This window comes from Heterocephalus glaber, unplaced genomic scaffold (assembly GCF_053883595.1).
Source record: "Heterocephalus glaber isolate CG9 unplaced genomic scaffold, H.glaber_assembly_v1.0 deba00000281, whole genome shotgun sequence".
Lineage (NCBI taxonomy): Eukaryota > Metazoa > Chordata > Mammalia > Rodentia > Bathyergidae > Heterocephalus > Heterocephalus glaber.
In genome coordinates, this window is record NW_028258139.1 from 19105034 (window position 1) to 19249212 (window position 144179).

Genomic DNA, 144179 nt, shown 5'->3' on the forward strand with positions numbered 1-144179 from the left:
TTTCAGTGTACCCTGAGCATTGGGCACAGGGTCTTGTCAATGAAAGTAATCAAAATAGCCCTTGAATAGGAAGAGTTATGCAAATCTGAACACTGATATTTTAAATTTTTTAATGTTTTCCAGTTTTCATTTTTTATTAGTACGTGTTTGCAGTACGTAATGATTACATTGCTCTCGGAGAATTGCTATATGCATATAACACATTTTAATTATGTTTTTCATCCCCTTCTCGACCCCTCCCTTCCTTCTCCCTGAAGGAAGGACAGTGGACATTTTACCTTTAGTTTTGATCCTTACCTGCATTCTTCTGTACCCCATAATTATGAAGCCCATTAAATCTATTTGATGTACAAAACATTCTAGATCAAGAGGAATTCAACGTCTTGAATTCGAAACCTTCTACAAACACAAAATAGATCTGTGACCACAGACTCAAAGACCGGATCCTGAGAATAACAGGCCCTTACCTTCCACATTCCCTTTAACACCTCATAGACTCTTACTCCCCGTAAGAAAGAACTGCTTTTGGCACTATGGAGCCTATATCTCCTCTCAGGTCTTTATCTTAAATAAAGCTTGTCCTTACCGCAATTTTTTCTTTCTCCTTTTACTTTTTACACTCCCTCCACCTCTTGGTTTATCAGATACTGTATGTTGGATCTGTCTAAAGACTTTCTTTAGTCTGCAGGGTTTTCCTTTTTCTCAAATAATCACGTGTCTAAAATGCACTTTATAATTGTAGAGTGACAATTCTAAGTCGTTTTACCAGCTAGTGAAGCCAGTCAAACCATGGATTATCCTGGGCCACTACTCTAATCTGGGGGCAAATCAGAAAGCAAAAAATCTAGGACATAAACTCTCAGGTTCAGGGAGTAGTAAGGTCAGCACATGTAAATATGTCATTGTGTTTTCTTCAACTAGACTCTGTACAAATCATTGAAACTGGTTTTCCAATAATACTCCAAACATTAATATTTTCTCTAAACTTCAGTCACTTGAGTCCAATGTGACAAACTGAAAATATACCAAAAGAAGAAGGTGTTTAAGAAAATGCAAAAAATGTCATGTTTATGTTTGAATCATTAAATACAAATCCTCTGCTAATCTCTGTATATGTTGCTCACTTTATACTGCCAACAAGGCCTGATATCATGCCCGTCTGCATTTCAGATGGGACCCTGAGCTCCTGATGGCTCAAGTAAGTTGCTCAGTAAGAGGGAAAAAAATGAAGATCCCAAACCAAGTGTGTTAAACTACATTTTTTTGTGTTTTTCTCTCTACCAGGAAATGCCTCAAATCATCCAGGGGTTTAGTCACTACTTGTAAGGCCCTGATTCTTCACTGAGATACAATCCTAGCTATGAAAAGTACCTGCATTTTGACCTAGGCCATGCAATTCAATTCCCTAAGGCCTTAGCTTTCACATCTACAAAATGATAGATAACTAACCCTTTCTTCAAGTATCAATGGGAAGATAAATGAAATAATACAGAGAAAATAATTTGATTTGCATATTGTCTAATATTTAGCACAAGATCAACAAATATTATCTTTTTAAAAAAATGAACAAAATCTAAACCTAGAAATAATAGGACACAGAATATCTACAGTATATGATCACCTTGTTAAGACATGGCCATGCATTTTTCAAGGGACTTGTACACATTCACATTAGTTCTACATCCTTGCCAACATTTTTTTCTAATTTTAGCATCTCTAGTGGCAGTGGAAAAGCATCTCCTGATCTTATCAACTGGCATTTCCCTGATGACTAATGCTATTCAGTCTGTTTTCATATACTTACTTGTGCATTTTGATTCTTTGAATTGTGTCTGCTCAAATTTCTATTCAATCTTTATCAGTTCAGTTATGCTAAATTGTGCTTCATATATTCAAAATATACATTTCTTTATGTTTTACTTTCCTATTTATTTTCATAATGCTGATTTTTGATGAACAGAAGTTTTATATTGAATGGTCAATTTATATATTTTTGTAGCTACAGTTTTCTTTTTGTTTTTAATATCCAAAAAGTACATTCTCTACTCAATGATTAAAAAAATACTCTTCAGTCTTTTCATCTAGAAATTATTTTAACTTCTAGCTTTGAGGTTTAAGTTGTAATCCATTTTGAATTGATTTTGTGTATGGACTGAGATGGAGTTTAAAATATTTACTCTGGAAAATTGAAAACCTGTGTCCACAAAAAGTTATGTGCAGAGGCAGGATGTAGCTTAGTGGCAGTGGGCCTGCCTGGCAAGCTCAAGGTCCTGAATTTGATACCTTGTATGGAGGAGGAGTGGGTATGTACAGGAAAACTCATGAAAGCATGATTTAAAATGACACATGTTAAACTAAAGAAGTCTAGCAACACAGAAATGAATGGAGTTCTAGCCACAAATAAAAAGGAAGGAGCCTTTAAAATATATTGTGACAAGCACGAATCTCAGAAACAGTATATTGGATAAAAGAAGCCAGACACAAAAAAGGAATTTTAAAAATATTTCACTCATATGAAGTTTAAGTGCATGCAGAACCAAGCTGGACTACCACAAATAAGAAAATATTTTACTGGGGAATTAAGGTTTATTGATTTTAAAAAATCATGAAAAACATTTTTTCTCATCATGGGTAATGGTTATGTGAGTGTTTACAACTGTTGATAGGAAAAAACAACCCACAATCTATACATAATGCCTCAAAATAAAGTAAAAGTGAAATAAAAATAAAGAGGGGAGTGATGACTTACCATGGCTTTGGGCATCAACCACTTCCTCTCCTCTGTTACTGAATGAGGTCACTCTTCACTTTGGCCGTCTCCAAGGTGACAATCCAGGCATCTGGGTTTGGAGCCTCAGCACTGAGGCCCAGGGCATTTCACTAACCCTGGAAAGGGATACACTGACAAAAGTCAAGTTCCTGGGAAGCAACAGCGATGTGACCCTTCCCCATATACTCACATACTCCACTGATCCACTCACCTCCTAAAATGTACAATATGGGCTGTTTGTTCATGAATCTATCACTCAGGGCCCCAAAGTTCAGCGAAGTCAAATAACCTTATGATGTCAGAGAAATAATGTGTTTTAAGCACTGAAACTCAGCTCAGCCTGAGGACAATGGTAGTTGAACTCTTACACCCTGCCCAAAAGGAAGGTTGAATTTGAGAGCTACCAGGCACAGATGTAGCTTCCAGGATGGACTCGAATATGACCTGCCTGTTTCAGAACACAGCCCTTCTGGAAAGTGAATAAATTTCTACTCATGAGGGGAAAACTATGTATATTAATTTACTGTGTTGTTAAATACTATTTTGTCTTCATCCCTAAACAGTTCTGCAAGCAATGTGTTTACCTTAAGTGTGAACTTACTTAATTTATGCCTTGTTAATCAATAATAGTGATTAATTAATTTAACATGCATCAAACACCTAGTATATGAACATCCCAGAATTAACTATTAATAGAAACAATTATATGGGATAATTTAATTATTACCAGTAATTCTTCTGCACTAATTATGTTAAAAAATAAAGGACTATCTTATTCTTTGAACATTTATAACTAAATTTTGAGAGTTAAATATTTTTTCTATTTTATTTAATTCATATACAGCTTTTATCTGGGCTTACTCCCAAAGAATAATCAATCAAAATAAAACTGAACAATTCCTGTATTACTGAACAGAAATTTTAAACACAACAGAAAAAATAGAACAAAATTAATAATAGAAAAATGAAACTGGAGGTAGTCTAGTACACAAGTACATCACAATTTTCTTATAAACTTGCTGTTTGGAAACAAATTAAATTTTCCTCTTATTACTAGTATCCTCAAAGTTAGAAATGCTGTGTGCTGCAATTTCACAGTTATCATTTCATTAAGAAAAGCAGGTGCACAGTGGAAAACACATATTATTAAGATACCACCTTCTAATAAATAGAATATTGCAATGTAACAGAAATAAATTGTCAATTTTATATAACGTGGAATTTTTTCACTAAATTGTGTTTATTTTAGGGTCCTAAAATTATGAAGTTGTTATTTCTTTATTTAGTTTATTTCATCATGTATTTTGTAACAAATCAGGAAAGCTATTTTAAAAGCAATGACTAGATGTTTTGTGTTTGTTTGCTTTTTGTAGTGCTGCGGAGTAACTTAAGGCCAGGGTAGGTAAGCATTCTAGTACTCAGGTACATCTCCAGCCCAGGAAATAATGACCATTTTACATCAACAATTTGGAGTATATATGACTTATTAGTCTTTTTTGTTTGGTACTGGGGATTGAACTCAGGACCTTGAGCTTGCAAGGCAAGCACATTGCCATTGAGCTAAATCCCTGGCACATTAGTTCTTTTTTTATTAGTACATGTTTGTAGCACAGAACGTTCACATTCATTAGTACATCTTAATTCCTCTTGTAATCCACTTTCCTTCCCTCCCTCCCACCTTCATTTATCTTGTGATCTCTTTCCTTCTTTTTGTATATTTTTTCAGTACATTTTAAATTAAATTCTTCAATAAGGTAAGAAAATAATACAGAAGATCAAAACATTATTATTGATTCCAAAACATTTCAGCTATGACTCAAATAAATTTCAAATGTGGATAAAAGAATACTTCCTTTTTCTATTTCTTTTATCATCTGAAAAATATTGTTATTTATGATCACCGAGCATCTAAATGGTACATTTAGTAACAGATACACAAAGATTTTCTCTTTAATCACTAGGCTTTAAAATTCTACCACAATAGAGAGTAGCTGTGGATAGTCATAATAATGAGAATTAAAATAAAAAAGAAGTGAAGACTTCTACTTCCAGTTCGAGAAAGTAGATTTTATGGGGTTAATATTTACAAAGAGAACAACTTGATGAATGGGGTGAACTTTTAAAGAAATACTTGTTGGAAGCCAACTGAGAGTAACTGAGGCTGTGATACTTGAGTAAAAAAGGTGCCAGAAAGAAGAAAAATAATGAAAGATAATCCAATGTAGTTACTAATTTTCACACAGCAGATTTTACTAATCCACTAACCATAGCTGAGAAACTAGAGAGTAGAGCAGAATTAGGTAAATAGCTGAAAGTCTAAGATTATTCAGTAATCTTTCAGGTCTGAAAAGACACATGTTGGAGAACAGTATACTCTAGGAAACCTCCCAAAAGCTACAAAGGGAAGAAAAGACCAAAATGGAAATGAATGAGCATTAAAGCCCTAATAAAGACTAGATCTGGGCTTTAAATAAGATTAGTGTCAGACTGAGTTGAGGTGATATGATCCGATATTAATTATTTTAATGAAAGAAAAACAAATTCTTAGTGGAGGGATATAACACCATTCAAAACTTCAAAGAATTTTTTAAAAATATTTAATGAAGTTCTATTAAATAGTAGCAGGCATATTAGAGACAAAAAAATCTGAAACTAAGAGGAAAAGTAACAAGGTAAATATCTCAGAAGGAACAAATATTGAAGTTACAGGAAAAAGGAGTAAAATAAAAGTGATATTATGTTCAAGAGAAATGCTGATCTGGACAACAATAATTTAAAAAATCAATAAAAGCAAAATTAAATGTTTTTACTTTTATTTGCACTTCTTTTCAATACATAAGAATTACAATCACTGTAGGAAATTGGTATATGTACATATACATTTCAATTATTTTCACCCTTCTTTACACCCCCCTTCCTAGTTAAAACGCCAAATAATCACCATCAATAATCAATACCAGGGCCGGGGATTTAGCTCAGTGGTTCCTGCGCCTGCCTCACAAGTGCAAGGTCCCGAGTTCGATCCCCAGTACCAAAAATAATAATAATAATAATAATAATAATCAATACCAATCATCAATATTAATATATGCTATTAAAAGAGATTATCAGGGCAGTGGAGAGAATTCAGATACAAAACTATAGATCAATAGGTCAGTGTATCAAGACTCAGATATGAAGAGATAAAAGGATGAAAATTCAGAGGAAGAAAAAGATATAGAAGTCACAGCAGGTTATCTACAGATTTAGAATTGATGTTCCTAAATAAAGAGATGTAAGACAGGAAAAGAAACACTACAAGATATGTTGGAAGCTGTTTAAAATCTGATGAAAGGTAAATGAAAAGAAATTGCAACAAAAATATTGTAAGAAAATTCACAACAATGTGAATGTTTTCAAAGGAGTTAAAGATTTTTGTTTTTGTCCTATGTACCTACCATTTTCAAGGAGCAAATATAAAAATTTTGTACCGAAAATCATTATGTTTAAACAAATTAATAAAGTTAATGATAATGCAGAGTTTTTTGAATTCATGAACTATAGGGCTCCATCCTTAATGACAGCATTCTCTAATTTGACCTATGGAGTTCATAAAGCTCTATTCAAACACTAAGCTAGGACATTAAAGCAAATGAAGACAATTTTGAAGAATAATAAAGCCATGGGGCATACACTACCATATAATAACTACAATGCTTAAGAAAACTAGGAATTGGCATTAGGGTAGAGATACATTTCTGGAAAAACTGCAAATTTGGAAGTAAAGATGTTTATGTGACATTTGAAATTTACACAGTAAATATGTTCACAAAAACTAAAGATAAAATGAAGGGTACTATGTTATATTTATTATGGATCAACTGTAGCTCCTACTTCATGCTTCAGACAAAAGCCATTTAAAATGCATTTTAGATGTAAAATGAATGGAAAAGAAGAAATGGACACAAGAACATTTTGTGAATAGTGGGATGCATGAATAAATTTCGATGCAATGGAATATTATACAGTAATATAAATAAATTACTGGTATAGTCAACATTATCAGAGAATATAACTAAAAATACATTGGAAAATCTGCAAGGTGATTACAGTGGTGTGCTTGCTTTGGAAAATGCATTTTTATTATTACAATTTGCATATCTCTTTCTAGATATAGATATATAGATATAAATGTAAAGTAGATATACAGAGAATATATACCTAAATATAAACATAAATTGATTTACATGTATATAAATATGTTTCAGCAAACTACTTAAAATTATAAAATAAAAATAAATATATATATTTATATAAAAATAAATACAAATAAATTTATATTTATATATATATATATTTACCCGCCTGCTCCTATGCAGTGTGCTCTGACCTTCCAATATTCATCATGAGCACCTCTTCCTGGTCACAAGGTAGCATAAGATGGGACTATTTCTCTCTAAAATTAAGTAATATTAAAAATCAGTTTTTACTCCAGTTTTACACAAAAATAATACATTTTGCATGTCCTTGGTGAAAAAGTTGTTAGTAAGCACTTCACTATTAAATTGTGAGTTTACTGAAGCCGAGCAGTCCTTATTCTATTTTTTTTACTAAAATATTATCTCTTCCACAGTGTTCACAAAAGTATTTTAAAGAATATCCACACTGATTTCCACAGTGTTGCACCACTCTACACTCACACCAACAGTGGAGAAGCTTTCTTTTTCCCCCACAACCAGGACAGCATTTGTTATTGGTTGATTTCATGATAGCAGCCATTTTTTGGGGAGTGAAGGTGAAATCTCAATGCTGTTTTCATTTGCATCTATCGAATGACCAATGATTTTGAACATTTTTTATGTTTATTTGCTGATTCTACTTCTTTGTCTGAGAAACGTCTGTTCATTTCAGATGCCTATTTTTGAACTGGGTCTTTAAATTTGGGAGGGCTGATTTTCTTTTTAGTTCTTTACATATTCTAGATAGTAGACGTTTGTCTGAGGAACAGCTGGTAGAATTTTTTTTCCATATTATGGGTTGTCTCTTCACTCTGTTGGTGATTTATCTTGATGTGCAGAAGCTTTTTAATAAGATGAGATTCCCAGTTGTTGATTCTTGTGGCAGTTCCCATGTGACTGAGGTTTTGTTAATAAAGTCTTTTCCTAAACTAATATCTTCAAGAGTTCTATCTAATCTATCTTCTAGCAGGTTTAGTCTTTCTGTTTTAATATTTAGACATTTGATCTATTTCAATGTTACTTTAATGCATGGTGAGAAATATGGGTCTACTTTTAATTTTTGGCAAATGAAACCCAGTTCTTCCACCACCATTTATTAAAAAGTCTATCTTTCTCCCATGAGTGTGTTTGGCTCCTTTGTCAAAAATGAGGTTGCTTAGTATGTCTAGAGTTGTTTCTACATCTTCTAGTCTGTTTATTTGCCAGTACCATACTGTTTTTATCACAGTAGCTTTGTAGTATAGTTTCAAGTTAGGGATTGGGATCCCCTCTGCCTTGTCTTTGTTGCGTAAAATTGCTTTTGCAATTCTCTTCTGGTTCCAAATTTAACCTAGCTATTCCCCTGCTGGGTGTCTTTCCTAAAGAATTAAAAGCAGAATACCACAGTGATATATGCACACCCATGTTTATAGCAGTACAGTTTGTAATAGCTAAATCTTGGAAACAACCCAAATGTGCATTAACTGGTGACTAGATAAAGAAGATGTGGGTTTGTTTGGTTTTTTTAAATAAAACAGAGTACTACTCAGCCATAAAGAATGACAAACTAGAGACATTTATGGCTAAATGGATGCATATTGAGGCCATACTCTTAAGTGAGATAAATAGGACACATGTGTATAAATACTGAATTATCTTTCTCCTGTCAGACACTGAAAGTGTAAATGAGGACCAAAATTTATAATAGATAATGTGAAATAGGAAGCAAAGGTTCAAAGGGGAAGGGGAAGTAGGGGGTGTGGGGAAAGGAAAGAAGTAAAAGAAAAAAACATAAGCATGGAAGGAAAAAAATGGAAACAAAGCTTTTTTAAATAGGGAGGGGTCGTGGGAGGGAAGGGAAATGAGAAAAAGCAAGAACTAAGATATATCATGTACAAGTACAAATTCCCAATGATGAATGTGATCATAATGTATACTTAAAATGTACTAATAAAGTTAATTTTAAAAAGAAGAAAAAGTAATTCATTACATCAGAAACTTATCAAATCCAAATTGACTATTGGCTCCCAGAAAAACAAAATTCAGTCACTAAAATAGAATCCAGGAAATCTGTTCCTATTTTCTACTTTGGACTCTATTTGGCTCAGATTATTTTTGCTTTGGGGAAAGATTACGTGTGTATGTCAATGAAGATAAGTCCCTTTCCCCTAACAGATCAAGCACAAAAGCCCTGGCAAAGGATTTGATTGGACAAAGGGACTGTTTTGGAATCAATTACTGTTAGGAGACAGCTTGTAAATATTGGCTGAGCCAGCTTAGGAACAGTCTTGTATTGGGATATAATAAGCACCATAATTTTGTCTTTTGGAAACAAAAAGGACAGGATTACATACAAATGAGCAGATTACATGTACTACTTTGACTAAATGTGAAAAAATGTTACATTCTTGTTATGGTTTTGATCAAGAAGTTTGTCCTAGAGTTTCATGTGCTCAAAGGCAGCCCTTTTGGAAGATGATTAAATTCTCGTGACACTACAGCTGACTTGCTGTTAGGTGGTGAGGCCTAGTTGGAGGTCGAACACTGGGGGGATTACCTGGAAGGGCACATCTCCCTCTCCTATTTCTCCCTTCTCTCTGTCTCCAGGCCACCATACCCTTCCTGCCTTGGAAACAGCTGACTATGAATCAAATCATCTAAAAATGGTAAACAAATTAAATCTCTACTCCTTTAACTTGTAAGTATTAAGCATTTTATTCCTGCAATAAGAAAGTAAGACAGACTTTTGTACCAGGAATGGGGTTGTATCTGTGAATATACAAGACTATATTTTGCATAAACATTTGGCATTAGTTCAGAGAAGTTTAGAACGGTTTGGAGATGTCAGATAGAAGATCCCTAGAATTCTGTAAATTCCATGTGATCAAAGAGCTGAAGACCAAAATACTGATGGAAATACTGATGTAAAGACAAGGGTTGGGAGTTTTCAACTGGGAAGAAGGACTTCATTGGCCATTGAGCTCGACATTTTGTTATGGTATGCCAGAAAATGTGTCTACATTTTGCTCATGTCCCAAGACTTCACAGAAAACTGAGATTTAAAAATTTAGCAAAAGAAATATCAAGGCAGTCCAATGTTCAGGCAGTGCTTTTAGTAAGGTCTACTGTGAGAAGCATAAGCAAAAAGCCAAGTTGAAAAATTTGAAAAATATTCCTGGTGAGCAGAAAGGAAGTTCCTGTAAAATTAGAACCTAGAAAATTTAGGATCAGGACATGGTCACTGGCTAGCAGTCAAAAGAATCCAAGTACTTTCCATAAGGACAATAGTAAGGATGCCTTCAAGGTATCCTAGGAAACAGCAAGGCCTCACCCGTTTCCCTGAAAAACCAAAGACTTTGCTCTGAGAAGAGAGCCCCAGAGCATTTTGTATTTTCTGTAGCAAATGAGGAAATTCTCAGATTTCAACTATATGGGTACTTAAAAGGAATCTGCAACCATGACTCAGGAGGGATCAACTACTGCTCAAGCTGATGGCAGACCTTAGTATCATCCACATAGAGGTGGTTTTATAAGTACACAGAATGCAAGAGTTGTACCATCAAGGAGGCTTCTACTGATTTCAGAAGGCCAGGGAAACTTGGCATTGTGCTCTGAGAAAACAGTGCATTCTGAAAAGGCAATGCATGAAGCTTTGCAAATGATGACTAAAGGTCAAAAGAGACTGTGTATCTTAGTTACTTTCTCATTCCTGGGACAAAATACCCAACATGCACAAGTTACAGAAGTTATTTTAGGTCACTGTTTATAGAGATTTCAGTCCATAGTTTGGTGGCTCCATGGTAGGGCAGTGTGGCAAAGGGACAAGAGGAGAAATGGTCCATGGCAAGGTAGGAAGAAAACACCAAGCATTGAGGCCCCATTTCCACCTTTTATTCTACTCAAGCTATAAGTCTATTGGGTAGTGCCAACAGCACACCTACAGTGGAGTTTTCCATTATCCACACCTGGAACTATGCTAAACTAATCAGTGGATTAATCCAGTTACAACACCTATAATCAGGTATCACACACCCATGTTACAGCCACCTCCCAAAAGCCTTACCGAAGAGCACATACATCTTTGGGGGGACATCTAGATAAAACCAAAACATTTTGACCCTGCCCCTCAAAGACTCATGTACATCCCTTCCTGGAAATATATTTAGTCTGTCACTGAGTTGCCATATTACTAACACTTTAAGCCTTGCTGAAAAGTTCTAGTCCAAAATATCCTTTGAGATACAAGGTAAACTCTTAGCTATAAGCTATAAAGAAAGTTCCAACAGGTACTGGTACAGGATAAATAATTCCATTCCCAAAGGTAGAAATAGTAGGATATAAAGGAATGGGTCCAAGGCAAGAACATAACCCAATAGGGCCAATATTTAGTCCTATAGCTCCATATTCAGCACCCCCAACAATCTGTGGCAAGTTGTGAACTCCAAGGGGATTGGGTGGCTCTACCCCTAAAGCACTGCCTGTGGTTGCAACCCTCATTGCTTCTTTCTTGGGCTGGCTTTCTTCACTCCTAGCAGCTTTCCTCAGACAATGCATGGTCCTTCTTCAACCTTCTGCGGTCTCCACTGTATCTTTGCCTTTGCAATCACAGCATCATACACTTCCCTGTTGGGGAAAAATGCCTGGCCTGGACCTTCTTCTGAAGTCTGAATGGAAGCCTTCCGGACCCCACAAATCTTGCATTCTGCATGAGTCTAAAACCAGCACCACATAGATAGTGCCAAGTTGTGCTGCTAGTTGGAGCAGTAGCCAGGCTTCCTTCTCTCTTGGCTGTAGGTTTTAAAGGCATAGTTTGTTGAGTACCACAAACTCAATCTGGTGGAACAAATTCTCTAGGCCTCCACCATTCTGCAACATGGTGCCCTTAGGCTGCCTTCTCCATCCAAAGTCTTTTACCTTTGCAATTTTGAGGCTGCAAAGGGTGGAGTCCTACTGGTTCTTGTGTTGCTGTCAGGCCATCTTTTCAACTGTCATGTTTCTTTTCAGAAACTCAGTTCTCTTCTGCCCCTTTTTTGCAGATCATAACTTCACCAGTGCTTCCTTTCAGACCAAACTAAAAACTTTTAAAATCATTCTTCTGTTCTATTTGCTCTTGATTCTCAAGGTATAGCTGGTTAAAAAACCCCAACCATTGCCATGCCATGGTCTTAATATTACAATGCCTTGAAATTTCTTCCACCAGATTAATTAGTCTGCTACGCTTAATCTCAGTTTCATGCAAAGTCTCTGGACATGAGCAAAATGCTGGAAAGTCTTTTGCCAAAGTATAGCAGTCTGGTTCTGAGTTCCAGCTGTCAATATAATCCTTGTTCTGAACTGGAAACTCCTGAGCCTGGTCTTTACTGGTTGCATTTCCGACAGCATTTTGATCTTCTGAATTCTGACCAGAGTTATCCAACAAGTTGACTTACTTCATTCTAGAGCTGCTTCTCTAGCTAGCATCTCTAAAACTTTCCACACACTTCCCACAAGTCTATTCCAAATGCTTCTCAACCACATAGCCAGGTAGTACCAGAGCCATGACCCCCCTCCGCGCACACACACACACACACACACACACACACACACACACACACACACAGGGTACCAAAATCTCTCTTAGTTACTTTCTTGTTGTTGAGACAAAATACCCAACATTCACAAGTTGAAGGAGGAAAAGTTTAATTTAACTTATAGTTTATAGAGGTTTCATTCTGTAATCAGTATGGCATAAGGACATGGCAGAGAAGAAATAATCCACAGCAAGGCAGGCAGAAAACACCAAGCAGTGAGCCTCCTTTTTTCCTTTTCGTTCCATTCAGGTGTCAAATTTATTGGTTGGTGTCACTCACAACCACGGTTGGTCTTCCCATTACCCACACTCACACCATGCTAAATCTATCAGTGATCTAATCCAGTTACCACACATCCATGATCCAGCCACCTCCCCAAATCCCCACCTATGAGCACATGAGGCTTTCAGGAGACATGTAGATACTAGTCCTAACATTGTAGGAAGTTCTGGAGATCACATTCACATCTTTGCCTTTGTAGCTTTTTGAAAATATAAAGTTTAAGCTTTCCTCTATTGGCTTTCAGTCTTGCTTTGGTACCGTTCCTTTCTATCTCCCTTCTTCCCCCCTGTTGGAATGGGAATGCGCACCCTGTGTCATTGTATGTTAGTGGTATTTAACTTTCTTTTCCATTTTCACAGGGATTCAAATCTAAGAGATTTCCTTCATTCTCATGGAAGACCTTGGATCTGGTCTTTTCTCCATTGGTGAAACTTACGATTTTGAGGACTCATAGATGTGAACTAGATGCATTTTACATAGAGAGATGCATGATCCTTTTTTGTGGTTGGAATGTTATAGTTTTCATCAAGAATATTTACCAAGGCCCTCATCCACTGACAGGCAGGGCTTTTGAGAGGTGATTAGATTATGGGTCAAATCACATTTGCTCTTAGTAGGTAGAACCTGGTTGAAGGAGGCAGATCACTGGGGTGTGACCTGGAAAGCATACCTCTTGACCAAGCTCCTCCTTTCTCTCGCTGCATTCTGGCTGCATGATATGAGCAGGCTTCTTCCTCCATCTCCTCTTCCATGTCTTTTCCTGGATTGGAGGCAGGTTCCTATTGTGAGCAGGCAATGATTACTATTGTGAGCCAAAATAAACCTCTCTTCCTTTAAGTTTCAGGTGCCAGGTATTTTGTTCCAGTGATAACAAATTACCTCAGCCATCAAGAGGAAATATCCAGAGGTTCCAGAAAATCAAAATGGAATATAGTGGCATTAAATACCTAGAAATTAACTTTAAAAAGGAAGGGAAAAACCTCTACAAATCAGACTGAAGCGAACATCAGAAAATTAGAAGATATTCCCTGCTCTGAGATACTTACAACCAGTATTGTCCAATACTGATCTTAGAAAAAAGGACCAAATCTTGAAAGATACCCTATCCAACAAACAGTGCTAGGAACATTAAGTATCTGTGTAGAAAAGATTAAAGCTGGATTTATAATTCTTACCATATGTGAATTTAAAATAAAATTGAATCAAATATCTGAACATTAAAACATACACTGAACATACTTGAAGACGAAATAGCTAATAGCTAAAATACACTTGAAATGATAGATTTGGGTCTAGATGTCCCCCAAAACCTCATGCAGTCATAGGTGGCTTTTTCAGAGGTGCCTGACTCTAATGTGTGATTCTAGAATTAAGGATGTGTGATTCCTAAATCAGTACACTGATTGGTTTGGCACTGACCTAATCTAGGTAGTCTGGATTAGATAAAAGGGGCCAGAATGATACTGCTAAATTTCCCTTGTGTTTGCTGCCACTGTTTCTCCTCTCCAATGCCCCTCTGCCATGTGCCACTCTCCCTTGGACCCAGCTAATTATGGACTGAAACCTGTGAACTAAGTAAGTCCTATCCCTTTTAACTTTGAGTATCAGGCACTTTTCTCAGAAATGAGGAAAAAAAGTAACTAACACAGAATTTAGTACTGGCAGTGGGGCCATTGCTGTGACATTACCTGCTCCTGTGAGTCAAAAGCCTTTGCAACAGGCTTGTGGGAAGGGGAAAAGCTAGGAAATATTTGGAGAAGCCAGCAGGAAAAGTAGAGCTGGAATATCTTAGGTTGTACTGTATGGGAGATTCTGGTCAGAGCTCAAAAGACCAGAAAGCTGGTAAAGACCAGGATCAGGAGGTTTCTTCTGGGAATAAGGACTGCACTGGCTGCTGGACTCCAGAGGTTGTGTGTTATGCCAGGTAGAAAGTTTGTCTGCATTTTTCTCATGTCCAGAGACTTTGCCTGAGACTGAGATTAAGGGTGGAAGACTAATTAATCTTGTGGAAGAACTTTCAAAATAGTCTAATATTGGGGCAGTGGCATGGCTGCTGTTGGGAGTTTTATCCAGATCTATGTTGAGAATCAAGAGCAAGAAGCCCATTAGAGTGATTGAAAGCACTGTGAGTTAGGCCAGAAGGGAAGCTCCAGTAAAGCTGTGGACTGCAGAGATAGAGCAGAGATGTTGATTGCTGAAGAATAGGAGATTAGAAAAGATGGTCTGAGGACATCACAAGAAGCAGCAGGACTCCACCATTTGCAACCTCAAAGTTGAAAAAGTGAAAGACTTTCCTTTGAGAAGAGAGGCCCGGAGCATCATGTTCCAGAATGGTGGTGGCCTAGGGAAGTTTTTCTTTAGGATGGGGTTCATAGGCACTGGACCCCAAAGGCCAAGATAGAAGGAAGCCTGCCTATTACTCCAGCTGGCAGCAAACCTTGGCATCATCCACATGGTGCTGGTTTTAGGAATATGTAGAATGCAAGACTTGGGGGGTCAAGAAGACTTACCCCCAAATTTCAGAAGACAACCTGTCCTTGTATATGAACCTGTGAGTGTGAAGTCATAGGTGCAGTGGAGACCCCAGAAGTTCAGGGAATCCAGGAACATGGATTGTCTGAGGAAAACTACAAGGAGCAAGCAGAGCTGGCCCAAGAGAGATGCCATGGAGCTACAACCACCAGAAGTGCCATAGAAGTGGAGCCACTCGAGCCCTTTGGAGTTCACAACTTGCCACAGATTGATGGGGATGCTGGAAGTGGAACTGTGGGATTTAATGTTTGCCCTGGTGGGGTTTGGTCTTGCTTTGTTTGTATTCCTTGCTATGCCCCTGTTTGTAACATTTGGAATGGAAATGTCTATTTTGTACCACTGAATGTTGGAAGTGTTTAATTTTCATTTATAAAGGAGCTTGCAGCTAAGAATTTGCTTAAATCTCAGAAGAGATGTTGGACTTGGACTTTTCGACAATGCTGAAACTCTTAGGGCTTTGGCAACACTTAGAATAAATACCTTTTGTGTAAAGGAACGTACATGAGTTTTGGGGGGCGGCTAGGGTTAGAATGTTATGGTAGGGTGTAGATGTCTCCCAATGCCTCATGCGCTCAGATGTGGCTGAATCTAGAGTGTGTGATGCTAGGATTAAAAGTCTGTAATTACTTAATCAATATACTGATAGATTTGGCACTGCCCCGATACTGTTAATGGGGATAAGATGAAAGGGAAAGAAAGACACTGTTAAGGTTCTTTTGTTCGTTTTGCTACCATGTAGGCACCAATAACTGTTTCTCTTCTGGGACATTGCTCTGCCATGTGTCACTCTGTCTTGGAGCCAGTAAATTACGGACTGAAAGTTCTACAAATTGTGAGCTAGATGAACTCTATCCTTTTAAGTTTGGGTGTCATTATATTGTTTCAGGAATGACAGAATGGTAACTAGCACACAGGAGTAGACAAGGTATCTCAGACAGAAATCAAATTGCACAAGAAATAAAAGCAAAAATAAAAAAATGGTTTACATCAAATTAAAAAGATTCTGTACAACAAAAGAATCAATTAGTACAGTGAAGAGATAATGCACAAAAAGAAAATTTAACATTATTATATAAATATAAAATATATAAATTAACTATATAAATTTATATAAAATATAAATTATATTTAAGTATAAATATATAAAGAATTTAAAAATATTAGATCACTTAAAATAAAAGACTCAAGGAATGGGCAAGTGAAATGAACAGACACCTCTCAGAGAAACTACAAATGAACAATAAATACATGAAAAAATGTTCAACATCTCTGGCCATTAGAGAAATACAAATTAAACCAATGCTAAGATTTCATTTTATACCTAAAAGGGTAACAATCTTCAAGAAACTAAAGAATTAAAAATACTGGCATTGTTGCAGTAAAAACGAAACCCTCCTACCTTGTTGGTGGGAATATAAACTAGTACAACCATTATGGAAATCATATGTGGATTTTCAAAGAACTAAAATTAAGAATTCAGTCTTACCCATCTATTCCCCTTTAGCTGTTTTCCCTCAAAGAGCTAAAGACATAATATTTCAGGGATATTTGTGTACTAATTTTGTAGCTTCACAATTAATAATAACTAAATCCTGGAAACAGCCTGCAGGACCAGCAAGAGATAAATTGATAAAGAAAATGTGGTATCTATACATAATGAAATACTACTTGGCTATAAAGAAGGATAAAAATCAAGGCCTATGTTGGAAAATGGATGAGCCTGGAAAATATGTTGATTAAATACTATATGATATCTCTCACCTGAGTAAGGAGAAGTACAAACAAAGAGCAAATAAAGGATGGATTGTATGAAACATGGAGATAGATCTCTTGCAAATGTGAAGGCATCCAGCAGACTGAGAATGGGAGGAAAGTCAGAAAAGAAAGTAAGAAGAATTAAATCATCCCATGTACAGCTACCAAATACCCACAATAAATGTAAATATTACATGTCATGAACATGAGCAAAAATAGTAATAACGACAAGAATGAAAATGGAGAAAGGAGACTTAGAGGTGGATGGAACAAGGTTAGTGGAAGGAGGCAGGAAATTGTAAAATATAAACAAGCTGTGTTATGTGCCCTCTCCTCGAGATGAAGGTAAACTTCATGTACTGCAAACACGTACTAATAAAAAATGTTAAAATAACTACAGAGCTAGCTTTTTCTCAATATATTGGAAAACTGGATCATTCTTGTATCACTAGTGTGAATATTAAATGGCACAGCCGCTCTGGAAACAGTTTGACAGTTTCTTCAGGAACTAGATAGGCAATTACCATACAAACCAGGAATCTCGTTTTCAGGTCCGCATCCCAGATAAATGAAAACTTATGTACAGGCAAAATGTTTGAATGTAAATTTGCATAGTAACATTAACAATTGCCCTAAACAAGACACAACCCAAATGTCTTTCAATAAGCAAATGATTAAACACACAAAGGTACATCAATATCATTTGCTCTTAATCAGCAATAAAAAGAACAAGTTACAATACATACTTCTATTGGTCTCCAGAGAATTATGTTGAAAACTATCATAATCTCAAATGTTAACTATTTCTCAGTTTCATTCATATAAAATTCTTGAAATGAGCAAATTATAAAAATTAAAAGCATGGTAATGCTTTCCAGAAGTTAAGGAGATGTGATCTTTTGGTTTCTATGAAAAAGGATAAAACTTTTTTTCTCAAAAAAAGAAAAAACACAAATAAAATATATCTTGGATATACAAATACCAACATCTAGTTGTTATATTGTATAATAGTTTTAACAATAGCTTTGGTGGAAATGCAAAAAGAAATCCACAAGATCTTGTATATAATTTCTTGAAGCTCCAACAATTATTTCTAAAAAATGATTAATTTAAAAATTTTTGAATGAATTTTTAATCTTTCTCCAAAAACAATGCACCTTTCTGAACCAGAATTGATGGAAACAAAGAAGATATGCCCCTACTTGTGTTTTAAATTGTTTTAGTGTGATAAATTATGAGTCTGCTTATTATATTACAAAAATGAACTTATCTCAGGAAGTTGTAATGAAATAAAAGTCAATGAACAGAATTTATGACAAATCTTTCCATTTAGCTTTTAGTTTTAAACATCTATTCTGTATACCTGACTTTAAGAATGCTGTCTCATGAATCATAATTAGATACACTCTTATGCATGTAAATTATTTCAATTAATATAAAAGATCAATTCATTAAGAGGCATATTAATGTCACAATTAATTTTATTAATCAAAAACACATTTCCTTTTTGTTTATATTTTTTCCAGTGAAGTAGAATTTTTGTTCAGTATTCCACAAAGTCACTACTTTGGAGAATGGAATACAGTCTAAGGCATTTAAAAAATCAAGAGTGTATCAGTCTGAAGATTCCTCAAAAAAGCTAAAAATGGTAATTCCAGCTAGTCTCCTTCTAGGTATCTTTCTAAAAGAGAGTTAAAGGCATCATATTCCAGTGATCCATGCATAACATAATTATAGCAGCACAATTTATAAGAGCTAAATCCTAAAAGTAGCTGATATGTCTATCAACAGATAAATGGATAATGTGGCATTTGCAAACAATGGAGTACTACTCTGTCATAAAGAAAGATAAACTGAAGTCATTTGTAGAAAAAATGAATGCACCTTGAGACCACAATGTAAAGTAAGACAAATCAGACACACAGCTTAACTATCACACGCTATTTCTTGTGCAAGAAACCCATAATGTGAATAAAGAGCAAAATAAAATTCAAAAAATAGAAAATAGGGAGATAGATCAATTTCAAAAGGAGAAGGGACTGAATGATGGAGGAAAGGGAAAGGGAGAAGTGAATGAAAAATATAATTAAAGTGTGTAATGTATGTCTACTAACTCTCCAAGAGGAACATAATTATTATGTACTGCAAATAATATATTAATGAAAAATAAAAATTGTAAAAACTCCAACTAAGCTGACTTTAGCTAGTTGTTATTATTCAAAACATACACATATTCATATTGCAATGTAATTATTTTTGTGTAAGCAATGTATTCCCATTGTTTCAATTCCAAATAGAAGAATTTATAATGCAGTGACTCTGTACTCCAATGTCCTCTCACTTCCTAGGTAACTTCCTAAATTATCGATTTGTTATGTTTTTCTTTTAGTCATGAAATCGTGTAATTTTCCCCAGTTTCTTGTATTATACAGGATTGTGGTTCCCTAAAGGTCCTGTAAATGTCTAAACTTTGTGTATTTCTCTCACTAGGAGCAGTTCAATGGCCTTTAAAAAAAAAATCTTTTCTGCTAATGCTCTTCTCCTTACAATATCCTTCACATTTTGAAAGGGATGATTTTTAAAATATCATCCACATCATACCACACCTCTTATTTTTTAAAAATCTTCATTTCCTTTTACAGAGAACACAAAATCTAAATCCAAACAATGGTGTTCCACTCCATGCCACTAGCTCTCTGTTTATCCTTCTGCCATCAATGCCAATAACTCCTTTCTACACAGGGCCATTAGACACAGGGACTTTGTTTTTGCCACTCTTTCTTTCTTGAATGATCTTTTCCAAAATCTTCTGATAGACATTTTATTCTGATTTTAAGTGGGCAACTAAAACAACTCTTTTTCCGATACTGTATGTACATTCCACCTGAAACCCTATCTGTCATATTCCATCAACGTACTCTACTTTGTGTTACACTGTAGCAGGCACCTATGCCCAGTATTAGCAGGCTATAGTGGCACAAGATTCTTGCTCCTCCCTCATTCAGCTGTGTTACATTGGAAGTAGCAGAGCTTTTCTGAGTTGACTCCCAGTCAAGGTCAACTGACTCCAGTTAAATTCTTCCCTTGTGAATCAACTGTTTGTTATCTTCAGCAAAGATATGCTTGTCCCATCCCAAAATATGAAATGTCTAGGAATCAATCTAATAAAGGAAGCAAAAGACCTCTACAATGAGAACTACAACACTCTGAAAGAAGAGATCAAAGAGGATATAAGAAAATGGAAAGACATCCCTTCTTCCTGGGTAGGAAGAACCAATACAGTGAAAATGACCATACTTCCAAAGCTACTATTCAGATTCAATGTAATCCGATGGAAATCTCAACAGTATATCTCACAGGTGTAGAGAAAACAATCCAAAAATTTATTTGGAACAAGAAGAGACCTAGAATACCAAAAGCAATTCTAGGCAACAGAGACATGCCAGGGGGTATCACAATCCCCAACTTGAAACTATACTACAAAGCTACTGTGATTAAAAACAGCATGGTACTGGCAAAGAAACAGACCAAAGATCAGTGGAATAGACTAGAAGATACAGAAACAACTCCAGACACACTCAGCTACCTCATCTTTGAGAAAGGAGCCAACCATCCTCAATGGAGGAAAGATAGTCTCTTTAGTAAATGGTGTTGGAAATACTGCATTTCAACTTGCAAAAGATTAAAACTAGACCTATCTTTCACCACATACTAAACTAAGATCCAAGTGGATTAAGGATCTAAATATAAAAACACAAACACTAAACTTGCTGGAATATAAGTTAGGTAGAACTCTTGGAGACATTGGCATAGGAAAAACCTTTATGAAATCCTCAGTAGCATGGGAACTAGCACAAAGAATCACCAGTTGGGATCTCATCTTATCAAAAAGCTTCTGCACTGCAAGAGAAACCATCAACAGAGCTAGGAGACAACCTACAATGTGGAAAAAATTTTTGCCAGCTGTTCCTCAGACAAAAGTCTATTATCTAGAATATATAAAGAACTCAAAAAAATCAAACCCCTCAAATATAAAGACCCAATTCAAAAATGGACATCTGAAATGAACAGATATTTCTCAGACAAAGAAGTAAAAGCAGCAAATAAACATATGAAAAAATGTTCAACATCATTGGTTGTTCCAGAGATGCAGATGAAAACAACGCTGAGATTCCACCTCACCCAAGTAAGAATGGCTGCCATCAAGAAATCAACCAAAAACAAATGCTGGCAGGATTCTGAGGAGAAAGAAATACTTCTTCATTGTTGACAGTGCAAATTGGTGCAACCACTGTGGAAATCAATATGGAGATACTAGGGTTAGAAGGATTAGAACTAGGATTAGAACTCCCAATTGAACCAGCTATTCTTCTGCTGGATATCTTCCCCAAAGAATTAAAAGAATCATACCACAGTGATATATGCACACCCATGTTTATAGCAACACAGTTCATAATAGCTAAAACTTAGAAACAGCCCAAATGCCCATCAACTGGAGACTGGATAAAGAAGATGTGGTTTTTCTATAAAATGAAGTACTACTCAGCCATAAAGAATGAGAAACTAGAGACATTTATAGCTAAGTGGATATACATTGAGGCCATACTCTTAAGTGAAATAAATAGGACACACACATGTAAATACCAAATAGTTTCTCTGGTGTGAAAAACGAAAAGTGTAAATAAGGATTAAAATGTGTAATTGATATTGTGAAATAGGAAGAAAATGTCTAAAGGAGTAGGGGATTTGGGAGGAGTAGGGGGAAGAAAAGAAGGGAAAAGAAAAAAAATATAAGAAAAGGGAAAAAAAAAGGAAACAAAGTCTTTGTAAATAGCGAAGAGTGGAGGGGTGGTAGGGAGGGCAGGGGAATGGGGAAAAAATAAGAACCAAGGTACATCATGTAAATGTACAAGGTCCCAATGATGAATGTAACTGTATTGTATACCCACAATATACCAATAAACAATAGAAAAAGAACGAGAAATGCTTGTGTCCTCATTCTACAGTCCTGGCTGCTTGCTACTTGTTACCAGCAGGTGTCCCATGGCCTGCTCAGCCTCCCCACTTCCCATACTTGTAATGAATAAACCCTGGATGTCCAGGGAGCCCTTTGTCTTTGCTGCCCAGAGCAGCTTAGATCAGCCTAAGACTCATTTTCTCTGTAGTCTCTGTGTGTTTCTTACAATTCTCACGTTCCTATCTCGGGGATATTGTATGGCTTGCAGGAGACTAGGACCATTGCTGGTGTCTCTGGTAATGTCCCCTTACCCTTTCCCTGTATTACACAATATTCTGCTTAGTTTTCTTTAAAGCATTGACACATTCTGAATAATTTCATTTATGCACTAGTCTGTGTTTTGTTTTCCTTTTCAATCTGAATACTCTCCCAATAATGCAAGTCCAATCATGAGTGGGAAAAGGATTTCTTTTATCTTAGTGATCACTGCATTTGTAATACCTAAAGCAACTCAAGGATACAATATATATATATATATATATATATATATATATATATATATATATATATAATGTTTTCTTGCATGAATGAATACATGCATCCATGGATAATTACACTATAACTGAGAAATTGTCCACTTACATAAGTAAGTTAAGTAACCTCTGTGAGACATTTTTTCATGTGAAAATTGGGGAGAATTTAACATTTTTCTGAAATTCATATTAATTTCCTGACATATTTTAAACTACAAGTAAGATACTAATGAGAGAATTTTTTCTGCTTCTTAGATGGTTTTCAGGAAACTGAGAAGAAGAAGGAGGAAGAAAAGAAAAACAGAAGAAAGAACAGATAATCAGGAGCAGAGAAAAAGGAGAATCAATTTTTCAAGAGACGAATGCCTGAAGATATAAACTAAATATAGTGATTTCATTGAGCATGTAAACATCCATACATTTATTCAATCATGTAGTGTTAAATTAAAAGTCCTGCCAAGGTAATGTCAGAGTTTTCACAAAATTTGACATATGAACACTGCAGAATTTTTTAGGTGAAAAAGACAATTATTTGAGTGGCAGTTTAGATAAATTAAAAAAAATAGTGAGTCATTTATTTGAGGAACTGTGGTGTCGTGGTTGGATATTTGAGCACACAACTCAGCTTAAATCAGGACACAGCAGATAGTGCATTAAGGGATACAGGTGGGTAAAGGATATTTGTCACATTTCACAGTCAACTCAGCTAGGTGTCCATGTAAATTAGAAATTGATTTTGGTTGTGTGTGACAGAAAAATAAAATAACCATAATAATGAAAAGGATAGCAGCTTCTCAGCCCAATATACAGAGTCACATTAAATGAACTAGATCAAACACAAGCCACAGAGTCACTGGATGTCTTGAGGACTCCTCTAACAAATCAGTATACAATACGACTCCTTGACAAATAATTACATTGTGGAAAAGAATCACTTAATCACAGGCAGCTGGTAGACAGGGCTGAGTTTAACATTTATTTGGAAACATCAGTGCCTCGAAAACTGCCCTTGTGAATGCCCTTGTGTTTGCCTGTGTTCAATCTTTTCTGATATAAATCATGGTCAAATATGTCACAACATTCATTTTAAACATACCAACTTTTGCCTCTTACCCATGAGCTTCTCTACTTGATGCCATCTTCCTTTTCTTATTTTCATGATTTAAAACCATTTTTAAAAATAGGCTCAGGTGGAATACAATTCCTAAAGGCAGATACACCCAAAGTCTTGCAGGAAATACATGAAGAATTTTAGATTCTTTAGAAATTGGGGCATGGGAGACCTTGTTAATTTTGATGATAGTTGCTATTTTGCCATGGTCTTTATGACTGGTGCAAGTTTCTTAACAAAAACAATTTTATAGCTTTTACTCTGCAATGCTCCAAATAACAAGAGTCTGTGAATTTAGAATACAAGGAGTAAGCACATAGCTATCCCTCAGCATTTTGATATGGCTTCCCACAAGAGTTTATGAGTGTAAAGCAAGTTTACCCTTATCTTGTATAAGGTGATTGTCTTTCACTTTTCTTTTGTAACCTGACTTACATCCTTCTTGGTCATATTTATCAATTGGTCTTATTTTTACTACAAAGGATCTGAACTTTTAAGATCAGAATTTTTAAGATAAATTATAGTTACACTTCTATTATTTGGAATGATGTTGAATTTACTAAGAAAAAGTATCACAAAGCACCACTGTGAATTTTTTCTCTAATTTTACTTACAATTCTAGCCTTGGTCATTGCATGGTCTGAGTCTACAGCTAAAGGAAACAAAAGCCAATGTCATTTTTCCCTCCATAAAACAGTCACAAATTGCTTCCTCTAAGTTAAATCCATGCTGCATATTTTCATAAAAAGGAACATTTCTTTGAGACAGGGTTGAGCCATGTAATTCAGGCTGGCCTTGAACTCACTATGTAGCCCAAGCTGGCCTCAAACTCAGGGCAAGCCTCCTGTCTCTGCCTCTGAAGTGCTGGGATTACAGGCATGCACCACCATGCCCCGCTTAGAAGGAACATTTTATTGCTTATACTAAATTCTATATAAGTTTGCAATTGAGTTTGGCTTTGTTTAATAGAATATCCAAAAGTGGCAGAAATGAAAAGGTGAGGGAGTTTACATATTTCAAAACAGAGAAAATAAATATTATTCCTATCCCATTCCAGGAGAGTAATTTCCTAAAGTGTCCATGGTGGACACGAGGTTCACAAAGACCCTTCAGAAAATGTATGAACAATACATTATTTTCATAATAGTACCATATGGTGTACTTATCTTTTCCAATGGGTGGACATAGGCATTAATGATACCAAAAGGTAGGCCAAACAATTGGTGTCTTACTACAAATTAGGGCAGAGGAACCATGCATCCTGGTAGATATTTGTCTTTTCATTGTCACACACTTAAAGAAAAAAGAAAAAAATCCTGCTTGACCTTTAGTACTATCAATGAAGTAATAAAAATGTACTGTTAGCAAATGGTGAGAATTGAGTACATTATTTTCTTACTATCCTCAGGAATAAAGTGAGAAGTACATATGAATGTTGAAGTCGCAGAACTACACCCTGTGCAATAGTAGCCACAAAACAAAAGTATTTGTGCCTATTTAATTTGCAATGCAAATCCCCTGCTTTTTTCTTTGAATGGCATTCTCACTCCAAAAATGATGAAGCAAATCTGTGTTCAGACAAGAATGAGGCAGATATTTTCTCAATAATAGACTGAACATGTTTCTTCAAATAAAGCAATTGACATCATATTGGCTTAATGATAAAATATGAACTCATAAATAAAAATAAGAATTTTGGAAAAATTATACCTCCCATCTTTAAAGTTGCCTACATATCAAAATTTAAATTTTGTGAAATTATTGGCAACATTAGCAAACAAATTTTTCATGTTCTAAAGTTAAATATGCTAGGAACTGAAATATATGAGACTCACTGAACTATTATTATAAAATTATTATTGCACAAATATGATAAAATAATTCATGCATAACAGATACACTGAAAGTGTAAGATAGATCAATAAATGTTTATTTCACTAAGTAAAACATATGTGCTGTGGAGTTCAGTATATACATTGCCATTCAACTTTAAGAAACTTAACACTAATCCAGTTTTATTTCTTATCAAAAGATATATTTATGATTATCAAAAATGTTATTGAGGTATGCTTTTAATTGTCAACTATTTATCTGTGTTATCTATGTGAGACTAAATTATCTTAAGATACTTACATTTTTAGAAAGCTAATAACAGTTTTGCACAGTGGCAATATTGTGGCCAACCAGGTTTATACGAGGCATAATTTTTGCTAATTAAAACAGCTCATAACAGATTGAGTACAGAAGTTCATGCGAAAATCACTCTATTATCCAGGAATCACAATTAAAAGAATTCTTAAAGAAATACCACTCTTGTCTCTAAATATTTTAGAAACATATAAACAGGAAAATTCATTTTAACAAATAAAAGCACATAAGAATATGCTGTTCATGTTAACTATAATGTGATTAAGGCAATTATTTAAAATATCATCATAAATGTTTAATTCCTTAATGTTATTTTTCTAATGTGTTAGTTGTCAATAAACAAAACAAATTTAGGCATAAATTGTTTTGGTTATTCAATAAAAGATTTGTAAGGTGAAAATTTTTGAGTAACACCATTCCACAACTGAAAGGCAATTATTTCTACTTGAAAAGTGCTAATTTTCATTTTTTTCTTGGGTATATAAAATTAACAATGCCTCACTGAACCAAAGGAGATTAAAGTAGAAAGGCATATTTATTACTACTTTCTTATCAAATATATATATATATACTAGGTATGATAATAACACAAAGTTGCTTACTTTTTCATTATATAGTTATTATATTAGATATAGATATATATGATAACGTATGATCACAATGTTTTAGAAATTTGTCACATTGTTAAGAAGTGTAAGCTGCAATTTAATTGGTTCGTTTTCCAAGTAATGTATTCCTCAAAATTAAAGAAAGTAATAACTATGGTGAAATATTATAGCTTATATTGGTCATGGAAATATAATATGATTAATAGATTTACAAAAATTAATTCAGGTATTAATAGTTATAAAACATATTTTAGAGTAAATAATATTAATTGTAAGATTCCATCGTGATTCAAATATGGTTTTCAAGTAATCAAAATTGAAGCAAACCTTAAAAAAACAATCTAAAGGGGCCGGGGATTTAGCTCAGTGGTTTCGCTGCCTGCTGTGCAAGCGCAAGGACCCAAGTTTGTTCCCTGGTACCAAAAAAAAACACAAACAAAAAAAACACAATCTAAATACAAAGATATTTGTCATAACATAGTTTTTAATAGTAAGGCACTGGAAATTATACATATATATGTGAAACATAGACCAGTGACTCACCTACAATCTCAGGTCTTCAGACTTCGACTGGAACCCAGAGATAAAATGAGACGTCCATATGAAATACTTAAAACCCAAACCTACTGTGCCCTTGTATCCCCTATATATTCAGATTTCTGAGGGCAGGTTTTAAAACTTTCAGCCTCCATACCATATAAGCCAGTTCTTCACGATATCTCACTCAGTAGCCTCAAGTGTCTATACTTACTTCACTGTCAACTCTAAATTCAATGGTAATTTTTTATTCAAAGTACTTTGTATGGTTTGGATGTGAGAAGCACATGAATTTTAGGGAATGGAAGTGGTGTGTGATAGTTTGAGTGCTTATGTCCTCTAAAACTATATGTTGAAGCCCTCAAGACTTATGTGATGTTATTTATGTAGAAATTTGAGAGAAATTAAGAATAGATGAAATTATTAGCAGGGCTCATATACTGGGATTATTTCCCTTATAAGAGACATCAGAGATCTTACTGTCTCGTGTCTCACATGTATACCAAAAGGAGGTAATATGAGTACCTAGCAAGATCACAGACACCTATCATCACCTTAGAATAAACTGTCGAGCTTCCAGCAACTATGAAAAATAAATTCCACTTACTTTTAAGCCACATAGTCTATACATTTTTCTATACAACCTGAATAAACCAATTTATGGAATGACCATGAGACACATATGTGACTTTGAAATTTGTTTTGTCTTCTACAATAGTACTACCAAGCAAACATGGCTAACTGTTGGGTGATGCAGGTAAGTAATTAAAAGGTGTGAGTTATGAAGCTAGATTCTCAAGAAGTGACTCTTCATTTAATCATTTTTATCTATAAATTTTAGGCAAGTGGGATAAATTATTTTACACATAAATTTCTTCATCAGAAAACAAGGGATTTTAATAAAATCTATTTCAAATGGATACACTAAGAATTAAATGATGTACTAGAAATTATTATAGTGTAGTGTTACGTAGTAAATATTCAGTAAATATTAACTAGGAAGGAGACATGTTTATTCCAATAATATTAAGTTTTTTACTTCCTTGTACCTTTATATGTTTGCCTTTCTTGATTTGTCCCCCTCACTCACCCCATTTCTGATTACTTTCTCCTGCCTCCACCAGGAAGACTGTAACCACTGAGCTGGTACTGAAGGAGAAGGAATCTCTTCCATTTCAACATAGGGCATGTCTGGAAGTAAGAGGGTACCATTATATTGTACAAAGAAAATGTGAAACGTGTAAAAAGAGGGAAAATAGAATCGTTTCTAATTTTGGTTTGCCTACAATTAGCAAAACAATTTTTAAAACATACAGGAAGATCAATGAAATATTATAGAAAATGCAGCACCAACTCCAAGAACATTTAGCTACTTTATCTTTGACAAAGGGGTCAAACACTTTTGCAGGAAAAAAGATAGCCTCTTTAACAAATGCTGCTGGGAAAACTGGCTTTCCTAATGCTGAAGATTGAACTTAGACTCATAGCTCTCACCATGCACTAAACTAAAATCGAAGTGGATCAAAGATCTAGATATTAAAATAGAAACAATCTGTTGGAAGATAGAATAGGTAAAACTCTTGAAGGCAAAGGTGTAGGCAAAGATTGTATGACTAAAATCCTGACTGCAGGGAAATATGGCAAAGAATCAACAAATGGGTCACATCAAGTTACAAAGCTGCACAGTAAAAGAAATGATCAAGAGTGAAGAGATGTCCTTCGGAGTGGAAAAAAACTTGGGACAGAAGACTAATATCTAGAAAATTTGAAGAAATAAAATATTTAGAGCCCCCAATTTAAACACTCATCCAAAATGGGCATCTCAAGTCAATAGACTCTACTCAGATGAAGAAGTTCAAATAACCAATAAATTAATGAAAAAATTCTCAATATTGCTGGCCATTCAATAAATGAGAATTAAAACAACACTGAGATTCCATCTCACTCCAGAAAAATGACTATCATCAAGAAATGAACCAAAGGCCTGGAATTTAGCTCAGTGGTTCTGCTGCCTGCCACACAAGTGCAAGGTCCTGAGTTCAATCCCCAGTACCAAAAAAAAAAAAAAAAAGAGAGAGAGAAGTGAACCAATAACAAATGCTGATGTGGCAGCAGGGAAAAAGAAATGCTTTTCCATTATCAATAGGAGTGTCAATTTGTACAACCACTATTGAAATGAGCATGGAGATTCTTCAAAAAACTAAAGCTAGAGTTTCCATTTGACCCCTTCTAGATATCTTCCCAAAAGAATGAAAGTCATCATATCATAGTGATACATTCATACCCATGTTTATATCAAAGCAATTTCAAAACTGTCCATATGCCCATCAACAGATGAATGGATAAAAAAATGTTGTATTGTATACCTAAAACGTACCAATAAAAGAACTTAAAAAAAGAAAATGTTGTATTTATATACAATATAGTACTATTCTGTCATGAAGAAGGATAAATTTGAAACATTTTTAGGTAAATGTTTGCACCTCAAGACCATAATACTAAGTGAAATAAATCAAATTTATAAGTTTAAATATCACATTCTTTCTCTTGTGTGAAAAACCCAAAATATAATTATTGAGCAAAATAGAGGTTAGATATTAGGAATTAGGAAGAAATTTAGTGAATGGGGAGGGAAACAAAAGATAGTGGAGGGTAGAAAGGGAAATGGGATCCAAAGGAAAAATAATTGAGGGAAAAAAAAAATGGAACTAGAGCTATTGTAAATGGGGAGGGTGAGAAGGATTGGAGGAAGGGCAAGTGAAAGAAGTTTTTAAAAGAATTGAAGTGTGTTTTGTCCATGTATAAATCCCCCATGGTGAGTATGTTCATTAGGTACTGCAAATATGTAATGATAAAACAATTTTAAAACATACAGATAAACATGGCAGATTTATGTGATACTACTATTCTATGTGTCATTTTACTGTGTGAGAAGTCCTGACTGGCAGACTCTTTCTCTTCTTTTGTTTTGAAACTTCTGAACTTCTTTGGGCTTTGGCAGAGATTTTTCCCATCATGGCAAATATAGAGAACTGAATGTCTAGAATTTCAGCTACAGCAGTAGTGCTTCTTGCTATCTGAGTAATTTGCAACCCACAAAGGCATTTAGAGTCTCACTTGAATCTTTCTCCACCCAGATTCTACTTAACTTTCCTCTAACTCTCACTATGTTCTCTGTCACAGTGTGGAACCATGGTGGCACAGAGGATGAAAAGATTACTTGGAGATGATATTTAGTCTGAACACCAACAGTCTCAGGACTGTCTGGAAGAGACACTGAGAGAGTCTCTCCAGAGCAGCCCTGAATCTAAGAACTCTCTGTTTTTTATTTAGAATATCAATGTAAGAGGGGAAAAACAGGCAGAAGAAAAACAGTTTGGGTGAGAAACTGTATACTGGGGAAAAGAAGGAGAATGGAAGAATTTACTGGAGAAAGAAGGAGAATGGCCAGATACAACATGCCTCACTAGTCTAAACTTAGTTTATCTATTCTCTCCTCAGATAATCCATGTGTTTTTATTCCTCAGGTTCCTTCATGACTTTAGTCATTCATTCCTCCAGCCAGGTCCTCCACTGCTCTCATCTATATAACCTGTTGGGTGTAACATAGGACAATACTTGGATGAAGGCCCTGCATTTCACCAGATTATGCATCTAGAAGGCAAGGAATTCACCCAGAGAAGTTGCTCAGAAGAAGGGATAGATAATTCAGGTAAGAAAGTGAGATGAATCCATCTCAAACATAAATACTATAGAGTATATTAATGTTATATGATGCTAAGGCTGTAGAACATGGGCAAGATTTCAGCTCTGTTACTTGCCAGCTACATATGCCCAGGCAAGGCCCTTAATTTTTTCTAACTATGATATTCTGATCCAACCAATAGGTGACAAAAAGAATATTCATATGATGGCACTGTGGTGAAGATTCTATGTACATTATCAGGGCACATTAAGTGTCATCTAATTCCATTATTTTCATTATCAACATATTTTAAATATCTACATGTTATTGCTGAGAAAAATTAGTAAATGAGAAGGGAGATGACTTACTTCAATTTAAAAATGTAGAAAATAGAAAGGCTTCCATGATAGGTGAGTCTAATATTTGTCTTCAATAATACTATGTTCTATTGTAGCCATTTCCAGCTGTGTAATTTTGACTTTTAAAAAATATTTTAGCCTTGATATTCTTGTTCCTTAAAATGGATTTCATCTCTCTCTTTCCATTCTTTCTCTTTCCATATCCAACTATATGAGAAATCCTATAGGGTTTCATTTCAAAATCTATCTGGAGAACTAGGAGTTATTGCTACCCACATTGACAGCACCTTTGTCTGAGCCATCCTGTGAGCTCACCTGTATCATCACACCAGCCTCCTACCTGGCCCTCTTGCTTCTAAACCTGCTCCTCAGCAGCAGCCAGGTAGACTCTGCTCTGAGCCAGGTGAGGGTGTAACTTTGTCAAGACTCTTCAAATCTTCTTCACTTCACTTGAATTAAAAGCCAAGCTATCTATATAAACCTCAGATATCTAATATGCCTCCTTTCATTTCCTGATTTTATCTCATACTATTCCTTTCTTTGCTAATATGGTTTAATATATCTGGCCAAATCCATGCACTAGTACATACATTTGTACTTCCTATGTCTTTGCCAAAAATCCCTTCTTATTCTTTCACCTGCGCTTCTTCTGTAAACTCTCTACATGATAAATTGAAACAATAAGAGGAATTCCTCTTTGTTTTCTGTCATTACTACATTGCCATGCTCTGTATTACTAATTTAACCAGATTTTCTGAGCAACTACTATATGACATGATAATAAAGATTATGAAAATCTTATGAAATATCTAATGTTTTGAAACAACATTTATGTTTTGAAAACAACAAGAAGTAGTGAGTGTAACTCCTATTTAATGATGAGCGCAGGCACACAAAAACAGAACACAGGAAATGGAATTCTGAGGAAGTTTGCAGTTTTAAACAAAGTAATGAGCAAAAACATCAATGATTAACTTAGGCATAAACCTAGAGTGGACTTGGTCATGCAGACATATGAAGTAAGAAGAATCCAGGAATTCAGAAGCACCGTAGCAAAATCCCAGTTGTGGAGTCAAAATGAAGGTGTTTGTGGACCAGCAGGTATGTTGATTTACTGGAAGAGTGTAATAAAGAATGATGGGCAGTGAGAGAGTGAGAGGACTTTGTAAGGAGTTTTCTGGACTTTGTAAGGATTTTTTAATAAGCTTTTTTAAGTTTTATTTTCAGACCAAACAGAGAAGGAGATCTAAAGATTTCTGGTATACCGTGTTCCCGGAAATACAGTTTCCTCCATTATCAAAAGGTATTTTTTTAAGAAGTGAAACGGGAATTAAATACTTATTTACTTTATTTATTTATTTAATAGGGAGACATTACAGGGTGAGGATTAAATTATATAAATTCTATGGAAAGTTTAGCATCAGGGTGGGTGTATCTTAAACATGTAGTTACACAAGTTGTTTTTATTCATCGAGATTATGATGTTCACATTATATTGCAGATTTTGTCATTCCCAGAACTGCGCGGTGTGCCTGACATATAATCATTACTCAAGAAATAAAAATCTGAAGTCCACTAATGCCTTACTACATCTACTGTCCCACTAGTTAGCTCCTTTTCTTTAATTGAAAAATAGAGCTAAAATATCATATGACTTAAACAATTAAGTGAATATGTGTCTGTATTACTTTCATTGGAAGTGACAAGATCAGAAGTAATCCAAAAGTAAGTTATCTTGTGAAATAATCGATAAAAAGCCCAATAACCTTGTTACTTGGTAATATAAAATATTTTATACTTATTACTAATTAAATTGTCATAGCCAATCATAAAATTGTTTGTTACATTATCCTTTAGAAATAATAAGTTACAAGTCATGTTACCTAAAAGTGAACTAATTTTTACTTGAAAATTACTCAAATATATATTGTTACTATATTCTGAGAATTAAGTTCGACAGTTTTTACTTATATCTACTCAATATTCATGGAGAACTAATAAAGCCATATTAGGTCTTTTTCTTTGACAAATAATGAAGATAAGTTTCTCCCATTTTACAGAAATCATACAGCTTATGGCATAGTCAAGGTTTTCAAAGTCAGAGTATTTACCCTGAGGTTGTATAGTGTTAACATTTCTCATCTGTGATTTCTGAACTCTGTTACTGTGTTTTTCTTTTCAGACAAAAGATGTTAATGTAAGTGTTATTTTCTCTAAACTAAAACCTCAGTATTCAGGTTTAATTGTATTTGGCACTTTGTGATAAATAAGTGGGTTTGGGGTTGCAGTTTGGACATTGGTCTCTAAAATGTATCCCACCAGTTCCCTAGAGTTTGTGAGGACTAGGGAGAATAGTGATTCACATTCACATTTTTCCTACAGCTCTCTATTGTTCTTTTTTCTCCCTCTGTCCCCCTGTCTCTCTTTCTGTCTCTCTCCCTTACTTCCATGAGATTTTCTTTCAGAGATGATAACCTTGTTGACCGATATTTATCAAATATCTACATGTGGTACACACTCCTAGAAATACTGAAGATTATACTGGTGCTTGTAGTTGATACTGCAACACTCTATCATTTAATTCAAAATGGAAACATTTATTCCACCACCTCCTCAGAGCGTTACAATACACTGGATCTCAGGTAAAATTATTAAAAATTATACTAAGCCAAGCAGCCTTACCCAGCCCATATCCCTGTGAGAAGCCATAGGGCCACCTGCTTCCATGACTAAGTGAAGTAGGACAATTCTGTGTCTCAGCACCAAAGGTCCCTGGGGAACCAGGTAGGACAGTATTAGGACGTTTTCAAGGTCACCCTCTCTGTCTGCTAAGCTATGGTTCTCCAGAACCTTTCATTTCACACTTTATTTTTGATTTCAGTGTTTCTTGAGGGATTAGGATAGTTACTATTATTCTTTTTTGTCTATTTTTAGATTATCTTTTTATCATATTTTTAATTTAAGAAAAGTATAGCAAAACATTTATTGGTACATTTAGGCATGCACAATGGTAACACTCATCATAGGGAATCTGCACCTGTGCATGGTACATCCCGCCCCTTTTTTCCTATCTCCCCTCCTTTCGAGCCCTCTCCCCTCCCTATGTACAAAAGCTTTGTTTCCATTTTTTCCTACTATTATCACTTTTTATCTTGTCCTTTCCTTCCTCCCCCCCCCTTTGTTCCTCTTCACATTTGAAGATTTTCTTTCCTTATCTGAAAGTTTCTATTATGCTTAAGGGTAAAATACATTCATTTTGGGCTCAAAACTAAAGGAAATACCTTCTATTTAGAATGTGTTCAAATTCTTCATCATTTTTCTTGACTCCTTGTAGGAGTTCAGTGCAGACGATTGCAAGACTAATGAGAAAATGATTGAATGGTCAAATGAATACTGTCTCTAAATAGGAGATGCGTATGGTAAAATCTCAACAAATATTAACTGTATCTTGCTAGAAGAACATTTTGTAAATTCAGGAATTTTCACCAGTCTATAAATCACTTATCAGTTCATAAAATTTCTCCACCTTGAAAAAAAAAAAACTCCTTTGGGAAGCTAACTGAAATCCATTTCTATAGACCTATACTCTATAAATTTATTGGCTGAACAGTAAGGTAAAAATAAAATAATGTGAGAGTAAAAAAAATTGTTACATGTTTTGAATTCTTCCATTAACCCTAATATTTCATTATGCTGCTTATGCACATCTGGTTAGACTTGAGACACCCAGAGACATTATACAGAATGATCAATCCATCATTCTGCCTTTTGATTAAAATTCTCCTGGGTTGTCACGATATTAGAATTTGAGGGTCAACTACAAATATCAGTGGCCAGATCATTTTTCATCTTGTGGCCTTTGATGAACTTCATCAGATTTATCATCTTGGAACACAGCACTGGCTTCCATGCAGTATTCTGCCTTCATTATGTTGCTATGCATCTGATATACAAAACTTCTGCACAATTTTTGACCATTAGCATTCCTCTCTGACATCTTCTTAATCACTCTTTATATTGTCCCAGGGGAACTCCATTGACACTCATGATTTTCCTGATCATTTGCATTCCATAACATAAGTCATCACCAAATGCCACATTTATGTATGTAAAATTTAAAAAATAAAATATCTATGGCTATTGCTTACAAATGTAACATTTAAGTACCTCTGTGAAAATCTAATCTCTTCCTTCCACATATTAAAATTCAATCCCCAAACCTTCATGCTTTGTTTTACTTTCTTTATAATTAAATTTATTATAACTTCAAATTCACATACATTAAAATGATCAGTTTTGATACTAATTTGCATGAATTTAAAAAATATTTATAGGTTGTGTAACCCCAACCATCGTGAGAATATAGAACAGCATAGTCACCCCCATTAAATTTCCTTATGTTTTGTCACTTCCTGCAGATCCTCCTACATTCTGGCTGTTCCTAATCCCTGGGAAACACTAATATCATTCCTTTTTCAATCAACCTGTTTAAATCTAATCATAGAATATGTATTGGGGTTGGATTTCCTTTGTTCCACCAATACATCTCTCAGATTCCTTGATGTATCAATTCGTTGTATCTTTAAATTGTTGTTTAGAATTGAATAGTATAGATATACCAAAATTAATTTACTCATTCATTTATTAGAAGGCATTTAGGATATTTGCAGCTTTGGTAGTAATATGAGCTACTGTAATATTATGTAGAAGATTCTGTGTAAACATAAATTATTTAGTAATCTTGGGTAAATAGCTAAAAGTAAAATTGCCAGTCATATGAAAAGTGTACACAGACAACTGTAAGAAACTATCAGTTTTCCAAAGTGACCTGTCATCCTGCATGCCCACTATTGATTCATGAGAGTTCCAGTTGCTTTGTTCCCTCATCAGCTATTGATGATGACGTTAAATTTTTAATTTTATTTGCTATTCTCATAGTCAAGTAGAAATACCTTTCTTGGTTTTAAATTGTATTTGCCTAATGGATAATAAGATCAACATATTTTCTTTTACTTATTGGTCTTATCTCTATCTTCTTGGTGATATATTTGTTCAAATATTTTGTTGATTTTTATTTGAATAAGTACTTTGACTATATTGTTCAGTTTTTAAGGTGCTCTTTTATTATTAATGGAATGTTTAAATATTTTATCTTATGAGCTTATGCTTTTATTTTCTAAGCAGTATCAATCACAAAAACAAAAAGTTAATTGCGATAGTCCAATTTATCAATGCTGTCCTTCATGAATTCTGAATTTTTAAAGGTGCAACATTTTCCAAATTTTTAGAGACTTTTATAATTACTCTCCATTATTGATTTTTTTCTTTAAATACACTGTGGTGAAAAACACACCTGTGATCACAGTTATTCTAATTTTGTTTAGATTTTGTTTTGTGACTTGGGGTGTGATTTACTTTGGTAAATGTTCCATGCACTTTAACAGATTATGTGTTTTGCTGCTCTGTAGTGGAGTGATGCAAATGTTCATGAGACCCAGTTAGTTGATGGTTTTGCTCAGTTTTCTGTTTTTCACAATAAGACTCGCATATTATATCTGTGTATTTTAATAGTTATTAATATAGATGTGCTGAAGCCTCCAACAATAACTGTAGAATCCAAGTTTTTCTTTTCAATAGTATGAATTGTTCCTTCAAATATTTTGATATTCTACTGTTAACATTGTTACAGTATTGTGAGGCTCAACTTTTAGCATTATTGTATGTTCTCAATGAATTGTCTTCTGTACCACTGTCACATTGATCTTTATGACAAATTATTTTCTTTGAAGTCTTCATTGCCTGACTTTAATATTATAAACATTTTGTATTTCCTTGATCACTGCTTGAATCTTTTTAGATCTTTTAATTTATTTAACTTGTATACACAAATATGACAAAGAGGCTTTGTTATGTACAGCATGTACTCATTTTGTTTGTTTGGTGGCTTTTGTTTTAAGTCTGCTTTTATATTGTCTCAGTTTTAATTGGAGTATTTATATCTATATCATCTATATGTCTATATATAGATATATGTTCATATTAATGCTTACAATTTTACTATTCACTTTTGGTTTATTCTCTCTGAGGTTAGTTCCAGAGTGCCTCTTCCCCTACCTGTATTTTAAGTATTTCAATAACATTAGTTTTCTATTTAAATATCTTACTGAGTTTTTTACTATATATTTGACTAAAATTTTTATTGTGAGTTCTGGGATTTATATTATCTATTTAATTATTCATAGTCTATTCAAAATCAATACTTTACTATTTCAAATAGAAAATTTACCACCCCACAAAATATAAATAAATAGTGTGAAACTGTGTTGTTCTACAGGGAAAATATGAGTGTGCATACTAAACCCTAAAGAACATGCATAAAAAGCTATGAGAATCATGGTAACAACACAATTTAGCAATATTGCAGAAGACAAAGTGAACATTAAAATGTTGCATTCCTATACATGGACCTCCAAAATGCAAAACTCAAATTAAATGGAAAACAAAATCCTGTGCAGTACACTATTTTTGAAGACTTGGGGTATATTTAACCAAAAAATACAAAAGATAATAAACTCCAATCTATAAAACATTGCTGAAGGTAAGGCCCAGGCACTTGGCAAATATGTCATACTTAGAGATAAAGGTCTCAGTGTTGTTAGTCGGTTCTCCTTACCTTCATGTGCAGGTTCAACATAATGTCAATGAAGTTTATCATGTTGTTTTGTAAAATCTGACATCCAAATTGTGAATTTTTTGTAGAGATACAAACAATATAGAATAATAAAAATAATTTTGAAAAAGTAGTACAAAAAGAATTTCATTAGGTTTCAAGACTTACTACTAAATAATAGAGATAAACATATAGGTCAAGGAAACAGAATGGAAATTCCAAAAATACAATAATAGTTCAATTGATTTTTGAAAAAACAGTTATGTTAATTCAATAAGAAAAATAAACTCTTCAATGGTTATTTCTGCCATAAGTGAACATCCTCATGGAGGAAGAAATTTTTCAAGTCTCTCCTCAAAAAAATCTTGAAATAGATCATAGATTTAAAAGATGTAATTATAAAACTTCCAAAAAATCTTCACAATCTTTTGATGAACAAGATTTCTGAGATTAAATTGTAAAATATACAAAGTATAAAAATCAAGGAGGATACTCTAGTTTCTCTTCAGATCGCATAAATCTTTCACCTTTTACTAGAAATCAAGGGATTATTTAATATATTTTATATTTATTAAAATTTCATTTATCTAGTTCGTTAGTTATTTTAATTTTTTGAGACAGGGTCTTCCTATATACTTCAGGATGGCCTTAAGTTCACTCCATAGCCCAGGCTGGCCTTAAATTCATAGCGATCCTTCTGACTCTGCCTCTCAAGAATTGAGATTACATATGTGCACCGCCACATTTGGCTTTAAAATCTAAAATTTTAGTTTTCTCAATTTCATTAGTAGAGAATGAAAGGCAAATGCGGTATGGAAGAAATAATATTCAATACATACTGAACAAACAATGTATATCCAGATATAAGAACTCTTGCAACTAAACTAGAAGATAAAGTACCCACTTGGAAAGTAAACAAAAAGCAGAGGTTTCACCAAAGCATATATCAATGTCCAATAATCACATAAAAAATAGTGAGAATTGTTGATCTTCTGGTAAATGTACATTGAAAGCACAATGATAAAACACTTATTTCTACTGAAATGGCTGAAGTTTAAAGACTAATTGTACCAGTGGTTGTGAAATTCAGAGCAAGTGCATTTTTCACACATTTTTCTTTGTTAGTAAAATAGAACAGCCACTCTTGAAAATTTGCACACTGCTGTAAAGTTATTCATACAGTGAGTAGATGAACTTCTGACTCTGCTACTCTATAAAGTTGAATACCTGGCATACAGTTGAATACTGTGCTGAGAGTCACACATATTTCCTTGAATTCTTAAACCTTTAGGGAACACAATTGTAGTATACAAGGATTATTTTCTATTGCTTTCTTCGCTCCTTTTTGCTGTATGTCCTAAAAAGAGAAAACAGCTGCTAATGGATACATTAACAGTAGCAATTAAAAAATAACCAGCAAACACTGCAAGTATTTCAGCAAGCTTAAGAAAATGGATTCAAACTGGCCTCATGCCACCAAAATGCTATATATGTCTCAGTCTTCTGGTTTTATTTTGGAAGAAGACATTAAACATTTGTCTCATTTTAAAATTTTTCTTTTTTCAGAGAAATTTGTGTTTTCTGCTGAGATATATCTTTCTTTCTTTTCTGTAATGTTTGCCCTTGTCTTTGTATTTTACTTTCCAACTTCTCTTTCTTCATCTTCATCCATTATTATTAGATTTACATTTCATTATAATAAGCTTGTCCATACTTGTATCTTTTATGTGTGCCAAAAATATTTTGCTTTTTCTTTTCTCTCTATTTTCTTTACTTATATTTTATTACACTTATATTCTTTACTAGGTTATCTCACTATCTAAATTCCAATAACTAATGGTTCTTTTCATTCTGTTAATCTCATCTCTGAACATATGTAAAATATTTCCCTTCCACTCAAGAACCCCATAATAGCTCACAAAATGCAACCCTGCTACAGTCTGGGTGAAGTCCCATGTCTTCATGGCTCTGAAATTCCTCTTTTCCTTCCTTTCCCTGTCTCATAGTATTAACACTCAACCCTTTTATAAATTCACTATTTACATTCCAATAATCATTTTTTAGTCTTTGTTCTTCAAATTGATATGAGGCAGGTTTGTCTTAAAATTTTTATTTGTTAGATATAAAAGGACTGTTTTTGTTTTATGGAGTCATTAGAACAATAGTAATTTTGTTCAGCTTTCCACAAAGATAATAAGTATTGTATCAGAAGCTGTGGAAAGTAAGAATGACTTAGCTATCAATTTGCTCAGTAAAATATCTTCTTGGAAATCATCTCCTCCTCTTCATATTTTCCTAAGAGTATCATGATCTTTTGAATATCTAATTTTATAATATTTCCTACATGAGTCAGGGAAGCAGATCTTTCCCCCAGTTTCAGATGAATCTAATTGAGACAAATCCATTTCTGTGGTCAAAAAAAAGATCAGAGACACAAGCTCAATCTACTCCACACTGTGCTCGAGGAAGCGGTTGAGTTCACACATTTTGGAGCTAAGGCCAACATCCATATATATAATGTTGGGCATCTACTGCTGAAAATTGACTCAAGGGTACACATATGACCCACCACAGACAGTTAAACCTGAAAGTAGTCCAATCAGACAACCCGATTTCTCTATTTTTTCACACAAAGAGAAAGATTTGGCCCTCATTGTTGCTTGCAGGCATATTGGAATCTTAAAATAAGCCACTCTCCGTAATTGGTCACTAGTCCAAGGCAATCACAGAGAAACAGGCTCCATTGTGCCATTCATTAAGCTTTTAATAACTGCAAGCTATACATTGCAGTGAATGGCATGTGACTCATTTATCAGCGCCATCTGAATTTAAGCTTCCAGTTACTTGTAACCAAAAGTATCCTGATGCTTTGCAGTATTTCCTAATAAAGCTTGGTGGCATTTGACAGCCATGCAGTCTTTTGTGACAGAGCCCCTACTCATCTCCATGATTCATGGCCAGCCTCCCTTTTGCCTGATATTCATCCCAGAATATATTGAGTACTAATCAAACAAAAGTAATTGTTAATTTAAACTATCTCATGATATCTTCTCTGAATCATATCTAATTAACACAAAACAGTTTGATGGACTCCTCTTTCAATTCCAATTCTTCTTACTTATCCCTTTACTTATCCAATCTCTTAAATGTTAACTTAGACTGCTCTACTAAACATGAGAACCATGAAGGAGGTACATTTTTTAAGTATTGTATTTCTCTTGGGCCTAGTGTTTCTAATGCACAGACTCCTCTCAGACAGTATAATGATGAAAGACCAAATTCAACCTACTCTAAAGTTTATATATTAGAAAGACCAACAATAAAAACATGCAGGTATATTCTGTGCCATTTTTAATTAACTATAATTCTATTTAGTGCAATGCTATCAAAGATGAGTATTCACAAACTTTAGATTTTAAATATTGTGCCGGTCTATATGTTGTGGTAATGAACTGTCATATTTTACTTTTGAGTTAATCATGGGTGTTGTTGACATGGCAAGAGATCTCTGAGGAAGAATTGCACTTGCTGACAAACCTTATACACCTGACTATTAACTGAGTGAAATAGATCATAAATAGCTTTCAAAAATGGAGGTTTTAATGGTGAGTAGGACTGCTAACTCAGCAAAGAAGAGTTGGAAGAATATTTCCAGAAAGTATGGAACGTATACAAATCCCTTGGGTCAGGAGGCGATGTGCTGAGTATAAGAGTTGATATATGCTGCTGCTACAATTTGAATGTGCTTGAAAAGTTCATGTGTATAGTAGGGGGTGTTAGTGAGTGGATATGGTATAAAAGGGAAGAAAGTCGGAGCAGCTTCATTTCTTGACACTGGGCTAGAGGCCTACTAAGGTTTAAGGAGGTATGGGAATCATGGTGAGTGGCTGCTTCAGAACTCAGAATCACCCCTGTTGATATCACCTTGGCTGCTTTTCCCTCTAAGGTATTGTGTCTAAGGCTCATTTCTCAAGGAACTTATGGTTTGGTGGGAAATAGATATGCAAACGATACCATAGGCAGAATGAGAAAATCACTGTAATTTAGGTGAATGGAATTGTTAAGTCACGTGAAGGAGGCAGAAGTACAATCTGGTTAAAGATGAGCAGAAGACTAAGGAAAAGTCAGAACATCATCTGTGCAGTAAACTTTGACATTTCCATGACAAGCTACAAAGTAATTTAAATTCTGTAACCAAAATCAAAATCCTTTAAAGGAAACAATCATCTGAGTAAATCCAATGAGGGCCACAGCATTTGGAAAATTGAGAAACAGGCTTCCTAGAAAAGGGATGTGAAAGGGGGCCTTGAAGGATGTGACCAAAGAGAAGAGAGGGACAAGGATTGAAAAATGTGTGGAAGGCATCGGTTTTCATAACCAATATGGGGCAACAACTTCAAAGGTTCTGTTTACTCACTTAATGGTATCTCATAAAGCAAGGCATATGGAGAGAACGAGCCATGAAAAGAAAAATATACATGGTTACTAGGGAACGACGACAATCTTGCAAAAATAGCTGCATCAAAACGTGGGTTAAGCAGTATCTCCTTGAGAAACAGGAATGCAATCAGATGAGTGTAGCCAAATGACAAGCTCTCAGTAGAATACAAGAACCACTTATTGCAAGCACAGAAGGGTTAAATGTTAGTACGTGAGAGACCCATAGGATAGCTAGGCAACTTAAAAAAAAAAAAAAAAAAGAGAAAAGAGAAAAGAAGGATGGAGAACAAGATAATAAGAATAAGTACCCTGAATGGATGTGTCCCTATGTGAAAACAGACTCTCCGCCCTTGCCCACGCTTGTGCCGATGGTGAGAAAACAAATTTATACCTCCACTTCAAGCAGTCTAGGTGGCAAGAAACCTTGATCATCAAATTCATGAACAGTAGACACCATTTTGCTTTGTTAAATGTTGTCTTATTATTTGTATTTTTAATCAAAATTGAAAATCGATGTTCTTCCCATTCTCATATGCTATAATTTGAGCCTTTTAAAAATTTTAGCTAAAATTAAATGAGTTTTTAAGTCATTTCTTCATCTGTAAAGCACAATTTATTGACCTCAATATTGAATTTCCGCCCTTTGCATTTGTAAAGCTGAATGTTTTCCCTGAGCTTGGATTCCTGCAAGTGTTTAATAAGTTAATAAGTTTTGTTTTCGTTTTATAATTTCAGTACAGAATGTATGATGACGTTTGTAAACCGGGGAAAGAGTAGCAAGCCTGATAAAAAGAAGGAATGAACTGTTCATGCCGGTGCATCCCTGTAATGCCAAAACTCTGGGAGACTGAGACAAGACCATCACAAGCTTGATCTCAGCTTGGGCAAATTAGCAACCTATCCAGTTTCGGTCATGAATAATTTTTTAAGGTGCTGGGGATTTAATGTGGCTCTGTGCAAAAGCCCTGTGTTAATGCCTACAACCATGAAAATGTATGAAAGAATGAATGAATGAAAGAATGATATCAACAGAAGAGAGATTTTGACACCAAGAGTTCAGCAGGAAGGAGGCAGATTCATTATGAGTTCAACACATGATTCAAGACAGGTGGTGTCTGTTATCTTTTTAAATGTGTAGATGTGCTGGTTATTTTATAGTTCTATAACGAATCAGTGGAGAATTTATAGAACAGAGATTTATTTCTGGAGGGAGGAGAATCCAAGGTCAAGGGGATCACATCTGGTAAGGACCTATGGCGAAAAGTAGGAGAGCAAAACAGCACATTCAAAAGAGAGAAAAGCGTCAAACTCATCCGTTCATCAGGAACTGACTCCGGCCATAAGCAGATACTTCAGTGACGAGGGAATGAATTCTCTGTTCTCAGAAACTAATTGGCTCTCAAAGGTTCTAACTTCTAGTGCTTTCACTGGAGACTCTTTCCAACATATGTACCTTTCTTGGCACATTCAAGCCATGACAGTAGCATAGATCCATAAGGTACTGTACTAATGACCCCAGTGTCATCATTCCTGTTTCAATTCAGAAATGTAAATTCATCATCAAATACAGAATTAATGATAACCAAAGCTTAAATTGAATATATTTGTAATTCAAGCAACAGCATGCTTTTAGCAAAAATTAAAACTGCCCTTGTTTTATTATGAACATTGATTTTCTAACAGTAAAAATATAGTTAATCAGACTAACAAAGATATAATCTGTAAAGATTCTCCTTTCTACTGCTTCTTCTAAGGCATCTCATGTCCATATTTGTGGAATAAAATAGTTGCACTAAATGATTTTCAGTTCTTTAAATACCAGGATTTTATGATCACTACTCTAAAAATTTTGTAGAAAACAATGTTGGAATTATTTTATGTACTTAGTTGAGCTATAGCAATTGATTTTGCTTTTGGCCCCAGGATATAATCAAGAAAATTTCATTAAGTGCTAAATATATCCCAGGCTCTCTGCCAGTTGCTAGGATATAAAGTTAAAAGGCATTTTCACTATTCTTCATGAATTCCTGCACTTAGGTTGGTGAGTATTGTAGTGAGCAGAGTAAAAAGAAAGAGTAGGATGAAAATGCAAGTTTACATAGCCATAGAAATTAATTAAAATTGCACCAACAAGTATATGCACTACCTTCTGGTTTCCACAGAAATAAATATTATAATGATATTAGAAGTATGGGCCTTGATGCTAGGTCAATTGCCTTTTATCAGTCCCAAGTACAAAAATACACATTTTTCCTTGGATCATTGGTTCCCCATTTCTGAAGTCTTTATCATCTAAATCTTCTTTAAACTAATGTTAATATCTTCTACTGTTATCTTTCTTTTGTAATAAGAGTATCAACAATGAGTCTGGCAATGAGTAGAGAAAAGGTATCCTCCTCTGCCTTAGAGCTACATAAATAATTTCAAATTTTCTAGAAGAAATGTTTTTTAAGTTGAAAAGAAACATAAAAGTTCACTAATTCATTTTCACTTAACTGAATATATTCAAGTATTGTCATTTAAACATTCAACCAATCAAAATTTTAATGGTATACTTTATTTTCTCCTAGTCATAAAAATATTTGAAAACCAATGTGTATTTTTCACATATTATGTCTCCATTTAGACTAGCCACATTTCAAACAATGCCCGTATGTGTTTAACAGATTGAATAATATTATTCTAGAAGTGTAAATTATGTTCCCCAAGAGTAATGGAGTATTTCCAATCTAACATAGCTTATGTTTTGAAAAGGATAAGTAAAACAATGGCATGTTCCTGGTTTTCTTATGATAAAAAATAAGTTTTTCACTCACTTTCATAATACTCAGGTGGACATTATTGAAACTATCATTCTAAATTCATATTTGAACAAAGAGAAGCTATAATCTAGCCAAATGTTAATAAAAGTTTGAATTTAGATGTCTAGTATATCTAGATCCTGTTCTAATAGGGACAGGGACAGTGACAAGGTAAACTAAGGATCACCTGAGAGAATGAAGTAAGAAAATAAAAAGCATGCACACTTGTAAGGCCTCCTTTCTCCTCCCTCTGGTGTCTCCAGCTCCTGAGGCTGGGATTTACCACAGGCCCTTCTGAGACATAAAAACCAGCTCCAGTTCCTCTAAGAGCATGATAAGGTGCCGAAGACAAATATTGACATTTGCCAGGCTGTGCCTCTTTGATAAGATCATATAAAGAAGTATTTCGATGCTAAATGAAGTACGATATTAACATTTTAGTAGTACATTTCTTGTTAGCCTTAGTGCTAACTTTAGTAACATGATAGCACTGACAGTTTGGGAGAAATAGCTTTATCCAATCTATGCACTGATTTTGCAGGAACATATTTCCTGCTCTTGCTACTTTTCCAAGTGCAGGCTTTGATCTTTCAGTCCTGTATCTGGCTCATTAGATAGAATTTCCTCTTACTAATTGATGAGATTTCAGTGCACAGATTCCATTCCTTCAAATTTAAAGCCAACTATAAAACAAGGAAGATAGATGGAGAGCTAATATCACCTTTATTGTTATCTAATAACAGGGGTGTTTTTGTATACATATGACTGTATTAGTCACCTTTCTACTGCTGGAAGGAATACCTGACATCCACAACTTAAAGGGGAAATGGTTCATTTTTCCTTATGATTCCATAAGTGTCAGTCAATGTTGGGCCTGTTCCAAGGAAGAAAAAATGTGGCAGAAGGGAGTGCGAATTGAGCTGCTTACCTCATAGCATCCAGGAAGCAGAGAGAAGGGCAAAGATGCCAGGGAGTAATGGGCCAAGGACCAAATATAGTCCCCAAGGTCATACACCTGGGACCCACTTCCTCTGACTGGGACCCACCTCCTAATAACTCATTAACATAGGAACTCATCAATGGGTTAAGGCTGTGGAGAGCATTCTGCAATCAATGTCAGCAGACCAGTGTCCTAGGAAGGACTTTTCATCTTACTGATGCTACTTGAAATCACTCATTTTATTATAATCACTTATTTTTGCTTCTAGAGATGCAATGTACAAAACAGAAATGGCCCTTGTTTTACTGGTAAGATGCAAAGAAAGAAAACAACTACATCAGATATTTGGTATATCAAGTGTAATATATATCATGGAGGGACATAAAGTCAGATGAAGAAACAATGAAAATGACATAAATGATATATGAGATCGAATCAGGCCAGACCTCAGGTAGAATAATTTCAAGCAAAAAAAAAAGAGCAAGAGCCCTGGCTGAAAAGAGGATGGTATTTATGAAGAAAAGCAGTAAAGTTGGTCATTGATTTCTAATTTTTTGGCCTTAGCCTTATGATTGCAAATTTAAACAAATGTTTTCTGAATCCCCTATTTGCATTGGGCAGGTAAAGTTTAGAAGAAATCCTCTGGAATACTGTATGTGAAAGCACAGTGCATTCTAATGTACAAGAACACTTTCAAAAAGTAGGAAATCAACAGGGCATACCTTCATCCAGACCTATTCCTTCCTGATGAAATAACCCAGAGACACTTTGCTACAAATACCACTTAAAGTCTAGGAAACATTACATGGGATTTGCATGTGGTCTAACTCAATCCAAATCTCTGCCTTTAATTCCTAAATGTGGTAATAGACATGGAAGTTTTAAAGAAGCATTAGTAACATCAATATCAGCCACTGTTTTTGTTTTTCATTCCCCATGTGAGTTGCTCAATAAAAACCTGAATGAAATCTTCAAGATCCTTGTTTTCAAGATCTCTCCCTCAAGTATGAAGGTCCACAATTGAACTAAATATCTTCCTATGTTCTCCTTAATGTCACAGGACAATCAGAAAGGAAAATGGTGTTTATAAATCAGTTGTGATTACAGGAGTTTAAATGACGATGTGAACTTCAAGTAAGTAGCTTCTCTGAAACTCCAGTATTTATCGAAGAATAAGAACAAATCTGCTTCTGAGGTTAAAAATGAAAAGTGGGTGAGAATGTGAAAGAAACTGGTATATTAGTTATCTCTGGCTGCCTTAAAAAAATGCCATTGATGAGTTGATATGAACAACAGAAGTTTGCTTTCCTATGGTTCTGTAAACGGGAAATGAAGATCAGGTGCAAGTAGAGTTGTTGTCTAATAAGAGTTCTCTTCCTCAATTGCAACGAGTACATTCTCCTAGTGTCCCTCACATGGCTGCTCCTCTGTGTGTATCTTGCAAAAAGAGAAGAGGAGGAGGAAGAGGGTGGAGAGGAAGAAGAGAGAGATCTTTGGTGTTTATTCTTATAAGAATATCAGATTAGATCCCTACTATTATGACCTCATTTAACCTTAATCATCTTCTTAAAAACCCTGTCTATACTCACACTTTCATTGGAGATATGGTCTTCAATGTGCAAAATTTAGGGGACACAATTCAGTTTATAACAGCTGGTGAGCACACACACACACACACACACACGCACACAGCGAGTCATCAGAATTATTAGGAAAAAAGAATAGGAGGAAAAGATGGAAACAAATATTTTGTAAATAAGATGGAGAAAAAGAGATGAAGACAGTGGAGGGAAACAGAAAAAAGAAGAATCAAGATTTATTATGTGCAAGTATAAATTCCCTATGATGAATATGATAATTATGTGTATCAAGAGTATCAGTAAAATTAATTTAAAAAAGAAAAGGAGTAGAATGCAAACCAGTTCATTAGTATACCTAGAGGAGAAAAAAAAGAATTATTATTGTTCTAGCATAATTGATGAAATGAAAAAAGTGAACTTTATATTCTAACACAATTTTCCATAAAAAAGAAATTAATATCATTCTATTTCTAGTGGGATATTCATCATCAGTACATGCTATGTGCTTTTGATATATTGAAAGTTTAGTTTGTTCTTAAACATTATAATTTAATGAATAAACATTACAAAATTAAAATCCTACTTTTTGATTTTACTTTTAATTCACAAATCTTTTTGTAATAATTTTTAAACTTTTATTAGTACATATTTGCAGTACATAATGATTGCATTAATCATGGTAATTGTACATAACACACTTTAGTTCTTTTTACATTACATTGTCCCTCCCTTCTTCCTCCTTCATTCTATTTCTCGTTGCCTCCCATTTGCAAAAGATCCACTTCCCCGTTGCCTATTAGATGTCTTCTACTTTGCTTTTTAATCGTTTATTTTTTGGGTTTCTCATAGAAGAGAAACCAAGAGATGTTTAATTTATGTGTCTAATTTATTTAAATTTACATTACAATCTCAAGGTGTATCCATTTTCCTAAAAATGATTCGAATTCTTCTTTTTATAACAGAGTAGTACTCCCTTGTATCTATTGGTTCTTATTTTTACCCCTTCCCCTGCCTTCCATTCACCCCTCCATCCCACCCTATTTACAAAGATTTTGTTTCCATTTTTTCCATTTTCTCATATTAATTCCATTCCCTTCTTTCCTTTCACCTACCCCTCCCACTTACCCTTCCCCTTTGCCCATTTTCTTCCTATTTCACCTTATCTATTATACCTTTTAGTCCTTATTTACACTTTCAGTTTCTCACACTAGAGAAACTATTCATTATTTATACACATGTGTCCTATTTATTTCACTTAAAAGTATCACCCCAATGAGCATCCATTTAGCTACACATGTCTCTAGTTTCTCAATTTTGATGGCTGAGTAGTACTCCATTCTGTTAAAACAAAACAAAACAAAACAAAACATTTTCTTTATCCAGTCTCCAGATGATGACCAATTGGGCTGTTTCCAAGTTTTAGCTATGACAAACTGTGCTGCTATAAACATGGGTGCACATATATCACTGTGGTATGATTCTTTTAATTCTTTGGGGAAGATCTCCAGCAGGGGGATAGCTGGGTCAAAGGGGACTTCAAGTCCTAGTTCTTTGAACTATCTCCATACTGATTTCCACAGTGGTTGCACCAGTCTACACTCCCACCAGCAGGGGAGCAGTGTTCCTCTTTACCCACATCCCTGGCAGCATTTGCTATTGGTTGATTTCATGATAGCAGCCATTCTTTCTGGGGTGAGGTAGAATCTCAGCATTGTTTTCATTTGAATCTCTTGAATGGCCTGTGAGATTGAACATTTTTTCATATATTTATTTGCTATTTGGACTTCTTTGTCTGAGAAATGTCTGTTCATTTCAGATGCTCATTTTTGGATCAGGTCTTTAAATTTGGGAAGTCTGATTTTTTAAGTTCTTTCTAGATTCAAGATAGTAGATCCTTGTTGAGGAATAGCAGGTAAAATATTTTCCCCCATTGTGCGTTGTTTCTTCACACTGTTGGTAGTTTCTCTTGCTGTGCAGAAGCTTTTAAATTAGAAGAGATCCCACTTGTTGATTGTGCTAGTTCACAGGCAACTGAGGTTTTGTTCATAAAATCTTATCCTACACCAATGTCTTCCAGAGTTTTATCTAACCTCTATTCCAGTTGGTTCAGTGTTTCTGTTTTAATATTTAGAGCTTTAATCCATTTTGATTTTAGTTTAGTGCATGGTGAGAGATGTAGGCCTAGTTTTAATCTTTGGCAAGATAAAAACAAATTTTTTCAGCACCATTTATTAAAGAGGCTATCTTTCCTCCAATGAGAGTGTTTCACTCCTTTCTCGAAGATGAGCTGCCTGAGTGTGTCTGGAGTTGTTTCTCCATCTTCTAATCTGTTCGAGTGGTCCTCAGGTCTGTTTCTTTGCCAGTTCCATGCTGTTTTTATCACAGTAGCTTTGTAGTGTAGTTTCAAGTTGGGGATTGTGATACCCCCTGCCATGTCTCTGTTGCCTAGAATTGCTTTTACTATTCTAGGTCTCTTCTTCTTCCAAATGAATTTTTGGATTATTTTCTCAAGGTCTGTGAAGTTTGCTGCTGGAATTTCAATTGGGATTCCATTGAATCTATATAACAGCTTTGGAAGTATGGCCATTTATATCTAAATACCACATTTTCCTTATCCATTCATCTGTTGATGTTTATATAGGCCACTCTTAGGACTTAGGCATTATGAGTTCTGTTACTATAAAGATGGGTTTGAATGTATTCTTGTAGTATGATGTCTTTAAGTCCTTTGGGAAGATATCTAGAAGGGGCCTCTCTGGGTCAAACGGAATTTCTTTTTTTCATTTTTTTGAGAAATCTTCATCCTGACTTTGATTGTGGTTGTACTACTTTGCATTTACACCAACAACATAGATGGGCTCCTTTTACACTGCAGACTTACCAGTGATTCTCATTGATTTCCTGGTTATAGCCATTCTCTCTTGAGTAACATCTCATAGTAGTTTTAATTTGGATTCCTTTAATGACCAGAGATGTTGAATGATTTTTCATGTATTTATTGGCCACTTATAATTCCTCTTCTAAGAAGTGCCTATTCCTTTCAATGGCCCATTTTGGGGGTCTTTCATTTTGGAGGTTAATTAAAAAATTTTATTACATTCTATTCATAAATCTAGAAAATATTAACAAAGCTCTTTAGTAATCCTTCCAATTTAAAGTTCATTGCATGTTTTTATCTTTATTTATTAACTTAATGTGTCAGTTTTTATTTAAAAGTACTTCAATTTTCTAATAAGCTAAGCTACCTAACACACTTCTATAAAGCTGATTAATCAAAATTATTGCATAATGCTTTTCACAGATGTAGTTGAATTTCCTTAGACTATTCAACTTTGACAGGGCAAATCAAATTTTCAATTCCACATTTTAAATTGGAATCAATTTAATCTGTTGACACTCTATGATGTCAAATTATACTTTAATATGCCAAATTCTCCTATGTGATAGGTATTTAAAGTGTCATATAAACTCAGGTTATTTCCAAGCTTAATACAAAAATATTAACACTATGAATTACGTTTCACTTCATCATGTTCTCAGTTAAGTTCACGTTTTACCCACTTTACTCGTCATTGAGACAAAATATCTGACACCTGCAACTTAAAGGGAGAGGTTATTTTGGCTTATGGTTTTAGAGGATCCAGTCCATTGTCAGGTGGCTCCAAGGCAGTAAGGGTGTGGTGCAAGGGTCTGCTAGAAAAAACTGCTCATGTTATAGTGGTGGGGAATCAGCAAGAGAGAAAAAGGAGCTAGGGGAGGAGACACATTCTTGTAGGTCACGCCTCACTCATCCATCTTCAACTGGGCACCACCTCCTAATGGCAAATCAGCTATGGCATTCCCATAATCAGTCACCTTCCAGGAGCCCCACCTGTGAACAAGGCTTTTGGGGACACTAGGACTAAACCATACCTGTTTGTAATTGCCTGTGAGAAAAGTATTGACTCAGTCTTCAGTTCATTGAGGGATATGCAGATGTAGCAGGCACCATCTAAGATGCTAGGTTCAAAACCTTAGGAAAAAAGAATATATGAATGCCCAAACCTCAGGAAACACAAGGAGAATGGGAAGGCATAGAATAAGATTATAGGAAACAAGTGATCAAATCATGGTACTCAAAAAGCTCTCACCATGGACATTGGATAGAGAGCTCCTGAGTTATTAGACACTTTTAAAGATTATATTCAGGAAAATGCTTTAAGAAAAAGAGATAATTGGGGAGACAAGTAAGGGATACAAAAGATAATTAGCTATGTGGATATCGGGTCAGGAGCCTCCCAAACAGACAGATGTGCAAGTGCAAAGGCCTGGAGAAAGGAATGCAGCTAGCAAGTTAAAGAATAACCAAAACCCAGTGTCATCCAGGATGGGGAAACCACAAAAGAGGGGAGAGTAAAATCAGAGAGGTAAAGGGTACATGGTTGGTTGGATCCTCCTGGCCATTTATTCTGCAAGAGGAGGAAACTCTGTAGGACACCGAGCTCAGGCATAAAATGTGTTGGTGAGATGTGCTGTGAGGTTTAACAGGATGATTCTGCTGTGTTAGGTGAGACTGTGTGTGGAGGTGTGGGAAGTGTACAGCAGAAGATGGGAGAGCAATCGGTGGTCTGTGCAATATTCCAACTTAAGAGAAGAGCTGGGGATTTAGCTCAGTGGTTCTGCTACCTGCCTCGCAAGCATAAGTTCCCAAGTTTGATCCCCTGTACCCACTTCCCCCAAAAAAGAAAGGAACCAAGTGAAGGGAAATGGTGTTTTTGACTATGGTAGAAAATTTAGATGTTCTGAGAAGTAGCCAGACTCTGGAAATAGGAAAGGAAAGATCCATAACGTGCAGATAAGATCTTAGTCTATTAGTGAATCAGCCTTAGCCTGAGGCACCAGCTGAAGGAAATGGAGGAGACTGTAAGAAGACACCAGTTTAAAGGGGAAAGGGGAGCATTTGATTTGGAGTATGTCAGTTTGTGTGGAGACTACATGCAGGGGTTCGATCCTAGACAGAAAAGATTCTATGCTAAGCAAACTTTACATATTAATAAACAAGTCTCATGGAGAAATAAGAACAAGAACTACCTGTAGTAGGAGATTTTTTCTGTCCATAATTATATAGAAAATATATAAACAGACTGTAAGGCCATATCCTCAGAATGTGTCTTGCTACTTGGCTTCAAGTTATAAGTAATCTAGTGATTAAGCCAGTGTCTTTACTGCTATTTTTTGTGTTGTTTTTAACCCAATTTATTGCCTGATACTTCTCTCATAATTTTCTTTTTTACAGTTTTCCTATATGATAGGTCTATGATTCTCATTGAATCCTAAAATCTGCTCTCTCAAAGTTTATTTGAAGATTCTGCTACTGTGCAGAGAGGCAATGCATGAAGATCAATCACATTTTATTTTTCTCTTGATCTGAGAGAGGCAAGGTGGCAAGAAAACCTTTTGGTTTATCAAAAAGTTAACAGAAGTTTCTAGTACAAGTATTAAAATTGAACACTGTCTGAATGTTGTTGGTTATATTCAAAGAATATACTTTTCCAGGATGAATGTATATGACACAAAACAGAAGAGCATTCTCCATCAGAGACTGGTTACCCAACTACCTCTGCCTAGTCTAAGTTCCTGAGAAGAAAAATACTGCTTCTTGAAGTACCCAAGCAGCTCTGTGAAAAATCATATGTAAGAGAATGGGTACTTGTTGGAAAGGTACTCCCCTACCCCGCAATATGTCCTCCATAAGCAGTCTTCCCATTAATTACTAATTCTTAATAATTATAAGAAGGATATTAGCTTCTATAGGAATAGACATTGCAATCTGGCCATAAAATCTAAGCAGACATAAAAGAGAAAAACTTATACATCAAGAAAATGTAAATCTAACCACGATGTTGTGTCTCTTTATTCCAATGGGAGTGAATACTATCAGAAAGATGAAAGATGACAAGTGCCCCAGCACCCAGAAGGAAGCTCCCCCACTGCCATCCCACACTCCTAGGGCAGAGAACCTGAGCCACGTGGGCACTAGAAGCACCCCCCCTCGGAAATGAGAAGACATGTAAACAAGCCTCAAAAACAGACTTCTGGATCACCTACAACAACCCCAAAGGGAAACGAGATGGAAAAATCTGATACTCAACCACCTGGACTCTCTGAACTGGCAACAAAAGAGGATCTGGGAAAAATGAAATCAGAAATAATTACTCAGATAACAGCAAAGATTGTGCTCATAGTGCAAGACATGATTAATAAATCTAGAGAGGACACAGATAAAAAAAATAGAGGATCTGAGGAACATGATGGAATCCCAACATAGGAAATAAATGGAATCCATAAAACAGATACAAACAGATTTCCAAGAGATTAAAAACTCCATCAAAAGTCTGCACAGCAGAATGAACCAATGTGAGGATAGAATTTCAGATATAGAAGATAAGATTGCAATTAGTAACCAGGAAAAGAAAAATTGCTTTAAAATTGTAAGGGAACACAAGAAATCGGTCCAGCAGCTGCTAGACGATGCAAAGAAGAATAACATAGGACTGATTGGTGTCAATAAAGAAAGAGGAGAGAGTGTAGATGACATAAAAAATCTGTTCACAGAAGCAATGGCAGAAAACTTCCCAAGCAGGGGAAAAGAACTTGACATACAGATAAGTGAGGCATATAGGACTCCAGCTAGCCTTAATCAAAAAAAATCTACACATAGGCATATAATAGTTAGGATTCCAGAAATCCAAGAGAAGAACAATATTCTATAAGCAGTGAGAGAAAAGAAACAAATCACATACAAAGGAAAGCCCATCAGAATCACAGCAGACTTCTCAATGCAAACCCTCAAGGCAAGAAGAGCTTAGAGTGATGTATTTCAAGCCCTAAAGGAAAACAGCCTCCAACCCAGATTGATGTACCCTGCAAAACTATCTTTCAAAATTAATGGAGAAATAAGATACTTTCATGATAAAGAGCACCTCAGGAACTTCATGAATACCAAACTGGCACACCAAAACATTTTAGACAATACCCTAGGAAAAGACAATGAGGATCACAACCCCAGGAAACCCAACAGAATGAATCCATTTGGCATGACAAATTAAACGCAAAGGGGGAGAATGCAACAAAAAGAAAAAGTCATGACAAGGCTTTTAAAACTTTTAACTTCATCTCCCTAATGAGTGTATAATTCAATCTTGTTATTGTACTGATTAGTATTTTTCTGATTCTAGAGTTGCACACCTTTCCTTGTGCTATACTGGCTATTTATCATATTCTTATGTCTACTTTTTAATTGGGTTGTCTATTAATGAGCTGTAAGAGTTCTTTATATATTCTGGTCCTAGGTTCTATGCATTGTAAATATGGTCTATTTAAGGACTACTTTTCATTTTAATGATGTCATTTAAAGTTCTAAATTTTGATGGAATCTCATTTATCAATTTTTTTCTTTTATACATCATGTTTTTTGTATCCTAGGTAGTTCTTGCCTACCCTAAATTCATAAACATTTTCCCTTATAATTTCTTCTTTTATACTTTTAGGCTTTCATATTTAGGATCATAGATCCCTTCAAGTTATTTTCATGTATGGAAATAAAGGGTTGAGGTTAATTTTTTATATATGGATACCAGATTTTCTAGTGCCATTTGCTGAAAGCACTAGGTCTTCCTCGGCTCTTGAATTGAGTTTATATTCTATAAAATGCTAATGTTAAATAATCTTTCAAAACTCAGTGGACCATATATGTGTGGTTCTATTTCTAGATTCTCTGTTTTTTTCAAATAACCTATATGTCTTTCTTTACACCAACACTGCCTTGATTACTGTAGCTTTAGAAGAAGTCTTAAAATTAGGTACTAAAAGTCTTCCAACACTGTTTTTTTGTTTGTTTGTTTGTTTTTTGTTTGTTGTTTTTATAACTTTTCTACGTCCTTTGTACTCCTACATAACTTTTAATTTCAATATCCAATTTTTCATTTATAGCAAGTATACATAGACTTGAATTTTTATATATACCTTGTGTTTTCTAATCCTGCTAAATTCAAATACAAGTTCTAGGGTCTCCTAGAGATTTCTTAGTATTTTCTCTGTAGATAATCCTTTCATCTACATATAAAGATTTTGCTTCTACCTTGCCAATCCTATTCTAATTGTGTCATTTTATTGCCAGACTATTTTGGTTGGGCCTAGGTTTCAAAGTTTAATGGACAGATAAAGAGTAAGCATATCTGCCCTTGTTCCGCACCTTATGGAGAAAGCATTTTATCTTCTCCATTCATATAAGGCATTCTCACTGGAAGTATGGAGTACATGTCTTTAATTTGTTGAGAAGGTTCTGTTCTACTTCTAGTCTCCTGATGGCTTTTACCATGAACAGCTGTGGAATTTAGTGCAATACTTTTTCTCCAACTAGTGGCAGGATGATATGGCTTTTTCCTTTCCTCTTGTTAAAAGGATGACTTTTGGACGTGGATCTTCCAATGCTGAACCAACACTCCCATCCCTATAACAAAACCACTTTCTACATACTGCCAGATCTGACTTCTAATAGTTTGATTTGTTAAACAAATTTCTATCTGTGTTCATACTTTTTCTTCTATTATCTTTATCCAGTTTTAGGATTAGCACAATGTTGAGTTCCTAAAATGAGGGGAGAAATGTTCCTTCTTTTTTCTGCTTTGTTTAATATAATTTATCGTTAAAATGTTTATGAGCCTGCTGTTGTCATATAGGTAGGTTTTCAAGCTAGGAATATACTTTCTTTAATAGGTGCTATTCAAATTTTATATTTCCTCCAGAGTTAGTTTCATTAATTTGTCTTCCAAGGTACTTCTTAGAAGTTGTCAAATTTATCTCAAATAATATTTTTGTAATATGCTTTCTATATCCTTTTAAATTCTGTAAAATCTGTGGTAATGTCTCCTAGATCTAGATATTGTAATTTAAAAAATATATAATTGATATTGTGTAATAGGAAGAAATGTCTAAAGGAGTAGGGGAAGTGGGAGGGGTAGGGGAAAGGAAAAAGGGAAAAGAAAAAATATGAGAAAAGAAAAAAATGGAAAAATGTCTTTGTAAATAGGGAAAGGTGGAGGGGTGAAGGGAGGGCAGGGGAATGGGGAAAAAAATAAGAACCAAGATACTCATGTAATGGTACAAGATCCCAATGATGAATGTAACTGTATTTTATACCTAAAATGTACCAATAAACTTAATGAGGAAAAAAAAAAGAAAGATGACAAGTGCTACTGAAGACGTGGAGAACAAGAAACCCTGGTGCACTATAAGGGGGAAAGTAAATTGGCATCACCCTTACATAAAACTGTATAGAAGTTGATGAAAAAATTAAAAATGAAACTACTGTATCATCAGCCATCTCACTACTGGGTATGTATCTAAAGGAAAAGAAAACAATATGTCCAGAGACATGTGCACTTTATGTTTATTGTAGCTATATTCCCAACTGGCAAGAAATGGAATCAATTTAACAATCATCAACTGATAAAAAGGTGAAAGACATGAGGTAAATATACACAATATATTACTATTCAACTGTAGGCAGTAATGAATCCAATCATATCCCACAGCATGGGTGAACCTGGAGATTGTTATGTTAAGGGAAATAATCTGGGCAGCAGCCAAGTGCTGCATGATGACACTCATATGTGGAATATTAAAACCTGGACTTGATTGAAGTTATAAGTAGAAGAGTGGTTACCAGAGCCTGGAAGAGTTGGAAGAGGAACATGGGAGAATTATCAATGGGTACTAAGTGCTTAAAAGGAGTAATAAGTTCTAGTTCACTGCTGTACACTAATGTGACTTGACTATACGTGAGAATTAGATGTGACACATTTCAAAAACATAGAGGAAAAGAGTTTGAATTTTACTCTAAATAAATGATAAATGTTTGAGGAGATAGATGCGTTTAACTTTATTCATTATGCAATATATAAAAATATAGAAAAATTACATGCAATCTTATTAATCTGTGAAATATTCTCATTTTTGTAAACCAGTAAAAATTAAATCAATTTTTGAAAACCTACAAAAAAGGCTCAACTATCTATAATCATAAACAGGTGCCATGGGTTTCACAGGAAAACTCAAATTCATTAAAAAAAATGAAATGGAATTTGGTATCATTTCCATAAGAAAGCAGAAACAGTTCAACATGTTGTATGCTAAAAACACACTAGTAAAATGGGTCAAGTGATAAGTTTTAACATGGGAATAAATATATTTCCACCTTTTTGGAAAAATATTGTTCAAGAATTCCAAATACTGAAAGCTTTGCTGTAGAATAGTAAATTATTATATCTAAAAGAAATCTTAAAGTTTGCTTTTTTAAAAATGGAAACCATTCCAATCCAGGATGATTTCAAGATCTCACAGTGCGTTAATATTCAACTTTGGATGAAAATATAAGCGAAGCATTTGGTTATTAAATCTAGAAAGCTTTTGGTGGAGTTCTTATGGTCTTCTATACAGAATATCATATCATCTGCAAATAATGACAATTTAACTTCTTTGTTTCCTATCTTTATTCATTTTATTTCTTTATCTTGTCTAATTGCTGTGGCTAATGTTTCCAGAGCTACATTGAACAGTAGTGGTGACAGTGAGTGGACATCCTTGTTTTGTTCCTGATTTTAGCATGAAGGATTTTAGTTTTTGACCATTTAGTATGATGTTGGCTGTTGGTTTTTCACAGATGGCTTTTATCAAGTTGAGATAAAGACCGTGTATTCCAATTTTGTGTAGAGTTTTTATCATGAATAGATGATGGATTTTGTAAAATGCTTTTTCTGTGACTATTGAGTTGATCATATGGTTATTGTCCTTGGCTCTGTTAACACAGTGTATTACATTTATTGATTTACATATGTTGAACTATCCCTGCATCCCTGGGATGAATTCCACTTAGTCAGGGAGTATGATCTTCTTGATGATCTCCTGCATTCTGTTTGCCAGGATCATATTGAAGATTTTTGCATCTATGTTCATTAGTGAGATTGGCCTGTAGTTCTCTTTTTTGGTTGGGTCTTTGTCTGCTTTGGGGATCAAGGTGATTAAAAACAGCATAATTCTGCAAAGAAATAGACCTGAGTGAGGATCAGTGGAACAAATTAGAAGATGCAGAAATAACTCCAGACATACTCAGCCACCTCATCTTTCACAAAGAATCCAATCACCCTCACTGGAGGAAAGATAGCATCTTTAATAAATGGTGCTGGAAAAATTGGTTTTCATCTTGTGAAACTAGACCTATATCTCTCACCATGCACTAAACTAAAATCAAAATGGATCAAAGATCTAAATATTAAAATAGAAACACTAAACCGGCTGGAAGAGAGGTTAGGTAAAACTTTTGAAGACATTGGTTAGTAAAAGATTTCATGAATAAAACCTCAGTTGCCCATGAACTAGCACAAAGAAACAACAACTGAGATCTCATCTAATTAAAAAGCTTCTGTGGGCTGGGGATTTATCTGTGTCTTTGTGCCTGCCTCACAAGTGCAAGATCCTGAGTTTGATCCCCCAACACCCCCGCCAAAAGCTTCTGGACAGCAAGAGAAACCACCAGCAGAGTGAAGAGCCAATCCACAATGTGGAAAAAAATTTTTTACCAGTTGTTCTTCAGACAAAGATCTACTATCTAGACTATATAAAGAATAGTAAAAAAATCAGACTTCCCAAATTTAAAGACCCAATCCAAAAATGGCCATGTGAAATGGAAAGACATTTCTCAGACAAAGAAATAGAAACAGTAAATAAACATATGAAAAAAATATTCAACATCACTCATCATTCAAGAGATGCAAATGAAAACAATGCTGAGATTCCACCTCACTCCAGAAAGAATGGCTGCTACCATGAAATCGACCAATAACAAATGCAGGCGGGGATGTGGGGAAAGAGGAACCCTGCTCCACTGCTGGTGGGAGTGTAGACTGGTGCAACCACTGTGGAAATCAGTATGGAGATACCTCAAAGAACTAGGGCTGCAGGTTCCTTTGATCCAGTTATTTCTCTGCTGGGTACCTTCCCCAAAGACTTAAAAGCGTCCCTGGGGCCGGGGATTTAGCTCAGTGGTTCCACCGCTTGCCTCACCAGCTGAGGACCCAGGTTCAATCCCCGGTACCAAAAAAAAAGCATCATACTACAGTGATATATGCACATCCATGTTTATAGCAGCACAGTTTGTAATAGCTAAAACTTGGAAACAGCCCAATTTCCCATCAACTGGAGACTGAACAAAAAATGTGGTTTTTTTTTTATAAAATGGAGTACTACTCAGCCATAAAGAATGAGAAATTAGAGTCATTGATAGCTAAATGGATGCACATTGAGGCTATACTCTTAATTGAAATAAATAGGACACACATGTGTAAATACTGAGTAGTTTCTCTGGTGTGAGAAAATGAAAGTTTAAAGGAGGATCGAAATGTATAAGAGATAATGTGAAATAGGAAGAAAATGTCCAAAGAGAAAGGGGAAGTGGAAAGAAAAGGACGGAAAGGAAAAAATACGAGAAAAAGAAAAAATGGAAACAAAGTCTTTGTAAATAGGGAGGGGTGGAAGGGGTGAAGGGAGGGCTGGGAATGGGGAAAAAATAAGAACCAAGATGCATCATGTAACGGTACAATTCCCAAAGATGAATGTCATCATATTGTATACTTAAAATGTGCCTATAAAACTTAATGAATTAAAAAAAAATTAAGTGGGGTTGGGAATTTAGCTCAGTGGCATCACGCCTGCCTTGCAAGCACAAGGTACTGAGTTCAGTTGCCAGTACTGCCAAAAAAAAAAAAAAAAAAGGTGAAGCAAACATGTGCAATACTGTTTTATTCAATCATATTTGGGATAAGATTTAAGTTTCTTTTTTCACTCTTTATCCCATACCGATTTTACTGTGATTCTTTCAAATTAACTGAAAATGTCATTAGCTATTTTCCATAATTACCTGATAAAATGTGTGTGTGTGTGTGTGTGTGTGTGTGTGTGTGTGTGTGTGGGTGGGTGTGTGTGTGATGTGTGTGTTATTTGAAAGTTTTATCTTTCCTGAACTGCAGCCCCTTAAGGCACTTTGAACATGGCTATTTTTGCCTCATTTCAGTGTCCTCTAGCCATATTTCTTTCATTTTTTCCTTTAATATAAAAATGCTTTAAACAGCATTCGGTATGCAGTGGTCTGTTGCTCCTCATCATTTAAAGCTGCCTTCTTAGCTGCTGTCTTTACTATGTTTGCACCAGTGTTGCATTTCTCTTTAGAAGCTCAAAGATATTATTTCTTTAGTGATACTCTATAGCTTTATGGTATATGCTGTACTTCATTTACATCCTCATTCTTTTATTTTTAATATAAACTTTCATGCAACATATTTGATGTCTTGTGGAATCTGCTTTCTGGTTTGTAGAGAGCACCTTCTTGGTTCACATGAGGAAGGTTCAAGGGAACTCTGGAGGTCTGTTGTATAAGGACACTAATCCCATGCATGATGCTATCACTTACCAATGGTTTCACCACCTAAGACCATCCCACTGGGGGTAGAATTTCAATATATGAATTTTAAAATGACATAGTAATTCAGGCTATAACAATGCTGTCTCCAAAATTTTTGCACTGTGAGAATTTTGATTTTTCACTGGCTATATTATTCACCTGATTGCATCCTCTCCATATGCTCCACCTACCATTCCCTACCAACTCAAAGGCCTTTTTTTGTATTGCCTTGGAGTTGAATTCCAATGCAGCAGTTGAAGGCAGCTGAGTTCTCAGCATAGTAAGGTTGGTGTTTTTGTATTTGTTTATGGATAGCAGAGGGATGAAGTTGTCTGTCTCATTTCCAAACATTCAAATTTAGTGGGGCAGAGGGAACTTTATTTTTTACTTTTCTTGCTAGAGATAAAAGCCAAATGAGGGTAAAAGATTTACTAATTTGACAGAACTCCTCATTTTACAACATCTGATACCTGAAAAGGATTAATATGTGAGTGATGAAGGAAGAAGAAAGAGTAATCAATAGCTAAGATTTATTCTGAGGTCCAGGCACTGCCACAACTGCTTCACTGGAACACAGTCACATGATCATCACAGCAATACTGTAAGGTAAATGGTATTGCTCCCTTTTGCAAAGAATGTATTTAAGTTGAGGTGCATTAAGTAACTTACTCAAAGCCGTATAATCGGAAATGTCTGAGTCCAACATGTAAATCCTAGCTGTGTGCTCTCAGAATTCTGCCTACCCAATCATTACCTCCATGGCCCTTTCTATCAGTTTATCTCTTTTCTGGCATCAATTCAATGCTTTAGATAATCCTGAATTTTCAGTTTTACTCACTGAATTCTCAAAATCACTACACACACACATACAGACACACACACACACACTGGTTTCATTCAGTGTTATAGTTTGGATATGGAATGTCCTACAAAGCCACAGGTGTTGAAGGTATTGTGTCTAGTGCAGCAATGTTTACAAGTGGGTCACTTGAAAAGTGATTAGACTATGAAGGCTCTGATCGTATCAATGGATTATTCCATCGGGGGCTTCATAATTGAACCGATTGTTGGGAGATGCTAGGAACTGTAAGAAATAGGGTCTATTTGGAGGAAGTATTTCACTGGGGACCTGAATAGAAGATGTATCTTGTCCCCAGCCCCTTCGTTCTTTCTCTGCCTGCTACCATCCTGAGGTAAGCAATGTCCCCTCCCTATGCCTTCTACATGATATTTCTGCATTGTCATTTGCCTGTAAGCAGTGGAGTCAAGTGACATGAACTGAACCCTCTGAAACTGTGAGCCAAAATAAACTTTTCCTCTTATAGGCTATTTGTCTCAGGTATTTTGCTACAATTGAAAGCTAACACAGTGTGTTCTGTTTTAAAAATTGTGTGTGTGTATGTATAAAATCTATTTAAAGATTCTTTCTCTGTGCCAGAATTGCAGTTATTGTACTGTTTAGAATCTCCATGTGTCACAATTCCAATTACAATACCCTTATCAGTGGATAAAAAGAGTTAATTTTGTGCTGTATGCACACAATCTTCTGTATTTAATAGCATATTTAAAGATTTGATTTTAATAATTTACTTTTCCATTATTTTCAGAAAATCAATGTTCGTTTATCATTTAAAACATAGGTCATTTCCTAAATCAATGATGAAATAAAAATTATTCATGTAATAACCTTCATGACTTCCACCATTTTTTAGTTTAGCAATGAGAATCTTTAATTATCAGCTTCCTTTCTTTTCTTTCTTGCTTTCTTCCTTTTCTTTCTTTCTTATCTCTTTCTACATGAGAAATGTTTTTCTGCTATTCTGAATTCTAGATTTTTTTCTGAGAGTATTTATTTTGTGACAGAGAAGAGCAATGCAGATGTTTTAATTATGTCATCGTTTGCATATTTAAATGTTTTGTCTTTGTTTTCTGACTGCAGAATCTGTTCTCTTCTGTTAATTGTTACATTTCTTATACCTAAAATAATGCCCAGTGCATACAAAACAATTAATATTCAAAAGTGTAATTATCAACTCCATTGATGTAAAGCGATTGATTATACATGTTGTTTCCTAACTTGATCATTTGAAAATTGATTGTCCTTGCAAAAAGAAAGTCAAATGACAGAAGCGTCTGTTATTTATTTTATACTTTTTAAATTTCACTACAGTGCATCTGCCAATTTCTTAGAATATTACCAAGCAAAATTGCAGCAACTCAAATGAAGAGTTTCATGCTAGATTGTAAAGTCTAGAGAATCTTGGAATATTGACTGAAGACAAGACACAATGTATTATAGGAGTCATTATTCTTCCTCTATCTGAAGTGATATAAAAGGCTGATGAAAGCTACTCTTGGCAATGTGTTAATGGATGCTAATTAAAGTCCTCCTTTGGACCAGAGGAAACATCTGAAGAAAGAAGAACACAATAGAACCTTGCAGATGGCTCCTGGAACAAGCAAGGTAGGCTGGCAGAGGCCTGGTGATTAAGACAACACTAGGGAACTTTCAGCAGCTGAGGCTGCTCTGTTCTCCTCCTCGTGTATACACTGTATGAAAGTAATTATTCATATGTAAATTGTGTGATTTCTTTCTCCAGCCTTTAAAAACATTCTTATTCACTGTAAATGCAGACTCTAACAAGCAAATTCAACTAAACATTATTCTGTGGGTTCTTTTTTACTTCTTTTCTCTGTCTCTGTTTTTGTTTTTAATGGCACTCTCTTTTTAGATGTGGCTTTGCAAATAAAAAAGCACATAACATCTGGAACTGCTTAAAATCAATTTCTTTTCTCTTTTATTTTTTCTGTTCTATAACTAAAAATGGACTTTACAATTTGCATGGTGCTTTTTTCCTCCCTTTCCTTTATAAAATAAATAAATAAATGCCATCTGGTCTAACAGCTTAGTTGCCAATTATCAGCCTGAGGCAATCCAAAACTGCCAGATAGTCAAGGCAGAAAATATGGTTTCAAGAAGAAATGCTAACAGAGTTTCAGCGATAGTATGGCTCGGCACCCTGCCAAATTACCACCCCATGCAAATACTGTCTTATCTTCCAGGGACTTGTGAGAAATCCTTGCAACCTGGGTTTTGGTATATGAGCACCTTGACTTATTCTAATGAGGAGGTCCTGAAAATGCAACTGATTCATAGTTAGTGAAACATATGAACAACTCGGAGAATTATACCAGCACTCTTCTGATAAAGCTGTAGACTTTGCAGGGAAATGAGTTTTCAGTTTGTTTGTTCTCCTAAGATCACAGCGACTTTTGGGCCACAAACAACAAAGAATATCAGCCTTTCTCTGTTGAACCCAGATAAACCGAAACTACTGAGGCCAGCAGATATCCTTAGTCATTTCTATTCGACCTCATTAGGAAATAATCACTCTGCCTACATGACTTGCGAACTAGTTTGGTTGCTTAAATTGTAGCAATAGTGGGTTTTGGAGCATAGAGAACTCACTTCCCTTTCTTATGCATGTCTAAGATACATTGTATCCTGGAAATTCTACTCCTGATACTTATTCCCTTCATTTCTTTCTTCATAGCCCTATCCAGATCCAGTCTACTAATTTGTTTTACCTGATTTTTATTCAAAACATTATATGTCCTGCTATAGCCAGTGTAATATTTTGAGAATGTAAACCATTCCATATGATTCCTCTGCAGAAATGAAGAAATGTTTTTCCATTACACTTAAGGATAAAATCCCAAATTTTCAGAAATAAGCTAGAGGCTTTCAGTGAACTGACTGACTTTCCTAGGCTATTTTGATCTTTTTACTATTTCTTTACACAAACTGGTCTGTTGGAGCCACAAGTTGACTCAGCACCTAACAAAGTCTGGCATATCATAGGCAATAAACAAATCTTCTGAATTAATTCGGAGAGAATGTTAGTTTTTTCACTAGCATTATAAATTTAGATCAATAATCTGATCCCAAACTCATTATTTTATCTACAAGCTGAGACAATTTCTTCTTAAAAATTAGACTGAAAGTTTCAAGGAGAATAAATTTGTAAAATTAGTTGGTGTCACAAAATATTTTTCTCAAATAAATTAGTATCATAAATATGTCATTTTCACTCTCATCTACTCCCCTGGCTACTTTAGCTAAGTTCCCAAAATTTGTTGATGAGGGTTAAATGAGAAAAAATATTTGCAGAGAACAGAGACTAGTATATGATAAGTGTTCAATAAATGGCATAACTATTTTTTGTCTTCTTTCATTTTGTTTTTGAGACAGGGTCTCATTATATAGTTTGTGCCACCAGCCCTAGTTAACTACTGTTATACTATTATAGCTTTACATAGAACAGAGGCAAAAGTTTTGAATCCCTTGGGTCACTAGTCTCAGAAAATTTCACTCTTCCAAGAAATTCCCCAGCAGTACCCTAGGTGCATCTCTTAGCCTTAACCTATTAAATATACAACACTGCATGCAAACCCCACACTGACACTAGGTAGATAAATTTGTCAGCACCCTATCCTTTTATTTCTCCTGGTATTCTATACAACTCCCTCTAGATTGATTTCTATTTATCTTTGTCCCTTCCTGTACACCACTTGCTTCTACCCCCTTTTACTGTTTTATACTTGGCCCCTCTTTGAATTATGCCTTTTAATCTGTGACCTTTGAAACTGGTCATTTCAGTTGTCCCTTTCCTCTAGGATCTCTTTATATATTATGCCTTCTCCCTGCACTGCCGTTACTCATCACTGAAGTCTCCCAGCCTGCATTAGGGTCCTTTATGGGTTCCCACTGCACCTCTATCCTCCCCCTGCATTAGAAAGTATAACACCACACAGGTAATGCCCACTATGCTATTTTCCTTTCTAGGATAAAGAAGTCATCTACTTTGTTCACCTAGCTCAGTATCTCCTACAATATTTCTAGGTCGGTATGTATTAAAAGACTAAAATCACACATTTGATATATCCCCTCCAAAGAACATGAGATATTCCAATCCTGTCGAAGCCCATTTTTGTTCAGCCCAGTAAATAATACATTTGAACACTCATTGAGAAAACACTTTTGTGTAAGAAGGTGAATATGCACTCTTTTGCAACTTGTAAAAAGAGAGGGGACAGGGATTTAAGCAACATCATTTCCTCATCCAAGTAATGGAATGGTGGCAACTTTATGAACTTGTATAGATTAAAGCATTTATAAAGTGTTTTACAATGAAGTATACATTAATTTTGCTTTCTGGTCACAAAATGTATGAAAACGTTTTAAGCTGGCCTATTCATATCCATAAGCGTGTTTTATGGCAATAAGTTCTTTTCTTTCTTGAAATGCTGCAGTCTACATTGCACTGTATTTCCAGGTGGAAATGAAGAAAGGGAGAGTGTCCTTCCTATTACACATAGACAGAGGATTGTGCTAATCCTTTGGGCATAAGTCCTCATCACTCTCACGATCTTACTTCGAGTAGATTTAAATGTTGTGATTGCTCATGAAGTTTAGAAGCTTCCTTTCTAATCTGTTGACACTGATTGGCCTAGACATTCAAAATAGTTTAAAAGATAAAATGGAAGTATGAAGGATTTCAGTAATTTCAGACAATGGTTTTCATTGGAAGTATTTTTTCTTTGGTGTTCAGATGTTCATTCTTTCACACAGTCAAGTGAGGATGGTAGTGATAATAGTATGAAGAATTATACTTCTTAAATTATTGTGCTATCATAAATATTATGACTATTTTTTTCATTTTGCAAATAACAAAAACCTAAATTGTTTGTTTCTGCTGCTATTTCTGTCCATTACCCACCGTGACGTCATTGACTTGATCAATATGGCGCCTTCATAGAAGGCAAGGGTACGAAGCCCAGCATTATTTCACCTATTAACATGCAGCTGGAGAGAACATCTCCTAGAATTGTGGAAGTTTTGAATGAAATCAATTGGCATGACATTATCTATCACAACAGTTTTCATGTGCATTTTGAAATGTGTGATAAATTATTATTTATTGAATATGTTTTGTATATATTTATTTCTTTACTGACAAAAGACCATGCATTCAGCAACTAATTTATTCAAAAGAGAACTTATTTTCTGCCAGGGCATGGTTCTGATGGCTGAGGATACAGAGATGATTAAGTCATCTTAAAGCAGCAATCATGAGGTTTATTCTTAGACTAACAAGTACATTGATAATGGTAGTAATCTGTGGTGATTTCTGCCCAGAAGTGAAGGACAAGAGCACTGAAATGTTATCAAAAGCATAGGAGGCATTGAGATCCAATCCAGGGCATTGAGAAAAGTGGAGTTTTAGAAATAAAATATTTGGTCTTCATCTCAATGAACAAATGAAAATATCATGCTGGTCATAGAGGAGGGGTGAGGACAAAGCATTTTTATGCAAGAGGCAAAATAACTCAGAAGGCATAGTTCTATCAACATGCTATTTTGAGAAAATTTTAAACCACTCCTGGCTGGAATGATGTGGGAAGTACACAGCGGCAATTGTTTCTTGATGATTGGTTGATATGATTCACACTAAATCATACAAATTATGAAGGACTGCTGATATCACGAAAAGGAGTTGGAACTTTTCCCTCAGGAACCTGCAACACCTCTCCACATCTCCCTACCATGTTGCTTCTCAGACACAGTTGAAGCCATTGCTTGGAATTGGTTTTATACTGGAGTATAGTAGCTGAACTTCAACAGAATTCCCTGGTCATCCATTACTTTTTGTATCAAAAATGATCTCATGAGGGTTTTTTCTTTTAATATGTTGCCTTTAATTTCTTCTAGACCTGATACCTGGATTTTTATCTAGTCATCCCAGCCATAAAACATAACTCTTGTCTGCAATCTCTGAGGTCATTTCAGTTCCAAGGGAATCAAGGGCAGGAAGGAATTATAGTGATCTTGATCATAGCAATGCCATTACAAACAAAACACACACCTATGATTACTGCTCATGTGAACAGTGGAGAATTCCTTCTGCTATGTGCATTTGTAAATATAATTTGCACACTACCTTGTACCCTTGAGTTTCACTGTCAGGATTACTATCAACCAAAGCAGCCTCAGCATTTTCTGAACTTTATCTTCTCTCAGAAATGTCAGAACAGAAAAGACATAGGCTTTGGAACCAAACAAACTGAGGTTCAAATCTCTACTCAGTTCATGTAATGGGACATTGATGTTTCTCTTGGTTAAAATACTAAATCACTCTGAGCATCAGGTATTTCCTCATAAAGTCATGATGAGCAGAAAATGTGAAACTCATTCAGCTATCTCTCTCCAACCACAGTGGTACACTCCTAGTTCGAACAACTAGCATTTAATACTGTCCCTCTACAATGATGCCCCAACTGGTCTCCCTCCTAATAGCCAGAGTACTTTACAGATGTGGATTTGGGTACTTCTTATCCCTTTTGAATTCCTCCATCGTCTTTCTATTGGACTTGGAATGAAGAGCAAAAGCATTCACACATAAGAAGGTTTTAATCAACAGACTGTATATAGTATGGTGGACCCTTAAGATTATATTGTCTAGTGACACTGAAGCATAGCAGCCTGTGTAAGTACACTGTATGATGTTCACACAATTTGCCTAGCAATGCACTTCTCAGAACATTCCTGGTATGAATCTCCAGGAGGCCTTCCTCTATTCTACCTTCTACTCTACTCTGCTCTGTACATGTCCCTAAGACTTTCCACCCTGCTTCCTATCTAAGAGACACCTATATCTTTTTCCAGGTTCTTAAGCCTTTTAGACTTTTGAAGAGCCCTGGACACACCTGTGTTTGTAGTGTCCTCCTGCAGAAAGGTGGAGCCTGGTTTGGGCCACCAGTTTATTCAGTCCTTAGGTCTGACTGTCTTTATTGTGCCTGTGTCCTGCCATCACTGCCCATTGCTTTCCGCTCTCTCTCTCCTTGAGTTGTTTCCTGCACACAACCTTGCATTCTGAATTATTAAATGTTCTGGAATGCATGTTTAATGTACCTATTCATTGATCATCTGTTTCTATTTCCTCGTGTGTATGCCAGTGTCCAGGCATAGAGATGCTTTGCCTGGCTTATTCCAGGATCACAGATGTGTTATGAATTTAGACACTACAGTCAGTCTTCCCAGAATTGATTCTTAATTTCACTTCTTAGTGATTGTGTGGCTCTGGGTAGTTTTCTTAATGTAGTTTTCTTCTAAAAAAAACAAACAATTATTTCTAAAGAGCTTAATTTCAAACTGTACCTACCAGTAGATTCTCCATAAATTATATCATTATGATTGTTATTATTATCTACCAACTTATAAGAGTGGTAGGCATGCAGAAGGTATACAATATATTTGTACTAGCATAGAGCTTGTATTACTGATACAGGAAAAACTGTAACTCCAGACCAATTACATGTCAAATGTTCGAAGTTCATGGTCTTACAACATCAAGGAATGAAGTTGCAAACCAAAGAAATAAGTTAGGTAGGTTTTATTGGAAATAATAATAATAAGAATAGATCCTGGATTTCAAGAAGGGATCCCAAATGTCAGAGGTAGTTTTTGTAGCAAAGTCACAACATGGGTACAATGTGGATCAAACTACAATCACTTTAATTATAAGTATAGCCAACATTGATCCAATAGAGAAATGAATCACGTAGCAAGGGTATATGGAAAGAACAAAGGCATTTTTGGGAAGGGATGGGTCTAGATGCTCTAATCAACTTAGGCTTCTGATACCTATCTTGACTTACTGAACCAGCTGCTGCTAGTTACAATATAATTTTAAGTTACTTTTACCCCGAAGGGAGGCATGGAGGCCTGGTCTGCTTCAGAGGAGCCTCCAGGCACAATTCTGATGTCTTTAATTTTTGTGCTGACATCTTTGAGGACCCAATTCCTCACTGACTGTTCATTAATTTCTATCTAACATAGTTGTCTATAATACTACTAAGCTCCCACCAAAGACCCCGAACCCTGACTATCTGGATTCATTTGTCTGCTTGCCACACAGAGTACTACAAAAGGCCAATAAAATGGAAAAATGAGTTTATTCCCAATTTGGCCAAATTGGAAGGGCAGCTAATCAGGCCCCTACAAAACATAGAACATTCCAACTGATAAGAGTGGTAGAGCAGAAGTCAGGAAAATGGATGTGTAGAATTAGCTAAGCTTTGATCAACTGGTGGCTCAAAATCATGTTGCAAGTCTGGTTGTGTTGAAATTTCTTTGGGACCAAGGCTGGGTCTGGCACTGGTCACCCTCAGCATAAGAAGCTGGACAAATAGGTTTAAGAAGCTCATTTTGTTAAAGGTCCATTTCAACTTCTCAGTTTCACATGGATGGACAACAATCCACCAGTGCTCAATAAATGAGGTTTGCTCGTCACATTAATAATAAGAATAAGAATAGGCTGGAAGGGTAGCTCAGTGGTGAAGTTCTTGCCTAGCATGCAGTAGGCCCTAGTTTTGGACCCCAGTGCTGCAAAAATAATAAGAAGAAAACAATAATAATAATAATAAATAAGACATTTGTTGATCACTGTTGGCAGCAGCAACATTAACTGTGCAGAGCATCAGGATATTGAATTGAAATGATATGCAGAAGTCAGGAAGTTCTGTTATCACTTGGTTTATGTTTCTTAATTTCCTTTTCTTCCTACACAGATATTCAATACACAGGAGTTGTTTACAAGAAGCAGGAAAAAGAAAAGTTAATGAAATAGAATTGTTATTCACAAATATCATACCCCAGTGTAGACATAGGCATTTAAACAATCACTCTCTTCTTATGCAGATGTAAGAGAAAGTGATTGCAAATCTTAAAGAAAGTGATTCACTATTCTTCCTATGGGGGGCAGAGTTTTTTCACAAAGTGGCAACGAAGGATTTGCAGTTGAAATAAAAAGTGGAAGTTCTTTCAGGATAGAAGAGAGGAAGGCAATTCTAAGAAGGTAGAAAAGATTATAGTAGCTCAAAAACTCAGGGAGCCATAAGATGTTAAGATGACCTGTGATATTACATGAGAAGGTAACAGGCTGCTAGGATTCAACTGAACTTTGAGATCAGACCAGCAACTATGATGGTTCTGGGATTTTTAGAATAAAAATCAATGGAGCAATATCCAAGGCTTTAAAACTGTAGAATTCAAAAGATATATGTGGATTAGTTATTAATTATCTTAAGCTAATAACTTATTAATTACGATTAAATGAGAATGATGGGTTTGTTTCAAACAAAGAGAAAGAGAAGGAAGACTATCACTTCAGAAGCCTTTTGGATATCCATAATTAGAACTAGGCTAACACTGCTGTCATGAGAATAGAAAGGAAGCAGATTTTAGGAGATTTAGAACAGAGGGTTCTAACTTGGCTGCCCTTAGGGGTTTGGATTTTAAGAGAGGAAGAAATCCAAGAACACACTGATATATCTATTTTGGAAGACTGAATTTTTATGCCAGTCATGTATATAGTAATTCTAAGATCAGAATGCGATCAGTGGTATTCAAGTCTGAATTTGGAAATGTTTCTTTTGACTTGTGATAAATTGACCTCTAAGTATTTAATTTGTTAGGAATTTATTAGCTGTTTTTTATGTGAATATGTTTGTGCAAAGATTTATATGTAAGGTGATCCTATCAGTTTGATTAGGACAGCCTGGTTTTTTATTAACATCTTGGAATAATTATTGATATTAGTCCCCTCTCCTCAAAAAAGTATTTTGGACCCAAGTTCGATCCCCAGTACCAAACAAACAAACACAAAAAGTATTTTGGTTTGCATCTTAAATTACATTATAACTCAAGATACAAGGATATGCAAACCTAAAGAATTGAAAACTACCTCAATAGCAACTTAAAAGCTAGTGTAGGAGGTAGACATGTTTGAATAAAATATGTTTAAAATGCTTGATCAAGATGAAAAAATATAAGTGTCTAGAGCCTATAATCAGGAGTTACTTTTAAGTCCAATTTTGGCTGTCCAGTCACTGCTATGTTGACCTCAAGAGAGGAGATGATATTTTTTGTAAGAGTTTCTTATACAATGTCACTTCCAATCACTTCAGGAGAGGGGTTTTGATAGGACCTTCCATGATGTCCTAGACATTCTGAGAACCCTCAGATAACCAATCTGAAACAGGCATAATTACCTCCTTAAAGATGGGGGACCCACGGGCCTGAGAGATGAAGAATGGAGGCAGAATTTGAGTGTCTCAAGCAGTTGTCAAAGTTTGCTTTCCTCCCGCTGCTTTTCCTACTTTAGAGAAGGACATCACCTGTGTCTGTGGAGGTGCAGAGATCACAACCTCTCAAAGAAGGGCAGCAAGTGACACAATGGAGACAAAGGAGCCTCTCCGTGGAGAAGGTAACTGCTGTTGAGCAAACCTGAGTGAAAACCGCTCCAAGTTGATCCAGCGGAGCTGGCATAATGTTCAGTGTGATCTAGGAGCATGTTATAATCAGCAGTGTCAAAAGCACACTGATCAAAAAAATAAAATACTCATACTGTCAGATGGCAACTGCTTTAATAGAACATTAAAAACAAAATCTTAGGAACCGTCTGCCTCAGCTGTGAAATGATAGAAAGCTGAACTCTCATTTCTCAGGGAGATGATGTCCTTCCTTAAAGACAGCTTGTTACTGCTGGCTGAGAATTCTCTGGTCTGAAGAAGCACATTTGCTACCCGATCAAACCGTTACATGTAGTACAGCCATTCACATTCTGACACCTAATTGTACTCTCAAAAAGTGAGAAGGGAAGTTCATTCACCAAAGAGTCATGATCCATGTTGGGCACTGCACTATAACAAGTACTCTGTGTCCATGAATGAGAGTGACACTCATCAGGCCTTATGGCCAAGTGGATCCCGAGCCAGTTTCCTAAATTTAGTCAATAAGATAATATTTAATATTAGAAGAGTAACTTTATTAGAGAAAATCAAAGACGGATTGAGTATGATTTCTGTTCTTAAGGGTCTTGTACTTCCTTTGAGAAAAGACAGCAGTAGTGTCTCCACCCATTTCTTAGGGGATGCTACAAGAGATCATGCTCAGTGGGGGGACTGTGACATTTACCATTCAAACTGGAACATTAAGGAATAAAGGGATGTTATTAATGATCCCATTAGCACAGCAGATGTTGACGACTGCTGTCTGGGATATGTATAGAGGATCCTCCATGTCATAGGACTCAACATAAGAGACTGTTAGTCTCTAGGGATGTAGGGTAGGTTTATTTAGACTTGACACATGAACAGTCCAGGTGCCACATTCTTTAACCAAATGTCTTCTTCTTTTCCTCAGATCTTACTGTTACACTTGGATGAAGTTTGAATTTTATTCTCCTCTCTTCCTATTTGCATCTGAATAGGACAAGATGCTGGCACTTGCTTAGGATAACTCTGTGCAGATGTAATTCTCATGCAGTCACTGGCTCCCAAGAAGATTTTAAATATTTGTTCAGAAAGATCACCAACAGCTTCCTGTGCTGGACCACAGATAGGAATTCATTACATTTCATTTTTTATCCTAAAGTGATATTTTATAATTTCTTTTATGTCTTTCGACTCTTTCTACATTGGACCTGGTCTAATACCCCACAATAATACAACTATGCTTATTATCATGATAATTACATCTTTCTATTTTCAATATCATCATATTGGGATAGAATGGTGACTATCATGTTAGAGTCATCAGAGAAATCTCTGAGCAAAGGGACCTGAGCACAAGTCTAAAGAAGTTATTACCTATGCTAAGGGCAAGATCTGCAGAGCAAACTATAGTGTGAACTGAAATGGGGTCACGCTTCACCTGAATCCAGGTAACCTGGTGTGTAACCTTATGATACGTAACTTACTTAAACTCTGATGATGAGGATATCACTAAGGAATTCCATGGCTCCTGGACCATTCGTTCAACCAAAATATTATTTCTGTGCCATTCATAAACTCTATTCTTAGAGATTTGAAATGTTAATTTTCAGAGATATCAATAAAGATTTAATAGCTCCCTTAATTCCTAAATAATCTCTTTGTGCAACTTAATTAAAAATAACAGCTTTAACCCAAAACAGATGCAAGGCTTTCCATTTCTCATGAATCCTGGTTTCAATAAATATTGTATCAAATACAACAGCAATATTCTGATAGCACAAAGCTATTTTAGTAATCACTGTTGGGATGTGTCTTCTTTTTTATCTTCTCTGCTTCATTGTATAGTACTTGAGTGAAGCATCATGGCTAAGTCATCTCTGTAGGCCCAAGACCAGTCATGGCTGTCACTCTCATTAGTACCTTCTTGAGCTTAATTTCTTAGTTATAGTGAAGGAAATGAAATGGAATTCCTGTAGAAAATGATGCACCTATGTCAAATTATTTCAACTCCACATGAATTTTCTCATCATGAAACATGACCTTGTTTCATCTCAATGTGCTTCTTGTGGTAGTTGTAAACATAGATCTAAAATCTTTTGGCAATAGCACTATGGAATGTCATCTCTGCCTGAACATGAATTGTACAATGAGATCCTAGCATGAGCTTCAGTCTAAACTTAAAATTGTATGGGACTATTAAGGATCTTGGGATAAAGATTTATTTTACATTTAAAAGGAAGGCATAATCTGTACCTAGAAGAATGACTGTGCCATTTAAAAGCATGCTTTCACAATTCGCTGACAATACTCTGTAACAGGTGGGTGATAGTTCTCTTGTATTGGGGCTCTGCACTGATTTGTCAGTGAATATAGAAATGACTTTGTTCTGTTTCTCCTGCCAAGACCTCAGTGAACATACCTTGTAAGAACCTAGTTTCTAGGCTGTGAGGAAGCTCAAACCAGCCCAGGTAGGGAGACCACAAGGAGACCCTGACCATAGTCCCACCTGACAGCTGAGCTGACCCTGGAATCAACCACCAGCCATGTGAGTAAGGATATCTTTTTTTTTCTTTTTATATATTTTTCAAAATTTAATTTGATCAGTGTACTTTTAATATACATAAGGATCATATGCATCATAGGGAAATTTTATGTGTAGGTAATATATCTTGGTTTTTCTTTTTTTTCTCACCCCCCCCATTTCAACCTATCTTCCCCTCCTTATTTACAAGATTTCTTTCCATTCTTTTCCTTCTATACTCCTTTTATCCTTTCTCCTTTCCCTCTCCCTCCCTTGTTCTTTTTCCTAGTTGAGCACTCTCTTCCTGCTTCCCAATATCTATTATCCATTTTGTCCTTTTCAATTTCTCACACAAGAGAAACAATGTGATATTTCAACATGCATCCTCTCAATGTGCATCCATTTACCTAAAAATGTCTCATTTAGCCTTCTTTATGACAGAGTAGTATTCTATTGTATATAAAAACTACATTTTCTAACCATAGTCCTAGCTAATAGCTGGGCTAACCTTGGAATCAACCACTAGGTATGGGAGTAATTGCTATGGCTTGTGTCTAGATGTCCCCCCCAAAGCCTCCTCCAGTCATAGGGGAGGCCTTTCAGAGGTGGCTGGATCTGGAGTATATGATGCTAGAATTGATTCATGATGCAGTGCTAGGATCAAGGGCTCTAGGATTAAAAGTTTGAGTGAAACCCTCCTTATGTAGACTGGATAAGATATAAGGGATGGAAAAAGCTGTGATTCTTTTGTTGCTTTGCTGCCTTCTGCCTGCCATGAGCTGTTTCTCCTCTGCAATGTCACCCTGCCTTCGAGCCAGCCAATTATGGACTGAAATCTCCACAAACTGTGAACTAAATAAATCTTTCCTCCTTTAACTTTGGGTGTTGGCTATTTTATCTCAGCAATGAGAGAAAAGTAACTAAGACAGTAAAGATACCTTGAAATCATTCAAGTCACTAGCTTTTGAGCCTTTCCCTACTAAATTCTAGATGTTGTGGGTTAGCTATAACCAAAACTTGCTGTACTTTGAATTTCTAATCAAGAGAAAGTATGAGAGATAATAAAATTGTTCTTCTATATAAATCGGTTTTAAGGCTGTAAGTTGCATAAAAATAGGTAAACAAAATACTTATGTTAAACTGTTTCCATTGTCATTTATCTATCAGAAAAGAAAATTCTATTATTTCCAGTATTTGATTCTCAAGCTTCAGAAAGGTTTTTCTTCACCTTTTTAGCTCTTACTCCCACTACACTTCTTTGAGTGGTGAATGAAATCTGAATCTAAAAATATAAGCTCTTGAATCTGTATCATTTATTTCCTTTTCCCACCATACAATTGTTCATAGATAAAATAACACTTTATATTAAATAAATGAATGTATAAGTCAGTGGATGAACTGAGAATTTGATTCTCAGAAAATTTATTGCAAATGCAAGATAAAATTGAGAGATTTTCACCCATAATCCTCATCATTATTTTAATTCTATGTGTGTAATTCACAAAGAAGTTTGATGATTTATGTTCATTCCATGGCTACTTAGTATACAAGGCTTCTACTTGAACATACTTTAGGCCAGGTCCTTCAGTGTACTTTAATTTTAAGCACCCTCTGTCTACCCCACGCATGCGACTGGACCTTTAAAACAGGACATTCCATTTACACCTCCACACATGATTTAGAAGTCTCTGCAATGAGAAACAACAGAGCATGCATTTAAAAAGTTACTTTGTAAAAATGCTATATAATTTCCAATTCAAAATCATTTACAGGAAATAACACAGAGAGGTCTCAGTTTCCTCTAGGTAGTTACATCTTGTAAAAATATACTGTAATATCGCAAATGGCTATTGACAGTTATACATCATCACAAAGATCTGTCATGTTATGGCCACACCTATTTTCCTCCAATCTCATCTTTGATTCTTATCAGCTATTAATCTGTTGTCCATTTCTGCAATTTTGTCAATTGAAGAATGTTCTATAAAGATTATATAGTTTATAAGGTTTTGAAATTGACTTTTTCATTCAGTATAATTCTCTGGAGATTCATAGAGGTTGTTATGTGTATTAGAAATTTATTTCTTTGTATTAATGAATAGTATTCTATTTTATGCATGTATCAGTGCTTGTTAAATCATTCACCCATTATACTGTCCTTTGTGTTATTTCACTTTGGGGCTAGTACAAATGAAGCTGCTAAAATATCATGTGGACAAAGTTTTTAGTGAGGTTTATCTATTTCTTTAAGTTCCTTTTTTGCATGATAAACTTAAAGTACTGTTGACTAAGGGTATTGGGAGCAGTTATTAGTAAGTATGTTATTCTGATATTAAAGATAAAACACTAATTCTTTTATTAAGTATAATGTAAAGTGTATTTTTTGTAGGTTACTGTTAACAAGTTGATCAAGTCCTCTCTATTTCTTTTTTTTTCCTTTTAAATTCTGTTATTGGTACATTTTAGGTATAGAATACATTTACATTTATCATTGGGTGCTTGGACCTGTACATGATGAATCTTGGTTCTTATTTTTTCCTTCATTACCTGTGTGCCCTTCACTCCCTCCACCCTTTCCTATTTACATAAACTTTGTTTCCATTTTTTTTCTTTTCTCATAATTTTTCCTTTCCCTCCTTTCCTTTCCCCATCTCCTCCCACTTCCCCTACACCTTTGGACCTTTTCCTATTTCAAATTATCAATTATTCATTTTAATCATTTTAATCCTTATTTACACTTTCAGTTTCTCACACTAGAGAAACTATTCAGTATTTACACGTGTGTCCTACTTATTGCACTTAAGAGTATGTCCTCAGTATGCATCCATTTAACTATAAATGTCTGTAGTTTCTAGTTCTTTATGGCTGAATAGTACTCCATTTTATAAAAAAACAAAACAAAACACATTTTCTTTATCCATTTTCCAGTTGATGGGCACTTGGGCTGCTTCTAAGCTTTAGCTATTACAAACTGTGCCGCTATAAACATGGGTACACATATATCACTGTGATATGATTCTTTTAATTCTTTAGGGAAGATACCCAGCAGGGGAACAGCTGAGTCAAATGGGACCTCTAGCCCCAGTTCTTTGAGGTATCTCCATACTGATTTCCACAGTGGTTCCACCAGTCTGCACTCCTACCAACAATGGAGAAGGGCTCCTTTCTCCCCACACCCCGTCCAGCCAGCATTTGTCCTTGGTTGATTTCTTGATTGCAGCCATTCTTTCTGGGGTGAGGTGGAGACTTTGGAGGAAAGTCACCTCTATTCCTACTTTTCTTTAACAGTTTTTAAAACCATTAATGTGTTCTGAATAATGTCATATGTTTTTTCTGTATCAATTGCCATGACCATGTGATTCTTTCCCTTAGCCTCTTAATATGCTGGATGACAGAGATTGACTTTCGAATATTCAGATTAGTTGACATCCCTGGAATAAATTCAAGTTGTCTGTACTGTAAAATAATTTTCTATATATTGCTTAATTGTATTATATTTGCTATTATATTATTACAGATGTTTGAAGTTGATATTTTGACTGTTATATTAAGGAATTTTGTGGCTATGTATATGAGGGATTTTAGTCTCTAATTTATGTCTTATATTCAGTTGGTTTTGTTATTGCTGAATAACAGCATGATAAAAAGAATTGGAAGGTGTTATATTTTAATATCTGGCAGAAATTTTCTAAAATTCATGTTAATTTTTCAGAAATATTTGATACAATTCTCTAATAGAGCTATGAGTCTGAAGGTTAACTTTAGGGGCAATTGTCTATTTATAAATTTGATTTCCTTCATGCCATCATTTGAATACTTTTTTCTCTTTTGAGATTAGTGCTGAAACTTAATCTCCAACGTGACAGTGTTACCTACTGAGTGGAGCTCTTAGAAGCCAGGAAGGATTCACCTGTAGAGATCCCACTACAGCTTGGATGGAGGGACCCAGCTAGGCCTATTTGCTTTTCCACTTCCTGCTGTGTAAGTCAGAGCATTTGTTACCTCATAACGATGTCTCAATAGGATGTGATTGGGATTTTCAGTTATACTAAGAAAAAGAAACAGGAAAAGTACATGTTTCCCACCTTGCTTGAAACAGAAATCTCTCTGAGTATGCCTTTTATCTATTTACTTATTTGAATAATTTATCTCTTTTTAAAAATTAATTAAGTTTATTGGTACATTTTAGGTTTATATAATGATAATATTCACCATAGGAAATTTGAACATGTACATGATATATCTTCATTCTCATTTTTTCCCATTCCTCTAGCCTCCCTTCAACCCTCTTCCTCTCCTTATTTCCAAAACTTTGTTTTCATTTGTTTCCTTTCCCTTCCTTCCCTTCCCCCACTTTCCTCCCTATTTCCCCTTCCATTTGAACATTTTCTTCCTATTTCACAATATCTATTATACATTTTGGTCCTCATTTACATTTTCAGTTTCTTATACCAGAAAAAAAGTGCTGTATTTACACATGTGTGTATGATTTATTTCACATAAGAGTATGGTCTCAGGGTGCATCCATTTAGGTATAAATGTCTCAAATTTATAGATCTTTATGGCTGAAAAAACCCCCCACAGCTTCTTTATCCATTCATCAGTTGATGGGCTTTTGGGCTGTTACCAAGATTTAGCTATCACAAACTGTGCTGCTATAAACATAGGTGTGCATATATTGCTGTGGTATGATACTGTTAATTCGTTAGGGAAGATACCCTTAAAACAACATTGAGATTCCATCTCACTGCAGAAAGAATGGCTGCTATAAAAAAAAAAAAATCAGCCAATAACAAATGGGAGGACTGTGGGGAAAAGTAACCCTTCTCTACCATTGGTGGGAATGTAGACTGGTGAAACTAGTGTGGAAATCAGTGTGGAGAGTTCTCAAAAAAATAAATTAGAGGTTCCATTTGACCCAACTATTACCCTTCTTGAGTTTGCCTTTTAAACGTAGAGATTCCCAGTCTCCACCTCAGAAACTTTTGACTCAGGAACTCTGAAGCACATTTCAGAACTCTGCAATTCATCCCCAGTGTCTTTGGGGTAGTCACATCTAAGCTTGGTCATCCATGTACGATTCCAGATAGTTTAAGAACTTCTTTCATTCTTATGGATTTATGGGGAAAATGTCAAACAACTACAAATTAGCTCAGTACAGCTCAAAAAATAGGCAAAACGTATTCTCATCAAGAGCTGGCTGCTTTCTAAATCCATGGCATTATTTCAAATTAGCTTTATTTCTCAAACAATGTCATAAATTTTCCAAGAAAACAGATGGATATCATGTTTATTTTACATTTATGTATACCCATTCTTTCCATTTTATCATGTATAAAGTACATGCTTAGAGAATATTTGTTTAGTTACTAACCTTGAAATAACTCTCATCTTCCTACTATCACACATTTCACAAATCCAACACACAGTAGTATAGCACTTCCCTAAAAGTCTCCATAGAAACTTAGTAAAAACAGCCAGAGAGAAAAGAAATAGCAACAAACATTAGATGTACCTTCACTTTCAGAATCCTGTAGAAATGCAGATGAACTCTGAAGCTTTTGGAGTCTAATGTAGGTTTCAGATGTTAGCATATCCCTGTTCAGCTATAGTCCTCAGACTGTGCTGTCAGAGAAAGGCAGACAGTTCCTTCTTCCCCAGTGTATTGTGGAGTACACAATGCATTGTTACCCCATGTGCAGTAGTTTAAGTACTAGAAGAGTCTGTACAGGCAAAATAGCACCACCACAATGATGCAACATGGTTACAAGGCATTTTAAATTCTTATAATTTTATATTTTGTAGTTCACTGAAAGCTTTAGAAAGAGATGTCTAGGGCTCAAACCTCTTATTTCATTGTCTCCTGACTGTAGGCCTAAACCAGGTTATATTCTACTATGAGACTACTGTCTTTATTTATAGTAATTTAGAAATAGCTACCTCTACTTCATGTGATTGTTTTTAGAATTAGATTCATGTGAAGATGTTCACACATAGCTAACAATCCAATAACATAAAACACCGTTTTCACGAAAGACTTGCATTAATCTGGAGTCTTTTAATACTTCAAAATAAAAAAATCTCAGAAGTGAGTAAATGAAAGGAATAACTTACTGGGTCACCTAACTATAAAGTCAAATTAGATGAGGGTGACTTCCAGCAGACATGCCATCAGATGCTTAAACAATTGGACTTTCTCCATTTCTCAGCTGTTGTATTTCCGAGTCTAGCATGGCTCAGAGCTCCAGAATTGTCTATCATGTGTTCACATAAAGGGAGAAGTACTCACATTAAATGTGGCAATCTCTCCAAAGGAAGTGTAATATGTCTGCATCTTTTCCTAGTCCCTGGGTACAATTCAATGGCTTTCTCTCTCTTGGATTAATTTATATCATTTTCTTTCTTACCTCTAGAGAGGCAAAAATAGGATATTCCATTTTATAACTGCTTGAAGAGACCAGAAATTCCAAACAATATAGGAGGACTATATTTGAATAAATTGAATAAGGAGTTGTTGGTCATGAAAAAACCAGAACCAATTACTATAGATGATCTATAAATCCCAGCATAAACATATACCCTTTTTTAATTACATAATTTCTTAAATGACTATTTAACAGAGTACAAGAATCACAAGTTAAAACTAAAACATAGCTTATCTCTCCTTCTAGCTAACAACCTAATGTCTTTATTAAATTCAAGGTTTATGATCTCAGAAATATGCACATTGAATGACTTCACAATATCTAATGAATAGTAGTAGAGGAGAACCAAGAATAACCCCTGTTTGACAATAGAAGGAAAAGAATTTTTATATCATTGTATGGTCTGTTGTCCAGATGGCATTAATGGAACAAGTTATTGGGCTAAAGCATCTAACATGCAATTATTTCCACTCTCTGAGGTAATTTCTTTTATCTATTTTCTGAATAGCTTTATTTAAGAATTTGAAAGAGGTAAAAGACCAAGATATGTAGAAAGGGGGGAGGGAGAGGTTCGGATAGTAAAATAAAAAGAATTAAGATGTTTTGTATGTACATGTACCAACCTCTTATGATGAATCTAATCATTCTGTACTTCAAAAATTAATAATTTTAAAAAGGATAAAAGGTTAGATACTTTAAAAAAAGAATGAATTTGTTCGCTTTCCCATTGCTTGGAAAAATTACCCGACATGCAATTTAAAAGAGAAAAGTTTTATTTTTGGCTTGCAGTTTCAGAGGTTTCAGTCTATGGTTCAGTCCCATGTCTCCAAGACAGAGACAACATGGTTGAGAGGTGTAGTGGAGGAATGTGGGTGGCCAGAAACAAAACAAATAAACAAAAAAACAGAGGAAGGGTAGGAGAAAGAGTACCTCTGAAGACACAACCCAATGACTCTTCTACTTCAACAAATCCCCACCTCCTAATAGCACAGGAACTCATCAATGGATTAATCCACTCATGATAATACCATCTCCATGATCTGATCCTCTTCCAAAAGTCATACTTCTACACAAATAAGACTTTGAGGAGACATTTAGATCTCAACCATAATATTCTGCTCCTGATCCCCATAAAGCTTACGCACATCAAATTATTCAAAACACATTTAGTCCATCTCCAGGAGTTGTCAAATTCTTTTTTAATTTTTTCTCAATATATATTTGTAATCTGTAATGATATTCATCTTGAGATACTGGTAATATTGATCCTTTTTATTCCCCCTGCCCCTTTCCTCCTCATCTACACACTTCCACACATCCTCTTCCCATGTCCACAAAGGATATTTCCCTATTTTCTATCATCTTTCATTTTCTCTTTAAAATATTTATACCTTGGGTTTCTCATATAGGGGAAGCCATGCTATGTCCAGCAGGACATGTTCCAGGTGCTGTACATGGAGCTACATGATGTGTGTGTGTGTGTGTGTGTGTGTGTGTGTGTGTGTGTGTCTGTGTGTAAATACGCTGGTTCCTGAGACAGTTATTAAAAAGCCCCTTGCAATATCCTATGTGATAAAGGTAAGGGTATCTTTTCTTACCAATATTTGGTTGATGCACAAAATTCCTAAAATCTGAGGGGCTTCCTAAATAATGGGTGTGTCTTTTCTTGCATTAAGTGCTTTTATTATAGATGTGTCTATACCAAAGAAAAAATTAGGGTGGCACTCCCAGAGAGCTTCAGGACGGGCCTGATCAGTAGACAGGCCAAATAATTAAAATATGAGAAAGGTGGAACTTTGAGAACACCTCTCCACCCCAATCTGGCTGAAACATGTCTTTGAATTCAGGGCATAGAAAGATTCCTTTCTCATGGTAGTAAGACTCAGGCTTAGAACTAGTGTGGCAACTCTTTTACTACATTGGTCAGAGAGGTCACATGACTGGTATAGATCCAAAGAATGAGGGTCCTTCCTCTTAATGGTAAGAGCTACAAAGTCACATTAAACAGAGGGTTGGACCCAAGCTGGGAAAAACTATGGCCATTTTTGCCAGTGATCTTTCACATTACTTAGCAGTGGTTGGGAAGCAACAACCAATAAGCAAGTAGCACACAATCTAAGATAAAGTGGGATCTTTTCTGATACGTTATATTATGGTCTACAAGTCATAGTCTGTTCATACCTTTATTTATTAATTCACTTATTCAAAAATAGTTCAGAAATGCAGCATAGCTTGGTGGTTCAAACATTGTTTCTGGACTCTGCCTGTCTGGATTTGAATCTTCACCCTACTATTTATTAATGTGACCATAACGAAGTTATAAAACCTCCCCCATGCAGTTTCCTTTACAAAAGGATAATTTCATATATATGATGGGTTTTATTATCATAAATGAGTAAATAACTATATAACTCTAAATATTGTTATCTACCACAAAACAACCCTATATCTTCAATATTAAGAATCTCTAAAAATTGTTACGTATTACCAAAGCCAGATTGTAGGAAATGATGAAGAACTAGATAATGCCTTGCCTTCATAATTTCCTTGAAGTACTGACCATAAATAAATAAGCAAACTGGATTTTTGCATTATAAAATTGATGAATTCCATAACACAACTGGATGGTGTAAGGAATGAAGGGTAGAAAAAAAATCACAAGGTTTGTATAAATCCGTGAAGTCTTCTGCCAACTTGTGATATTTAGTCTGAAGCCGAAAGAACAGAAGGGGCTCATCATGGAAAAAGCAGGAACAGAGAATTGTAGGTGGAAGAAATACTGACCTAAAGGCCAATAGAAGATGAAGATATCACAGAAAGTGAACAGACACCAGTCCTGGAGACAGGAGCTGGTGTGAAGATGCAGGCACAGGCTGCGGGAGACCCAGGCTGTCTATCAGTGACTTGTTTCTCACCTCTCTTTGCCCTAGATTTTCCAAAGGTTCTAAATATAAATGAGTAATAGCCTAATGAGAATCAAAGGGTCATTTTTACACACACTAGCTGAATCAATCTTAGAATGGGGGCACTAGTGTGAGTTGGCTTTTGGATCATGGTTCATTTACTTTACAGACCTAAGCTTTTTTGCCTATTGCTGCTGTAGCTGCACTTCAAATATAACCAGGTATGTCATGGGAGGGAGTGATGGAAAAAGTGCAGCATGGATTCCAGTTTATATATTTTTCCACCTTATATGTGGCAACATGGAGAAAAGTAAGAGGACTGTATGTGGCCCTAGGATCAGATCATGACCCTGCCCATGAAGAAAGAATGAAGATTTCCAGTGGATGAACCTTTTCTATCTAGGAAGTATGGATCTGGACTACACAGTGAGACTGTTGGTAAGTAGTACATACGTAAAGGCATAGAAGACTGGTTAAAGGGGCTTCAAGGCTCCTTTTTTAGTACATATTAATTGTGTTACTTCTGATTTTTTCTTATTCAGGGTAAAGTTCAAAACTTTGTATTGTTTTCTGATCTTTTTCCTCTTCAGGCCATCGCTATAGAAAGGTAGTTTTTATGAAAGATTTTTTGGAAGAAATTATCTTCCTACTCTACTTATTTTTTTTTCAAATATGATATCCTAGAGCTTTTCTGGGAGGATTAAGTGCTACTGGCAGAGAATGGCTTTAGCTAAAAAACATATACATGCTCTCGGTGTGAGCTAAGTAACAGTTTTCATGCATCTGAACCAATCAGAAAAGAATTTTTTTCTTTCTAAACACTGTAGCAACTTCACAATGGTAGGGAATGGAGCAGGTCACTTGCTCTGAAGAATCTCCTGGGTCACCTTGTCAGAATTAAGATAAAGGCCATCTTCATCTCACAGTATAAAACATTATTCCATATTACTCATAAGAATATTCATACCGAATTAAAGTTTATAATTAATTTTAGCTGAAACCCTAAAAATTAAATTCAAAGTAATTGAATGAGATGGATGGAATATGGAAAACTGCATCTGAAGAATATCAAACATTGGAGTTTGGATGACTTACTCAAGGAAAGACTTCTCAGAAGGGACGGAGCAGAATTTGGACCCATAGCTAAAAAGCTTCAACTTCCATGATCCCCAAATATATTTTAAAGTTGCATGAAAAGGGAGAGTGGAGTGAGAAAGAAGGTCCTTAAAGACTTTTCATTAAGAAATACCTGGGCCTTACGCTGGGCACCTGGTAAGGGAAAATATATGTCACATTAGATCAAAATGAAGGAAGTTAGAATAAAGTGAGGGAAGAGTAGAAATAATGGCTCAAAAACAGAACTAATGGGTAAAATGTGAATAAGAATGCTTTTTTAAGCTTTAGTATACCTCCAGGATCATACAGCCCTGTGACACTCCTGAGGGCCCCAGAACACAAGGATGACAGGTGTAATAAGTAGTAGGATGCTCTAACTCTCTCTGGTCAACAGGGCTGCTCCTGGTTAGCAGGGTAAGTACCCTGTGCTGGAAAAATCCTTCACCCCTGCACAAATCATGATGTATGATCAGCCTGTGCAGTAGATGTAGAAAGAGACAAAGGTGTGCCTCAACCGTATTTCCAGGTCTCACTGAAACCTTCTAAGATGTCTGACAACTCACCTCAAGTATTTGGCTCTCATTTTCTTTGCCAGATGTAGATCTTTTAGCCCAATTCAGGTGGTACCAAGTTAAATACAAGGTCTCTCTCTCTGAAAAAAGCTTTTATCCAGGATGTTCTTAGGAACAATCACATCAGCACAGCAGCCAGTGTCTGTGAATGACAGTCCATCCAAAGGGAAGCATGCAGCCTCCTTGAGCAGTGCTGCCCCAGAAGGGAGAGAAGAGAGGTTGGTGGAGTGAGGACAGTAGTGGCAGAGTACAGACTGAGGAGTGCAGAGATGTGTGCTCAGCTTGCCTGTTGCACTTAAGGGACAGTTCCAAGGCACCTTTGACAGGAGTTCCAGTGGCCTCCAAAGACATTGTCAAAGGGCTTAGGCCAGAACTAGGAGGTCTGAGGACTTAACTACAGTGCACTGTGGAAGACAGAGCACAGAATCCATAAGGGCTCAGATTTAATTTGATTTAAAACAGAGTATGTAAGTTTCCATAAATTTAAAATGCGTAAGACAAACTAAGATAATCTCAGCAAAGAAAATCCAGACACTTGTCTAACTTCAAATATTCTTAGATAATCCTTTAAGAGAAAACCACATTTACAGCCAGTACCACCTAAGAAAGTGAAATATGATGCGGAGATAGACAGGAAAATGTGCATAGCAGCCTGGAATTCTCCCCCACAATCATCGCTGGGGAAAATCCTTGGAGATCAGACAGGAGGCTAGATAGGAATATTCAAAAGTGCCATTTTTTTACTTGTAAGAAAAGAAACAAATAAATAGAAAAACATCCACATCAGGCTAATCGCTCTATTGTCTATAGTGCTCACCTGCTACGGCAAGGAAGGAAAGGAACAGACCAGGTTAGCATTAGTAATATTGGGGAATCTACTTGTCCTAAACTGAGGAATACAACCCAACCACAGACCCAGAAAATTGCTTTGTCCCAAATGGGCTACTTTTAGCAACATTTGTTATGATCTATTGCTAATTTCACTGAGAGTGTAACAGTAACCCTCTACTTAATTGGCAGTTGCAAAAAAATCTCTCCAGGAAACTTCTTTCCAAGGAAGATTTAAAATTCTATTAGTAACAAAGACAGTATCGTACCCAAGAGGAGGAAGAGTTGGCCTGATCGTTGTCTAAAATATTCAGAGTAATTGATGAAAGAGAGAGAGGCCATTAGTTGAATGATTGATAATGGAACCTTTCTAATTACATCAGCTCTTTCCAGAGAAGGCAGGTCCTGGAACTTATAGATCCACAGATACAAGTTTAAGGGTTTTTGACAAATAACTGTAATTTAAAATATAATTACTAAAAATGAGATAGATGTGAACAGCGTGTTTCTTTTTTCATGTGTAAATCAGACAGGGGCAAAGGAATGTTGCTGCTGTAATGTTGCCAAGTGTTACAACTTCAGTGAGACGTGTGGGGTTGGGGTTTGGGTTGATAACATCAACTTGCAAAACATTAAAGTGGTGAAACAGAATCCCTTCATCTCCATGAAGGGAAAAGGAATGTATGTCCTTATTTTCCCTTATTTTCTTTAGAGATGATTTATTTTAAGAAAAATAGTGAGATTTTTCTTGTAAACAGCATTCATGTTCCTTTTAGAAGTTTAATATAAAAAAATCATATCCACAATCAACTGTATGATGAACTTCTGCCAAAGTTATTTTATGCCCCATGAGTGGATTTCAGTAGTTGAATTTGTATGACCCACACAGTAACTTAAAATTTCATCAATATACATTTAAAAATAAAATGTATGCTGTATGATTTTTATTTTTAACGCCTGTACATTATCATATGGTGACATTTGAATTTTGTAAGTCTGTTTTTAAATTTAATAAAAGAAAAAAAGTAAGCTAACCAATTGTATTTCCTAAGATTGCAGGGAGGAATTCCATCTGTTTACTACTATAAATATCTGAGAAATTAATTTTATTGGATAAGATCAGTATTGCCAAATTGCCTTGCAAAACCTTGGTACCTGCTCTGTATCTTCATCCGACCCTAATGAGCAAGAATTAATTTCATATCAACAGAACTTCTGGTTCAAGATAGAAACTCCACAGAAGTCACATGATGTTTTTTCAACCTGAGTCCAGGATAAATTCACCACAAATGTGACAGACAAATGAACTCATTTGAAAAAGCAGTTTTTTCAGACTTTCTGTTTTAATTGTCACTCTTCAAGTTGCATTTTTCTTAAAAATCTTCCCATATCAGCTGTAAGAGACACAAGAGCAACTTTTGTTCCCAACTATAGTGATTGATGTTTGGTCCTCTTCTCACTTTGGAGAGCTTTATGCTGCTCCATCTCCCAGGATTCTGTGACACTGTAGTGTGTGTGTATGTGTGTTTGGTGTTGTGTTTAATATTTGACTTGATTTATAGAATAGATATTTTCACTAGAAGATACTATTTTTCTGACTAATATTAATACAAATAATAGTTAATATGGGCCGGGGATTTAGCTCAGTGGTTCCGCCACCTGCCTCGCAGACAGAAGGACCCGAGTTTGATCCCCAGTACCAAAAAACAAAACAAAACAAATAATAGTTAATATGCTCTTAGTACTTACTGCAAATAAGTTGAAAATTAGTTTCAACAACAAACTGGCAGTGGCATATTAACCTTGGACAAATCTTCATAGCTCTCTGCACCTCAATTTCATAGCCTGGAAAAGGAAGAGATTACTGAGTTTCTCATGAGATCTGAATATTTTCTGGATAATGGAAATTAGGATGTTTTCCAAAGCTATGCAGCATGTTAAATATTGATTAGAAGGATAAATTGTTCAACTATCTCATTCTGCTTATAAAGAAGAATTAAACTCTAACATCTGTCCTGGCTACTACATATTGTATATACTATGTCATTTGTGCTTCCAAACACTGAAACGCCACTGCATAGAGACTGGAAAACTGAGGCTTCATGAGATGAGGCCTGTGTACTGTTAGCACATGTGACTGAGTCGTCACCCGATGCTGGTTCCTCTGTCTCCAAAGATGTATGCTCCATCCCAATTCTTTATTATTGCTTTCCTTTCTCCAAAACACACTGCATTAAACTTCCTTCCAATTTTGCATCAGCCCACTTCCTTAGGTTTATATTGGCCTGACTGTGTGGTCACCTGATAGAAAATTCATTTTTTCCACATTGCACTTCCTCCTCCATTAAAGTCAGGTCCTTATGCCTGCTGCAGGCGTAGAAAACACTCATTTCTTGGCTTTTCTCTCTTGTGCTGAAGCTCTCCACATTAGGGAAAATTACACTAGCTAAATCTCCCATGATGCATGGTATCTGTCTCCAACCACAAATCACCCAGGGTAATTAAAACATAATGAAATACCACAGTCAGTCAGGGCCTAATGGGGGTCTTTCCTGCAGTATTTACCTCCTATATCAATTCTCCAATTAGACAACTGCATTTTATCCTCCCACAAGCCCAGTTCAATATGTTGAGCTGAATGGATTATTTTTAATATAGAGTTTATATTTGGAATCACAATAGTTGCTGTGGCTGAAATGGCTCGAGACACAGGAGCAGAAAGAAGATATTTCTTTTCTAAAATAATATTAAATTTCCCATTTGCAACATTATTCCTGACCCCTAGATGACATCTGCATTCTCATTCATCTCCTCCAAATATTGCCTGACCTGGAGTCCAATATACTCATGTTCCAACAACAGCAGCTTGCCATCCATTCACAATGGTGTCCATCTAGTTGGCAAATCAATCTGAAATGATCATGACACCAGGCACTGTGAGTGCTCAGTGCATGTCAGGTTACCAGACTTAGACCCTTTCCTTTCAGAACGGATTTGCTAGCAGGGAGGTGTACAAATAATTATCACCGAGCATGACAAATGTGTAGATTATATACTATGTTAGAATGAGTAACTGCTATGACAACTCTGTGGTTAGGGGAGCCTTAGGGAAAATTTTGGAGCTGTTTACAATGGTAATTAGTGTGATCATGTGATTGTAAGTGAGAGATGGAGCTTGGGAAGACATAAAGGGGATAGAGAGGCATTTCTGCCAGCAGAGTCTGTGGAAGAGCATTTCTGCCTGAGGAAAGATCAAGGGCAAAGGTCTACAACATTGTAGAATTGACTGGAGACCTCCGTGCTGGTGCCCAGTAGGACATGCTGAGGTCTGAGGCATTTGATCTGCATGAAGTGTGGAACCATTAAAGAATTTTGAGTAGAGCATTTGAATGAGTTAATTTTGTCATAATGAGAACTCATTGTTGCCAAGCTGCTCTGTATGTATCCCCCCAAAACTTATATGTTGAAGCACTAGCACCCAATAGGATAGGATTTAGATGTGGAAGTTTTTGAAAAGAATTTAGATTTCAAGAGGTCCATGTGGGTGGAGCTCTGATTGTGGGATTAATAATTCCCGTAGGAAGAGACCAGAGAATAAGCTCTCCCTCTGCTACGTAGGGCAGCCAAAGAAGTGGCTGCCTATAAACCAGGAAGAGTTGCCTCAACAGGAGCCGAGTTTGTGTGTCCCTGGATCATAGACATCTTAGCCTCCAGAACTGTGAGAAATAAATTTCTGTGGTTAAGCACAACTCTCTACGGCATTCTGGTTATAGCAGCCACAGCTAAGACACAAACCTCAAATGAAGTGATTTATATTTAATTCTTGCAATCCTGTGCATAAGTGCAGAAGCTCCATTTTACAGAGAAGCAAACAAAACTTCTAGGACATAGGATCATCAAGGAGACGCCTTTAAAAGTGTAAGAAGTAACATGCAAACCATAGCAAAAACCAATTACAAAAATCTCACATCATACCACCTGCACTCTTTCTTACCCTCATGTCTTCTCCTCAACTTTCTAGCCTCCTCTGCAGTTTTCCTGCCTTTAATAGCTGAGCTTACACTGTTTCCTTGGAACAAGGCAAATCTTGAACACTCTAGAGTACTGAACCCAACTGCCAAACTAGGCATATCACAATTCCTCATTGTTTTTCTAATTTTTCTTCTCACAATATCTACTGCATCCACTCATTTATTCCCTCATTCATCTTCTATCTGCCACACCAAATGTAAGCTAAATTATTGTGAGTTCTTTGCAAATATTGCAATCTTAATGAATGTCTAGTATTCTGTAGGTGTTAAATAAATATTTATGGAAAGAATAATGAACATTTAAAATAATATCATTAAAATGCTTTTTTGTTATTTTAACAAATAAAATGAAAATGTTTCCTCACTGTCTACAAAGCTAAAAGCACAAGTCTTCCTCATAAGTGTGATGGAAAAATAAGGTGAATAATTAAATTTAGAAACCAATTTATTGCTGCACTGACACATGCATTAATCCCCCTCAAAATATTTCCCTCATCTTGAATAAACATATCCCATCATACTTGTCATTTTCTGAAGCAGTTCTAGAAGTCCCACCATCCTGATTGTCTTTAATTGCACTATCCTGGCTGCCTAAATATCCTGAATCAACTCAAAATGTTTACCTTTCATGAACTTTTACTGGAGAAAAATGCAGATGTCACACAATGCCAGGGCCCATGAATAATACGGATGAGGGTAAACCTTTGTAAGTCTTCCTTTCCTTTGGATGGCACACAGCATCGCCGTTCACCATATTTCTGATCACAACTCATAAAGACATTCACAAAGGTTGATTTCCAAAGCTACTGCAGATATTGATGAGAAGGATAAATGTGTTCAGAGTGAGTGGCAGTATTTTGAAGGAAATTCATAGCAATGTGCCTTTTACTGTAATTATTTATATTTTAACATTTACCATATATTTCCATCATACCTTGTACATATGAGCCCTCAGAATATAGTGATCACCTGCCTTTATAGGCCATTTACCACCAAACCTTTAATTTCCACACTGGAAGGAATGTCTGCTATTTCTGGACCATCTTTTGTCTTCAACTGCCAATAAAGGCTGTAATTTCTGATGCAATAATTTTCTCAGTAGATTCACTTTCTCAGATCTATGATGCAAATATTAGTGTACACAAGGAAGTACTCAATACACACATATATGTATTGAATAGTAAAATGCAATGTTTGTAATTATGAAGACTGCATCTATGTTGATATTTCATATGGTCTCACAAATTCAGTAGTTTGGTCACTTAAGCCTCACTCAGTGAACAAGACATGATAAACCTGAAGTTCACAAAACAAGCAAACAAGCAGTAACAAAAAAAAGCAAAGAAAATCTGGGCATGGTGATACAAACTGTAATCCCAGCACTTGGAAGGCTGAAGCAGGAGGATCACCATGAGTTCCAGGCCAGTGAGTTCCAGGCTGGTGTGAATCATACAGGCATACTTTTGCTCAAAAACAATCACAGGAAGGAAGGAAGGAAGGAAGGAAAGAGAAAGAAAGAAAGAAAGAAAGAAAGAAAGATAGAAAGAAAGAAAGAAAGGAAAAGAAAAAAGAAATGAAAAGAAAAGAAAAGAAAGAAAAGAAAGGGAAAGAAAGGCAGGTAGGAAGGAAGGAAGAGAATAAAGAAAGAAAGAAAAAGAACGAGAGAAAGAGAGAAAGAGAGAAAGGAGAAAGAAACTGAAGTTGAGGCAGAATCTTTAAGAAGATAAGAAGACCTGGCCCCTAAGTACTAAGAGGTATTGGAAGCTGGTTGTCTATCAGGAGAGGGGCAAGTCAGCAGGGGGCCTGCCTCCTCCTCATTCCCTGCCAGAGAAGGTCCTGGTATTTATTTCCTAGATCTGTATTCTGTCAGACATGGTAGATAGGATCCCAAGCCCATATTTCCCTTAAATAAACATTATTGCCCATGGCTTCACTTTGTTATTCAATGTCTCTGAGAGATGTGGGTTCTAGAATTCCCAGCAGCAGTCACACTGAAATTTTAGGGAAAAATCTAGGAGGAACCAAAATAATGAGCTCCATACAAATCTGTGAGAACAAAAACCAATGAAATTTACCCTCTAGAGGCTTCAACAGAAATTTGATTTTCTGACCTAAATGAGATTATGTTTTCAAAAATGAGAACACGGAGCCCTAGAGAAAGCCAAATACCTGGTTTATATCATGAAGAATGTACTGCCCCCTGCCAGCCCCTGGAGATGAACCCCAGTTTGTCCCTTGTTTCTGTACCCCTGGAGAATCCTAGTAGATTTGAAGGGATTAGCTCAGTAGGAGGACAAGCTGAATCATCCCCTCAAAATGATGTTAAAAAGACAGACACAAGCAAAATGTCAAGTGAGCCAGTTGAATCAGGGACCTCACCTCTGTTATTTGATTATTATGATAATACTGACAGTTGTAATAATCCCTGTCTCAGAACTGATGCTGGATATTCAATCAGAATTGAATCAGCTCACACATTTTTTTTTGACATAGCTGCCCTGTTTAATGGAAATAGCACATAGGAACAGGCATGCACACAATTATGCAGGCCTGGCAGAGGAGTCACTGCAAATGTGGAACAGCAATAGCATGGTAAGGTCAATGGCTGGCTGGAAAAAGACGGAGTGCTTTTCGGAAGTGGGGCTTCGGGAATGTCCCCTATCACTTGTCCTGTGAAACATTTTATAAAAAACCAAAAATCAGTGTTAAGAATACTTAACTTTTCCCTCCTGTCTGTAGCCACTGGCTGTACCCAAGGACACCTGCTGTACAGTAAGAGATGTTTGTCAGAGTCTCAATAGGGGCTGCAGTAAGCACAGACCATGTCTGCAGGATAGGAGAAGTCTAAGTGAATAGAGGCAAACAGACGTCTGGTGTGCACTATGATGACAGAGTAACAGAAAGGCTTAGAATGAGGCTGCCCAAGAAATATTATGCAAATCCTTTCAAAAAGCTTGAGAGGAGAATGGGTAGAGGCTGGAACTAGAAAATATAATTTTCCAATCATTTTAAAAGAAGAGCCCTAAAGGAACTTTTGATTAAGCCACTTTGTTGTAGACGGATCAAACTATTAAAAATAATGCCCTATATTTAAGGATAGTGTGATATACAGTGGCCAGGGAGCAACACAAACATTCAAGACTTATAGTCTTAGCAGCACAAGATAGTGCTTTTAGCTCAGGGAAAGGGTCCTCCATTCTGTCTGAGAAAAGCAAAAGTGTTTAAGAGTGAAGAGAAGGTACCTATTTACTACTAAGATGAATCTAGGAGTCAGATAAATAGGAAGACTTTTAGCATGAACCAACATAACTAATGGAAGTGGGCAGTCATAAACATTGACATGGTATAGAAGCATAAATTTGGGATGCATGTTTAGGAATTAGGCAACAGAGAATCTGGAAAGAGATAGCATCATGGGTATCAATTCCTAAAATGCCTAGCCAGAGATGTAAGGACAAGAAAGTTTAGAATGATCAGGCTGATTTGAAAGGAGAAGTTAAAGACATAGAATACTTATAATAGATGAAATATGGAATTTAATTTTAAAGACTATAATTATATAGCTTATTGTGTGAGGAAATTATATTTTTGAGACTTGCATAATTTACATTATTTTTGGCAAAATCACATTGTGATGGAGATATCTTACAAGATCATATAAAATATGCTTTATTATGAAAAAGAGACACTCATTACTAAAATGCCTTATTTCTTCTAAATGGACAGAGATGTTAATATGGATTTAGAAATAGAGAAATGGACATAGTTAGACCAATGAATATGTATGTGTGCATATACAGAGAATTAGATAGATAGATAGATAGGGCCTACCCATGTATCTATATAGTTGTCCATGTAGGATATCTCTAAGTGCATAGAGATACATGAATATTGATAGAAAGTAGTAGATAAGAAAAGATAGAGAAAGATATCTATATCTTTTCATAGATTCAGATACTACTGTATCAATAGGGATAGTGAATATTGTGTATATGAAATGTTAGATTTACCTTAGGGAATTGACTTACACAATTTTTTAAGTCTGACAAATCCAAAATCCATCCAGCAGACCAGCAGATTAGAAGTTTGGCAGAATTTCTATGCTATAATCTTGAAGTAAAATTTCCTCTTCCCTGAGAAAAAATGAGTGCTTTGCTCTGAAACCTTTCAGTTTGGGCAGATAGATGAAGCTCACTCACATTATGAAGGGGACTCTCTTTTTCTTATAGCCAAGTGATTGTAAATTTTAATCACACCTCTGAAATACCTTCATAGCAACATCTAAACTAGTGTTTGACTGAACTGGGCTCCGTAGCCCAATCAAGGGTACACAAATTTAACTGTCATAATTATTAATAGGCATATAGAAAAAAATGAACAAATGTGCTCATTTATCTGTCTACAACTATTAATGGAATGATAGAGAAATTTACATATTCATGTTTACCAATATGTCTGCATCTAGAGACAGAGTTATAGTTTTATCTTTATTTATATCTGTACAGCTATGCAGATAAGTATCTTTATCAAGATATTCATGTTGCATCAGTCAGCTCTCCCATTGCTAAGATACCCTGCCTGAAACTCAAGTTTAAAGAAGGAGAGTGTTAATTTGACCCGGGGTTTCGTGAGATTGAATGTGAGTCAAAGGCAGAAAGTTGACTGTCCACTCTAAGCACCACACATCTACATTTATCTACTTATGTGGTCATATAATAAGTAGATAGATGATAGAGAGATAAATACAGATAATTATATATATAATATAGAAAAATATATAAAATAAATATAGATAAATAGCTAATCTTAAATGGTATATCATTTTTCACTCTATTTTATTCATTATTCAGATGAATAGTTTTTATTTTGGCAGATTTCTACATGTCCATAACATACTTAGATCACTCCTCCAATACCCCATTTACTTTCATGTTTTGGGGAAAGTTTCAAAGTGTGCAGTATATTTCGATTATATCTGTACTATTACTCACTCCTCCACCCCCTACACCTCCTTCATATTCCCTTCCTCTTTTCTAATAATAATCTTTTCTAATTGTTTGTCATCTTTTTTCAGATTCCACATAGTAAGGAAAACATTGAATATTTGCCTTTCTGACTCTCACTTAGTTCACTCACCATCCTGGTCTCAGCTGAATACATTTTCTTGCAAATGACAGAATTTCTTGCTTCCTCGTGGCTGAATAATACTCTACTGTGTATATATGCAATATTCTCTTTATCCATTCATTTCTTGATGAGCACTTAGACTGGGTCCATATCTTGGACACAGGATACTCTGCTGCAATGAACATGGGTATGTAGGTAACCCTGTCATATATTGACACTTTCTGTGTTAGGGATCGAGCCCAGGGACTGGCAGGTGATAGCCAAGTGCTCTACTTGACATACCCTTAATGCCTACTTGTCACTTCAGGAAAAAAAAACAGCCAATGTAAGGCATTTGTTGCCAATCATACCTGCTTTTGAGAAAGCAACTTGAAAGAGCTTGCGGTTTTTTTTTTTTTTTTTTTTTTTTGGTACCAGGGATTGAACTCGGGTCCTTGAGTTTGTGCAGCAGGCAGCAAAAAACACTGAGCTAAATCCGTGGCCCTAGCTTGCAGTGTTTTTGAAAGGGGTCTAAAGCACAACTGAGGCTTGGTGTCTGTGAGCACAATGTGGTGAAGACTGATTTCATCTGAAGACAGCTGCACTGCTGCATTTGCATGTGCTGACATCATAGTTTGCATGTCTTCTTCTCATGTTCACTAGGCACCTTGCATAGCTGCCATTTCTGAACCCAGGTCTTCATTTGCAGTCACGGGCACTTCCAAAGACCCCTAAGTAGATTTCATAACATAACTGACAAAACGTCAGCTTTTAACAGTTTCGCATTCCTTGTCATCCCATTAAATGTACAATGGAATGCCTACTCTTGGCTTTGTTGTCACTGATGCCACTACATCAATGACATGCTAAGACTCCAAAATGGTGTCAAAATTCCCTAAAACCAAATACTAGTAGGCCTCCTCTAGTCAGCAAGTTTGTGGGATACCCATCTTTCTTTTGAGAAGGCTTTGTGCTTTTTGTTTATTTTTGTACAATTATTAATACTAGTACTAATTTCTTAGCTTTAAATTAAAAATACTAATATAATTCATACTTTTCACTCTCTGCTTACCTTGGAGAAGACTTATTTGTGCCCTGGACCCTCCCTGTAAGGGAGTTGCTAATTTTGAAGAGCCAAAAGAATATTAATATTGAGGAAAGAGAAGAAGATGGAGACAGGGCATTTTTAGGAAGAGGCAAAAGGAAACTCTGAAGAGCATTTCCTCTCCAGAAGAGGGCTTTTAATACTCATTGTGGGGTAGAGGGGGGAGGTAGATTGGACTAGTTTGCATCTTGTAAGATCATGCTGGCCACACAGGACATGTAGGGGACTAGAGGATGTGAATCAGTCTAATATGGTGACCCAGGCAAAAAACGGAGGTAGAGCCAGAGCAAGGTTAAGGCAGAGAGGTCAGGAGATCACTAGAAACTTAAGCAGCATGAATACATAAAACGACTGCTACTTGGTTGTGTTTTATAAACTTCGCTGCTTCTTCACTTGATACAGTATCAGACTCTTAACAGCCTCATGGTGCAGACGGTGGCACAGCACAATTGGCAATTGGGTGAGGTTTTTCACTCCTCTGACCCTGTATTTTCCTCCCCTTTCATGAACTACACAGTACAATAAAGATCAAATGGGCTGATGTATGCTACAGTTATCACAATAGCCAACCCACAAGATGTGCTTCCCATACCAGGCCCTGTCTGCACTCCTTTTGTTAATTTTTTTAAATTTTATATCAACAATCTCACCCTATGGGATTAGAAATAGAAATATCGGAGAGTTGCACACACTGCACAGAGAGCAAAAAATTGTTAGAGAATTTTGGAAATTGCAAATCTCCATCTTCATTAAATGAAAATGTCCCCATTTATGCAAACTTAGCAATGGACTTAACCTGAACTCCATTGCCTCAGCCAAAAGAGGCAAACTAAGCAGATACCTTTTTCAGACGTTCTTATAATTGCAACAAACTTCAATGTCAGCTTTTCAGATTGACCCATGCTCTGAATTTTAAATGCATAGACTATTCATATGAAATTGCCTTTTGTGGAGGACAAAGTGATTAAATATCAGCAATGTTATATAGCTTAACAATATCATCATTGAGGCTTTTTGTCAGAAGTAAAAAATAAAATAAAATATTTTAAATTCCATCATTTCATTCCCTAAGCTCAGTTTATTTCAATAAATATTCAATGAGAACAATGGTACAGGCACTCAGTATTTACTGAAAATGGGAAAAATAGCATCTCAAGGGATGTTCAGGGAGGTACTGAGGGGCAGAGCCTGGCCAGTCCATCAAGAACATCACCAAGGAGGTTTCCTGGGAGGGCCAGCTCTGCAGCACACCACTGTGACCATGAGGCCACCACCACCAGGGAGCAGTGGATGTATGGTGCTTTCATTTTTGTGTTTTTCCTTTCGGTTTGTGTGTGTGTGTGTGTGTGTGTGTGTGTGTGTAAAGATATCCCTCCCTCCTTCCTTCCTTTCTTCTTTCCTTTCCTCTCTCTCTCTCTCTCTTTCTCTTTCTTTCTTGTTTCTGAAATACTTCATCATGTAAGCCTCACGACTCTGACTGTAGAAGACAAATGAGAGAAACTATTGCTTTCCTTCCTCACAGTGCAGCATGGAGAGAGTAGCCAGGACTGACCTTCAGATGCTCAAGATCTATTGTTGAGCAATTGGTTCAATAGCAAATGGGCGAGTTAGAATTCCATACTGTGCTGAGCACTGGTGGTGGTACCATGGAGAAACACTGTCCAACAGTAACTGTATCAGAGAAGAAGTGATGATGATGTCTACATCAACTTCCTAAATGAGCAGTTTCTGGGGCAGATCTTGCTTGGGTATCATTTATGATATCCAACTTTCTCTAGATCCTGCCTATTGGAGTAAAAGGGTTTTCAGCTTCTGTGTGACTATATTAACTACTAGAAATCTTTCTACCAAACTTCTTTCCTATATTATTAATCAGTGACAATTGCTTTCTCTTCCTTGTAACCGAAACACATAGTGAGTGTATTTGTGATGGAGCAGCCAGTATGCTAGGACATTGATAACAGGTTTTGAATTTAATGCTCACCAATGCATCCTGCAAAGTGGGCCTTATGCCTATTGCACAGGAGGAAATTCCACTTGGCAGTGATATAACAGACATTACAGTCACGGTCTCAGAGTTAGCCAAATGGGAACAGGGAATTACCATCATTGGGGTGGTGGTTTCATTAGCTAAGAGATGGAAATCAAAATAGAATTTATCTGAAAGTAACTTTGTGAGAATAATTTATACAGCTAAAGCACTTAGGTCTGTGTCTGACAATAATAACTTCTTAACTATCCAGTAGCTGTATTACTGGATTGAATCCACAGAGTTGACCAATGCCATAAGTGAGGCCAAATATGCATTTCTTAATCCCAATGGTGGGTCCCTTTCCATGGGAGTCCGTTCAACATGAACACATCTCAGATCCAAAGAAACATTTCCTTGAGTGCATGCGTTTCATTCCTGGAACCAAAGCTGAGACACATGTCTCATGCCTTTGCTTCTCTTATTTATCCACATAGGTGACAAGAACAGGAAGAATTTGACAAAATATCAAAATAATAACAAAACAGTGAGAAGAGCAATTTGCATTTATTTATTCTTTCCATGTATCAGGATCTGCAACATCACTATGAGGAAGATACACTCCCTTTAGAGAACTGAGAGGCTTAGTAACTAGTATTCTTCTTCAATTATTTTTTTTCAAAATTTCATCTAACTGAGGTACATAAAAGGAGAAGTAAGACTGTGAAGTCCCAAATATACCTTTCTGATTGGTAAATCTGACACTATTTTTGCAGGAAATTGGATGCTCTTACTTTGAGCCCCAGGATTAGCCATCTTGAAGCAACAAGCAGGGGCAGGCCATGAAATAGGACTTTAACTCAGGCCATGTGACTCCAAACTCTGTGCTCTGACCACAACAACATGCTGGCTCTCCACTGCAGCTCAATGGATCTCCTGCAGAACAGAGTTGCAGATAAGAGAACCATGGTCCAGAGACAGCCAGGAACACACTTCTCCTAATTTCCATCCAAGTTTCTCTCCACTTTCCCTCTGTGATCTTTCCTTGAGTGTCCTTCCTACTGACAACTGAATTCCACCTGCTCATTCTGAGCAAAGCCCTGAGAATCAACTCATTCCAGTTCTCAAGGTGCTTTCCTGAGGCCTCAGTTTCTGCTGTCCAATTTACCTCTTTGCCTTATATTGAAATGGGGATAGCCTTCCATTTCACACTCAGCACATATATACTGAATATCTATTGGAAAATGCTAGCCAAATCCCACAGGCAGGAAATTTCTGGGAGTTGGAACACACCTTGGTGAACAGGAGGAGCAGAGGGAATAAGACTCAAACTAGAGCCTGCACCCAATTAATACTATTTTCCTTAGAACTCATTCAAAAAGCTAGTAGCCTGAAACCAGAGACAAAGGTCATCTGTGTCTGTATATATGAGCTCAGAAGGTCACAGTTGACAGCCCACTGCATTGGTTTCCCTAACTATGCTTTGCCTTTATCCTCAAATCACAAAGTGGCAGAGTTTTCTAGTCTCAGGAGGATAATGTGGATCTCATTGCAGGCAGAAAACCTTGTAAGCCAAGATCCGCAGAATTATAAATAGAGTAGGTGACTTTTGTGGATCAATAAATACATTGAAATGGTCAGAAGAAATCAAGGTCTGAACAGAAAGCTCTCCATCAGCCAAGCTACCTCCACTCTGGTGTCTGCTAAGACACAGCATAACAAATAAACACTGTTCTTCCATGCTGTTTTCAGTTATTATTCATCATCTTTAAAGAATGGAAGCATAGAATCCATGGAACCCTTAAGGAAGTGCCTACTAAAAAAAAATGAAGTTTTTGTTTGCAACCAAAAAAAGTAAATGGCCATAGACAAGATTTCTTTATGCATTTGTATTTGAAGAATTTCTTCTGGGTAAAGGGTTAGCTTTGTCATTTGATCAGAACTAATAGGTTCATTACAATACCTTAGAGATTATAAGTGATGCAATCTTCATATCATTGGGCAGTTTTATCATCTCTGAGGTGTGGATTGAAAATTTCCCATCAGAAATGCATGTGATGTCAGTGTGACAAGATATTAAGATGAGGAGCTTTTTGGAGGAATTAGGAATTATCCCTCTCACTCACTTTTTAAAGGAACTTCTTCAGTTCACATCAAACTAAATTGGTGAGTTTCCAATCCTGGGAAGCAAAAATGCCTCTGGATGTCAGGACCAAACCACAGGCACCAACGCAAGCTTCCCAGAAGTCTGCATGTGGGCATGGGTAGGCAATCTTCTATGTCAGGTCAAGTCTTTTATTTCCACCCTGCCATAATTTACTATGACCATAATTCCCTCATTATCCCTGAAGGAAAATAAATTAGTCAGTAATTCGTTAGCATAATGATGTTTGGAGCACAACAAGCCAAACTCAGTGGCCTAAGAGATCATTCATTTCTGTTCCTGTATTTGCTTGTAAACTGACTGCTGACCATCCGTGTCTTCTAGCTCAGCTCCTGCTCCCTTGCTAGGCCAGCAGATGTCCTGGGCATTTCTCAAGTGGCAGCAGAAGTATACGATGCATGAGTGGAAAGACTCAATGTTTCTATACACCTAGTCTCAGAACTTTTGAACCATGTCTCATGAAAGCCTGGCATTAAAGAGCTAGCTCCTAGTAAGAGAAACGACATGACAAAAATTCAGGATACTGGGATGTGTGAAAAATTCGGTACAATAATCAGTTGTTTCATTAAGTGATTTGAGCATCATGAGTTGATAATAATCACATCATTAAGCAGCATCTAAACCCTACATCAGTTCCAAGATCAGGCACACCACAATGCAAATCCCTGTCACTTTTAAATCGATTTTAAAAAGTAGGTGTATTAATGAACTATATAGTAAAGACTTGACTCATTTTTAATAAGAACTTCATTGAGGGTAAAATTGGGCCTTAGTCACTATATTGTAGCATTAATGTTTTAAATGGTATTTGTTGAGAAAATGAATTAAAAACCAATTTACTAAGGAGTTTCAATCTTTTCCTGAGCAGCTTTTCTTTTAAAATGGCTAATGAGCAACATTATTGGATGAAATGGAATAATATATTTTTTTCCAGCAGATACAGGTGATAATTGGTAAAATAAAGAAAAACCTTCAGTGAGTTTCACTACTCTAAGAAGATATCTGAATATAATACATCAGCAGGATAGTCAAAAACCTCAGAGGTAGGTTGCACAATATTCAATGAGAACTTCATAAAGGAGAATTAAACCTCTTTTGATTTGTTGGCAAGGGACCTGGAAACCATTAAATGAAAATTAATGTCTTCAAAAATCTAAGTGTCTAACTCATTCATAGTGCATTCTGCTTTCCTGATCACTGTTTGAACTATCATGGAAGATGAAGACACTTTCTTAAGAAAAATAGAATAGTAGTAAGTAGGTTGTACCCTGGAGAAATAATTAAGGAATATGAAGTGAGCTATCAAGTCATTAAGGACAGCAATATGAGAGAAATAATGTTAATAGTATGGTGGAATGAACAGAATCTTACCTAGATTATAATAACCATAGTTAGACTATGGAGTTGAGTCAAATAAAAAAGTATTTGGAGAAAGAGATGCAGCAAAATTTTACTACATGGACTTCAAATCCATTTTGTTTACAACTGAAACTGTGAGTTCTAGATCTAAAATTTGCTTTCCTTCCTCCTTTCTTTAACTCATGGCAGAACACAATTATCCACTTTTTCTCCTAAATACAAATATGAGATTGTGCTTCTCAGCTCCTTTTTTGTTTTATCTCATGACCAAATAAAAAAATATGTATATATCACTAAATATTTTTACATATATCCTTTAACCCTTTGTTTTATTTGTAATATTTACTCCTGGGAAAAGAGGCCAGGGGCTACATGTGCAGATAGGAATTATGAGGCTCTGTTCAGTGAAGTGGGAGGGGTTCTGAGTTAGGAATTAGAAGCTATATGATTGAAACAAAGAAATAAGAAAAAAAATACAATAAGGAATAATAATGTTTCCCTAGAGGAAAGGTACAGCTGTTATATCCATTTGCATTCAGTGTGCATATTTGCATTTTCAATTTCATCCAGTACTAATTTAGGATGTTGTGTCAGGTCAAAGTTAGAATGACTAGGACGCCCAGTGCGAGCAATGTCCAGATGGGGGCTACCAGTGTGAGCAATCCTCAACCCATGATGGGGTAATTAAGATGGCTTTGAAGTGCAGCTCAGTGTGAAGGCATGTTATTCATCCCTCTTCCTGACTCCAGGCTCCTGACCACACTGTTCTCTGAGTACTTATTTAGAAAATGTTCACTTGCATCTGTGTTCTCTGCACCCTTTGAGATATAAATCTTCTTAATATACTCATAATATCTTTCTCAAGGACCCAGATTTGTCCCTCTAAAATGTAACTGTGAAAGGACATAGCACCCTGTCTCCTGTATGTGTGGTAAGATGGAGCCTAATACTGAATGGCTCCCATTGGCAAACAGAGGGTCTGTAGACCAATCTCCTCCCTAACATCTTGCAGGACTTTCCCACTTGCTCATGCAAAAGGCAATGGACAAGCACTACAGTGAGATAGAATACGTAAATGTAGAGATGAGATGAAAGATCTTTCAGTCACCAATTGGAGAAAAAAATAGACGATCATCTGAAAATTTAAAGGAATGAGAAAGAGGGACCCATTTACTTATATAAAGAGATGGCTCACCTCCTTTCAGGTAAGAGCCTGCTTTCATTCATAAGATACATCTGCTATTTTGTTCGGGTAAGTATTGGCTTTGACAGTGGAGAAAACGTATGAGATTAAGTTGACACACTCACTGTATGACACACAAGCAAACAAGTGAATTGAGCAGTTTGGTTGCTTCACATCAGAAAGTGAAGCTCATCAACTTTCCAACAATTTCTTGTTCTTCCAGTGGTCCCAGATTTCTGGGGCACTGCCTTTTGACTAGCTTTGGAATACAATGCTGAGGTACCCTAAGAAATTCTGTTGCTTCTTCTCTGACTCAAGCTTCCCTCTCATTCCCCAGGACAGTCTCAGGGGCAAGGACTAAATGTGGTAGTAAGCAGACCCCTTCTTAAATTGGGTTCCTTGGGCCAAGTGACTAATGAGTGAAAGTCAATGTTGGAGTACATAATCCAGCAGGTGTTCAATTTATTTCCACTTTACCAGTTCTTTTCTTCTCCCAAAGCCAGGCTAGTGCAAAGAATATACCTCTCCCAATTGACTCTTTTATCTTTTCTAGTTCTGGAATATACAGGGGAAATTTGGTTTTACAGACAACTGTGACACAAGGGCTGTGGACATACATTGCATCTATTCCTCTAGGTATCCTGCAAATAATAAAAAAATATGGTCCTCTGTACCAAAAGGAAGAAATTCAGACTCCTAGGAATTAGGCAACAGCTTAGAGGTAACAGAGACTGTAAGCAGGTGAGTAAGGATTAAAAACAAGGTACTCTATGGGGGCCGGTCCAGAGATTTAGCTCAGTGGTTTCGCCACCTGCTGCGCAAGCACAAGGACCTGAGTTTGATCCCTGGTACCAAAACAAAAAAAAACCCCAAAAAACAAGGTACTCTAGGTTAAGGTACTCTAGGTTCCAGAGCCAGAATATATTCCAAAAATCTGTGCAAGACTTTTCCAGGATAATTGCCTTCTCTAATATATCTAATCTCTCTCTCTCTCTCTCTCTCTCTCTCTCTCTCTCTCTCTCTCTCTCTCATAGATACCTCCTCTGTTTATTAAGATGCTACACCTTTCACTGCAGGTGATTCTTTAGGCATTTGAGCACTGCGAATTTGCCAGCAATTCAGGTTAACTTGCTCTTTCTAGTAAAATTCTTTCTAGCAAAATTCTTTTCTCTCAAAAAATTCCATAAAAGCTCAAAGGCCCAGGAACAAGATTAGAATGTTTGAAAAAGGAAAGTAGATAACTAAGGAAGAACAGTCCCAATAAGCTCATATTTCTCACTCATGAGAGACTGTGTGAAAGGGCCAGATTGGCAGGAATGAAAGGGAAAATCCTTTTTTATTAAGCTCACCTGTACAGTATTACCTCTTCAGAGGTGTTTATGAAAACATTCATACACAGTAAAACTTGCCTCTGTAGACCTACTTTTCATTGAATTTCTTCAGCTCTCCATCAAATTTTAAAATCCCTGCCTATTATTTCATCTCTACATAAATCATATCCCTTGTCCATCAGACTCCGACTCAGATGCAATTCTTTCCAGCTCCTTGTAATCTGACAAACAACTGTATGCTAGGCTGAAGAATTAGCTCCATCCTGGGCTTCCAGATCAACTGGAGACACATGGCAATTGCCTTCTTTCATTTATTGGTAGAAAAAAATAACTAGTATCCGGAAGAAGACATAAAGAAGCCACTGGAAATTTTATTTCTGGAGATGCTCAATTTTCAGGCATCCATCTTCTGATTTAAACACCACTGTGGCACTGCTGTATCTGTTTTCAGAGCCTGTGCTGGGCCTCTGTGATGTCAATCTGACCCCATCCTTGGGCAAGGAGCCAGGGAATGTCAGAGTGTACCAGTGGGCTTTAGATTACTGCTGTAGTGAACAGGACAGTAAATGTAATGGCTGAAAGGAGCCACCTCTGTGGATTCCAGGAATTAGCAATGGGGGAAACAACACCAGGTTTCCCTCCTTAAGAAGAAATCAGACATTATTTTGAAGAATTTTGATGGTAGACAATGTGTTGCTAGTCTTCAAAGTTTAACAAATTAAAAAGTGCTGGAGTATTTCTCTTCCAGACTTAAAATCATCCTATGGCCCTGTGCTCATCTGTTCCTTTGTCAGGTAGTCATTGAGTTGCTTCATCAACAACAACAACAACAACAAAAACAACAGCAGCAGCAGCAATAGCAGCAGCAGCCCCATAAAACAGTTGAGCATCTAATGCGCCTATGGAAGCCAGGTGGTGGGACTTGAAGGTGAGCACAACAGACAGTTCTCACCAGGAAACACAGTCATTGGTGTACAATATGTAAAGTCATTACATATACTTCACAGATAGGCTATACAGGAAATCACAAGCAAGGCACACATGAGGTAAACATTCACAACACTTCAGTTAAGAAACATCATGACATAATGACTCCTTTCTTTGTGGCATATAACAGAAGTACCATGTGAGGGAGCTCACATATTAGCACTTGGAAATATAGGGACCAAATGTGTCCTTCAGGATGAGAACAATGTTGTTTCAGTATTAGTGCCTCAAATAATAACTGGCATAAATCATGGATCCTACATGCTGCTACCACCAGAGAGGGAAGAGCTGACTTTGGGTGAAGTTAGGTAACTCATCCTGGGACTCACTCGTCCATTGTACACCCTCATCTGAAAGGTTCCTGGAATTTATTTTCTCCCTCTTTTTCTTCATATTGTAATTTATTGTGATCACTGGCTTGGGTAGTGGGAACATAGTTGTAATGAATTCCTTCAAGAAAGCAGTAACTCATAACGTGGTAACAGAATTTTGATCTCCAGGAGTTCCTTGCTATGGTAGTGAGTCTCTCTTCTCTTCGTGTTTCTGCTTCCAGTTTGTACAACACTGTGGTCCTCCCAGATATCCCAGTGCTTGCTATCTCTTCTGGAACAACCCCTTTCACCTTGGAATTTGGGGAGTTTTCCCACTCATTGTCCTCCCTAAAAAGATGCGGAGGTAGCTACTATTCCAAAAAGGGGCACCCTCAACTACAGAAACAACTTAGCCTAAGATTCAAAAAATACAAACAAGACAAGTCAGAACACTAAAAACTCTCAGAATATATTTTCTCCAATAGTGATTGTTGGGCTCTGAAAAAAAAGGCTTTTAGAGAAATGCACCTTGCACAGGGGACTCAAGCTCTGACCAAGCAAGAAGAGAGTTCAGCTTAGAGGCCACCAGTAAAATAGTCAACTCAGTGAGACTTTTTTTGTTTAAACCAGGAATATTCTTAAAAATGTCAAAAGACTTGGAAGACTATTCTCTCAAAATCATTCTGTCTCAGTCTGTTTGGTACTACTATTACAGAATACCATGGACTGTGTCATTTTTCTAGAGCAGAAATTTTATTTGTCACTGTTCTGAAAGATGGGAAGTCTAAAATCCAGGTGTTGTCATCTAAGGAGAAGCTTCTGAGTGAGTCCTCACAAGGCTGAGGGCTGAGGAACAAGGAGGAGGTAAACACTACGCCCACACATGGTTGATGATCAGAGAAGAGAGAACCCACTCCTACATACCCTTTTCATAGCAGCGTTTATCTGATATAAATGCCTCCCACTGGGAAGCCAACCTCCAAGCACTGTTACACCAAGGACTGAGTTTCCAACACATGAAGTTTGGAGAAGACATTTGCATTATGACTCTATCATCACCACGGGAAGTACCATTTGTTGAGTAAAAAAATTTCACATGTAGCATCATCTGTATTACTCATAATATGCCTTCAGTTTGAAGTTCCTGTATCCATTTGCAATAGACTTCACTAACTCAGAAGGGTTGAAAAAGAAGAAACAAAGGAAAAATTCAAGCATAAATAGGATACACAAAGTCCCAAATGCTTAACAAATGAATTTAGGTCATAGCAATTAGTAGTGAGAAGACTTAAATTTTAAATTTACCTCACAGAGTTACAGAGAGAATTACCTGGGAGAGTGTGAGTAAATATGTGTTGCTGGCTTAGACTCATACTAGAAACTCAGTGAGTATCTTCTATTATTACTTCAGTTATATTCACTCCAGCTACAATCTATCATTCTGGAATGATTTTCTCATCCATCCCCCATTAGTTATCCCCTTCTCTTTCACTCTATGCTCAATTTCAAGGCACTTCTAGTTACAAGATCCATGGTTTATTCAGTGGAGTGAGGATACTTCCCAGGGGAAGTGGCTAGTCAGGAGGTTGTGGGCTGTGGGTCAGATAGTTCTGTGTGAGTTTCTCCATCCCATTCATCACCTGTGTCAGCTTAAGTAACAATCAGAGAAAGATTCTCAGTGACATTTATGAATAGCTGAACATTGTAATGAGGATAAATGTGCCATAATAAATGCTGTGTGCATTCACAGAGGTGGAGGCAAAGGAAAGATGTGTATTTGTCTTGAAGTGGAGTCTCACTGTGTAAACCTGGCTGCTGTCAAACTTGCTGTGTAGCCCAGGCTGACTTCAAACTAGTGTTCTTCCTGTCTCAGCTTCTCATGTCCTGGGATTGGAGAGGAAAGAACATTTTTAAAGATTTAAAGTTAAAATAATGGGGAAATACATGACATATTTTGAAACAATAATCTTTAATTACAAGAATAAAAAGTGATGTCAGTTTACAGTTACACCAACGGGTACTGAGTAGATATCCCTCCAAAAGCATTTGCTGTGTACATTTATGGGATCATTGTTTAAGGTTATGCCTCTGGCCAAGTCTTTTGTGAGCAGCTCTTATTATCAGACATAGATAAGTGAGATCCTCTCTTTCAAAACTTCTTGTTTAATTCACGTGTGTATTGCTTTGGGCTTGACAATAATGATCCCACTTTGATTCTAGCAACTTTCACAGTTGTCTAGACCTAGAAAGCAGTTTCCAAGAAACTACCAAATGTAATGTAATAAATCATACCTACTTCACAACATTGTTGAGAGTTTTAAAGCCCAAAGTGCTTACCTAAACTTTGTTCATAACACTCAGTGAACACCTATTCCTTTAGCTCTCAGCTTTGTTTTCCCTACAATAGTATGGGAGAGAAAAAAAAAAAAAAGGCAGTGCAGCAGCCTTGGAGCCATCAGCAGTCACTGTTACACCTGTGATTTCCAGTTCTTCATCTGGGCACACAGGATGAGGTTGCTCCTCCCTGTCTGTGAATTTCCTTTATCCTGTGTCTGGTAGTGGCCTATAGGTGATAGACCGAGGCTTTATCCCCTGTTCAAAACATCACCCTCCTGCATGAGGTGTCCTCAGAGTGTGCATCTAATTGGAGTCTCTGACAGTGGGTTCTCCAGTAACTGCAATGGATAGGATCCCTTGACAAGCTGGCATGTTATGAGGTATGGAGGGTAAACCAGTGAAATTTTATTTAATCACAGCATAACTTAAATATCTTGACTGATACAGGCAACATCTACCCTGCCTTTCAGTACCCTTTAATTTTTCACCAAAAAGCCTGATTTTAACTGTTCCATTCTGTTTTCTGAGAGGCCCAGAGGGGCTTGGAAGCAATCTGATCAGGGAAGTGAATGATTTATCACTCCCTTTTGGCCCTAAGCAAGGATTTGCCCTGCACCGTTCATCTCTCAAGATATAATTGGACTTAAAATTAAAACTGCATTACCTTCCAATTCACTGGGAGGAAACTTGTAGTTTTGACTTAAACAGCAGTTTCAAGCAAGGTATCTATTAGGAGGCTGTAAAAAATTCTTACAATCTGTTATGCTGAGAGCCAGCATGGGAAAAGAATTGTTTTTAAAATTGTACCATGCTGATCTGGAGGTACTGAGGACAAACGTCATGACTGAGTATATCTCTAACATCCTGAGCTCTGTGGCCCTCCCCAATTTAGCTTAAGTTGCTTTATATGAATTTATTGTATTTCCTGATTTTCATCATTGAGTATTGTACATTAAAATCTTTCTTTGCTAAAATGAACACTTTGCCAAAGCATGGAAAGGGAGGTTGGGTAGTAGGAACCAGACAACACACTAAGCCAGCGCCAGATTCAAATGGTCCCTGAGAGCTGAGAGGAGGCTGTGAATGAAGGCCTTCCTTATTTCTGTCTCAAGTCCCTTTTGGACTTTTTCATGCTCAGAGATAAAGGTAAAGCCCAATATGTGGGAGAGGACAGCTAGCTGTCTTCAGCTCTCACACCTTGTAGGCTCCTTGCGACTCCCAACATGGACTATAGAGGCCCCTCTAGGTTCTTCAGAAGGCTGCTGTGAATATGGAGTTCAGAGTGCTCCTGTGAGGAGCAAGAGAAAGGCTGAGAAGGTTGAGCTAAGCTTCAGAATGCAATGCAATCACATTCTCTCTCTTGACCCAGTGGGAGTCCAGGGTAAAGGCTACTTGGACCCTGAAGGATCCTCATGGATGAAGATGGCCAGATAATTGGATCAACACCATGCTCAGTCATAGTCTAGGAGTTACAAGATTTCATTACACAGTGAAGTGGATGAGGAATTTGATAAAGCCAGAGGTTCTTAGTTGACATCATCCCTGCATATGGTCAATGAGTCCTTTGTTGAAAACATTTCTATACCTGTACAGTGGCTTCACAGCCTCCATGTCAACTGGAACTTGTCATACATACAGAAACTTGTGCCACACCGAGGACCTTCTGAACCATGATGAGCAATTAAACAGGATATCCAGGTGAAATTTTTGTACCTAATGGTTTCATAGGCAAAGAATTTGTAAGGAGTAGAAAGAGAGAGGTAAAGTTCTATGACCAGTAAAGGAGAACCAGAGTTATTCAAAATTATATCAGGGAGTCCTGTACTAATTTTAAAAATGCTTATATCCTTTAGAACATATCTGAGGAGCTGTTTAAAAATATAATCTCTAGACCTCAAAACGCCAAAATATCAAGGTAGCCTATGCCACAGTCATTTTCCTTATCACCGATACAAAATATTGGACATCCACAATTTAAAGGAGGAGAGAATTATTTTGACTCAGAGTTTAGAAGTTTCAGTCTGTGGTAAGTTCAAAAGCAGAAAAGCAATGGTGGAAGGACTTGGGTGAAGGAAATGTGCTCACATTATGGTGGACAGGAAATACAATGAAGAGCGAAGCCAGGGAGGGTTATGTACCCTCCAGATCATGTCCCTATCTTTTGATTAGGCCCCACCTCCTAAAAAGCATACTAATCTATTCAACTCATTAGTAGATGAATCTAATGATAAGTATAGTACCCCCATGATGCGATCACCTTCACAAAGCCCACCTCTGAGTCTGTAAGAATTTGGGGGAACATTTTTTATCTAAACTACAACATTCTTCTCCTAGCCACCAAAAGACTCATAAACATCTCTTCACACAGAAAACATTTGGTTCATCTGGAAGAGTCACCAAAGTTTTAACAGTTGCAGCATTGCTGAAAAATCAAGTTCAGAGTCTTCTGTAAAATGCTCAATCCTCAGCTGTGAGCCCCTGTAAAAATTATAAAGGAAATTATATACCTCTAATACACAACAGCACAGGTAAATATTCCTATTCCAAAAGCAAGTCTGAAACCCAGCAATGGAAGCAGTAAATCTTGTAGTTCCCTATCTAGCAACCAGAGCAGATGGTGGCAGACTGTGAACTCCCAAAGAGCTTGGACAGCCCTATCCACATACCATTGCTCATTGCAGCCCTCTTGGGTTCTTTCTCATGTTTGCTCTGCAGGATGCCTGAGGCTTTCCTCAAACTTTCCTCCTTTCTAGTTTCTCAAAATTTCTTGTGTCTCCACTGGACTTTTGGCCTCATTGTCCCAACTTCATGTACTGGCCCCAGAAGGGCATGCTGCTTGGCCACCCAGACTTCTGAAATCTGGGTAAAACCTACAGTGACCCCACAAATCTTGCATTTTGCATGCTTGTAAAACCAGCACAACATGGATGCCACCAAGGTCTGCTTCCAGGCTGAAGAGTAGCTGCATCCACTTGGATCTTGGCTGAAAAGGACTGAGTGCATGAAGGAACTAGCACTGTGAAACAAACTCCAGGAAACCAACTTCTTAGGTACTCCTTCTAGATTAGGGGGCCCAAGGTCTCTCTTCTCAAATAAATTTTAATAGTTTCACAGTCTTGAGCCTGAAAAGAGTGAAGTCTTGTTGATTTTCAGTTTCACTAAAGCCCTTCCTTCTATTGTTCTGATGCAAAGTACTTGACTTTTTAAATGCTAATCTTTTTACCAACCACACTCTCAGATTTCTAAGGCACTAACTCACAGATGCTTTTATTCTGACCAGCAGCAAATTTCTTCAAATCATTTAACTTGGGTGTTTGCTCCTGCTTCCAACTGTAAATATGGCTAGAGTCCATTATTCCTATTCATGCCACAGCCAGAACATTGGGCTGCTTTGAAATTTTCTTCACCAGATTAATTAGTTCACCAACCTTAATCTAAGTCTCTCAAAATTCTTAGGACCTGGACAAAACCGAGACAAATCTTCTGCCAAAGCATAACATACTTGGTCCTTAGTTCAACTGCTAATAGAGCTTTATTCCCAGATAAAATCTCCCAAGCCTACCTTTCACTGTGTACTTTTACATCTTCATTCTGTTATTCTGAACTCTAACCCAACAGATTCAGCTTACACCACTCTAGGGCCTCCCTGACCAGCACCTCCAGATCTTTACAAACTCTTCTTGGAAGCCATTTCCAAAGGATTCTGAACCATATGGTCAGGTGTAGTCATGGCAACAACTACACTCCTGGCATGAATTTCTATCTTAGCTACTTTCTCATCACTGGGACAAAATTCAGAACATACAATTTAAAAGAAGAAAGCGATATTTTGGCTCATGGTTTTCAGAGAATTCATTCCATAGTTCACTGACTCCAAGGCAGGAAGGGCGTGATAGAGATTCTGGTTAATGAAAGCTGCTTATGTCATGGAAGCCTGGAAGTACAGTGAGGGAGAGAGAAGAACTGGGGAGAGATATACTTTTCTTGATTATGTCCCCAGTTACCCTTTTCTTCCATCCATGCCCTACTTTCTAATAGTACGCTCAGCTCCAGAACTCATTAGTACCCTTATTATCCAATCACTTTCCAAAAGCCCTGCTTCTGAGCACATGAGAATTTAGTAGGTTATTCTAGATCTCACCCATAATGAATAGCCTATCTTATGTGGACATAGCCCCATGCATTTCAAATGTTTAGATGAAGATTCAGAAATATAGATAGATAGATAGATATAGATAGATAGATAGATTGCTATAGATATATACCATTTGTCAGAGGACAATAATATATAATATAGGACCAGGGATTTAGCTCAGTGGTTTCAGCGCATGCCTTGCAAGTGCAAGATCCCAAGTTCAAACCCTGGTACCAAAAAAAAAAAAAAAAATTCAAATAATATATAACATATAATATTGTTCTCTGACAAATACTAATTGTATGTTTGAAATTCTGTACTTTTCCTTCCCAAATACCAATAGCTCTGAGGCTTTAGGCAAACTGATTATATAATATTTATATTTCAATATTCTCAAGCACAACAAAAATCCCAAATGATAGTCATGAAGACTAAATGATGAAACATTTAATCTTACATTTTCTCTTCTTAAATAAAAAATAAGGAACTAAAAACACAAAAACACAAACTAAAAACAAAAGTGAGTTTACTTATTTTTCAGTACAGGGATTGCGGATTACTCAAGGACTGAGTTTCATCATGTCTCTGGAGCCAAAAACATGGGACTAAATATAGAAGCAAAAAAACAGAGTAAATTCCCTATTGAAGAGCATTGTAGGGGTGAATATTTGACTGATTAATGATGGAGGACTGTAAAATAGCCCTTGGGAATGCCAATCATGGTAAGTTACAAAAGTGCAGACAAGCTTTGTGAAGGAGTGCACAGATTCTGGGCTCAGAAGTGTGTAGATTCTTCCACTTCTGATCCTGTAAGCCTAGCTAATTAGTCTTTTGATTCTGTTCCTCTAGTGAACTGCAACTAACACAGCCTGTGTACTCAAAGTGTAATAAAAATCCACAGTGAATTCAGCTGCCCCAAGCCATCCAATGGAAAAGTAGGAATCTTCTGTTGGAGAAACAGTATCTGTAGAATCAGTAACTAGGTGTGACAAGCTTCACCTTGTTCAGTCTGGTCAATTGGTTCAGAGCTATGTTTGAGAGAAGGTGTATTTTAAACTGTTCCATATATCACAGATCATAAACAAGTTAGTGAAATAAAATTTTGTTTGCAGCTGCAAATAAACACACAAAATGTTAAAATTAGTTTATGGTTGTCTCATTTACTTTCCTCCCTCTGTTCATTGTCCAGACACAATACTCAAAATCCATGATATAAAGGGGGAAAGATTTGTTCTGGCTCACATTTCAGTCCATAGACAGCTCGTACAAGGCAGGATGGCATGGCAGTGGACTAATCCACTGATGATTATCACTTCTCCATAATCCAGTCTCTTCCCCAAAGTGCCACCTCCTAGATCAATGAGGCTTTAGGAATAAATTATATATATATAATATATATTATATATATATATATATACACCATAACCATGGTGACCCTGCAGTAACCATGCAAATAGTTTATAAATGTTCAAACAATTTCATAATAGCTGTGTATAGATTGGAGAGAAGGAGAAGTCAGGAATTCCTTCAATATCAACAATCCAAGAGAATGCTGAAAGATTAGCAAAATGATTCAACCTAGTAGGCAATTGACTAATTGAGAAATTTCTGAGAATCCGAATATCTCTTCTGGTTCTGATCAAAGTATTTTAACAACAAATTTGAACATAAGTCCAGTGAATGTAAAATTCCTTCCAAATATTTTGACTATGGAACAAAAGGAACAGCATTTGTCAATTTCACTGAAATTATGGAATCGTGCAGATTTCAGCATTTTTAATAACTGTCATCATGAGAGATAACTCTTGCATCTATGGTTAAGATTCTCAGACCAAACTTCTCAGTGGAAATCACCCAGGTCTCCTAATGTGTAAAAGGTATGTCAATAAAGATCCAACATCAAGTTGATGTTGATTATGTTTTTTCACCCTAATGGAATTGTGGACATGAGTTTTCCCCAGGAATACCACAGTAAACTCTAAATACTATAAGGTCTTATTAGAGCAATTAAGAAATGTTGTGCATAGAAGAAAGGGAAAGGAAAGAAGGGAAAGGAAAAATTATGAGAAAAGAAAACAATGGAAACGAAGTCTATGTAAATAGGGAAGGGTGGAGGGGGTGAAGGGAGCACAGGTAATGGGGAAAAAATAAGAAGCAAGATACATCATGTACAGGTACAAGCACCCAATGATAAATGTAAATGTATTGTATACTTAAAATGTACCAATAAAAAATTTAAGGAAAAAAAAAAGAAGAAATTGGCCTCAGAAATGGGCAAAGGATTTCAGCCTCCATCATAACAGTTCTGTGTCACACATTACTTTGGGTACAGAAATTTCTGTCAAATAACATTATTCATTGAATCTGGTATCATGCAACTGTGAGTTCTTTGCCAAAGTCAAAATGACCATGAAAGATAAATGTTTTGAGTTAATTCACAACATCAAGGCAGCCATGACAATGCAACTCAAGATGCTTACAGGAGAGGACTGGAAGAATGGCTTCAGAAAGCACCAAGAAAGATAAGTGTGGTCAAAAAGAAAGAGAGAATATTTTGAAGGGGATTAAAGACAATATGTAATAATGTAATAAAATTTTAAAAAATTAACAGATGCTGTAACCTTTGATTACTCCCCATCTCTATAGATTGAGAGAGTAAGAGTCACAGGTCTGGCCTGAGAAAACCATAGAAAAGAATTTATGAGGTAGAGAACATCAAAAAGGATGGAGTTCTATAAAATCCTCACAACTATCTTGCAAATATTTGGCCCATCATGTTTATTCTACTTCCAATATCTGCTTTCATTTTTGGAACGATCCCATGGATAAAATGCATCCAAACCGATGGGTCATCCATCTATCTGACTTTTAGACTAGTTTTCTGTTGCAGGGTTTTGTTTCCAAGCCCTCCCTCCTTTCTTCAGTAAATTTTCTGCAGCATGAGTGTGATGTTGCCATACTCTCAGTGAGGTACCACCACATCCTCTGAATTAATTGAGCCTTCATTAACAAGCTTCCTGTGACTTTCTGAATGCAATAAATAAGAACATGATGTATTCCACTATTCTATTGTATATCGTAATCCAATGGTTTGTGATTGTAATTTTAACCCAAGGGATTTTAATTCTTCTGGTTTTGGGGGGGATTGTAATTTTTCTGTAGAATTGTTTTCCCCCATTAAAACTTACTCATCTTTGTCCCTGAAATCATTTGACCACATCAACATGAGATGATTGACTAAAACAATAGACAAAGGAATCACATTACTTAGTAACTGCTCAATAAAATTCCTTTAAATTATTATCTTATGTTTTACCTCTCAGGGGATATTACAATCATATATACGTATATATATGTATATATATATATATGTATATATATATATATATGTATATATATATATATATATAATTGGTTCTATACTACTCTGCAAATTTTATCTAAATTAAATCTTTTTTTTGAGTCTTCTCTATCATCATTAATATATGGAAAAAATCAAGTTCTTAAAAACTAAAAAAAGTTGTCTAAGGACATAGACCTTATTGGTCACTGATCTGCAGTTGAATGTAAGTATATTTGACCTCAAAATATGATGTCTCTCCAAAATATTGTACTCTATTTAAGAAATATTATGAAGTTCCCTTAAAAAAGTGGTATTTAAGGACTAAATAAATATACAGTGGACCCTTGATTTACTAACTCAATTTGTTTTCAAAGGCTGGTTGTAATTCGGATTGGTCCATTGAAGGCTCAGGCTCTTTTACACAACCTTCAAAGTCTCTCTCCTGTACACAGGCAGATCTCAGTGTCCTTAGACAGACATTGGCTCAGGATTTCTCAACCCCACACAGGAAAGGATGTTGTAATGTTCCTTCAAGAACTCTTTAAAGGGTAAATCCATAACTGAGATCATCTGGAAGCACAAGCAGCAGGCATTCAGGTCATAACTCAAGACTTTGTAAGTTAATACTAAAATTACATTAGTAACCCAAGCTGTTCTTATGTCAGGCCTGTAGAAACCTGAGGGTTCTCTGTATCACAAACACACTAAGAATAATCAACAGAGATAAAACGGTCTATGTATTTTAGAAAATAATTGTACTGATTAACAATTGATAAGCAAGAAACCTTATAACAATCCCATTAACTTGGATACCAAATCACAAGGAAGGCCTGGCAAGCCAGAAATATTGGCATCAATTAATTTATTTCCAGCCAAGACTTAGAATTGTATGAACAGTGTGTGAGAAAGGAGTCACCATACTTCAAATGACAATACCATGAAGCCACTGAAAACCCTGGGGTGCAACTGTGACATCCACAACCTTTGCTGGTGTCCTTGCTGTGATGGGAAGAACAGGGCTTGGTTTTGTAACTAAAGACTCACTTGGCTACCAGGACAAAATATTCCTCTTGCTTTCAGTTATTTAGTAGTCCTGTCTCCTCCTGGTTTCAAATAACCTCTAATCTCTCTTTTTTTTTATCTTACACTGTGGGACTCCAGTAGAGGAATGTACCTACAAGGAATAAGCTGCAAAATGAGCCTGCTGTTGACAATACGGAGCTAGGATGGCTACAGTTTTATAAAGTTATTTATTTATTGCTAAGATACTGCAAATGCCTGCTGTGTTGCAAAAAGTTGGAGTCCAGGTATAAAAACAAAAAAGTCTAGTTCTAAAATTGCTGTGATTAAAAACCTTTTAGAAATTTAATAGGCATAGATTCGTAACTAGTAAATTTCCAGTAAACAAATATCACAGATCAACTCACAAACAATTATCTGGGTGCAACAGCTTCTTCCTTTTGATAAGTCTTGTGAAGGATGAATGAACAAAACTTAATACTCCCACAAAGAAGGGCATTCCATACACAGAGATGTAATTGAAAAGGCAAGCTGCATTTGCACATCTCCACCTGGACACTGCTCTGGGAAGTGAGTCATAGATAGTCAGTGAGGAAGTCATCTAATGGTTGGAGTAAACTCAGCATCAACCTGGACAAGTGTGTGTGCTGTAGAGACTATTCTGAAAGCAACATGACGAAAGAACTTCAACTGAGTGACGTAGAGGAAGGAAGAGACAAAGTGTGAAGTGACACTTACTGGTCAGTATTTTTAGTTACAAACTATAAATGCCATTTGGAAAATTTTAGGAGCAAATGTACTTATTGAAGGATGCCAAAAATATCTAGCATGCTTCTGAAAGCCTTGGGGATGTAGGATTGATTCTCAGTAGTTAGGAGTAAAGATGGACTATATTCCTCCAAGCTCTTCTTAGTTTGCCATGCTGATTCCTAGTTGTATCACTGAGAATCAAGTGACTTTAAATTCCTGACATTCCCAGGAAATACAAATAATTGGTCAAAATTATCTCATGGTGGAGCAAGTCTCATGAAAGCACCTGTGCCTAGATAAGCAGGAACAGAAATTGCAGTTTGCAGAAACTCTAATACTGATAGAGGATCTGCCACTGCAATCACAAGTAACCATTCCAGGAAATGACAGAGACCTCACTAGTACTACTGGGATCAGAATCCGTCTGCCAGGTTTCCTCCTTCCTGGTATTTCTAGCCCTTTATCTAGTGGGTACACCTATCCTGATCAAGATAGTTTACCTGGGAACTATCAGCTAGGAAAGATGGAGAAAAGTTAACCTGCAGCTTTTATTTTAAGAGTATGAGAATTCTCTAAACACAAAGGAAAAACTCAAAAGTCAGTTTGTCCCAAATCATTGACATCTCTCAACTTTAGTAGCTCTAGCAGTGGGCTCAGTGAGACATGGTTAAAATGCTGAACAGAAGCTTAGAATGGATGTGACTTATTTGAGAAACATTTAGAAGGAAATTGTCAGGAGACAATTACATATACATAGCCAAGAGTGAAGATCAAATTGTTCCCCCAAAATAACTAGATTCAGCATCTGGATGGACATTGTTACAACCTACTAAAATCAAAACTTTTAGAAAAACACAGGGTGTAGGAAAAAGGTGATGCAGTTTTCATTGAGGTGGGGATGCCCCTACGGCATTCAAGTGGAAAGACCCATTTAGCTGGAAGAAGTGCTAAAATATGGCCAGTCCATAAGTAGGTAAAATGTAGCTTAGAGACAGTACTTAATGTGGTCAAGGTCATAGAGGAGGAAATAATATTTGAATGTAAATCTGATTCCAAGAAATCACTTTATATAATACTTCACACTGTTGGATATTAAATAAATAAGTATTTTTATTATCTGGTTTTGGTGGCATAAAGGGTATATTTTCTTTTTTAGAAGAAGAAACAGAAAGATGAATATCTTAATAATTGTGTTCACAGACATAAAGGGTATATTTTCTTATTTCAGAAGAAGAAACAAAAAGATAAATATTTTAACAATTGTGTTCAAAGTCACAATTCCTTATGGTAATCATCTAGAACAAATCCAAGGAGAAATACTGTTTTCATTTTGCAAGTGATGAAAATAGGGCTCTGTGAGATTAATTTGTTCAACAATGCTTTTCTCATAAACTAAATCAGGTAAACTTTTCTCACTCTTCCTTAGTGTTAACAGCTTGTGGTTTATGTTGGCAGTTCTGATACTGTGAGCCCAGGACCTGAGACATTAACGTTACCTGGGACCTTATTAGAAACGTAGATTCCCTGACACCACTCAATTCCCACTTCAGGAGAAACTCTGGGAATGCTATTTACCAACCTCCTAACAAGCATCCATGGAATTCTGATGCCCGCTCAAATTTCAGGCCACGTGCTTATTACATCTTCCTAGTTAGGATAGCAAGTGCAACATACATTTCCTCCACTTGTGTGTGTGATAAATGAGATACCCATGGTAACATGCCAAGTACATATTAGGTGCTCATGGTTCTAATTGAAATATGATGAATTAATAGTTCAAATAGGAAGCCAAACTCTACCAAAAGGTTTTGATATTCTTAAGTTAAAAAAAAAACCTAGAGGACTTTTGTTGAATATTTCATGAATCTATGTTTTGCGGGGTTTTGTTGTTCTTGTTGCTTTGGGGGTTTGTGGTTTAGGAGTGTGGCAATGCCAAATGTATATGCTATTAAAGTCATGTTAGTGTGTAATGACAGCTAGGAACTTGGGTGTCTGGACTCTGCAGAGCCCAGATTCATGTATCCTGACCCTGTTAATAGTCTGACTTCCACACACATTCAGTTCTCTTTGTACTGGAAGTGTAGGTCTCAGAAATAGGATATCATGGGTCACTTACCATAGCTAAGAAGGTACTTAATTCATGAAATGAATAGGAGAAAACATCAGTTATTTTGTTGCTGGATGCCCTCCAAAGTTGAAATTCCAATTTTCAGTGAATGACATGAAAGACAGAATGGAAAGCTCACTGCTCAGAGTCCACTTCCCACATCTGAGCCCGGTTCTGCTGAATTCCACCTCAGAAATTGCAGGTGGCAACTTGGTCCCCCTAAGCCCCAGAGTGTTCCTTTATGAAATGAACCACTTAGGTAGTGGGATGATGAACATTCCTACCAGTGCTGGCATGACTCTAAAAAAGAAAGATTTTCCAAATAATACAGAAATATTACACAAGGAGAGAGAGAAAATCCAATCACTAGCATGTTGCATTTTACAGAAATGTATAAATTGTTCCCCTGCAGATGCAGATGTTATTCATTACACTGTAGATAAATTCAGAAATGTAGTTTACCCTGATTTAGTATTGTGCTTAATTGTTTTGAAGACTAATGCAATGCAATCAGCCTTGTGTGCTGTTTTGTCGTTATATTTAAAAGCCAGTGCTGCACTTATGAAGTTTGTCTACAGGAAAGATTTCTAGTTTTGTAGCCTAAAGAATCAGAAATAAAGGAATGGCCACATTAGGAGATCTAATTGTGAGTGCTACTGTGTTAATTTTTTCAGCACATATTTTGCACCGGCCAAATGCTAGCACTCAGTATATATATGTATTGTTTATGAGCCTCAGAACAAATGCAGAGGAGAATTTGGAGCCCTATCTTGTAAATGAAGACACTACACCAAAGCAGGGAAATGAATGGCTGAGAGTGTCATGGGAAATAACAAGTAGAACTGGGATTCAAGCTCATTTCCACTTCTTTCTTCTACCTTCAAAAATAAAACAAAACGCAAGAACAAGCAAGCAGACTTAAAAATTGAGCATGTACTATCTGCTCTTTTAAGTCTGATATCTGTTTACCTCATTGGCTGCGAGACTTCAGTACAATTTGCCTCCCATAATTTGCCTTTGTCTACAAGGTAAGAAACGAATTGCCCAAAGACACAGCCTGAGTTAAGATGGCCACTTGGCTTTCTGCCTGATTATCGGAGTCTTGAGCTCATGCTCTGAGTGAAATTCGCTATGTAGAGAAGTGAAGAAAAGAATTTCTGATAATGCAATTAAAAAGCATTCTATAAACACTGCAACTAATCATGAATAAAGGGGGGTTTTATAATTCATTCTCCCATATCACAGCACTTTGCAATGTTAAATAATAATAAAGCCTCTGAAAATATCTCATGATACTACAAGAAAATTCTCTAGAAACATCATTATGAGCAGCTGCTTATGTATGAGTAGACTGGTACACATCACTCCCAGCGACACAGGTCACATTGCAGATGGTAAATGCATTGGAAGAGACACATCTTTCCTCCATGTTGTCCTTTTGCTTCTGATAACATCTCTTTGGGAAACATTGGAAAGTATTCTACTTTGTTTCAAACAATGGTGGTGCAAAATCATTAGGAAAACATAAATGAGATTTTAGAATGAAAAAAATCATGTAAGATTTGCATTCCTGGGGTCTGTGAGAGTATCACTTTTGAAGTTATTGTTGAGATTATTTAATAATACATTTTGAGCCCCAGAAAAATTGGCACCTGTTTATTTTTTCTCTTCTCAGACGAGAAAACCTGTTACAATAGTCTGTTCCAGTGTTGCAAAACTAGTTTGAATGTGGACGGAGAAAGAAATACGTATGTGTTTATGTCTGAGTTACTTGCTCTATTGCTCTTAATCATGCTATTTTAATTTGGATTTCACATTCCTATACAATTTGAGGAAATGCAGTTTCCATCTCAGCTTATATACAAGTTGATTGTTTTCTATCATAATGTGATAGATAAATTTAGATGTTAATTGGATTGGATTAAATGATACTTGGATAGCTGGCAGAGGATTAATTCTGGGTATGGCTAGTGGAGTTGTGTCTGAAGCAAAGTGACCTTTATGTCAGTGGACTGAGAGAGGAAGATCTGCTTGTAGTCAAGGGGGTAGGTAGCATTCAGTCCACTGCAGGCCCAGACAGGAGGAAATGGAGTGGAGAAATAAATTTTGCTTTCTTTTATGGAGCTGTAATACCTATCTTCTTCCATCTTGAACATCAGAGAATGTCTTGGGTTCTTGGACCTTTGGCCTTACAGTTACAACTCATAGTTATGGCATTAACCTCCACACCTCCAGGTTTGAAGCCTCCAGAGAGGGACTGAGCCATGGTATGGTTCCCTGTATCTCAGCTTTTCAAAATGGAGTGTTCAATCTCCCATAATCTCATGAGCCATTTCCCATGATAAATCAACCACCTTCTTTCTCCTATTGTTCTCTTTACTGGAGCTAAGACCGGAGATTCCCAGGAGAACATTGAATAAAAATACATATCTCAAATATTTTGAAGATTAAAATAGATCACATATGTAATATTTATGGCACAGTAAATGAGCTCCAAAACTATTCATTACCTTTGCTTCCTCCCATTTTTCCCCCTGAATCACAAATAGTTATAAAGAATGGTATATTCCCTTAATAGCTTTCTGAATCAACCAAAGGTTTCCTGAGCACACTAAACACATCTTTTTAAAATAAGAGTATCTCCTCCCATTTCAAAAACTTGGAGAAGATCTCTCCTGACAGATAAACTCTTTTGGAACTATATTTATTAGAGAGATTTTGTCCCTGGCCTGAATAGTTGAATTGTGGAAGTAACTCATAAAAACTCAGTATGCTAAGCATAGATGATGAGTACTGATTAGGTTAAAAATGATTTTAAAGAGATTAGGTCATTCTCATTGAAAAAGCCAATCTCAGAGTTCCTTACTTCATACAAAGATTATGATTTGTGTCACTGTATAAAATCCATAGGGCTTAGTGGAGAAGCAAGATAGGAGTGGTTTCAAAAGGACCACAGCACCAGAGGATCCAAATGTGAGCAACAGATATGTCTGTCATATAAAATAGAGGACTACTGTATAAGTGAATGTGTCAGTTAGCATTTGCCATATAATAGAACACCTTAGAATTTAAACTTAGTGGCTTGAAATAATAGTTTCCATTAGTTCTCAAACATACGAATAAGCATGCTTATTCTGCAACTGTCCCTCACTTGTCCATTTTTAGTTAGTGTTAGGTCAAATATGTAACTTTTCTAATCGTATGTGTTCTCAAATGCCTGAAGCCTTAAGTGGGATAACCAGGATGGTTATCCAGATGCCTCATTTCTCCTCTGGGCTAATTGGCACATGTTCTCCAGTGAAAGTATAAGCAAGAGAGAGAGAAAATATGTGCGGAAGGTCAACTGAAGCGCAAGCTTCATGCTGAAAGATGCTCATCCTGGAAACACACTCTATCTGCATAAGCAAGACCCAGTTATATGTTGTTGTTACTGTTATTATATTATTATTATTTTCTCTAAGTCTTGTGCACAGGTATTTTAGTGTTTAAATCATGTATCATCATAATTCTTTTTCTCAAAATATAAACCAAACAGAAAGTTGACTAAAAAAAATCTTTTTATTAACTCTAACAACTAAAAATTTCAGGGCTAAATACAGTCCTGGCCCAACCCATGTATTCAAATTAACAGACCTATCTCTCTTTGTCAACTATTTCCTGGGATTTCCACATGGAAGCCACATTGTGTAGGGAGATTCTGTCTCTACAGTAGGGAAACTGGCTGTCATCTATTTCCATCGTCTTTAGAATTATTTTTCACAACAACAGCATTGAAAAAACAAGAACAAAACAAAAAATGAAGGATGAAAAGGAAGGGCAGAGGGAGAAAAAATATGCTTCTCCTTTCTGAAGCTCAGGAAAATCATGTTATGAACTCTCATTGACCCAACTTAGATTTCTATATGAACATGTAAGCACTTGGTGAAGGCATTCAACACTTGTGGACTGAGATTGAAGGAGGTGTGATTTCCAAAAGGAAATCAGAGTATAATTACTACAACAGGAAAAATAAACTGGGTAGGCAAAGAATAGCAGATGTCCACAACAGATGATACATTCGACATCTGCATTTCTGTAACATGCTATTATATCTCTTTTCATGCTGCTGTAATCATGGACTTTATTCTGACTTACACATTGTGTTATAATTTTTATAAACATAAGAAAAGTGAAGTACTTTGTTTGTCCATTTGGTGTCCCTACCACTGTGCGTGACACATAAGCAAGAATTTGTTATCTTATATTTTAAAAGATTTTATTAGGAAAATCTATATCTGATTTCTTATTATGTCTTTGAATTCAGAAGGGATATATATTTTATTCCCTCTCTTTTCTCATGATATTTATTGCCTTTGGACCCACACTTTTATTCCTTTATTATCTGCAGCCCTAGAGAGTTGGGTAAAATGGATTAAAGTCAAGTCAAATTGACTGATTTGGGAAATTAGTTCCTTAGTCCTACATCTCAATCTTGAACAGACAGGCTTAGAATTCTGGCTTCTCAGAAAAAGAAGACAAAAATTTTAGCATCTGAAAAAAATGTGTTCCATGCATCTGACTTCATACTGCGTATGCATTGATTATTCTTCCTCATTTCAGATGACCGTTCAGAGGTTAAGATCATCTGGACAGAAGAAAAGCTATGTATGCTTTCTCATGTTATAAATGGAAAGAAGAAAGAAAATGTAGACAGCAGATCAACTGTTATAAGAGAAACTGGACCATAGAGAGAAAAGAAATATTGATATATTCAAATTTTCCAGAAAGCTTCAAATATTCTATATGGCATAACTTTTATGCCCATCATCCAATTCAGTGTCCATTTACTTTCTTCTCTTGCCAGTATCTTCTTTGGACTAGTGTTTGTAGGCCACCATGGATACCATGGCTGACAAACTCTGTTCTAGTACAATGAGATATTTTCCTAGACTATTATTGCTTAGCACTGCTCAATGTTGTATATATGAGAAGAAATTACAAAACATTTTTTATTTGTGTTAAACTTGATACTCATAGGTTGATTTTCATTATGTTATCAGCAGTTTTCTTTCTTCACTTTCTCTACACTGTGAGTTGCATTTGGATCCTGGACTCAAGACTCTAACGCTTAGGGTTACAGCCAAGGGTTCCTGTTATCAAGGGCTGTGACCTTGGTCAAATTGTTTCCTACTCAGTAGAGTAGGTGCTATGCATGCCCTCCCCTCTACTTTGTGTATCTTTGGCTTTGCTGGGCCATAAGGTCTAGTCAGGAGAAAAACCTGCATGGAAGTCTGGATTTGCTGCAGGGCTTTCTTTTATTTTTATGCCTTTAACATCTTATAAGTTTATGGTTAACTCAGCATATGAGACTCAGTTGAACATTTAAATATGCTGTGTGTTGTCTCCAAGAAATGGTCTACTCAGCCTTGTGCATCCTTTCTTTGAGGTTTAGAGTATAAAGAGCAACAACTTGTCTGTTACCTTCGAAGTGATAACTATACATGCTCTTAAATATTGGACTACTAGATATTTCACTGAGATAGTGGAACCTTGAAATTTTTTCCTCCTCCTATGATTCTTATAAGTCACAATGAATATAATTCTGGTCAGCAGATCTAAGTGGCATAGTATCATCAATGTAAGGATCTGTGTGATGATGTGTGGAGTGTCAAAATGATCAGTAACTCGACCAACAAAAATAGAGAGAAGAGTTAATCTAGTCCCTTTGCAAACACTCTGAAAGTACTGTATATACTTTGATCTGGCAGGTAATATCAAGCTACTCCTTTTGCAAATTAAATGGGGTAGAAGAACCTTTAGACAGGCCAAAAGCTGCATATGACTGGAAAGGACATGATACTGTATATGACTACACATGAAATATCAATTGCAATTGCATTTATAACTTGTATATGCTTAAGACAATTTACATTCTTTTTCAAGACACAGTCAACTTCTACACAGGCCATAATGTCAGATTAAATGAGTATGCAGTGCTTTTACAAACTTGCATTCTTGAAGTAATTCCTGGTAACACTAACTACAGTTTTCATACGGATGAAATATTACTCCTAGATTAATATATTACTAGAAGCAGGAAGCTACAAAATCTTCTTCTCACCCCTTTCTACCATAATGATCCTTACCTATGAGTGGAAAAGCCAAAATAGAAATTTTAATCCTAGATGGCCAAGAAGGTTTATTCTATTTATTTTGAAATTATGGCGATAACAGTAGACTGTACAAAGAAACAAGACCATTGTTATTTATATGTGGTCTAAGATGTTAGCTAGCATTTGACTGCAATACACTTCCACTTTGGTTACGAGGGTAGCATGTGGGTTTCCAAGATTTACAGTAAATTCATGAAGAGTGTTGAGTGTGTTTTCCCATGATGTAATATTTCCAAGAAATGGCTTCAGGTCCCTGTGAAGAAGACTTGGAAGAATACTTTATACTATACACTATGAAAGTAGTAGGGATATATTCTTAAGATTAAGTTTAGAGCTGATGTAGATTGGAAACTTACAAAGACCTATGGCACTCCAATGTTACAATGTATGCCTGGATTTTGGCTGTTAGGAGTAGAATATTATGGGCATAACTTACCTATTCATAAGCTACCTACTTAATTTGTATAAAAATTCCAATCCATTGATCACTGTAAATTACCTGATATGATTACCAATGTATATCTGCTATTTTTTCAGTAACTATGCCTACTTTTCTTTTAGTTATTAATTTTTCTTTTTTTTACATTTTAAGTTTTTATCTATTTTTAGAATTAATTTTATTTGTACAGTTTAAATATACATAGTGATCACATTCATCACAGGGAATTTGTACCTGTACATGGTATACCTTGATTCTTTTTTCTCTCAATCCCCTCCCTTCCCTTCAACTCTCCTTCCCCCCTTATTTATAAAACCTTTGTTTTCCTTCTTTTCTCCTTTTTCTCTTTTCCTTTCCTTTTCCCCCTTCCTCCTTCATAGGTTCCCTTTCCTTTTGAAAAATTTATTCCTATTTCATATTATCTGTTATAAGACAATGTGATATTTACACATGTGTCCGATTTATTTCACTTAAGAGTATTAATTTTTAATCACTTTTTTCCTAAGCTGAAATCCCATCTTTCCCATTGAAATTAGTTAACCATCACAATGGACCCATTTCTGTTGGACATGACCTAGAAAGGAAAATGTCTTAGTCTTTGTGTTTGTTGTAGTGAAATGCCTAAGATTAAACTATTTATAATGATGAGAATTTTATTTCTCCCAATTCTGGAGAATACAAGTGCAAGATCGAGGTGCTACTAGGTTCAGTGTCTGTTAAGTACCCCACTCTCTGCTTCCAACACAGCTCCTTGCATCTGCATGCCCCTGAGGAGGGAGATGCTGCATCTTAAAGGATCCTGAAAAACATGAATGAGACAAGTGGAATATGGAGATTTTGTAAGATTAACTCCATAGTACTTGGCAAAGGCTGTGCATATAGAAGGCTAAAGAGAACCAGAACCAAGACTGCATATTACAGAAAGACATAGGACAAAATATGTATATGTGGGCAAAATATTTCCTTGTGATCTTCCCATCAGTGCCAAGTTACTCAGTGAAGCTCTTATGCTAAAGAGGCATCGCATACACCAGAGCGAGTCATGGTTCAGAGCCAATTAATCAAATCTAATTAGGTGGCTCACTAATTGGTCCCAGGAGCTATTACCATCTGACCTCTGGTGAAAGGGCTCAATACGTTCCAACTCCTCTGGAGACAAATGAATAGAAACGCCATTGGTTGAAACCACATAATTCAATTAACCTATTTAATAAATTCAAGGGTTAATTAAGCCTTTCAAGAGTATATTGAGTTTCAGGAAGAAATTAAATTGAAATTTATCTGTTCCTTGCCTTTTGGTAAATATTGACCTGATTTCAAATTCTTATGTGTAAACTTCAAAAATGCATAATAAAATAAGGATGATCTCTATCTACACTTGATATTATTTCTTATTAGTTTTTCCTTTAATTTGTACTCCTTGTTTAATTTAAAAAATCTTGCACACTCGTATTTTGATAATAGGAATGATCTGAACTAATCCATCATTGTAAGAGGGATTAGAATTTATATCATTCAACCTTACAGAACAAATAAACTATAAATTGCAAAAATAAATGAAAGTGGATTAACAATTCTAATGCATAAATACCCTTCTACCAATTAAAAGGGTGAGGAATGTGAGGAAGGAGGATGCCATGCACGAGGTGGTTGAAGATGGGAAATTCATAGCCCAGGTTCTTGACCGGATGATTCTTCTGGTTTCAATTGTTGAATTGCTTGGTACTTTTGTTCCTGTTATTTATGAATGGGCCAATATAATAGTACCAGTTCACATTGAAAATACAAATAAGGGAGACTTCTCAAGGGTTTGTGGAATGTTTAGTTAGAATACACACATCTCTTGTGGCATCTATACAAGTATACAACTGTAAAACTTTAAAATTCAATGCAAGCTGTAACTGATTAGTTGTTGATAATATTGGCCAGAAGTCTAAACTCAATGTGAGTAAGGTTGGTTCCCCCCATATTGCCCCCATGTTTTCATGTGGTTCTCCCTATGTCCCAACCTGGTCCAAATCCTTGTATATAGACAACAGTTGTACTGGTTTAAGGCTCACATTAATGACCTAAATTTTACTTGATTATCTAAGACCCTTTCTCCTAATACAGTCACATTTTGAGGGACTTGGGGTTAATATTTTAATACATGAATTTTAAGGGAAACATTATTTCTCTTTTCTAGAGAAATTTTCTAAAACTTCAACCCAAACACCCAAACATGTGATACTTAGTGAGTACTCAGGTTTTTTTTCTTTTGTGCAAATCATTTCACTCTGTGACATATCAATGTTACTTATTTTCAGCCTTTCACATCAGAATTGCAATTTCTTAACAATAAGTTTTAGTACCTAGAATAGTTCAGTACACAGTATAGTATGTAATGAGTAGTTGTGCATTAAAGCAATTAAGAAGATAATATTTTATAGTGAAACAAATGAAAGCATGTTGAAAAAATTTTAAGATCACAAACCCCTTTTGAATCCATTTGATCTCTGGTGATATCAGTCTTAGAAAGCTAGGACTGGACTTCAAAATAAAGATGGCCCTGAACAGAGAATGAAAATTGAAGAGCTACTTCTTATGTGTTACACATAACTCAAAGTCAATGACGAGGTTCATTTTGTTTATGAATAAGTACTGTGAATATAGAATAGGTCACTTAAAATGACATTTTTCTATCAATAAGTAGATAAGAAAATAAATTAGTTAACAAATAAGGCAAAAGAAAAACCAATGAGTGAAGAAAAGTAGGCAGCCCTTCAGGAAATTAGCACGACAGCCTTTTCAGTGATTTGCATTCATCTTCATTAGGAATAAACTCCCCCAGATAAATCTGCCACAACCAAAGTTTGAGGATCCCCACATATTTTTAGATCCTTCCAAGGGTTTAGAAGGTGGTTGGCTTAATTATGTGAAATCTTGCCTTCATCTTCCACTTTCTTTTGCTCGTATAGACCTGATCTCAACTTGTTTTCTGAAACGAGCACCTTGGAGGAATTCCATGGCAATCTTCCTGAAAATGAGTGAGGATTATTAATCTACCTTTGGAAATAACATCTCTCAGACACTGTACCTCACATTAATAGGCAATGTACTGACTGCTCGGCTGATGAGAATGCAATGTACTCACCATGGTTTATTATACAAACATTAAAATGTGCTCTGTTGGTTAATCACAATGACATTTTCAACTGTTTTGGAGTTTCTGAGTTGATTTTGCAGAATTTAATCATCTACTTTTTAAAGTTTACCCTCTAGAAAGCACTCTGGGACATTTGGAGCTAGAGTCCAACAACACATTTCTATGGCATAGGTCTTTTTGTCTTTAATTATACATTTTCTTTTGAACCATGTACTTTATCTAATCAGCATACTTCTACTATGTTCTAGGTAATTGGAAAGTATGTAGAAGTAGACAGGTTGTTATCTCTCCTGAAAGGCTCCAAATGACCTTATAGGGGAAAGAAAGTTTTGAATTTTTCTATTTAACCCAGGAGAAAAGATTCAGAAAGGTTCAGAAACCTTCAGGAAAGGTTCAGAAAGGATTACTGATCAGCTCATGTGTGTTAAACTTACTTCTTCTTCCTCTCTCTCCTCTACTCTCTTGGGTCTCAGGTGACACGTTAAATAATAAGAGTCCCTTGTTCCTTGAAAGCTTGGGTATTTTCTTCTACTTTTTGTTTAGTTAATGATTACATAATGATTGCTGTGTTCATTGGTATATTGATACAATTACATAATAAGTGTAAAGTAAGACGGAAGTTTGAGTTGTAAAGATTCACCCTTTACTCATTTTCAGTGAGTTATGAAGGCTTTTGAACTTTTCAGAGGCTCTATAATATCAGTTAGCCCCTCTCCTTTCACCCCTACTTGCTATGCAAATTTAGAAGTTTATCAGAATTCAAAGTATTTCATTTACATTTCATTTAAATCTCACAACTTCCCATCTTACAGGACTGATAAAACTCTTTCTTTAGGTTTAGTTGAAAACTCAGAAACTCAGTGAATAGTAAGTGTCTTTAGAGTAAAACAATCAATTGAGTAGTGACAACTCCTTTTTGGACTTAAAATTCAGAAATATTACTTCAATAGGGGGAAGTCCTCAAATCTTGGTCAGACAAATGGCTTCTGTAACAGGACAGGTAGGAAGTCTGGTCTCTGTCACATTCGCTCTGCCATGGTGGCACAAAGTCATAGATTATCCCCTGAACAAGTGATGGTGGCAATGTAAAACAAAGCAAAAAATAATATTGTTTGGATTTGTGCCCCAAGGATTCCTGTGTGAGAAGCTCAGTCCTCTGCGTGGCACTATTGAGAGGTGCTGGACCTTTGAAAGGTGGGGCCTAGTGGGATGCACCTTGGTCACTGGGGGCATTGCCCATGGAAGGCCCCAATGCTAGTCCTGCAGAGTGAGCTCTCGAGAGTGAGAGTTGGAATAAAATTTAAGGCTGCCCTGTCCCATCTCTGATCGTCTGTATCATCACACAGTTCATCTTGCACACGTTCTCATCATGATGCCATGTGCCATGAAGTCCTCACAGGTGATCACAAAAATGAGGCCACAAGATCTTGGAACTGCACCCTGCAGAACTGTGAGCTAAGAAAACCTCTTTTCTTTATACATTACCCTGTCTACAGTATTTCATTACAGCAACTAAAAGATGACTAATACAACAAAAAATAAGCTTTATTTACATCTTTAACCTTATACAATTTTATTGTATAACATAAATACAGTTATATTTAAGATATAAAAATCCCTTATGCTCGCAAGTTGTACACAAACAGGTGACAAGGCCATATTTGCCCCAAAGCATACAGTGTGTTGACCCTTGTTTAAATTTGACTCAGAATAAATAAGATCAAAACTCACTGATCTTTTGGAGCTTTTATTTTATTGGGGATATATGCAGAGGAAAGAAAATAAGACAAATAAAAAAATTTTTCATAAAAATAAGAAATAGTTAAAACTCAAGCAGAGAATGCTGAGCTCGTGGATTCATGTGGCAGTGTATTTACACATGCCCTTGGAAACTTTTTTTCCAGTAGGTGTGGAAGACTGAATGGCTGAGAGTGGGTGAGATTACCGAGGGATTTTCAAGAAGTGTTTCATAAAACACGATCATAAACTTTCTCCGTACTTTTGTTTGTAGAATTTCACGTAAAGGAGCTATATACATTCCATATGTAGGTCAACACAGTGGCCAAGAAATGGGAACAACCGCCTGAAGTGAGCTTTATGAAATAACTCAATAGAAGCTGAAAAATAATCACTTAATGAATCCAGGAATAAAGCTTCTCCTAGCCCTCGCCAAACCAAAGATTAGATATTGGGAGGAGAACAGAGATTTCCATGAAGTGTTAGAGGAGGTTAATTAATTTCATACAAATCCGAAATGAATTTACTGACAATAGCTAAATCACATAGAAAGTATTCTTTTATACTAAGATTTTTATTCATATGCTTCTATTTCAGCCTTTTAAAATTCAATGAAGTCCCTGAGACAAATGTATCCTTTGTACATTATAGATAACTCTTTCACAGTTACTCTGGGACTCAAATATTTCCATCAGAATGTAAGCTCTATGAAGCAAGACAGTTTTGCTCTGTTTTGTTTGTTGTCTGTTTTGTTCACATCTGTACCCTCAGTGCTTGAACCAGTGTTAGACACAAAGAAAACACTTAATAAATCTTCTTGAATGAATAAAAGAATGAAATGTGAACAAAATAATAAATAAATAGAGTAACTGTGGTCCCAGACAGAAAATTTCTTAAATGTTGACTTTTGAGCTGAAGTGGGTGAAATTCTCAGGCTCATGAGAAGATTACTAAATAATAACATAAACATATATTTTCCATGAGATTTCCTCTGGGCTCAAGAAGATCAGCTTTTGAGATTTTGTAATAGGATGATATTCTTGAGGAAGTTATGTCTCTGTATGTACATTAGAATCCATCCAACTATTGAGCCATACTCTTGACATCTGCAGTTATTCTTGTCTGAGAAGATCCTGGTAAAATTTTAAAATCTCACAGAATTAATGAAAATATTAAGACTTGATATTGACAAGGTTCTAATCTCTTGTATTATTTCTGTGTTATTACTAAACCAATGGATTTCTTTGCTTGCATTCATGGAGATCTCTTGAGTTGTGGGAACTACTAGTCAATAGACAAATCTCTTTTCAACTGCATGACTTTGCTCACCTAAATACAGACAGGGAGTGACAATGATATTTTCCAAAATTTTTCACTTTTCCGTCATTTTGCTGTGAACATACCGGAGGTAGAGGCCACACTTTACTCCTTTGGTCATTCCAGGGTTAAATATAGAGACTGTGATAGCTTATCAATAAACATAATGGCTATAATTTAGTTATGGCATTCTTCTCATATTCTAAACCACACTATTAAGTTCATCATGAAAATTTGAGTAGGTGCACTTATTAGAGAAGATTCAGATTTTAAAACCTTAGTTAATCCCATTATGAGTATCTAGTATCAACAAGTTCCAAGTTTTATAGAAGTAAACAATTAAAAACACTGCCAAAATGTTTCTGATACACTTAAAGGATGTGTATGTATATGTGTATATCTACACTTTGCAAATAAATGTTTAAGAATCACATCTAAGAAGTACATGCTGAACCAGGTTCCAAATCCCAGTGCAGGTGAACATCTGGTCTCTGCACTTAAGTATCTTCCAGCTCAAGAATAGAAATGAAAGCACAAAATTAATCATATAGGAAGGTACTTTTGAGGTAGAACAGAAGAAAATAGGTAGAAAGGAGAAAAGAAAAATTGTAACTTAAAATTGTACTCTTAAGAGAATCTGTAGCTTAAGGAAACAAAAGTATTCAGGCCTTTTAACTTTCAAAAAAACTCAACCTAAATAATTTTTAAGGGTGCTAAAGACACAATAAAGCTGGACATAGGGCTCTGAGTCTACACTGTAAACTGTACTTCCTCCTCGAAACTTTCATCTTTAAGTTAGCATCAAATTAATAGGAAACATATTTCAACTGCAAACACATGAAAATGATTTAGATTCTCATATATCCCTCCAATAGGTACCCAAAAAGTAGAAAGACATACCCTAGATCAACCATCTTGAAGACATCACATGACCACATAAACATACCCAGCTCCAGACCATAATGCACCTGTCTCAAGGGCTTGTACTCTATTTGGTCTGAATATATTGTTTTTAAATTCTATCTAATAAGTTTTTCTTCCCTGACTGACAAGTCTTCTTCTCTGAAGGAAGTCAGTGAAACTACAACCCACACCATGTGTGTGATGAGTGGAAGTCTCCATCTCTTCCTTACAGGCGCCTTCCAGTGACATCTAAGCACAGATTTTGATAACTGTTGTAAAGAAAAATAACAGACATACAAAAGAAAGTATAGTGTATAAAAACAGAAAATTTCCAGGGACAAATATCTGTCAATAATTCTTTAAGCAAAAACTTTAAGGAAGGTCATTAAGAATTTTCTAGTTACTTATTTAAACACATCATGGGGTCATTCAGAGAAAGCTCTCACGTTACTGCCTATCATGGCACCTCGGTACACAAACTTAATTCATTCCTTGATTCTGGTCACAAACCAAATTGATCATAAACCAAGTCAAATTTCCCCTAAGGTTCAATGTAAATAAAGTTAATCCATTCTGAACCAATGCATTTTTAACCACAAATATATGAAACAAAGTACACTATAGTACTGTATGAAGAGAGAGAACACAAAACTTGCTTGAGGCAACTTCTCTTGCGGAGGATAAGAAAGTGGGTGGAGAGGAAGTTGTTTGGAAGGAGATCCTCCCTCCATAAGGACATCAGAGGGTCTGCTTCAGGAGTTCCTTCTTTTCTTTGTCTCTTAGCTGCAGGGTCAAGTTGGGTCAAAAATCTGTCTAATGTCACTCGTTTTTTTCTCCACTGCATATGTGATCACTCATCAGATTCAATACTCTCTTCACTACAGTAATTTTGGGGTAGTGCTTTTCAAAGATATCCTGGCACTCATTCCATTTTTCTGTAATGGGTTTTATCACATTACTGCTAACCTCCTCCTTGTTTTCCTCTTCCTCCATGGAGTTCTCCTCAACAAGCAGTTTCTGTGTTGCTCACTCTGAAGTTCAGCAAGTTCTTATGTCAGTAGCTCTGCCTTCTAGCCCTCACCAGGTTCCTCTATGTCCACACCATAGATGTCCACATCCATGCTTTTGCTCATGGACACAATCTCCTCCACTACCTGTGCGTCAGATCCTTCAAAGTCACATTACTTCAGGCCTGGTCCATGGCATCGTCCCAAGCTTTGTCAATGGGGTTGATGCAATAAATGACATTGAAATGTGTCTTTCAGAACTCTTTCAGAGTCAAAGACATCTCTTCAGTGACATTAAAACACCTGGTGAAAAAATCCTTTCTGTACTTTCATGAAGTTGCAAATCACTTGCTGGTCAATGGGCTGCAGAAGGTGTGTTGTGTTGGGGGAGATGAACTTGACCTTTATGAAGTCATCCTCAGCATTCCTATTATCCACCAAGGCTGGAGTGTGTGCTGGGGCATTGTCCATCAGAAGGAGGTACTTTCAGGCAGTTGGTTGTCAGAAAGATATTGCTTAACAGTGGGTATGAATGCTTACTGCAGTCATTCCATGAACAATTGCCTCATAACCCAAGATTTCACATTTGCCATCCACAGGACAGGCAGTCTGGCCTTGATTACATTCTAGTCCTTGAATGCATGAGGGGTCTGGGAATGGTTCGGCAGTAATGGCTTGATCTTCAGATTGGCAGCTGCTTTCTCACACAGAAAAAGAATCAATCTGTCCTTCATGGCCCTATATCCTAGCAGTGTTTTTCCTCCCACATGATATAGGTTCTGTTCAGCATCTTCTTCTAGAACTCTGTTTTGTCACAGTTGAACACTAGTTGAACAACATACCCTTCTACCATCACAAATTTCTTTACTTCTTTCTTATAGGCTTCTATAGTGACCTTGTCATAACTGGAAGGCTCATCATGTTTTATCACCCTGTGATGTCATTTCTCTTGCGGAATTTATGAAACAACCTTATACTGACTTTAAATTCATCACTTGATGCATCTGTAGAGGAATTTTCTTGCAGTATATCACTGTAAAATTTTCTAACTTTTTCACTGATCATAGTTTCACTAAAGCTGTCCCCTGCCAGCTGTTTCTCATTTAACCACATTAACAAAAGATTTTCTACTTCTTCCATCACTTGTGTTCTCTACTTGGTTAACATTCTTACTCCTTTTGCCACATCAGCTCCTTTGATTGCATTGCTATTCTTTAAAATAGATGAAATTGTCAACTTTACTATCTTGTACTCTGAACCCAGATCTGTCGAAATATCACACTCATACTTTTCTACGATTTCCTTCTTCAATAGAGTGGTTATTTTCTTTCAGATTTTCTTCTTACCATTCTTTTTTTTCTGATTTTTTTTGCTTAAATTCTTCTATTGGTACATTTTAAGTATACAATACATTTACATTTCTCATTGGGTGCTTGTACCTGTACATGATGTATCTTGGTTCTTATTTTTTCTCCATTCCCTGTGCTCCCTTCACTCCCTCCACCCTTCCTTATTTACAAAGATTTTGTTTCCATTTTTTACTTTTCTCATAATTTTTCCTTTCCTTTCTTTCCTTTCCCCTTCCCCTCCCACTTCCCCTACCCCTTTGGACCATTCTTGCTCTATATATTTTTGTTACCTTCGTTATTGCTCCTCACATTCTTGTCACCTTCATTACCACTCTGCACTTCCTTTTTACCAGCATGTTTGCTCTGCACTTTCTTTGGAGCCATGCTGGATTGTAAAATAGTATATCATATGTGCTAAAAAGCACACAAAAAGCTTTACAGCAAGTGTGAACAGGACTGTCTGTGACCATGAGCTTGGCTAGAAGAAGACACTACCAACCACATGTCAGATGACCACATTCATGTTTATGAGAGAAAGATGGCCATAGTTATGTTTGTCACCTTATGCAGAGTTCGTGAATGGGAGAAAAAGTTTTCAAATGTTTCTTTTCACCAACTGAATTGTTCCCAAACAGAAGGGTTCATGAACTGAGATATTACTGTATAAAGAAATGAGTTCAATCATTTTACTCCATTACCTTAAGTAAATCCTATAACAAAGTGCACTTCAAATCTGCACTTTTATGTCCTTATTCTGTGAAATAGGAGCAATTACAGCAAATAATTTTTTAATCACACAGAGTATTTGTGTGTAATTGATTCTAGGACTCTCTACAAGCACCATAATCTATGGAGGCTCACTTCCCTTTTATAAAATCATGTAACATTTGTATATATCCCATTCATACCCTGTTGGATACTTCAAATTTTTTCTAGATTACTTAAAGTAGCAAATCCAAAGTACAGTGTTTTATAAATAGTTACTAAACAATATTATTTAGAGACTAAAAAGAGAAAAAATTATGTAACTTCAATAAAAATACGAATATTTTGTGTTAATATTTCAGTGAATTCTGGTTATTTCTTCCTCTTTGTGGTGCTGAAAATTGAACACAGGGTCTCACTCCATGCCTGATCAGATCTATGAATACATAACTCATAGCTAATGAAAGGTGACAGGCTGGACGTAGAACTCTTTCTAGATTATTTTAAGTATTTAGTAAAGTCCGTTTCTTTCTACTGATATTTTTATTAGTGAATATAAATCTCTACCATCTTTCTTTTATATACTGATGAAATATTTGCTAAGAATAAGGGCATAATATCTTTCTCAAAAGAATGAGAAAAAGCCAATGAGCGAACCATGCTTAGTATGTTCAGTTAGATACTTTGCTTTCTGATGGGCTAGTCTTTCTCTGTCCCACACCAGCGGCCAAAACAAGAGTAAAGTGGGTTAGGAAAAGAGGCCTTGGTTGACCACTCTCAGTGAACAGCAGTGCACCACCAGTGGGGAACTCGGAGCTCCTCAGGGTCAGTGGCAGCTGAATTATTTAAGGGAATAAAGGTGAATGAAACAGAAGAGACTGACCTTTATGATGTGTAAAGTCACATTTACATAGGGAAAGGGTTGGTAGTCAAGGTCAAGTTACGGGGCCATGCAAAAAATGGACATGTGTGAACAAAGCAAAATCCAAATGTTGACATGCCTACAAAGGGATCCTTTAAGTATGAGTTAATGACAGCCATTTAGTATATATGAGTTAAATACAAAAAGGCCCAAAGGAAGTTGGGCACAGATTTTGAGAAATGAATACAAAATACCTATTTAAAGACAAAAAAGTGATTGGAGAAATGATTTCAGATGTCTGTAACAGCATAAATCAACGCTCAGAAGATAAAGCATAGTAAATCCAGAGAACCTAGTCAAGGGAAGTGTCTGGAAGACCTTGCACAAAGATAGACACAGATGAGTTTGAGAGTCAGACTGGCGTTACATGATGAAGATCCTTGCATGTTGTGCTAAGAATCCTATTAGGCCGAATACTAAGAAGACTCCCTGTTAAAAACTCTGTGAACAGTTTTCTCTCAAAGTAACTGCAATCTCTCCATTCAAATGTACAGGAGGAGTTGAAGACATACAATTGTATTTTTGTCTGTCTCCTAGGAGATACTCATAAGGGCAGTGAACAGAAATAGTATCATAGCTAAAATACTACACTGTGCACACAGGTTCCGGACACACACACACACACACACACACACACACACAATCACGTCAGGCTGATTAGCCATACAATGATATCTCTAACAATGGCCAAGAAACACAGGGAATTAGTTAATTAGAATACATTTCACAGGATATTCAGGGTTTCAGGTTGCACATTTGCATCTTTGAAAGGTGTAATTATATCAGATGATATACCATACGGAGTGCTGGAGTTTTTACATAAACACTTGTGGTCTAGTTCAGAGTTATCTCTATTGCATGGAGCAGCTGTTGGGAGAAAAAAAAAATAAGCTATTAAAAGCAGTTTGAATTAGGTGTGCTCTACTTGCATAAAATATACAATGCCTAGTCACTTATCAAGCAGAACAGTGAGTTACTGTTTATTTATTATGCAAAATGTGTGCCTGGATAAGGTATACAAATTAAGTGGCCTGTTAAAGAGTATGATACCAATGCTGCAAAAAGCTTTATAGCAAATTATTTTAAATACACATGGTAATTCCAGATAAATTCTGTGTCAAAGGAACACAAATGAGGAATGAATATTGAAGGCCATGACCAGGAAAAGAAGCAATAGGAATATCTTCCTTTTTGTTGCAGTGGTGTGTTAATTTCACTTTGTGATCATAAACATAATGGCCCTGGTCTAACAGAGTGGTCTTTGGTGTACAGAGGGTATTTTTCCAACCTATGATTAAGTTAAGATCCAATTAGGAAAGCAGAGATAAAATAACTCCTTTGAAATAAGTACTAAATATTATAGGTTAGATTTTCACAATGGTGGGAGAACCTGGAAAATTAAAATTAGGAAAAGGATCAAAAGTTCTTGTCAGCCCTGGCATGGGTGAATGAGCCACATGGAGCCACTGATGTGTGACAGGAGATGCACAGGTACTGGGGGCAGTGGGTAATCTTTGGTCTTCATGGTTCTTACCTCTGTGAGTTCAAAGCTGCTTCTCCTGGTGGGCCTGGGGTTGCTGAGAATTATGACTGAAGTCATTTTAGGTAGCTTGTTTTGGAGCAGAAAACATCCTTGGATATCTATCACTTCCATTTTCTGACCAACCACAACCTCCTGATTTATTTTTAATTAATAAATCATTTTTAGAACAGGTTTAGGTTTACAGAAAAAACTGAGCAAAAAGAACAAAGTTATCATATATTCATTTCCCATTCCCAATTGTTTCCCATATCATTAACATATTGCTTAGTATATTGGGTGCAACTGATCCAACAGATACTCCTCATTTTAATAGTAAAAGTCCATTATTTACACCAGTGATTCTTCCTCATGCTGTACAGTTCTATGGATTTGACAAATGCACAAATATATACAATGATAATGGCATACAAAACAGTGTGCTAAAAATTCCATGATCTACCTGGTCTGCCCTCTCTTCTCCATTTTGTTTTGTTTGTTTGTTTGCTTTTACTGTTTTCATAACATTGCCTTTTTCTGAAATGTCAAATATTTGGATAGAATCAGACAGCCTTTGAGTCTAGCTGCTTTACTTAACAATTTAAATTTAACTTTATTCCATGATTTTTCATGACTTGATAACTTGTATTTCTGGATAATATACCACTCTATGAGTGTACCTCAATTGTTTATGTGTTCAACTATGGGAGGCCATTTTGGTTGTTCCCTAATATTGACAAATGAAAATAAAATATCTAGATTTTGACAGCTGATGTTTCATTCCTGCCAGCCAAATTCCAAATTCCATGCCTATGATAGAAAATACTGTGCATGTTTAAAATAAAAAAACTCATTACACTAAAAAAATACATTGATGCCTTTAAAAATACTGCCCCTCTCTTTGAACACATTTATCCCATCTTTCTTATCACTTTCTGAAACAGCTATGATAAGTCTTCTTTCATGAGTGTTTTTGTGCTGCCTCTATGTCCAGAATCAATTCAAAACACTTGGTTTTTTATGGTAATTTTGACTTAAGGGAAGAGTCAAAAGTCATACAGTACCAGGTTCAGTGAATAGGGTGGATGAGGATACATTATAATGTTTTTAAGAACATGCCTTTCCTCTGGATGGCACTTAGCAGTGGCATTCACTGTATTTTTTAGCACACTTCACAGACATTCATGAAAGAGAACTTCCAGAACTGCTTTAGAAAGTGGCAAGGAAAATGAAAGAAGTGTGTTCAAAGAGACAAGGAGAATTTGGGGAGGAGTTGATGGTAATATGTCTTTTACTGTAACACATTTTAAAATTCCAATATTAATGATATATTTTGATTTCTCTCTCTATATATATATTGGATTATGAGTAACTTGTTCTGCTAGTGTTCTGCAAGATGAGCAAATATTTGTATAAATTTTAAATTGATAAATGTGCAATGTCCTTTAATATGAATAGTATGTGTTGCTGAGTGTCACATGATCACAACTCTGCCAATGGTTTTCTTTCTCTCTTTCACTGTGGGATTTAGGGTGATCATCTTGCAACAGCAAGAAGTTATACAGATCTCATCTGCAGAAGAGGAGGAAAAGGTGGAGGAATGGCTCACCTCAAATGAGATTAGGGAGATGTGTACAATCTGCAAAATATTGTAAAAAAACACCATATAAGGTTGTACCAGTGGGAGCAATGAATCTGTTTAATGACAATACAGTGTTGCGTTTCTGTGAAATCCTCAAAAGGAGTCAAAAGTTAGTGTCATTGGATAGGTTCCTTGCTAAATTTATGTGAAAAGAAAAAGATTCCATGGAGCCAATAGACAGCAGTGATTCTTTTAGTGATAGTGAAATTCATCTCACACAATAACTCTCCTTTCTCTAGTCTTCCTTACGACAACCACAAAGGTTTTCAAAGTCTGCAGGTTAATTTATTTATTTTTCTTCATATTTTGTATTTTCTTTATTATTTTGTATCACATTACAGTATTGCAATTATTTTATATGAATATTTTTGGGTTGGGGAACAAGTCATCTGAATTTCTTGTGGGGAAATTCACTTTGATATACAAGTGCTTGGATTACAAGCATGTTTCTGGAATGAATTATACTCACAAACCAAGGTTACATGGGTGTGTGTGTGTGTGTGTTTGTGTGAATAGTAAAGATGATCATTGGAGAAAAGGGAATCCTGGGATCATTAATCACAGGTTAGGAAAATTAAAATAGAAAAAGCCCACCATACTCCATTCTGTTCATCTTGCCATCCATATATAGTTTTATTAAATGATTTAACTTCAAATAAGAAAGATACTAATAAAGTCTTGCTTCCACCCAACAAAATTCAAATATCTCTTATATTAACAAACACATTAACGCCTTAATATCAAAACTCACATGCCATTTTACTCAGTTTTCTGCTATATTTATTCCTTTCCAAAGTGAGTCACATGCTGCTAGATATCCTATGACAGAACTACTGAGATATAATGTTAATTACTATTAAAATATCTACAATTAGCAGAGAAGGAGGAATGTGGTCCAAGTATTCACAAATATATCCATGTCAAAATTAAAGTATTCATAAACATTATAGTGCTTGTTTCTGCAAGTGGTTATATTTGTAGCTCATAAAGTTCCCCTCTACTTTTATTACTGTAACCTTCTTTTGTTCTCAGAAAACATCTTAGTTGTTCATGGTTTTTTAACTAGTAAAATTATCCAAACCTTTGTTCTTGAAGAGGATTGGTTGCTAGCCAATGTGTATTGGGTCCTATGTGCATAGCTCCATCAAATTTCATCAGAGGACATGGAAATATTAAAAAGCACCAAGGAGTTCCTGCATTGTAGACATGATATTCTTTGTCCTTATTGTATATAGCTAACTGACTGAAGCTCAATCAATCCAGGAAGATCAATAATGACATATTTTACCTTCTTTGTTCCCTGACCTGAAGAACCCAAATTCTCTAATTGACAGCCTTACCTTGCAATTTAATAGTCTATTATTATGCCTCCTGGTGAGAACAAAACTTTTTAGCCCAAAATATCCTCAAACCGGCAGAAACCAAAAACTCTTTCTAGAAGAAGCAAAGAACTTACTAATGGATCATTAGCGCAAATAGTCAAAGAAACCACCACCATTCATCTCCTTGACTTTAGACCCATGAGTCTTGGCTAGAAGAAATACCCCGTATTCCTGGGTGATTTAGAGCACATGCATTTCATAAAATATGATATCATATATGTTATTACCAATCATCAGCACTGTTATTGAAACTCTAGAAATGACTTTCCAATATTCCTTTCAGGTCCTCTGCTTTCATATGAAAGATGATATAAAAAACAAGTGACCTCCATGAGCTAAAGTCTTCTCAGACTCCATATTTTATAAAGTGAATTTGTTGCCAATAATGAACTCCAGATGAAGTAGCATGACAATGAAGAGGATATTCTGTAATTCTAATAATAGTGCTTTGGGCATGGTGAGCTAATTCCAGTGAGAATAATCTAAAGCTTCATTTGTGATGAACATAGTTGAAAATGCTCAACCTACCTCTGGCTGACACATCAGGGGATGGATGTGGTCTGTCATGTATGAAGGTTAGATGCTCAGCAGATATGGCCAGATTGGCTTTGAAAAGAGACAGCCTATGCAGCTGGCCCCACACACAACCTCCAGTACCTCTGCCACTTCTATTTTGTCCATGTGCCCATTGTGTGAGGACAGGTGTGGATCAATTTATCATGAATGATTAAAACTATCAATTTGTTGTGAATTATTAAAATCTTCTGAGATCACGCAGATGCATACATATATATGTTTACATTAAAAAAGTCTATGTAAAGATTTTTCCCTACAAGATCATAAAATTCTATGCCAAATTCAGCAACTTTACCACACATGAAGAACTTCAGCTCAAGCACTGAATTATTGTAAGGTCCTGGTCCTTTGTGTTGTCTTAAAATTTCAATCTGTAAAATGAAGGAGAGAAAGTTGCTAACTTTCTCATTTACCAACCAGGAAAATAAATGTTAACAAATGGTCTAGCACACAACAGTGCTCAATAATTTGCAATGCTCTGGTTTCCTCACTAAGATTTCTTCCATTCTGTTTGGGAGCTCATATGATTTAAAAAGAAAAAAGTTTGCAAAGGCTTTGTGTGAAGACGTGTGAAATGCTGCCTGTATCAATAATTGAATTTAATCTACTGATAATGAAGTAGCTCCATTCAGTCAAGGTGTGTGTAGGGAAGTGATTAATCCCCCCAAATTTGAGTGTTAGAAAAAAAATTAGGAAGAAAAAAAGTTAGGAGTTCAACAGGATATGTTTATTTCAAAACAAACCTGAGAGGAACCACTCTGGCCTGAGAACAGACCAGATTCCCTCCTACAGGCTACGGGGTCTTTGTAGGGTCACGGGAAGGAAGAAGGTCAGTGAGAAGAGGTTGTAGCTACCTTCCAAGAACAAGGCTTGAGACAGTACAAGTGGAAAAGGTGGCCCAAAGAGGAGGCTTGGGAAAGGGCGCGGAATAGTGGCTGTTATCAATAGCAGGCTTGACAGTGTTAGGAGTCCCCGGGTGCAGCTGTGGTGGGAGGGTTTCATAGCTGTCTCTGGTGAGCCTAGGATGGCGGTGGCTGGATTCCTTCCTATATTGTGCCATTTTTATCTGTGAGATTCCTAAGTTTTGGTTCCTGCCTCTTGAGAACAAATTCTCTCAAGAGTTTGAACACTTCCTTGAGTAGCTCTGGACTAAAAACACTTCTGTTACAGCTTCTGAAACCACTCTCAGTGGAAAATGGGAAGTAGGAATCAAATTGACTCTGAAAATACCATTAACCTGAAAGCATGTCTGTTTGGAAGTAACTTTTCTTATTGTATGCCAATGGAGACCCTTCCTAGATCATTTCAGCAAAAGACCATCAGGAAGTGGGCAAACAGTGATGTTTCTCTCTTTTTGTTTGTTTGCAGAAAGGTTCCCTAAAGAAAAATTGATGAGTAAGTTTTTTTAATATATTTTAAAATTTGGTTGCTTTAATGAAGACTCAAATAAGGTTCATATATTATTACTGTTCGCT

At 36.1% G+C, this 144179-nt stretch overlaps 1 long non-coding RNA gene across 4 annotated transcripts; it reads left to right on the forward strand.

Moving 5' to 3' along the window:
* The first annotated feature begins 32056 nt into the window (after positions 1-32056).
* On the forward strand, positions 32057-90910 carry LOC147830242 (uncharacterized). 4 transcript variants are annotated; one of them, XR_015441265.1, is made up of 7 exons: positions 32057-32144; positions 63140-63433; positions 72195-72296; positions 73235-73762; positions 74710-74851; positions 78666-78808; positions 81530-90910. It is a non-coding gene; the product is annotated as an uncharacterized LOC147830242 (long non-coding RNA). The 4 variants fall into 4 exon arrangements; XR_015441266.1 differs by having other exon boundaries at positions 73235-73754; XR_015441262.1 differs by having other exon boundaries at positions 73235-74851.
* The last annotated feature ends 53269 nt before the right edge of the window (positions 90911-144179 follow it).